The sequence below is a fragment of the Rhinoderma darwinii genome, chromosome 3 (genome assembly GCF_050947455.1).
Source record: "Rhinoderma darwinii isolate aRhiDar2 chromosome 3, aRhiDar2.hap1, whole genome shotgun sequence".
NCBI classification, from domain to species: Eukaryota; Metazoa; Chordata; class Amphibia; order Anura; family Rhinodermatidae; genus Rhinoderma; species Rhinoderma darwinii.
This window is the reverse complement of record NC_134689.1, coordinates 15,004,193-15,148,371: the sequence shown is the minus strand read 5'-3', so window position 1 is coordinate 15,148,371 and position 144,179 is coordinate 15,004,193. Positions and strand designations below refer to the sequence as shown.

Genomic DNA, 144,179 nt, shown 5'->3' with positions numbered 1-144,179 from the left:
TGCACTGGGGACTTGGGCAGGATATCACTCATTGCATAGTATCCCATGCCATGCCATGCATAACAGAGCTACCAATAGATAATAGAAAAACAAAAATGTCTGGTATTTATGTTGTCCGCTTTGGGCAATGCCTTTTTGTTAGAAGGTTGCCCTGAAAATAAAATGATCACAGGGTGCTGGGACCACCAGTGATCAGCTATAATCTGTGAGGAAATCCGGGAGCAAGTGTTTTCCCTGCAGCGCCACCGCAGGGAAAATGAAGCATTACATTACGTCCATGGGCCGTCCATGTAATAAATGGACGTGATGGATCCTTCAGAGTGAAAGAACTTGTAGCTATTATCCTCTCTGGCTAAAAGATGAGGGTCATGAAAGGGGAACTCCTCTACATGAACTCTGAACTCCAAGATGACAACCTTGGCCAATATGCCCTGTTAGGGTATATGAACGTCAAAGGGGGGATGCTTGTTTAGGACCCTCTTCTATAAACTGCAATGGATGGTTACTCTGGCAAATCTAGTCCATTTATTCATTATAAGGTCAGACATCCATTTAAATGGCCTGTAGGGGAAATGAATGGACATCCGTGGCTTACCCCAGGGATAACAGCTGATCGCCAGGATTTAGAGAAATCGGACATGCGGTGATCAGCTGGCTTTGTGTGACAACCCCTTTTAAAGAACCTCCATTATGTGTAGACTTTCTGCATAAAAAATTTGTGGTGACCCTTCACAATGTCTTCATCACATTTAAAATATATAATAACTTTTTTATTTTCCACGTTCAGGATTTAAGACCAGGAGATGTATCCGGCAAACGTAATATATGGGAAAAGCAGCAAACAGAGAAGCCTGGGTCACCAACAAAGGTGAGAGCAAAACATTACTGTGCAGTCTGAAGAGCTCATTTAGTATATTGCTGATTATACTATATTGTACATTCCATAAATGGGGGGCTAAGACATTTAGAGGGTTTCTCCCCTCTGGCATGTTCGGGCCTTATAGCAGAATTAGACCATCAAGTCACCACTGGATATGTCTTCTCTGAATTTGCAGAGGACACATCTAATAGCTACATGGCGGCTGTATTAATTTGTCTTCAGTAAGCTCCCCCTAGTGGTGGCTTCAGGCAGCCAGAATTGTATAATCTATTCTATTATCTGTAACACAATATCAAAGGTCAGACTCTATAAAGATATAATGACATTTTATGATATGTACTCACCCCATTATCAGCTCCACATGTTCATCTGATCTTTATTGATGGGTTAGACCTTGTTCACATTGCGGAATATTCACGCTGATTCCGCCGCATGTTATGTTTCAAAATCAGTGTGAAATACGCTTGTAACAAGCCTCCCATCATTCAGAGGTGGAACTTTCAGCAGGGTGGAGTGCAAGCCACTTTGCTAAAAAAAAAGAAGTAATATGTCACTCCTTGATGCGATTTCCGCAGCATATTCTGCCGGGAAATCCCTGTCGGGTAACTACAGGCAGGTTAGCCCTATTGAAAGGGACTAATCTGCGAGCAGAATCGCCATCAGTTTTTACTGCAAAACCGCAGCAGAAATACAAGGGTCAGCCTCGGATTTCTGCTGTGGTTTCTCGGCTGTCAGATTTGAACACATAAAATTGCAGCCGTGTGAACATAGCCTTAGACTTGTACTTGATTTGCCAAGAGCCGGCTGCCGCTTCGTTTGAGCAATCGGCGGAGGTCTTAGTGCTTGGACCCCCACCGATCAAAACTTCAGACATGTCACTATGACACGTCAGAAGTTTTTGGAAAGTTTATTTACACTTTAAGCACGGAGCTGGGCTGTAGTCTGAGTGCATGAAATAATGGAGCCAAGATCTAACATAGAGAATGTGGAAAGAGCAAATTTATACTGTTTCTTTAATATTTATTAACAGATGACAACTGGAGGGAAAAAGTCTGACCCTAATGGTAAGTAACATTTCTGTTCTTTTGTGATCTGGTTGCAATGTGATGTGATTTAAAGTAAGTGAATGTCCACCTTTTAAAACCATGATATTTTTAGGTTAACGTTATAGTATATTTTTATAGCCGTAGAGCTTATTTTTTTCTAATACAGAGCTCCAAATCCCCTTCATAGACCCAGAGTTAAATAATTTAATTCTAACTGCCTGCAGCTGCCACTAGAGGGAGCTAACTGCATACTGTGTTGTTATTATTGAGTACAATGCTTAAACAATATGCATTAGGCTCATAAGCTCCCTCTAGTGGTGGCAAAAGGCAACCAGAATTTTATCATTCAGCTCTGTGTCTATACAGGGGTTTTGGAGCTTACCTTTATGATACTATGACCTGTATAAAAATCTATTTTAAAGCTAATAAGCCCAAATATTGGACCTAAAAAACAACATTGTGCTTTAAGGACTAAGGTCTCATGCACGGCTGCATAATGGCTTTTCACAAGCTCGACTGCTAGGAGGAGTTTATTGGATATTGTGTTATTATCGAGTTCAATGTATAAATAGTATGCCATAAGCACCTAAGCCCCCCCTAGTGGTAGCAGAAATTTATAATGTAATGCAAGGATTTCAGAGCTCTGAATCAGAAAATACTGCTTAAAGGGGTTGTCCACCTTCTGACAACCGATGACCTATCCACCGGATAGGTCATCAATATGTCATCGGTGCGGGTCCGACACCCACACCCGGAACCGATCAGCCGCTCCGGTGGCCTGCGAGCACCGGATGCTGTGGCACATATTGCTATGTACGGAGCCTGGAAGCCGTTTGCGCCATACATAGCATAGCGGCCGTGCTACAGAACTGCAGGTCCAATCCTATTCACTTGAATTGGAGCAGAGCTGCAGTACTGCAGCTCGGCCGCTATTCCGTGGCCGGAGCCAACTGCTTCCAGCTTGTACGACCGGTGCACGGAGGCACCGGACCAGCTGATCTGTGCAGGGCTCGGGTGTCGGACCCCTGCAGATCATGTACTGATGACCTATCTGGTGGATAGGTCATCAGTTGTCAGAAGCTGGAAAACCCTTTTAAGGCTCCATGCACACGACCGTAAAAATTGTCCATAAATGCGGACCGTAATTACAGACCCGTTCATACGGACATTTTCCCGTTTATTTATGGGAAGGTGTCCGGGCCGTAGAAGTGTACAGCAAAAGATATAACATGTCCCATCTTTTGCGTTTTACGGGCCGTGCTCCCATACTTTGTATGGGAACACGGGCTGAGAATGCGGGCCTCTGTCGACGGCCGGCCGTGTCCGCAATCACGGCCTGTGATTATGGGCACGGGCATGTGCATGAGGCCTAAAATAAATTATTTCTGCCGGAGAGGGACCAGATTTATGGCAATAAAAAAAAAATGGGGGAAAAAATAAAAAACATTATTTTTTATAAAATTTGTCAAATTAACTTTTTATTGTTTTTGCCTGTCAGCATTTTTTTTTTTTTTTCAATGTTTTTCCTTTTTCTTCAGCAGGATTGAGATTCGAAAAGGAGCCATAAACACTTTCCAAACCACGGGACCAACTCAGATATTAAGTGCTAAATTGTCATTTTTATATTTATGTTTACTTACCAAAAAATGTGTTTCTCATTACGCTGAATCCAACCATGTATATTAGCACTGTATTTAATACCCACCTCTCCAAACGGCGAATCCTTCAGAAGTACAGCACTGCCTATGCACAAGATCTCCGAGAATCTCAGCTGTGAAAAAAAATCGATTTCTACTGATACAATTATATTTACCAAAATTTTTGTGACAGCAATAGGGCAGAATTTCCTGAGATTATGCACCAGCAGAATCGCGCTGCACTTTAGAGTATAACACGGTTTACTTTTTTTCTTTATATAAAGACCAGTGTCCAGTAAAGAAAAAATACTGATGAAATATTTTTTATTTTATTTTTTATAATTTTTTTTATTATTATTTTTTTTCTGTTGCAAACTACTTAAACCAATCACCCTTTTTAGTCTGTTACAGGTATTGCCAACATTTTTGGCTTGTATTAGCCAGCAGTGGTACTTTCATGGTTGACCTTATAGTGTTAGAATAGTTCAACTGTTTTTATACACGTTATATACACAGGTAGCTTTTAATCTGACGACACTATTAAATGCAGAACGCTTTTATATGTGCTAGACTATATCTAGATTTTTTTTTTTACCTACTAGCCAATATCACCGCTTTTGTTAATTCACCTTTTTTAGTTTTAGATTATTTTTTTTTTAAATTTCAGTAACCTGTAGAAGAAAAAAAAAATTAAATATAAGCCCAATATCATCATGAAAAAAATAAATAAAATATATATAAAAAAAATAAAACATAGGTACAATATAAAAAGTACAGATTAGTTCAGATTTGGGGGAAAATAAACATTTTTAATTAATTTATAAAAGCAGAATTTAAAAAAAAATATTTTTAGAAATTAGAAAATCAGCACCAATAGAGAATCCTGCCATTGGGATCACAACACTCATTTAAATCTATATTATTATTATTATTTTTTCCATACGCTTATTATTCCGTTCCAAAGTTTTCGACAGGCAGGTTTCATTTTATATGTACATAGTTACTATTTGTGTCATCAGTACAAGAAATAGATCTTGACATTTTTAGACAGTGTGGGTTAAATATGCCAAGTGTAATTTCATGCAATAAAATAGTGCATTTCTCTACTACATTCGGCCGGTTTCAGACGCCCATAATGCGGGCACATTTTAGCGTCCATATTACGACCCTCTAACGTCCACCCGAGCCAAAGTTAGATAATAATTGGGTTCCATGGTCATCGAAGTTCAGGTTCAGTAGAACCATGGGAGGTCCGGGTATCGTAGCTGTAATACGGACGGCATGGCGGCTTCATCACACTGTTTTGTTATTCCAAAGATTAAAACCACTGCTTTGCTGAAACATTGTATGCTTTTAATAATACAAACGTTTACTTACAAGATACGAATGCACTCAGTTAAGTTCAGGGTTAAATATCCCTACACAAAATTGGCTTTTATTGTCTTTAAAGCTATTGATTTTCAACATTTCAGCTGATTAGGATATTTTTTTTTTCAACAATGTATTATGAAACTGCAACCACAATAAAATGATAAATGTACTATAATTGTCAGCGTCTGTCTCATTATAACTATTGATGGTTTTACTTGTAATACCCTGAGTGACCTCACGGTGTGCTGTTTAAAATAAAAACTTGTATAGGATACATGTGCAGGTTTGTCATGACATGCCATGGAGACGTGTGTCACGAGGGGTACGTGGACCCACTGGGCCGTACCGCCTTAATGGTATGGCAGCTGGCCAACAGGACACAGGTCACAGTCTATAGTTCATATAGGTTTACCTGTGGTAGCACAGACAATAGCAAGACAGGCTCGGCTGGGACTAGGCAGCAGGCAGGCGCCAGGCGTGGTGAAGCAGGACAGGCGTGGTACTCAGCGCAGCACGGCTCCAACTCAATACGGCACATGACCAGGATAGCACGGGATACAGGTTACAGGAACGGGAATCACTGGGAATTGGAAAATACTTAGGAGACCATTTGCATAGACCTACTAGGATAACGACAACAAGGCTCAGGCAAGGCAGGGAGGGGCTGGGCCCTTCTTATAGTCCAGGGTGCTCATGGGCTAATTTGGCACTTAACTCACACATGTGTGCGCTCTGGCTCAAGGCTGCACTGAGCTCGCGAGCCCACCCTAGTGGTCACTGTGGAACAGTACGGCCGCATGTGCAGACATCTCTGGAGAGAAGTGCGTCGACTGGATGGAAGGAGGTCGTGGTCAGCGACCACGGACGTTACAACGTGTTAATAGATCGCATAATGAAATTTGTAAGCTTTTACCTGTAGATTTTCAAAACTATGGCGCTACTTGATTTTGGAATGGCATATCGGTGTGCTGGTTGTTTTGTGGCTCCAAACCTAGTGACGGGTTCATTTTAATTCCGTACAACTTTGTTTACTAATGTAGGGCCACACAATAAAATAAGGGATGCAGTCAACCATGTCTGGGCCGCCTCTCTCCAGCATGGTCTGTCTCTATGGTAGGTATGCCCTTAAGGCCATATTCACAATTTTCAGGGTGGTGCAGAGGAAATCCATATCACTTCTGCCGTGGGGGAACCATACACAATACCTTTTGAAATCCAAATGTGATATCTGTGCAGGTTTTCCATGGACTCCTTGCAAATAGTAGCATGGATCTAAAAAAAAAAAGCGAGAGAATGTACTTATCCTGTGCGTGCTCCTGACGCAGTCCTGATTTACTGTCCGGTCCCGTGATCTGGCATCCGAAACAGAGTGATGTAAAAACAAGCGGAAGGACCTTGATGGAGCTTGGAGGAAAATCCCATTCATATATATTCGGAATCCGGACCAAAAGTACATGACAATCCATCAATGTCTGAACTTGGCCTTAAAGTTTCTCAGCTCTGCAAATAAAGTAGTGATCTTGCGGAAAGATAGCCTTGGAGCATAGTGCCACTTATGGCAAATGGCAAAACTAATTTGAACATCACAGTCAGCTCCACTACAACATGTATTTTCTATTAGACATTATTGATAAATTATATCCCATATCAGTACATTTTAGAGTCTGTCCTACAGTTGAAGGAAGTGGAAAAACGTAAAATCGATTTCCATGCAAGAACCGAATGAGGACCGGTCAGCTCTCTCTGTTTGTTTTAGTGAATACTTCTGCAGCATCTTTTCTGAGAGCTTTGCGTTGTGCCGTTCCTCTGTTATGCCTCCTAGAAATTGATTAATAAATTGATAACTGGGTGTCACCAATCATCTTGTCAAAGTGGCGTGTCCCTACATTCTCACTCTGTGAGCACTGATTGGACAGTGTCAATCTCTGTAGGGACACACCCCAAACTGGTAACACCCAGTTCTCAATTTATTCATACATTTCTAGACGGAATAACAGAGGAACGGCACAATGTAGAGTTCTAAGAAAAGATGCTCCAGAATTGTTATTTCATAGGGAATACAATTATTTACTAAAACGGTAATGTCAGGAGAGGGGACAGGCCCTACTTTTTAAGTCTGACTTACCCGAGATGCCCCGTTTCTGAAATCCGGGGCTTGGTGGTCGTTGGTCCAGTACCCACAGGTAAAGCAAGAGTGGGGCAGTGTCCCCCTTACCCCCTGTTATGGAAATTAAGGACATCAAAAGGAAGACTTGGGTTGACCATATTGGCCAGTTCAATCACCAATCATTACTGTGGGAGAAAGCTATTGCACCACTGTTTTTCTACTCCTTTATAACTTGACTTTAAGAAATGTTTTTGGTATTTGTGGTCTTTTAGCACATATGATCACTTTCTTCCTCCTTTGGGTATGAAGACAGCTGGATGACCGCTCAACCCCCTATGATTATGTAACCTTTCAATGAGTCATAAGAATAACATGTAAAAAAAAATTGTGGCCATGAAAAAAGCCTTTGCTTCATTTCTAACTTTTTATTTGCTGCTCTTAATTTTTACTTTTTCTCTTGTGTTTCCTTTATTCATTTTGTACTAATAAAACTGCAGCAAAAAAAAACCAACAAAACAACCAAACTTTTGAACATATTATTCTTCATTTTTCTATATACACAGCATGATCCAAGCTCCTAGTTGTGTCATATAAATATTACCTACCAGCACTGTAGGACCAGCACCCCATCGTAATTGGATGGGTGGCTATAAAAGTGACAACCATTAGAAGAGGAATTTTGTGTTACCAATAGTTGTCACCTTCCTTACCTCACACAACAGTAAGGAGAACAGAGATCCGCTAGATGACACACCCAGGCTAAGAGATTTTTTTTAAAATTCGGGGCTTTCCAAAAATTAGCATGCGCTAAAATCTTGGGAACATAAAAAAGGCATTTAGGTAGGATTCTTTTTGTTTTCTTTTTGGCCCCATTACTATATTTATACATGGATTTATTATTCCTGGTTTGTTCCCCAATTTGAGAAAATGTATCATCTTATAATTTAGGATACACAAATTATTTATTTTATGGTCACAGATGGAAAACCAAAGTGAACCAAAATTACACTGTTTATATAGGGGCTCTACCTGTGTTCGAGATGGAAAAACATGTACACATGTATAGAATATCTAAATTTTGGAGGGAGGGGGGTAAAATATAACCACAATAAAAATATGTTATCTGGGATTGAGGCTAAAAGATTAAATTCAGACACGTAAAACACAAAAAGAAGCAAGGTAGCAAAACAAAGCAAATTCTAACGTCTGCTGGGACAAATTAATTAGGCAGATTGGGCAGGTCTTCCTCATAGTTGGGAAGTATGTGGAGTTCCACTAGTTCTGTTTAAATCTGTGTCGAAGAAGCAGGGTAATTTAAAAAATATATATTTTAAAAATTGATATACGTGGAAAGTGCTACTAATAAGTCATTGGTAAGCAGAGTAATGGTCATAAGCAAATTTATTTGCAAAAAAAAACGGCAACGCGTTTCACGCAGAACCTGCGTCTTCATCAGGCCAAAGAGGACGAGTAGCAGGGTGACATGCACAAAATGCAACCAAAATGTCCTAGAGATGCTGTTTTTATTTTTACACAATTGCCATTTAAATCAATAGGCTGTCCATGTCGAACCGGGTGACAATTTTGTCCTTTTGTACCCTGTTACTAAAAAAATTGCTGGGATGGTTCGCCATTGTAAAACAAAAAATACTTTTTTTCTGTCTTTTTTTTTTTTTTCTCTGGGATTTGTTTTTGCTGAGCTGGAGCTGGAGAAAGAGAAGCTGTCTGTGCAGAACTAGTAGTGTTATTAAAGACTAGATGGGCAAATTCCTCAACACTTTATAGAAGGCAGAAATGAAAATGAACCACGATGAAGAAATAGGGCAGTTACAAAGGTCAATATGTACTTAGAACTTCGCTGAATATATCAGGAAGGTTACTTTCTATAGTGTCATTTTACTGAAATAATTGTTCCCCATAATAATAATTACAGAGAGTTAGGGGTATTCACAATTAGGAGGAGCATGCCCCTTGGACACCCTTCTAGCCCTCCGTCTTACAACCATCCACTAACCCATGACTACTGCAGAACTGTGTCTTGGTGCCAGGGGCAGGACAAGCTTCCTTGGTACTCAAGGCAAGGGTTCGAGGATGAGCCCCACCACTCTTGACCGCTAAGGTTCATCTCTTCTGGACAATCATTCATTTAAATGCCACAGGATGCCCCACCAACCCCAATCATTCTTATTTATAACACACACTCCCCATTTTCTTCCACCCCCTATGCTCTTCAAACATGTGCGGTACTTAAAGAGAATCTGTCAGCAGCTTTGAGGCCTCAAAACTGCTGACAGAGCAATTTAGGGGAGGGGGAGTGCATTGTAGCATTACCTTTATTCTCGGGCATGCAAGATGATCGATAAACCAACGTTTAATTCCCCTGGCACCGCAGTCGTAAGTACCACTCTCTGCTCTGAGTGATGGCTCTAGCGTCCAATCAGGAGACCGCTAGAGCCGTCACTCAGGGGAGGGGAGGGACCGGCAGTGTTCTCTGAGGAGCCCGGGGGAAATAAACATTGGTTTCTCAGTTATGCAAATTGCATGGCCGAGACAAAAGGTATCTTTACAATGCCCCCCATCTCCCCAATAGCGCTGTCAGCTGTAATGATGCCTCAAAACTGCTGAAAGATTCCCTTTCCTGCAGGGCCGGCGGGACACCAGGACAAAACTATAGGGGGTGCAGAGGTGGCAGTACCACCTGGACCCTGCTCCCTGCTGGGACCCAATGGCCCCTCTACCACATAGGAGGACACTAGTATTATAAATGGCGCATGATAATTGTAGGGTCCTGGTGTAGATTTGCATTGGGGTCCTGGAGCTTCGAGTTATACCTGTGCTGTCCACCCTGCCACATATTTCTTATAGGGTCTGATGGCTTCGGCAGCTTCCCCTGAGATACATGTTTTCCCAAGACTGGGATATATCCAAAGTAGAATCCGTGAAACCTCCACCTCATATTTAATTGATTTGAGTAAATCCAATGTAGGTGACATAAGGCAGGAAGGAATCCACGCCTGTATCTGCGCCCATAGAGAGACGTTCCCCGGTATAAGCATGTAGCACTCGGCTGGTTCAGGGACATGTGTTTTAAATTATGCCTCATCCTGTCTGATATTACTGTGGATGCTTACGCAATACACCTAGCTGGTCAGTCTGCTGTTAACCCTTTATATACTATTGAAATAAAACATTAAAAAAACTTTATAACAACTTTTTTTTCCCCAAAACTGCTTCACTCTTCTATTCATTTACAGTTTAGATATAATCTACATAAAAAGGTGAATCACTTTGTAAATATATTACATTATGTGTTGTGTACTGATCCTGAATCACAGTCTGTATTATACTCCAGAGCTGCATTAACAATTCTGTGGGCTTTAGAGCTGAACTCTCCCTGCATTCCTTGCTGACCCAAAGCCTGCACAGATTTTGTTTCTGATTAATTGCATTCTGAAAAGTGTTGTCTTTATATCCCAACTTAGGCTTCATTCACATCTGCGTCGGGACTCCATTCATGAGTTCTGTCGGACCTTTCCGTCAGGGGAACCATAGGATACAACAGGGATCACATGACCTACTACATGTTGCCTTTGTAATGGACAATGAGTTGGGGGGGGGGCTGTTCAGCGGGTGTAAGAGCGCCCACTAGCTTACAGTTATTGGGGCATGTAATAGTATAATCTAGATTGACACTTCATTTTTTTTTTCCACAATCAAAAATGTCTTGCCTTCAAAAGCCGCCTAATGCAGAAAGTAAAAATTGTTAGTAATGTCCCTTTAGAAACCGAAATTATCTCAAAATCTGTTCCTGTTTTGTTAAAGCTGACTCAGCGTTAACCGAGAATTACAAGACCAGGAATTTTTCTGATTACACTGCTAAAAAGTGCAAGTTGTCTGCAGGATATTTGAGCCTCAGTCTAAAAATATGGATGTTTTTTAAATTCCTTTTGGGGAAAAACTTTTTGGGGAAAAAAATCTAGAAATGTTTCGATTTAGATTATTACTATAATTATAGAGGGACAGTAAGTTGGGGAGCAGACAATGTGCCCATGTAACAGAGCCAGCCATAATGTTCATAAAATAGTGCCAGCCAGAGTCCATATAAAGACCTAGTAATAGTGCACATATAATAGTGCCAACAACGTGTCCATATAAACATCCTGTAATAGTGCACATATAATAGTGCCAAAAACGCGTCCATATAAACATCCAGTAATAGTGCACATATAATAGTGCCAACAACGTGTCCATATAAACATCCAGTAATAGTGCACATATAATAGTGCCAACAACGTATCCATATAAACAACCAATAATAGTACACATGTAATAGTGCCAACAACGTGTCCATATAAACATCCAGTAATAGTGCACATATAATAGTGCCAACGTGTCCATATAAACATCCAGTAATAGTACACATGTAATAGTGCCAACAACGTGTCCATATAAACATTCAGTAATAGTACACATATAATAGTGCCAACAACGTGTCCATATAAACATTCAGTAATAGTACACATATAATAGTGCCAACAACGTATCCATATAAACAACCAATAATAGTACACATGTAATAGTGCCAACAACGTGTCCATATAAACATTCAGTAATAGTGCACATATAATAATGCCAACAACGTGTCCATATAAACATCCAGTAATAGTGCACATATAATAGTGCCAACAACGTGTCCATATAAACATCCAGTAATAGTGCACATATAGTAGTGCTAACAACGTGTCCATATAAACAACCAGTAATAGTGCACATATAATAGTGCCAACAATGTGTCCATATAAACATCCTGTAATAGTGCCAACAATGTGTCCATATAAACTGCCAGTAATAGTGCACATATAATAGTGCCAACAACGTGTCCATATAAACATCCAGTAATAGTGCACAAATAATAGTGCCAACAACGTGTCCATATAAACATCCAGTAATAGTGCACATATAATAGTGCCAACAACGTGTCCATATAAACATTCAGTAATAGTGCACATATAATAATGCCAACAACGTGTCCATATAAACATCCAGTAATAGTGCACATATAATAGTGCCAACAACGTGTCCATATAAACTACCAGTAATAGTGCACATATAGTAGTGCTAACAACGTGTCCATATAAACAACCAGTAATAGTGCACATATAATAGTGCCAACAATGTGTCCATATAAACATCCTGTAATAGTGCCAACAATGTGTCCATATAAACTGCCAGTAATAGTGCACATATAATAGTGCCAACAACGTGTCCATATAAACATCCTGTAATAGTGCACAAATAATAGTGCCAACAACGTGTCCATATAAACATTCAGTAATAGTGCACATATAATAATGCCAACAACGTGTCCATATAAACATCCAGTAATAGTGCACATATAATAGTGCCAACAACGTGTCCATATAAACATCCAGTAATAGTGCACATATAATAGTGCCAACAACGTGTCCATATAAACATTCAGTAATAGTGCACATATAATAGTGCCAACAACGTGTCCATATAAACATCCAGTAATAGTGCACATATAATAATGCCAACAACGTGTCCATATAAACTACCAGTAATAGTGCACATATAATAGTGCCAACAAGTGTCCATATAAACATCCAGTAATAGTGCACATATAATAGTGCCAACAATGTGTCCATATAAACTACCAGTAATAGTGCACATATAATAATGCCAACAACGTGTCCATATAAACATCCAGTAATAGTGCACATATAATAGTGCCAACAATGTGTCCATATAAACTAAACTACCAGTAATAGTGCACATATAATAGTGCCAACATCGTGTCCATATAAACATCCAGTAATAGTGCACATATAATAGTGCCAACAATGTGTCCATATAAACTACCAGTAATAGTGCACATATAATAGTGCATATATGATAGTGCCAACAAGGTGTCCATATAAACAACCAGTAATAGTGAACATATAATAGTGGCAACAGCGTGTCCATATAAACATCCAGTAATAGTGCCAACAACGTATCCATATAAACAACCAATAATAGTGCACATGTAATAGTGCCAACAACGTGTCCATATAAACATCCTGTAATAGTGCACATGTAATAGTGCCAACAACGTGTCCATATAAACATTCAGTAATAGTGCACTTGTAAAAGTGCAAACAACAGTGTCCATATAAACAACTATTTATAGTGTACATATAATAGTTCCCACAACAATGTCCATATAAATTACCTGCCATAGCGTCCGTATAAACACCTAGCAATAGTGCATATACAATAGTGCCAACATCAGTGTCCATATAAACTACCAACCATAATACACATGTAATAGTGCCAACAACGTGTCCATATAAACTACCTGCCATAGTGCAGATATAATAGTGCCAACATAGTGTCCAATAGTAGTATCAGTCATATTTCCCATATAGCATTACTTAATTGTTCTACACACCGCACCAGTGTCGGACTGGGGTGTTTAATTGCATTGTGGTTTTGCTGTTCTCATTGCAGACACTGGACACATCATTTATAAGATCTCGTTTTTTTACGTTATTTTTTTTATTTGTGAATCATTCCTTATGAAATAGACCCTAATGGCAAGTGATTGGCTCCAGTGGCAGTTTTATAGGGGATTGTCCTCTGCTAGACCTTTGGCGCCCATTTTTTCGTCAGAACCTGATCCCATCGGTCATGGGGCATAGAGGCAGCCAAGGTGGCTGCTATTGAGTTCATGAAGGATGGGGGTCCAAATCAGGCGGCCACGTTCTTCTTCATGGGCAGTATAAATCTGCACAATGATCCCTCTCATCAGCTCATAAAGGAAGGGGACAGCAAGCTGAGGGCCACAAGTGCCTGGTATGTTATATATGCCATCATACCATCACATTGCCCGGAGCTTTCCTCCCGTGTCACATGGGCTTTCTCAGACATCGAGGTCTAGATATACTTTCCTGATCTGCCGCCACTATTGTTGCACCACAACCTTCCATTTATGACCCAACCGAATATTATATACTCAATGTGTACATGGGCGGATTCTTCAAATGTTACCTGAAGTAGAAGCTGCATTTATTTGGAAATGTATTCTGCGCAAAACTAAACTTCCCGTTTTTTAACGTTTAAAGGTTTAATCCACTTAAAATGGATCCATCAGCTTAATATTCTGCCCTATGTAAGAGCATTATATTTCAGCTACAAGTCCGCACTCCTAGCAGCAAAAACGGCACAAAATAATGTTGTTCTCTTTGACTAATGGGAGTCCTTAAAGAATACAGCGCATCGTAGTTACGAGTCCATATGAGGTCGGCGTCTGAGCCGTTTCCGTAACTTCCATTCACTTCTAAGGGAGTTCCGGAAACAACGTAGCAAAACGCGCTCACCTGTTTCTGGTAAACCAGGCTACCTTCTAACTCAGTGACCGCAGCCCAGTGACAGCGGCAGAAGGTAAGATGGAGGTCAGGGTGCCCCATTCTAGAGACCTCTGGGACCCACATTTATCAGACATTTATGGCATAACGTGAATATGCTATAAATGTCTGAGATGGTAATACCCCATTAATAGTTCCTGCTACAGTGCCCCCATAAGAGTTCCAGCCACAGTGCCACCCACCTGGCCCCCTATATCAGTTTGAGCCTCAGTGCCCCATATATTAATACCAACTACAGTGCCCACTATATAAATGCCGGCCATAGTGCTGATTTTTCTTCCTGGGCTGCTGTCATAACGCCATTGGTGGTTCAGTTATTGCACCAGAGACTGACCTTTTCCCTGCTACCTGCGCAGTTGTGGCTGCAGTTCTACCAACGCTGGTCCCTTCTGCCATTACTGATCCCCTAGTGTCATTATCAGTGGGGCTGATTTGGTGTTCTGTACAGCCTATGTGCCGGGATATACTTCCAGCACATATTCTGAAGGAGCCTATTGGTCGACAGATGCCAGAATTCGGCCAGTGGTGGGTATTGCAGTATTTAGTATTAGGTAGTGATGTATGGTGTCCATAACTATTGTGTCTGTACTGACTGGGAGTGCACTAGAGAAGAATCCGGGATCGGAGCAAAAGCTACTGCTCATGAGCGACTCTACGCTCTGACTCAAAGTAGGGGGTCCTCAGCGCGGGCACCCGTCTATGACGTCTAAATGCGCTAATAAGGAAAATAAACAAGGGTTTTCCTGACGGGACAACCCCTCTAAAAGTAGACAAGTATGCCCTATCCTGTGACCCGAATTAGACCTCTGACCATGCTGCCTGCCATCTGTCCATGACCTTGCTGCCAACCCAGCAAGTCCTGAACCAGAACATACCATTACCAACCCCTACTACTGACACCATACCACGTTTCTCTGACCCTGACTACTCATCTGATGCCAACCTGGCGGTACATCACACATATTGCTGGTACCTGTTGTTGTTGTTGTTCTCCTGCTGCTGGTCTGTTCTGGGATAATATATATTGACGTCTTGGTACCATCTGAGTATTGAATATATATATATAGTGATATAGGGAAGGTGCGGGGCTAGAAGACCTTTAATCTGGTCATCGTCCCTGGGCACCTGGATCACCCAGGCGGACAATGCGCTAATATATTTTGTGCCCCCAATAGGCTCATTGGGCACCACGTCCCTTATTTTAGAGCACAACATCTCTTCTCTCAGCCGGGTGCGTCTCAGGAGCCCCTTCCAGCACCCCCACCATGTACTGGAGCCAACACTGATGTCATGGAGGTAGCAGAGAAGACGCTGTTTTAGTCTTGCCCCAGTTCGGTGCAGATATCTCCTATAGAACACATCTACGCAGATACATGCAAATATATATGTGCCCCCCTGCCTGTACATCTTGTATATATGTGGCGGCTGTATTGTATGCTGCTCTGGATGACATATGTGGGATGTGGGAGTGACCTCTTACATGTTCATTGTATCATAAGTTGTCAGTCTCTGCAGAAGTGACCAACACTGCAACAGTCAGGATGAAGTTGTGCACTAGTTGTAGGGAGAGTCTACAAATTGCCGCCCTGCTACTCTGCTCAGGTAAGACCATTGAATATTCCACTTTTCAACAGTTCTTTCTGTCTCGCAAGACTCCTGAGAAAACATTGTTCACTTTGCATCTGCATCATTTTCATTAAAAACGACTCTTTTATATTAGTGAAATGATTACAGATGTAGCAGAGCTGGATTTGTTATCTCACTCATTTGATTCTTTAGGTATAATACAATCAGATAATGAAGTAGGTTTGGCTACAGACCTGTGTAAACGATAGAACATATTGTAAATGGGCTGTGAACAACATACTCAGCTCTGCTACATCGGTACTTTTTGCATTATTGGTTATAATGTCATTGCCGATAACTCTTCAACTAATTAACTTTTAGTTTAGGGCAAACAGTATAGAAAATAATGCAGCTGCAGATGTAGCAGAGCTGAATGTCTTTTAAGTTCCTTTTTTCATATACCATGAAACAAAAACAAACATCTTTTAGGAATGAACAGACTCAGGATTGCTGCATATTTCTTATACAATGTAATGATATATTTATGTATAGAAGTTAAAATGCAGAACCAAAAACCTAATTAGTTTACAGCAATAAAGCAAATATCCGATTGGCACTTAAAAAATACTTTTCCGTTATCAATTGTAGTCAAGATGCCTGTTTGCAGCTATAGAGGCGTAACGAAGCTCCTGGGCCCCAATGCACACGTGTAACATAGTGCCCCAGCTATCATATGCCATTTATAGTACTGGTCTCCTTATAGGACACAGAGGGACATTTTGGGCCCCTGGGCTCAGGTGCGACCGTAATCTCTGCACCTCCGTTAGATTGTTATCTAGTTAAATGACAAATTTAGCTCTGCTACATCTGTATCAACATAATTTTTATTTATGACTGTTACACCAAATTGTTTTAAAATCACCATCTTCTCCATCTATAGCTACATGCCCGCGTAACTGCATCTATTACTGTCAGGGGCGTAGCTAGAGGCTCATGGGCCCCGATGCAAGAATTCTTACTGGGCCCCCCCCCCCCGCAAACTTCTCATGGCCGACGGTCCACTTTCAGCTGCATCGCTGGGTCTCCTAAGTGACCCAACAATGCAGCACTAGCAGCCGGGGGCGTCTCTAAGGCTGGGTTCACACACACTATTTACGGACGTAATTAGGGCGTTTTAGCATTGAATTACGTCCGAAAATGCGGCTCAAAAGCGTCGGCAAACATCTGCCCATTCATTTGAATGGGTCTTACGATGTTCTGTGCCGACGGTCATTTTTTTTTACGCGTCGCTGTCAAAAGGCGGCGCGTAAAAAAGTGCCTGTCACTTCTTCAGACGTAAATGGAGCCGTTTTCCATGGACTCCATGGAAAACCAGCTTCAGTTACTTCCGTAATGGACGCAGCAAAAGACGCCTCCACATGCCAAAAATTACGGTGCTGTTTTCTCCTGAAAACAGCACAGTAATTTCAGCCGTAACGGACGCTGCCGTGTGAACATACCCTCAGGGCTTAAAATGTCCGGGAAATAGCCCCAATACATATGTGTCCGCCCAAAAAAAAGTGTGTATATGAGACAGCATAGCATATCTATAGCACTACGACCCTATAAACTATGGATAGGATTAGATACAGTGGCTGAGCAGACAGTATCACACATGATAGGATTAGATACAGTGGCTCAGAAGGCAGTATCACACATGATAGGATTAGATACACAGCTCAGCAGACAGTATCACACATGATAGGATTAGATACAGTGGCCCAGCAGACAGTATCACACATGATAGGATTAGATACAGTGGCTCAGCAGACAGTACCACACATGATAGGATTAGATACAGTGGCTCAGCAGACAGTACCACACATGATAGGATTAGATACAGTGGCTCAGCAGACAGTATCACACATGATAGGATTAGATACAGTGGCTCAGCAGACAGTACCACACATGATAGGATTAGATACAGTGGCTCAGCAGACAGTATCACACATGATAGGATTAGATACAGTGGCTCAGCAGACAGTATCACACATGATAGGATTAGATACAGTGGCTCAGCAGACAGTATCACACATGATCGGATTAGATATAGGGCCCAGCAGACAGTATCATACATGATTGGATTAGATACACAGCTCAGCAGACTGTATCACACATGATTGGATTAGATACAGGGCCCAGCTCGCTGACATTGCGTCTCCAGCGCTGGACCCAGGATAGGTAAGAATAATAATTTTGCTTCTTTATGTGTTACTGATTACTTTTGTGTGTTTGTGTTTTTTTTACAGGTTCGGTTGTTGGACTTCGGATTCGAGGACTTCAATGACGGCGTTTTTTTTATTCTCAATAAAATGGTTAATGAGGGTTGTGTTTTTTTATTTCAATAAAATATTTTTTCTATGTGCTTGTATCTTTTTAAACTTTATTATCACCGCCTTAGTAATGGCCGCTGGCTGATTGACAATCTCCATTACTAAGGCGAGGCTTAATGTTAGCCGGTGCAGAGGCCAACACTAAACCCCATTATCACCCCGGTACCCACCGCCACCAGGGGTACTGGGAAGAGCCGGGTACAAACCAGTACCCGACCATCTGTAGTGACGGGCAGGCACCGGGGTGGCCGCAGGCTGGTAGTATTAGGCTGGGGAAGGCCAAAAACAGTGGCCCTCCCACCCTTGTAATGCTGCCTGCTGCTGCTGTGTTGTATCTGGCTGGTTATGAAAATTAAGGGGGACCCGACATCGTTCTTTCCAATTATTTTGTATTTTATTTTTTTTTAAATGACGTGGGGTCCCCCCCATTTTCATAACCAGCCAGATACAATAAAGCAGCAGCAGGCAGCATTACCAGGGTGGGAAGGGCCACTGTTTTTGACCTTTCCCCTCCTGATAATACCAGCCTGCGGACACCCCAGTGGCCGACCATCACTACAGATGGTCAAGTACTGGATGGTACCCGGCTCTTCCCAGCACCCCTGGTGGCGGTGGGTACCGGGGTAATAAAGGGGGTTAGTGTTAGCCTCTGTACCTGCTAACACTAAGCCCCGCCTTAGTAATGGAGGTTGTCAATCAGCCGGCGACCATTACTAAGGCGGTAGTAATATAGTTTAAAAAAAACACAAAGACATAGAAAAAATATTTTATTGAAATAAAAAAAAAACCCACACAACCCTCATTAACCATTTTATTAATAAAAAAAAAAGCTGTCATCGAAGTAGTCCTGGAATCCGCCGTAGTCCAACGACCGAACCTGCAAGAAAACACACAAAAAATGATTAGTAACACATGTGTTAGGGTATGTGCACACACACTAATTACGTCCGTAATTGACGGACGTATTTCGGCCGCAAGTACCGGACCGAACACAGTGCAGGGAGCCGGGCTCCTGGCATCATACTTATGTACGATGCTAGGAGTCCCTGCCTCGCTGCCGGACAACTGTCCCGTACTGAAAACATGATTACAGTACGGGACAGTTGTCCTGCAGCGAGGCAGGGACTCCTAGCATCGTACATAAGTATGACGCTAGGAGCCCGGCTCCCTGCACTGTGTTCGGTCCGGTACTTGCGGCCGAAATACATCCGTCACTTACGGACGTAATTAGTGTCTGTGCACATACCCTAAGGCTTAGATACAGGGCCCATGTGTGATACTGTCTGTGGGACCCTGTATCTAAGCCTACCACAAGGTAGGCTTAGATACAGGGTCCAGCAGACAGTAATCTTATACAGTATAAGATTACTGTGTGCTGGGGCCCTGTATCTAAACCTACAGTGTGGTAGGCTTAGATACAGGGCCCAGCAGACAGGATCACCCATGGGCCATGTATCTAAGCCTACCATGTGATTGGCTTAGATACAGGGCCCAGCAGACAGGATCACACAATCTGTGATCCTATCTCATGGGCCCCCTAAGCCTGATACATCGTAGGCTTAGGGGTTGTGCAGTCCCTAAACATTGATGGCCTATCCACAGGATAGGCCATCAATAGCTGATGTGTCGCCCGGGACCCGCAAATCAGCTGTTTTGAAGGGGCCGCAGCACTCGTACGAGAGCTGCTTCCCCTTCATTTCACTACTCGCTCACACTGTGAATCGCCGACACCGATTCACAGTGTGACCGGAATGAAGTGACAGGAATGAAGGGGAGCAGCTCTCGTACGAGTGCTGCGGCCCCTTCAAAACAGCTGATTGGCGGGTCCCGGGAGTCGGACCCCGCCAGTCAGGGCTAAGCTTACCTTCCTCTTCAGCCGCGGCGGGAGTTCTGTAGTCTCGATGCTGTGCGCGGCGGCATAGCGCTGTGACGTCATGCGCTGCGCACAGCGCTTGACGTCAGGACCTCCGCTGCGATCCGGAACCAGGAAGGTAAGTAAAGTATGTTACTATAGTAACAAGGGCCCGCGGCCCGAGTTACTATAGTAACTTTTTATTGATGTGGTGCGGGGGGCCGTGGGCCCCCCTGGCTTCGGGGCCCGGTCGCAATTGCGACCGCTGCGACCCCTATAGCTACGCCAGTGATTACTGTAATGTATTATGGTGATTATAAAGGCCTGCACACTGGCGTAGCTATAGGGGTCGCAGCGGTCGCAATTGCAACCGGGCCCCGAAGCCAGGGGGGCCCACGGCCCCCCGCACCACATCAATAAAAAGTTACTATAGTAACTCGGGCCGCGGGCCCTTGTTACTATAGTAACATACTTTACTTACCTTCCTGGTTCCGGATCGCAGCGGAGGTCCTGACGTCAAGCGCTGTGCGCAGCGCATGACGTCACAGCGCTATGCCGCCGCGCACAGCATCGAGACTACAGAACTCCCGCCGCGGCCGAAGAGGAAGGTAAGCTTAGCCCTGACTGGCGGGGTCCGACTCCCGGGACCCGCCAATCAGCTGTTTTGAAGGGGCCGCAGCACTCGTACGAGAGCTGCTCCCCTTCATTCCTGTCACTTCATTCCGGTCACACTGTGAATCGGTGTCGGCGATTCACAGTGTGAGCGAGTAGTGAAATGAAGGGGAAGCAGCTCTCGTACGAGTGCTGCGGCCCCTTCAAAACAGCTGATTTGCGGGTCCCGGGCGACACATCAGCTATTGATGGCCTATCCTGTGGATAGGCCATCAATGTTTAGGGACTGCACAACCCCTAAGCCTACGATGTATCAGGCTTAGGGGGCCCATGAGATAGGATCACAGATTGTGTGATCCTGTCTGCTGGGCCCTGTATCTAAGCCAATCACATGGTAGGCTTAGATACATGGCCCATGGGTGATCCTGTCTGCTGGGCCCTGTATCTAAGCCTACCACACTGTAGGTTTAGATACAGGGCCCCAGCACACAGTAATCTTATACTGTATAAGATTACTGTCTGCTGGACCCTGTATCTAAGCCTACCTTGTGGTAGGCTTAGATACAGGGTCCCACAGACAGTATCACACATGGGCCCTGTATCTAAGCCTTAGGGTATGTGCACAGACACTAATTACGTCCGTAAGTGACGGATGTATTTCGGCCGCAAGTACCGGACCGAACACAGTGCAGGGAGCCGGGCTCCTAGCGTCATACTTATGTACGATGCTAGGAGTCCCTGCCTCGCTGCAGGACAACTGTCCCGTACTGTAATCATGTTTTCAGTACGGGACAGTTGTCCGGCAGCGAGGCAGGGACTCCTAGCATCGTACATAAGTATGATGCCAGGAGCCCGGCTCCCTGCACTGTGTTCGGTCCGGTACTTGCGGCCGAAATACGTCCGTCAATTACGGACGTAATTAGTGTGTGTGCACATACCCTAACACATGTGTTACTAATCATTTTTTGTGTGTTTTCTTGCAGGTTCGGTCGTTGGACTACGGCGGATTCCAGGACTACTTCGATGACAGCTTTTTTTTTTATTAATAAAATGGTTAATGAGGGTTGTGTGGGTTTTTTTTTTATTTCAATAAAATATTTTTTCTATGTCTTTGTGTTTTTTTTAAACTATATTACTACCGCCTTAGTAATGGTCGCCGGCTGATTGACAACCTCCATTACTAAGGCGGGGCTTAGTGTTAGCAGGTACAGAGGCTAACACTAACCCCCTTTATTACCCCGGTACCCACCGCCACCAGGGGTGCTGGGAAGAGCCGGGTACCATCCAGTACTTGACCATCTGTAGTGATGGTCGGCCACTGGGGTGTCCGCAGGCTGGTATTATCAGGAGGGGAAAGGTCAAAAACAGTGGCCCTTCCCACCCTGGTAATGCTGCCTGCTGCTGCTTTATTGTATCTGGCTGGTTATGAAAATGGGGGGGACCCCACGTCATTTAAAAAAAAATAAAATACAAAATAATTGGAAAGAACGATGTCGGGTCCCCCTTAATTTTCATAACCAGCCAGATACAACACAGCAGCAGCAGGCAGCATTACAAGGGTGGGAGGGCCACTGTTTTTGGCCTTCCCCAGCCTAATACTACCAGCCTGCGGCCACCCCGGTGCCTGCCCGTCACTACAGATGGTCGGGTACTGGTTTGTACCCGGCTCTTCCCAGTACCCCTGGTGGCGGTGGGTACCGGGGTGATAATGGGGTTTAGTGTTGGCCTCTGCACCGGCTAACATTAAGCCTCGCCTTAGTAATGGAGATTGTCAATCAGCCAGCGGCCATTACTAAGGCGGTGATAATAAAGTTTAAAAAGATACAAGGACATAGAAAAAATATTTTATTGAAATAAAAAAACACAACCCTCATTAACCATTTTATTGAGAATAAAAAAAACGCCGTCATTGAAGTCCTCGAATCCGAAGTCCAACAACCGAACCTGTAAAAAAAAACACAAACACACAAAAATAATCAGTAACACATAAAGAAGCAAAATTATTATTCTTACCTATCCTGGGTCCAGCGCTGGAGACGCAATGTCAGCGAGCTGGGCCCTGTATCTAATCCAATCATGTGTGATACAGTCTGCTGAGCTGTGTATCTAATCCAATCATGTATGATACTGTCTGCTGGGCCCTATATCTAATCCGATCATGTGTGATACTGTCTGCTGAGCCACTGTATCTAATCCTATCATGTGTGATACTGTCTGCTGAGCCACTGTATCTAATCCTATCATGTGTGATACTGTCTGCTGAGCCACTGTATCTAATCCTATCATGTGTGGTACTGTCTGCTGAGCCACTGTATCTAATCCTATCATGTGTGATACTGTCTGCTGAGCCACTGTATCTAATCCTATCATGTGTGGTACTGTCTGCTGAGCCACTGTATCTAATCCTATCATGTGTGGTACTGTCTGCTGAGCCACTGTATCTAATCCTATCATGTGTGATACTGTCTGCTGGGCCACTGTATCTAATCCTATCATGTGTGATACTGTCTGCTGAGCTGTGTATCTAATCCTATCATGTGTGATACTGCCTTCTGAGCCACTGTATCTAATCCTATCATGTGTGATACTGTCTGCTCAGCCACTGTATCTAATCCTATCCATAGTTTATAGGGTCGTAGTGCTATAGATATGCTATGCTGTCTCATATACACACTTTTTTTTGGGCGGACACATATGTATTGGGGCTATTTCCCGGACATTTTAAGCCCTGAGGGTATGTTCACACGGCAGCGTCCGTTACGGCTGAAATTACTGTGCTGTTTTCAGGAGAAAACAGCACCGTAATTTTTGGCATGTGGAGGCGTCTTTTGCTGCGTCCATTACGGAAGTAACTGAAGCTGGTTTTCCATGGAGTCCATGGAAAACGGCTCCATTTACGTCTGAAGAAGTGACAGGCACTTTTTTACGCGCCGCCTTTTGACAGCGACGCGTAAAAAAAAATGACCGTCGGCACAGAACATCGTAAGACCCATTCAAATGAATGGGCAGATGTTTGCCGACGCTTTTGAGCCGCATTTTCGGACGTAATTCAATGCTAAAACGCCCTAATTACGTCCGTAAATAGTGTGTGTGAACCCAGCCTTAGAGACGCCCCCGGCTGCTAGTGCTGCATTGTTGGGTCACTTAGGAGACCCAGCGATGCAGCTGAAAGTGGACCGTCGGCCATGAGAAGTTTGCGGGGGGGGGGGCCCAGTAAGAATTCTTGCATCGGGGCCCATGAGCCTCTAGCTACGCCCCTGGGCCTGCATCTTACATATATTTGGGTGGGTTTGAGAGAGAGAGAGAGAGAGAGAGATATGAGATAGATAGATAGATAGATAGATAGATAGATAGATAGATAGATAGATAGATAGATAGATAGATAGATAGATAGATGGATGGATGGATGGATGGATGGATGGATGGATGGATGGATGGATGGATGGATGGATAGATAGATAGATAGATAGATAGATAGATAGATAGATAGATAGATAGATAGATAGATAGATAGATAGATAGATAGATAGATAGATAGATAGATAGATATGAGATAGATAGATAGATAGATAGATAGATAGATAGATAGATAGATAGATAGATAGATAGATAGATAGATAGATAGATAGATAGATATGAGATAGATAGATAGATAGATAGATAGATAGATAGATAGATAGATAGATAGATAGATAGATAGATAGATAGATAGATAGATAGATAGATAGATAGATAGATAGATAGATATGAGATAGATAGATAGATAGATAGATAGATAGATAGATAGATAGATAGATAGATAGATAGATAGATAGATAGATAGATAGATAGATAGATAGATGATAGATAGATATGAGCTAGATAGATAGATAGATAGATAGATAGATAGATAGATAGATAGATAGATAGATAGATAGATAGATAGATAGATAGATAGATAGATAGATAGATAGATAGATAGATAGATAGATAGATAGATAGATGATAGATAGATATGAGCTAGATAGATAGATAGATAGATAGATAGATAGATAGATAGATAGATAGATAGATAGATAGATAGATAGATAGATAGATAGATAGATAGATATGAGCTAGATAGATAGATAGATAGATAGATAGATAGATAGATAGATAGATAGATAGATAGATAGATAGATAGATAGATAGATAGATAGATAGATGATAGATAGATAGATAGATAGATAGATAGATAGATAGATAGATAGATAGATAGATAGATAGATAGATAGATAGATAGATATGAGCTAGATAGATAGATAGATAGATAGATAGATAGATAGATAGATAGATAGATAGATAGATAGATAGATAGATAGATAGATAGATAGATAGATAGATAGACATTTATAGCCGTTTTGTAGTGTTCATATTATCTACTGTTTGTAGGAGAAGGAGGCAAAAAAACAAAAGGAATGTGTAATTTACAAGGAAAAAAGGGGCCACAGTAAGGGGGTCTCAAGTTCGATGTAGAGGGATCTGGTAACAGCTTAACCTCATCACTGTCACGGGGAGCTGGAATGCATTGCTGACCCTCTGAGAGCCAAAAGGTTAATGGGCTAGAATTTGGGGGATGCAGATAGGATATTTTCTCTACAGATTTCAGAAGTACAGATGTAGCAGAGCTGAGTTTGATACTCGGCATGATGTGCCATGACATAACAATGTATTATTTTGAGATGTTCTGTTACTTTGTGGATAATTTGTCACCGCCTCTTTGGAGGAATTTCTTTTTATGCGCGATAATCCATCAATTTATCTGAATGGCAGCAGTTCTGGGAAGAAGAGTGATAGTCTGATATGACATTGCATTCCTGCTGCTAATGCATCCCATCCATGGAGAGCAGGCATGACTAATCAATCATGCAGGGAGTACAGGCCAATCAACCTTCATTCAGATGGTTTCTGTAAATGTACCTTTACTCCATACTTTTTCCTGCTGAGTGGGTGGGCTCATCCTACGACTGTGGAGGGCACACTGACCAATCATACGTCTCCCTCTTGTTATTAACCATCCCCTTTTACAGTACAAAGTCTCTTACTCAGAGAGATAAGTGACAGCTGCAGCTGCATCCCCCTCCTCCCTGACTTCTCACTCTATTACACTGGATTCCTTTTTTTGTGGGGGATGGGGGTTGAGGCCATTACAACTTAAAAATTTTGTATTTTGCGACTCTAACTCTATGGTAAACTGGTATAATGTCAACTCAAAATAAGAAAAAAATATGAAAATAAAGAAAAGTAAGAACATAACTAAGGCTTCGTTCACATCTGAGTCAGGGCTCCATTCCGTCTGAGCTTTCCGTCAGAACGGAGCCCTGACTGACACAAACTGAAACATTAGGTTTTTCCGTTTCCATCACCATTGGTGCCAATGGTTTCAGTTTGTCTCCGTTGTGCAAGGATTCCGTCGTTTTGGTGGGATGAACACCATAGTCGACTACGAAATCAATTGTGATGGAAACGGAAATCTATGGTTTCAGTTTGTGTCATTCAGGGCTCCATTCGGAATGTCGGGACGGAGCCCTAACGCAGATGTGAACAGAGCCTAATACAGGCAAAGCAATTCCTTACATGTAAAAGTCAGAGAAAGCTGCAGAACAGGTTCTTTAGGGTTTTTAACGAGCCTGTAGTTATTTAGAGGGTCTGTTCTGGGATCTGTATTTATTCTGAGGACTATTTTCATTAAGTGGGTCTAGGGTCTGTATTTATTTAGGATGTTGGTACTGGGGTGTATTTATTTAGGGTTCTGGGGACTGTTTATCTAAGGGGCCTATATTGTTTAAGGGGTCTGCTCTAGGGTGTGTATTTAGTGGGTCTCTTCTAGGATCTGTATTTGTTTAGGGGGTCTATTAGAGTCTATTAGAAAAGAGGTCTGGAATGGGGTATATTTTTTAGGGGGTCTGTATTTATTTAGGGAGCTTGGTCTGTGAACTGCATTAGTTTAGTTGATCTGGTCTGGGGACTATATTTCTTTAGGAGTTCTGGGGTATGTGCTTATCTAGGGTGTCTATATTTGTTTAAGGGTTCTAGTCTAGTGTGTGTAGTTAAAGAGGCTCTGTCACCAGATTTTGCAACCCCTATCTCCTATTGCAGCAGATCGGCGCTGCAATGTAGATAAGAGTAACGTTTTGTTTTGTTTTTTAAACGAGCATTTTTGGCCAAGTTATGACCATTTTTATATTTATGCAAATGAGGCTTTCTAAAGTACAACTGGGCGTGCTTAAAGTAAAAGTCCAACTGGGCGTGTATTGTGTTCGTTACATCGGGGGTTTTTTACTACTTTTACTAGCTGGGCGTTCTGACGAGAAGTATCATCCACTTCTCTACACAACGCCCAGCTTCTGGCAGTGCAAAGACACAGCGTGTTCTCGAGAGATCACGCTGTGACGTCACTCACTTCCTGCCCCAGGTCCTGCATCGTGTCGGACGAGCGAGGACACATCGGCACCAGAGGCTACATTTGATTTTGCAGCAGCCTCGGCGTTTGCAGGTAAGTCGATGTAGCTACTTACCTGCAAACGCTGATGCTGCTGCAGAATCAACTGTAGCCTCTGGTGCCGATGTGGCCGACACGATGCAGGACCTGGGGCAGGAAGTGAGTGACGTCACAGCGTGATCTCTCGAGAACACGCTGTGTAGAGCACAGGTAGGGAGCCATACAGAGTACAAGTACATGTAGTATAAGTAGAGAGTAGTATAGTACATGTATTACAAGTAGAGATCAGTACAGGACATGTAGTACAGGTACATAGCAGTATAGTACATGAAGTACAGGTAGATAGCAGTATAGTACACGTGGTTCAGGTAGATAACAGTACAGAACATGTAGTACAGGTAGAGAGCAGTACAGGAAATGTAGTACAGGTAGATAGCAGTACAGTACATATAGTAGAGGTAGAAAGCAGTAAAGTACATGTAGTACAAGTACAGAGTAGTGTAGTACATGTAGATAGCGGTACAGGAAATGTAGTACAGGTAGAGAACAGTACAGGACATGTAATACAAGTAGAGAGCAGTACAGTACAGGACATGTAGTACAGGTAGAGAGCAGTACAGTACATGTAGTATAGGTAGAGAGCAGTACAGTACAAGTAGTACAGGTAAAGGGCAGTACAGTACATGTAGTACTTGTAGAGAGCATTTACAGTACATGTAGTACAGGTAGAGAGCAGTACAGTACATGTAGTAGAGGTAGAGAGCAGTGCAGTACATGTAGAACAGGTAGAGAGCCGTACAGGACATGTAGTACAGGTAGAGAGCAGTGCAGTACATGTAGTAAAAGTAGAGAGTAATACAGTACATGTAGTACACAGGTAGAGAGCAGTACAGTATATGTAGTACAAGTAGAGAGCAGTACAGTATATGTAGTATAAGTAGAGAGTAGTATAGTACAAATATGACAAGTAGAGATCAGTACAGGACATGTAGTACAGGTAGGGAGCAGTATAGTACACGTAGTACAGGTAGATAGCAGTACAGTACACGTAGTTCAGGTAGATAGCAGTACAGTACATGTAGTACAGGTAGATAGCAGTACAGTACATGTAGTACAGGTAGATAGCAGTACAGTACATGTAGTACAGGTATAGAACAGTACAGCACATGTAGTACAAGTAGAGAGCAGTACTAGAAATGTAGTACAGGTAGATAGCAGTACAGTACATTTAGTACAGGTAGAAAGCAGTAAAGTACATGTAGTACAAGTACAGTGTAGTACAGTACATGTAGTACAAGTAGGGAGCAGTACAGTACATGTAGTACAGGTAGATAGCAGTACAGTACATGTAGTATAGGTAGAAAGCAGTACAGTACATGTAGTACAGGTAGAGGGCAGTACAGTACATGTAGTACAGGTAGAGAGCAGTACAGGACATGTAGTACACGTAGAGAGCAGTACAGTACATGTAGTACAGGCAGAGAGCAGTACAGAACATATAGTACAGGTAGAGAGCAGTACAGTACATGTAGTACGTGTAGGGAGCAGTACAGTACATGTGGTACAGGTAGAGAGCAGTACAGTACATATTGTACAGGTAGAGAGCAGTACAGTACATATAGTACAGGTAGAGTGCAGTACAGGACATGTAGTACAGGTAGAGAGCAGTGCAGTACATGTAGTAAAAGTAGAGAGTAATACAGTACATGTAGTACACAGGTAGAGAGCAGTACAGTATATGTAGTACAAGTAGAGAGCAGTACAGTATATGTAGTATAAGTAGAGAGTAGTATAGTACAAATATGACAAGTAGAGATCAGTACAGGACATGTAGTACAGGTAGAGAGCAGTATAGTACACGTAGTACAGGTAGATAGCAGTACAGTACACGTAGTTCAGGTAGATAGCAGTACAGTACATGTAGTACAGGTAGAGAGCAGTACAGTACATGTAGTACAGGTAGAGAGCAGTACAGTACATGTAGTACAGGTAGAGAGCAGTACAGGACATGTACTACAGGTAGATAACAGTACACGTAGTACAGGTAGAGAGCAGTACAGTACATGTAGTAAAGGTAGAGAGCAGTACAGTACATGTAGTACAGGTAGAGAGCAGTACAGTACATATTGTACAGGTAGAGAGCAGTACATATAGTACAGGTAGAGTGCAGTACAGGATATGTAGTACAGGTAGATAACAGTACACACACATAGTACAGGTAGAGAGCAGTACAGTACATGTAGTACAGGTAGAGAGCAGTACAGTACATGTAGTACAGGTAGAGAGCAGTACAGGACATGTACTACAGGTAGATAACAGTACACGTAGTACAGGTAGAGAGCAGTACAGTACATGTAGTACAGGTAGAGAAGAGTACAGTACATGTAGTACAGGTAGAGAGCAGTGCAGTACATGTAGTACAGGTAGAGAGCAGTGAAGTACATGTAGTACAGGTAGAGAGCAGTACAGGATATGTAGTACAGGTAGATAACAGTACACTACACATAGTACAGGTAGAGAGCAGTACAGTACATGTAGTACAGGTAGAGAGCAGTACAGTACATGTAGTACAGGTAGAGAGCAGTGCAGTACATGTAGTACAGGTAGAGAGCAGTACAGGACATGTAGTACAGGTAGATAACAGTAAAGTACACGTAGTACAGGTAGAAAGCAGTACAGTACATGTAGTACAGGTAGAGAGCAGTACAGTACATGTAGTACAGCTAGAGAGCAGTACAGTACATGTAGTACAGGTAGAGAGCAGTATGGTACATGTAGTACGGGTAGGGAGCGGTACAGTACATGTAGTACAGGTAGAGAGCAGTATAGTACATGTAGTATGGGTAGGGAGCAGTACAGTGCATGTGGTACAGGTAGAGAGCAGTACAGTACATATTGTACAGGTAGAGAGCGGTACCGTACATATAGTACAGCTAGAGAGCAGTACAGTACATGAAGTACAGGTAGAGAGCAGTACAGTACATGTAGTACAGGTAGAGAGCAGTATAGTACATATTTTACAGGTAGATAGCAGTACAGTACATGTAGTATAGGTAGAAAGCAGTACAGGACATGTAGTACGGGTAGAGAACAGTACAGGACATGTAGTACAGGTATAGGGCAGTATAGGACATGTAGTACAGGTAGAGAGCAGTACAGGATATGTAGTACAGGTAGATAACAGTACAGTACATGTAGTACAGGTAGAGAGCAGTACAGTACATGTAGTACAGGTAGAGAGCAGTGCAGTACATGTTGTACAGATAGAGAGCAGTACAGGACATGTAGTACAGGTAGAGAGCAGTACAGTACATGTAGTACAGGTGGAGAGCAGTACAGTACATGTAGTACAGGTGAAGAGCAGTAAAGGACATGTAGTACAGGTAGAGAGCAGTGCAGTACATGTAGTACAGGTAGAGAGCAGTACAGGATATGTATTACATGGAGATAGCAGTACAGAACATATAGTACAGGTAGAGAGCAGTACAGTACCTGTAGTACAGGTAGAGAGCAGTACAGTACATATAGTACAGGTACAGAGCAGTATAGTACATGTAGTACAGGTAGAGAGCAGTACCGGACATGTAGTACAGGTAGAGAGCAGTACAGTACATGTAACACAGGTAGAGAGCAGTACAGTACAGGTAGTACAGGTAGAGAGCGATACGGTACATGGAGTACAGGTATACAGCAGTAAAGTACATGTAGTACAAGTAGGGAGTAATACAGTACATATAGTATAGGTAGAGAGCGGTACAGTACATACAGTACAGGTAGAGAGCAGTACAGCTTATGTAGTACTGGTAGAGAGCGGTACAGTACATGCAGTATAGGTAGAAAGCAGTACAGGACAAGTAGTACGGGTAGAGAGCAGTACAGGACATGAAGTACAGGTAGAGGGCAGTACAGGACATGTACTACAGGTAAATAACAGTACAGTACACGTAGTAAAGGTAGAGAGCAGTACAGGACATGTAGTACAGGTAGAGAGCAGTACAGTACATGAAGCACAGGTAGAGAGCAGTACAGTACATGTGGTACAGGTAGAGAGCAGTACAGTAAATATAGTACAGGTAGAGAGCAGTACACTACATGTAGCACAGGTAGAGAGCAGTACAGTACATGTAGTAAAGGTAGATAGCCGTACAGTAGAGCATTTGTAGAGCTGGTAGAGAGCAGTACATGTACTGATTCACAGACACTTTACCAGCAAAATAGGCACAATGATCATCTGCATCTTCCAGCCAGTCGCACGCAGATCGCCACTGTCTGTGACACTTTGAGTTGAATGGATTTTTACATTAAAATAGTCCAGTAAAGGCCATTTGTAAGTTAGAAATATTGTAACCTAAGGCGATTGTAACTTGAGGGACCATCGTACTTAATTATAAGCAATGTGAATAGTCTTTAAGATTCCATTCTGCTCTACCATTGTACATATATTTTTCAGAATAATAGTATTTTGGTCAATATCTTGATATCAGCATTGCTCAGGAGCCTCACCCTCTGACTCAAAGCCCAAAGCTACAACCAACTATCCACTAGTACTTGACATGGTTTGCGCTAGGTCAAGCATTGTTGTTATTTTTTACTTTCTTTTCGGAATTGTGAAACTTCCTTATTACATTTAAGGAAGTAAATTTGCTGATTTCCACTTTCTCTCGTACAGTGTTCTTCCCGGGAACTTGCATTATTCATAAGCTAGCCAAAATGGAGCCAGGATTTGGCTATCTCCTCAGACTTTGTCGCTGATATTAGTTTCCTGTTTTTTTTAACTTTTTGTTTAATGATAATGATATTGACGATCTAGAAATCATTGTCATTTATTTCCTCAGGAGCTGTCTGATTGCTGACATTGTTTTGGATTCTATTGACAGATGGATCCTGTTATGACATTTTACATTGTTGTATAACCTTAGAAATTCTTAACAAAAAAAATCCACATTTTTGTTGGGAATTTAGAAAAATACGGTCACCTGATCAACAAGACCTACTTTTGTGACCAACACAGAATGATCATAGTATTCAAATTCCATGTATGTGACTTTCCTATAACTTGGCTAATTATATAAAGGTCCAAATAAATATTTCGAACAACTGACTGTCCTTAGATGCCTATTGCCCTGGCCCTAAACCGCCAGGAAAGGGAATGATGGGTGTGAGTTCCATGGGGCTCATTGAAAATTTAGGTTCCATTCCTAGTGGCCTTACATCTTTTCAATCTCTAAGATTTGCCAACCACTGATGAGGACCTTCTAATGCGACCAAAGAATAGTCCTAGAAGGGATGAAGGTCATACAGTGTATGGACCTCATGTTCTGAGACCTGAAAGTGTGGTGGCCACAAAATCCGTTTATGAGCATTATTGCCCTATTTGTAAAAGTGTAATTATAAAATAAAACAACCTATTTCCCTTGATCATTTTTGATTTATTTTTCTTTTTGCAGTCACTGTGTTATGTCAAAAAGTAGTAAAAGGAATTGAAGGACAACCTATCACTTTGCCATGTTCTTACAAGGTCAAACAAACTAGTGACCTCACAAGTATGTGCTGGGGACGAGGAAGTTGCCCAAATTCACAATGTAATGAAGTACTCATCTGGACTGATGGCACCAAAATCACTTCTCGATCATCTTCACGCTATCAGCTCAATGATAATCTCCAGCTAGGCAGAGTATCTCTGACCATTGCTCAAGCAAGTCTTGACGATGCTGGGACATATTGCTGCCGTATCGAACATGCGGGATGGTTCAACGATGAAAAGAACAACATAAAGCTGACGGTTGTAAAAGGTGACTGTGATATATTGAAAAGTTTGATCACTGTGATTGCTATTTTTGCATTGGTATTAATGTACATGTTTAAAAATTTATTTGGTGACAACTTGATGGCTCAAATAATCCAAACCTTCGAACCCTCTCCTTATGTAAAACAAAGGCTAATCCAGTTTGTAAATATACAACTATTTTCAATTGGGGCAATTATTAATGGTTTTGGGGCACTTCCTATGGATCTTGGGTGACCACCTATAACGTAAAGTGGGAACAGCAACAGAAGACAAGAACATTGGCATCTGGAGCGCGTGCTGTTGGAAAAAGATGCTCCGGTATATCAAGCTTAAAATGCCTGAAATTCTCTATACCATAGACACCTATAATGTGGCACTGCTATTATCTGGCCATAAGTCTTGTAGACAGGGTAGGACTGGCCCAGCAGAGGATGAAGTTCTGACACAATAATGGGCTTCAAAGGTCCAGCAGAAGACAACCCCATCAGAAGCTGAATACTCCTTAGCTTCCATTTCTTCAACTTTTTTTTTGTTCTTGATCATCTCTAGAGCAGCAGTCCTATGACGTAAATGTATTTGTCCTTGTCATATTGTAAATTAAATTTAGATGCCTACAATAATGTTATTAATTTTTTTTAGAACCACCAACAACAACAGTGAAAACAACTACTCCAGCACCTTCAACTGTGAAGACAACCTCAGCACCTCCAACTGAGAAGACAACTCCAGCACCTCCAACTGAGAAGTCAACTCCAGCACCTCCAACTGAGAAGACAACTTCATCCCCACCACCACCTGTACAGACTACTTCAGAACCTTATTATATCTGGACCAATCCATTAACTATATATGGGGAGATAACAACTCAACCACCTCCATCAGTTATTAAAAATACTTCACCATCACCCCTACCACCACGTTTCAGGACTGATAATCCACCATCTTCAACTGCAAGGACAATTGCTCCATCACCAAATGTGTTTCCTGCTGGTACGACAGAACAGACAGACCTGACACCAAAGAGTTCAGGTAAAACCAGCAAAATTTATTTCTTAGTTCAATAGTATATAGCGAATGGTGTATTGATCAAGATGTTTATGTGTAAACTGTGTATAAATCTATGGGGGGATTTATTATTTTTTCTTGGCTGGTTATAAGTTGTAGAAATGTCGCCAATGGCTCAAAAGTCGCAATTCGTGTAAAAAAATTGCGACTTGTAAGGCATTTTGTTTACTAAAGAAGTAGGTGGGGCTTATCGGAAGGAGTGTGGTGTAAACTGGCGTAAATTAGAGCGTAACTCTTCTCCAGCTCATGCGCCTCTTTATATCAGAAATACATGAGAATACATGAAACCTTGTAATATGTCTTATTAGGGGAAAGTGCGATCTTCCTCACCTTGTAGCAGTCTGCAGCTCTCCGTTCCATGCCTAAATGCTCCCTGTAAATGTTCAGAAACCTCCTCAGTCCCCAAGAAAGTGTAAAAAAGTAAATAGAAGACATGGAAGAGGAGGAGGAGGAGGGAGATGCAACTGCAGTTTCTCACTTACACCTCTTCTACACAACCAAGTTCGGGCCGTAAAAAATGGTCCGTATGCCGGCCGCATTTTCCGGCCCGACCATGGTACAGGTGAACGGGACTCCAGCCATTATAGAGATTTATGATGGTCTAAGAGTCTCTGCCTCCCCATGGAATGATGTTTCATACCGTATAATTTTGTTCGGTATGGAAGAGCAGTTCCGTGGGGAGGCAGAGACTCCTAGCATCATAAATGTCTATGATGACAGGAGTCCCGTTCACCTGTACCGTGGTCGGGCCGGGAAATGCGGCCGACACTTGGACCGGTCGTGTGCAACTGCACTTAGTGCTTTAGTGAAATAGCATGAGGGTATAGGGGAGTGGAAGAAGAAAGGGAGATATCTGACAGGCCCAAAGCACAGTTATTACATCCCACTAGAGGAAATGGAAAATTGTCACCAGTTCAAAATTGTGTCATTTTTTGTATTTGCTTTATTTATTTATTTTTGAGAATTATTGAAGAAGACGTTTTTTTTTTTGTTTTTTTTTTAAATGAGAATTTTGACAAAAATCTTACGATGGAAATTATATTTACCTGGATAAACAACGTAATTACCTTCGTCTACAGAATTGAACATTTTTTAGAATATTCTGTATTTGCTTATTTTTTTTTAGATGTCCCTGATTTTCTTCCTGATTATTCTGCTGAATCAAATGATAAAGATCAGGAACACACTACACCTTCTCTATGGAATGAAAGACTTTCCCCGAATAATCATGGTAACACTACCACCATAATAATAGTAACACTATGACCAGAGTTTTTCGGATGATAAGGGGTTATTAGGGAGAATTCAAAAATATTTTTTTTACGATTTCCAAGCCTCTAGTAAAAGAAGAAAAGTACAGGCAAGATGGACATATCCAATCTTACAATAAAGCTATACTTTACAGTAAAACCTCCTATAATTATCTGATTTGCTTTGCGTTGACAAGGTTTATATCAGGATTATTAGTTTTTAGATTTCTTATTTAAATTCATTCGAATACTTTGCCCATTTATCAAGAGCTTCATCCATCTTGCCTTCCACATCTATCTTGCCCAACATCTTGACCAACACTCCCAGCAGCTCATCTGATGTTTCTATACCATAGGTTTGGTCCTAGAAAATGCCATTGGTTGTCTACAGGCCAATTTCAGCATTCTTTTTGTCAAATGCCAAATGGGCAAGAATTTTGGATTAGTATATATATATATATTCCTAAGGTATCATTTTTGTTTTACCAGAGAAATCAATAAAAAAAATTCAGACTAATGGTTCAAATCAGGGATGTAACAGAAAAGGGTTGCAAAAGTTGCAGACGTACCTGGGTCTTGGTGTCTGTGGGGCCCCCTGTGGCCCTCTTCAACATAACAGGGCACCAGTACTATAAATAGTTAGAAGACAATGTTAGACATTCTGCTTCGCAGGTCCGAAAACTTGTGTTGGATTAGCCATAATGCCTGGAAATCCCATATGAATAAGTTTAGGGAATTTCATGCAAAAATATATTTGATACTTGTGGTTCTTGTGGGTGCTGTCCTTTTAATTCCATTTTTTTTCATTTTCAGGCAACTCAGATTTGTTTCAAGGAAATGTTACAGAACAACTGAAAAAGGTAAAAAATGAGGGGACAATTATTGACTACACTGAGCCAACTAATATCCCAATAATATAATATAACAAAAATAGCCCCATGCCGAATTATACAGTAGTACAAATGACCTGATAGCCTGTGTGTCCTCTGTGGGTCAGCAGACGACCGGTGTAGGCAGATACTATACATATTTAGGCCTGATATTAGGGCCTACACTACTACTATGCCATTGGTTGTCAACATGAGGAACAATGCATGGCCAGTGCTGACCCTCTGCCATGACACCCAGAGGGGCAAATGTTATATATATATATATATATATATATGTATGTATGCGTCTGTAAGTATGTATGAATGAGTTTTCAAGATCCACTAATCTGGAATTTCCGATAAATCAATGCCCCTTATGTTCATCTTCTTGCCAATGTAGCATCATTCCTGAAGCGTCACTGTGTAGGATTTGCAAAACAGTCCCATGCACTTGAATAGGACCTTGACATAGCACCTTAAAAAACAGAAAAAAAACTAAAGCCCCCTCATACTCACTGGGATCATTGCTGGTATGGCTAATCGATATGTCACTGAATCATATTGTGCTAAAACCCTTGAGCTTAAATATCTTATGTTTGGAGAAGTCTTTAAGTAAACCTTTGAAGGCAATTTTTTTTTTTTTTTTTTAAATAAATGAATGTTTTTTTTTTTTTTTTAACAAGTTTTGAAATTGGTTTTATTAAACAAAATATTTATTTTTTTGAAATACACCTTCCATGTATCCTGGATATAGAGAAGCTGTATCTTGCGGTCAAATCCGAATCCGTCAGATCAGCAGGACTGACGGCTTCGGTGAGTGCTGGTCCTGCGTATCTCCGAAACACAAGATCTAGCTATCATCGATCACATATAAGCTCATGAACTCTGATGTGATCGATAATAGCTGGACCAGCGCTCTGGAAGCCATCAGCCCTGCTGACCTGACGGATTGGGCTTTGATCGCAAGATGCAGCTTCTATGTATCCTGGATCTCAAAAACATTTTTTAATAAAACCCAATTCAGAACTTGTTGAAAATAAAATAAAACATTGATTTATGTAACAAAAATGCCTTCAAAGCTTTACATAGCCTTCAAGGGGAAAAGTTGTCGATTTCCAAGTGCCAAGTAGATCTGGTATCCCCCTAGACCACCGTTCTGACATGTCTTTCTCTTACAGGATAAAAGTGCCTTGATCATTGCTATTAGCTTGTCTGTCATTGCGCTAATAGTGATCAGTGTGATACTTCTACAATTAAAAGGTGAGTCCAAAAATATTTAAAGGGGATGTCTAGTTTAGAAAACCTATTTTCAAACACCCTATTAGAGTATTCTGATTTAATAGAGAGGGGTTCTTCATTCAGGACCTCCATAAATTAGCGAGAATAAAAAGCAGCTACAAAGAGCGTCTCCCTCGCTTTGGAGGAATCAACACGTCCATGCATTACACGGTCAGCCCACTGATTTCAATGGGCACTGTGTAATGCTTCATTTCTCCAGTGGCGGCGCTGACAGATTTCACATAGATTACGGCCGATCGCTGGAAGTCCCAGTAGCGGGAAACGGTAATAAGCTTATTTTATGGGGGATTCTTCCAATAAAAAGAGATTGTCCTATGCAGACAACCCCATTTCATGTGTAGACAGAAGAATTCTAAAGATGAGGAGGCTTCGGGTTAAGGAAAAACTGCATAAACTCGGACTCCGTATATTTAGAAACATGAAATAAAGATGGCAGATATATACAAGGTGGTTCATGTTCCCTACTTTTATTTTATTTTCTGCAAAAATGCTCAAGATTTAGATTTTTAAATTGCTTTTTTGCATAGAGTCATTTGTAGCTATAATAATGGTGGATAGCTACAATATTATAATATTATAATCGACTTAAAGACGACCTGTCACTAGGTCATGTAAGTTGATTGGTTTATTGACCTGAATTTCGCTGTCTCCCTGATTCCAGAGATGTTTTTTTTGTTGTTTTCCTAAACCATCTCATTCCAGAGATATGGCTCACTGTTGTGTTGGCTCCCTCTATGCTAATTTGCTGTTGTTAGCCAACAGGGCGTAAACTACACTCAAGCTACCTTGCGCTGATTGGTCAGAATCAGAGACAGGGAAGTTAGCTCCACCCCGTTGGCTAACTACAGCAAATTAGCATATAGGGTGCCAACACAACAGTGGGCCATATCTCTGGAACGGGGGGTTGTAGGAAAAAAAAACAAACAGCACTGGAATCAGGGGGACAGCGCTATTTAGGTCAGTAAACAAGTTCAACCTATATTACCGAGTGACAGGTCCTCTTTAAAGGGGCTCAAAGGGATGGGTCTAGTGACAGGGGACGTAATATGTATTATGTTGTGTTCCACTCATTGTGTCAAAGGAAATCAATTGCGCATACCAAAAAGCTCCGTATGGAATGATTCACATGGCTACCCATAGCTGTGTCTCCCAATTATTTAAATTATTTCCAATTACGCACCTTTACCTTTATCTAAAATTCTATACATTTCTTTTTCTTTTTTTAGGTCAGAAAGGAGGACATTACCTTTTAGGCCGGAATCCAGAGTAAGCATCATTTGGACTAACCCTGTTCTTTTATCCAAATGACACATTATTTTTGTTTTATTAAATAGATTTTATGTGTTTCTCAAACAAAATCGAGAAATTAGGTGTAAAGTCCTCGGCATTACTATGATGCCAGATTATAATATTTTCTAGTATCCAAACACAGTCACTAAAATGAAAAATCCTTTCTAGACTAAAATCCTTGGAATACGTTAGTCCAGTGCGCAACGATCCAATGCCAAGGGTGAAGGGTTTTAACTTAAAGAGGTAGTCTTGTTTAAAAAAAAAACATAACATTTTCATGTAACCTATTAGTCAAGTATCAGTTAATAGAGGGGTCCCCCATTAAGCACCCTCATATATTAACCAAAGCGTAGAGTGGCTACAAAGACTATCTTTCACTCTGGATGACCCGGAACATCCATGCATTACATACACAGCCCAATGCTATAAATTAGAACTGTGTAATGTTTTATTTCCCCTGTGGTGGCGCTGCAGGGGAATTCAGCAGTGGCTGACAGGTTCTTCCACAAATTACAGGTGATCGTTGTGATCTCAGCAGCAGGACACCGTATGGTCAACTTATTGTTAGAGGACCTTTCTAACATAGAGGAATTGTCCAAAGAAGACTACCCCTTTAAGCCTTAGGAAATTCGTTGAGTTTAGAGTAAAAAAAACAATAGCAGTGTCACCCTATTAGTGGTTCTAAGTTTGCAATATCGTCCATGTCAAAATTTGGTCATCCAGAGTGGATTTTGGGTATGGAGATGGCAGAGGCAGAAAAAGAATCCATATAGAAAGTATATTAGAAAGTCTTTTCATTTCAGACATGTTCCCAGGGTTGTTTTCAAATACCCAAAATCTGGACAGTTCCTTTAAGGAAAGCTTATTGGCCATATTTTGTTGCATCAGTGTAAGGGTATGTGCACACACACTAATTATGTCCGTAATTGACGGACGTATTTCGGCCGCAAGTCCCGGGCCGAACACAGTGCAGGGAGCCGGGCTCCTAGCATCATAGTTATGTACGATGCTAGGAGTCCCTGCCTCGCTGCAGGACAACTGTCCCGTACTGTAATCATGTTTTCAGTACGGGACAGTTGTCCTGCAGTGATGCAGGGACTCCTAGCATCATACATATGTATGATGCTAGGAGCCCGGCTCCCTGCACTGTGTTCGGTCCGGTACTTGCGGCCGAAATACGTCCGTCAATTACGGACGTAATTAGTGTGTGTGCACATACCCTAAGAGTTACTGTATACTGAATTAAGTGTCTTGTCCCCAGTCTTGAACTTGTCACCCATGCTGTGGAACTGATGACCGAACTAGAGGCAAATGCAAAAGACTCAGACAGAGCTGAAACCAACCATACAGAAAATATGATTGACGTTAAAAACTGATAAATAACCAAACTGGAGATTTCGGTCTTCTTTACCAGTTACTTGGACAATCCGTTTAGTGGTTTTTTTCTATTGAAATCAACCACATATTTGTTTCTTGCACCAATACTCAGAGGCAAGTTGGATCATCTGGAACCATAAAATAGATGGGGGTGCCCGATATATTAAGTTGCAATTCCGGTTACATATAAAAAAAAAAATAAATCAACATGTTTTTATCCATAGGGGGCAATATTGTTGAACAGTAGGAGGCGACAATGAGCACTGGGTTATAGAATACAAAATGTATAGTGAAAAAAGTTTACCAAAAGTTTTGCTCACCTCATATCTTTCATTTTAAATTGCGTTTTTCCAATGCGTTTTGTAAAGCAATGTAGACATAAAAAATCCAGAAAGCTGTGGGTGCTCGTAAATCCTCCTGAACTTGATCCTGTGTCGACAGCAGGTTGTAGAAACAAAAATAGTGTGTAGAAAAGGCAGATCCAGCACTCAAATATAAAAAATTAGATTTTTATTGGGTCATTTAAAAAAAAAATTGGGATAAAAGAATAATCCCGGGACCACGCTTACGCGTTTCAGACCACTGGGGTCCTTAATCATAGCTAGCTTTGATTAAGGACCCCAGTGGTCTGAAACGCGTAAGCGTGGTCCCGGGATTATTGTTTTATCCCCAAAAAATTTTAAAATGACCCAATAAAAATCGCATTTTTTATATTTGAGTGCTGGATCTGCCTTTTCTACACACTATTTTTGTTTCTACAAAATGTATACTTTATCCCGAGGTATGACTGAAGTGACATTCGGAATAAAGAAAAAACTCTGTTTGTAAATCGCTATTGTTTTAAAGCCTTTATCATAAAATGTAGAAATAACTATTGTACAATTTATTAATAATATCAGTAGTGACTGGAATTGCTGGTATGTCTTGTCTAGAGAACCCATTTTTACCCTATTAGGGAACTATGAGAGTATCTCATTCTCAGGACCCTCATCTATTAGCTAAAGAAGCTACAAAGAGTGTCTCTAGCTTTGGAAGACCCGGCACCTCCATCTGTTACACCGGATAGTCAATCATTTCAATCATGTAATGCTTTATTTTACCTCTGGGGGCACTGCAGGGAAATGGAACACTTCTGTTAACAAGAATAGAACAGTATGCAGCGCTAATTTTGCAGTCAAAACAACGGAAACCTCGATGGAACCTCGAGTTTTCCCCATTATGTCAATGGGGTCCACCAGGCGTCGTTTGGATCTGTCATATGACCGATCCGGCACAGTTTTCTGGCTTTCCTTATGAACCCTATTTGGGCAGATATTATGAATGGTACAATACAGTAGAACTTTCTTGCACTGGCACACAGTTATCGCACTGATTGTGACCGATGTTTACTAGAAATAACATACTAATATTTTTTTATTAGATGGTCTCTAAATTTTAGAAAACACATCATAGAATTGACCTCTCAGACCTCATCATAACAATTAAAAAACAAGTAAAAAAAACTTGAAATGGGGCACCACTCGACTATGACTACCTTCAGCAGTTCAGTACATGAAAAGCTTCTTATCATCTTATTCATTGCCACTCTGTGCTATGCACAGGAATAAAGCACAAAGGGATGTCACAGTACATGGATAATGCACACAGTGATGTCATAACATAGAGATAATACACATGCTAATGCCAAGGTAAAGGGATAATTAACTCATTGAAGTTACAGCACAGGAATCATGCAAACAGTGGTGTCACATTAGGGGCTATTTTACACAATGATGTCACAGTAGAGAGATAATGGGCACAATGATGTCACAATACAGAGATAATGCATCAAATGATGTCACAGTACAGAGATAATGCACACAATGATTTCACGGTACAGAGATAATGCACACAATGATGTCACGGTACAGGAATAATGCACACAATGATAACACATGCCGTGATTTCACATTGTTTGGCTATATTTACATCAGCGTTGGAGGCTAAATTTGGAGACTTCTTTGTGGATTCTGTCAACTTTAAAGGAAAAAAAAGTGCTATCTTTCCTGTCACGACGATGGACACTTTAGCGGAACAAGATGAACTCCATTGTAAGTCAATAGAGTCCATCAGGATTGGTGGCATGCCTTGTCTGACAGATCCAGCTATGAATGTGGTTTCTAGTATACAGAGCCCAAGAATAATCTGCTCAGTGAAATTATAGCACATGATTTATACAAACAGTAATGCCACAGTACAAGCATAATGCACACAGTGATGTCACCACCGGTATAATGCACACAGTAATGCCAAAGAAAAGAGGGGGCCGTAAGTCATTATGAAGCTCGATTGCTAAACTTAGAATGGGGCCTTATTCAATTTTCCAGTCTCATTTTATTATTCCTAACTATCACTAATTGCACCTCCCCTCTGATTGGAGGAGGCCCCCCTTAGTTATTGGGCCCCATAGCAGATGCTATGCCCCCCACCCTGGTAGTTATGCCCATCTAACCAGACTGGCTGATGTAATATTTTATTAAGATCATTTCATTGGAAGTCTCTCCACCGTTTCAACTTTCAAATATCTTGACAAGTTCCTTAAAATATTAAAGATATATTTCACAATATTTTGGGATAATTTCTAGCCAATTTCTCAACAGATCATTATGTTCATTAGTAAATATTTTAATTGGTTTAAAAGGGATTGTGCACTTCTATGTTAAAAAAAAATATTTATTACTATGGTCCACATACCTGCTTGCTGTCATTAAATGGAAAAAAAAAAACATTGTTCTTCACAAACTGAAAAACATTTCCTGACCATATCCTGCTCACAGAGCTGATGGGCTTGTTACAATGTATTAGTGTAGATAACAGCTGTTAATATAATTCATTGATAGTGGACAATCCCTTTAAGCCAAATGGGGTTGTAAGGGTATGTGCACACACACTAATTACGTCCGTAATTGACGGACGTATTTCGGCCGCAAGTACCGGACCGAACACAGTGCAGGGAGCCGGGCTCCTAGCATCATACTTATGTACGATGCTAGGAGTCCCTGCCTCTCCGTGGAACTACTGTCCCGTACTGAAAACATGATTACAGTACGGGACAGTGGTCCTGCAGCGAGGCAGGGACTCCTAGCATCGTACATAACTATGACATAGCATCGTACATAACTGTGTTCGGTCCGGGACTTGCGGCCGAAATACGTCCGTCAATTACGGACGTAATTAGTGTGTGTGCACATACCCTTATAGAAATCAACCAGGTCACTGCTTTCCTTTTCCAATCTACCATAGAAAACAAAATGTTACTAATCTCTTCCTTCGTTGTTATAATTATCACTTACTTGTGCACTACTGTCATTTTGTCCCATGTATTGTAATGTAATCCTAATGAATGTCTTTGTTATTATATGTAGGTTTTAAAATAAGTTAAAGGGGATCTCCAACTAAACTCACTTTTATAAAAAAAAAAAATCTGATTAATAATGCAGGGTCAAACAAATGATCTCACTAAGTGGTCCCCAACCTTGGATTCATTAACAGTCAGGGCATGCTGGGAGTTGTAGTTTTAGTAACCCCTGGTTTAACTGCTGCCAATCTACTCCCCCGCCCCCTTCTCTGCTGTCAGTAGCTGTCACATCACTGTTTAACACCTGCAGCATTTTCTATAGAGTTGTCAGGCAATGCATCTATAGCAACCTGTCCATCTCAGGTTCCGCAAGTGTTAAGTTCAAGGCTGAATTATCAATGACCGGAGGGCAGAAAAGAAGCAGGACTGTCTCTTGCAGCCAAATTAATCTGATTTTTGTAAAAATAATTGTGAAGCACTCCTTTAAATTCAGGGCCATACAACCCGCTGCCCTATACATAATTCTCTATGACGTGCTTTGTTTGCATTGCTTACTCTAAATGCCTCTATGTTATACTTGTGATGAATATTAAACATTTTTTTTAAAGATTTCAGTTCCTGATTTAATTACTCTGCTATCAACCATACTTTCCATTGTGAATTCTCACCTGTAATCATTTTACTGACATCCCTGCTGCCTCATGTAGGTTTCTGAATAAGGATATATCAATGTGCCTAGGCTGTTGCCTAGCAACAATCCGAGACTACACTGGGTGACTACTGCATTTCTTCATAGTTCTGTGTCATTCTACTGTTGTCACTGAATATCTCCCAGGCTTTTTCCTGTTTCCTCTAAATGATGTAAGATTATTACCAACCAATCATCTCTGCCCCTACCTGCAGTGGGCTGGATTTTACACAATGCTTGCGACATGCATGCTGCTGCACAGGGTGCAACGAGAGCCGATGAAAAAATTGATGTAACAGATGGAGATATATTGTTTTACACAACTAAAACTGCACAGCAAAGTTTATTTTAGGAACTTCCTCCTACTAGTTTCCTATATTGAAGCCACACCAGACCTAACTTTGCTTCCGTTTCGGCGTTTCACAAGATGATTTTCTTAATGGTGTCAATATCCGGTCTTCTTCGGTCCGTCTCTGGTGAGTTTACATTGCGCTTCTTTACACTTCTACGTCCTATAACTTCTGGTAGGTGCCTTCACCTTACTGCCGGACTTTTCAATGCATTCTGCTGTCATATCCTACTAACAAAAACGAAAGATATAGGAAGTCCGAGCAAGATTTTCAACAGCTACCAAACCAGGCGAAGTAGCTTCGCCCTAAAGTTCTGTAGAATACATACTCTTACTAGTACTCTCTACATTCAGTCAAAAACGTAGCTTGTATGATAGGAAACTTCCCTTGCTCTAGATGTTCTCTAGATAACTCCTTTGAATTGTTCTCAAAAAGTTTATCTTACCCCCGATTTTCTATAATTTACTGTATATTCAGATGTTTGTGGGTTTTTATGACCCAAGGAAAGACATGTAAGAAACTGTACTGGTTAATGAAATGTAAAACCTAGTTACTATAGAAAAATGGTGGAACTAGGGGATGGTAAAGATGATGGGAAAACTCTTCTAAGTACATACTCCCATTACACATTTACCCCACCCTCTTCTGTCACAAATGCGACTGCTGCAATTGCTGGGATTATTGCTGCTCTGCTGCTATATGTAGGAATGGTTTACCTACGCCCCTCTGCTGGATTCTGTTCCCGAGTTTGCAAAATCAAAAATGGACCACAAATATAGCTTGTTTTACTGACCCCAACAATCCCAATGGTAAGAGCCCATAACAGTGTCCAGCTACATATGCCCCACATCCATGCCCCCAGAATAATATTTCCCCAAGAACGGTATGCCCCCAGAACTGTATGACCCCAGAACAGTATGCCCAGTACATACGCCAGCAGAACAGTATGCCCCCAGAACGGTATGCCCCCAGAACTATATGCCCCCAGAATAGTATGACCCCAGAACAGTATTCCCCCAGAACTGTATGCCCAGTACATACGCCCGCAGAACAGTATGCCCCCAGAACAGCGTGCCAATTACCCGATGTCCCCAGATTTGCATTTCTGCTTCAGTTGCCTCGATGGTGTACTTGGTCATCCTGTCATCAAAGGCAAAGTGTGAACCCGACCCGACTCATTCAGGATTCAACCTCAGTTAAAGAGGATCTGTCACTAGATCCTAAAAAGTGAGTTATTAGACTCACGTGATTGCCGCTGTGTCTGCGTGTCCAGCGGTGGTGGTTGTTTACTTCTGTGTCCTCCCGTTAGTGAGTTATTGTCCCCCATTTATTTATTAAACAATATGTAAATAAACCGCTTGCTAGCCAACTGGGTTTGGCCGCCAGCGATTCTCAATGGGCGGAGCTAGCAGAGAACCTCTGACGCTGACCTATCAGCGTAAGGCTGTTTGCTTCATTCCTAGGCCAGCGTCATTGCGTGAGTCTCATGCGATGACGCTGGTCTAGTAGTGTCTGGAGGAAACAGCCTCACGCTGATAGATCAGTGTCAGAGGCTCTCGTGATGACGGTGGCCTAGGAATGTCTGAAACAAACAGCCCCATTCTGATAGGTCAGCGTCAGAGGTTCTCTGCTAGCTCCGCCCATTGAGAATCGCTGGCGGCCAAACCCACTTGGCTAGCCAGCGTTCATTTACATATTGTTTAATAAATAAAGTAGGGGCAATATCTTACTACATTTTTTTTTACATAACCAAGACAAATGGATATTTTTCATATTTATTGAGGGACTTTTTGAAAAATCACTTGATCGTTTTAAGACATCAGCAAATTGATCAATGTATATCTTTACTGTAGTTACAAATTCTTACACGTCTTCTTAATGTGCAGTTGTATCGGCAATGGTTGAGCATGTGACCGGGTCAATAAACGGAACAGTGACGTTACCCTGCAGGTATTCTACCAGCAAAGGAGCATATACCATGTGCTGGGGACGAGGCAATTGCTCATTTTTACAGTTTTATTGTGCAAAAAAGGTCATTGAGACCAATGGAAGTGGCGTAACCTGGAGGGAATCTAACAGATATCAGTTACTGAAGAACATTAGTCAGGGGAATGTGTCCCTGACCATCACTGGGGCCACTAAAGAAGATGAAGGAACTTACTGCTGCCGTGTGGAGATCCCAGGACCATTTAATGATAAGATGGTAGATGTGACTTTGAAGATAAAAAAAGGTAAGTGTTCCCTCACATGACTGTCTTGGATACACAATATCGATAAAAACATGGCTGCTCTTACAGCTTCGACGCCACAAAAGTAGAGAACATTACTTCATAACTGGTGCTCAGTCCATAAGGGCAAAACCCTTATTACAATGCAGTTATTAAAAAGTGAGACCCTAGAAAACATGGCAATGGCCAACATAACAAACCCAACTTAATGTCATGATTGACAGTATTTTTCAAAAAGTGCAGTTGGTGGTTTCCTAATTTTCAAACTACCACTGTCTATAATACCGTCTAACGTCAGGTCCAAACCTCCACAGTGTACAGGACTCTCACAATCTACAGGACTCTCACAGTCTACAGGACTCTCACAGTCTACAGGACTCTCACAGTCTACAGGACTCTCACAATCTACAGGACTCTCACAGTCTACAGGACTCTCACAGTCTACAGGACTCTCACAGTCTACATCCTCATTATAATCAGTTCCAAATTAGAGCAGACCATGAAAAGGTGTTGCGTTCCTTATTATCAGGCACTCAATGGACCAGAATTGCTAAATTGGCCAATATTTCTTCCATCAAAATAAAGGATAATCCCTACGTTCTTGACCAGGTAGTAGAAAATACTGATGTAGCGGCATAATATGTTTGCCAGTAATTCCAAAAGATGATGTTGGTGGATGTGACAACAATATTCATGTCCATGTCCACACTTGTCCATGTTTGTGTCTGGTATTGCCACTCTGTCCCATTGATTTGGATGGGAATGAGCTGCAATACTTGGCTCAACACATGGACTAGAGTGGCAGAGTTTTACAGAAAAAAAAAAGCTCCTGAAATTCTTTAATTTCTACAAAATGTTTCTGACTTTCCTTGAAAAATATCTATTGCCCCTTGGGACATCATCCCTATTGCTTATTTCAATACACACAGTGTACATACATATGATGTTTCTATCTTTTCTACTAAGTGTGTCCTACCCAACAAGAAGCTGAGTCACCCAAAAATTACCCATAAAATATTTTAACAGGGACCACTTTAATATATTTAATTGTGACCCCAATACAAGATTTCCAATAGAGGGCACAAATCACATCAAACATCATACTTGTGCTAAGATGCAGTTACTTCTCTGGTCCCCAACACCACCATCAGGACCGACTCTACGTGTATGTGGGCACTTGGGCAATAAACTTATAGTGGGCCCCCTGTCTACCCTAGCAATAATCATGTTTACCATGATCATCATGGGCTCCCCAATCCCAGTAGATACTGACATCTAACTAGGTATGCCTGGTGCTGATGCCAGCCCTTACCACCAGTCCCCTTTATTTCTCAGTTCCCACTCATGAAATATAATAGGAATTCTTTACATAAGTTCTTTTTTTTTTTTTTCAGAAAAGGATAATGAAGCGGATCTACAAACAAACGACTACAAGCAACAAAATCTACAAACAAGTTCACCTATCCATTTGAACTTCACCATCTTAACTCAGGTTCCTCTAAAAATACTCTGACCCGGGCAGGGGCGTACATAGAAATCTTAGGGCTCCATAGCAAAAGTCAGAATTGGGCGCTGCTCCCAGTCACTACCATCCATCATCACTCTGTAGACCATACGGGTGACTACTGCACTGATCAGACACAGTCAGAGGCAAAATAAACAATTCCATTTAGTGACTCACCTATGACTGGTGTCGACCTTTTTTATTTTCTGATCCATCTTGTCTAGACCGCCATGACTACTTCTCCCGACCACGACTTCTTGTCTGCAGAGTTTACCATCCAGATGTCTTCAGCTCCTCAGTTTTGCTGCAAATCCTCACAATGTGCCCCTGAAAATAAAGTCACATGTAGCACCCCTGAATAAAAATGCCCTACAATGTGTCCCTAAAAAAATATGCCCCACACTAAATCAAAATATACTTAAAACTGTGCCACTAAATACAACTATGCCCTACATTGTGCTCCTGAATACAGAATGACCCTGAATAAAAAATATTCCCCACAATGTGCCCCCTGAATAGAAAAGATGCCCCACAATGTGCCCCCTGAATAAAAAAATATGCCCAACAATGTGCCCCTTATTAAAACTTGCCTCACACTGTGAATTAAAAGCCCCCCAATAAGTAATGGAATCACCATTACTCACCTGCCAATGATTCAACGCTGATCCCGCCATTCCCACTCACTTTCCCACTCACATTCCCACTCACCTATGCTATACATGTAACACATGTAAAGCAAGGCCTCTTCCTGCTAGGTTGCTGTGAAATGGCGCACACCGCCTGTATCACAAAGAAGGGGCCATGTGGCAGTGCAGCATCGGAAACATTTTCAATCTTAAGGAGATGGATACAACTGAATCCAGGTGCACGGTCGTCATTAATGGGGGGCAGGGGGCAAATATCCCTGGGCCCCATAGCAGTGCCCCATAGCAGTGGCATGGTTTGCCTTCATTAGAGGGCTTCTATCTATAAACAAATGTACACATTTTATATTGTGGAATGATAATTTTGTGCCCAACCTCCTGATTTAGTTCCTCTTTCACTAGCATTGTGACTTTCACTGCATATTTGCGTGGTTAAATAATAAAGGATGACTTCTAATAGCCCTTAGTCTAATTTCTTTGATTGCCTGCAGACATTTAGACATTGTTATCAGTCCTCTATAAGGGTTCGGACATTGACTTACAAGATAGCTACCTATAGGTGGCACTAGAGAGTTTTCTTCCTTCTGGAGGAGCGCTATCTTCTGCATTTCAGTTGAGATGTCACCAGATGGCAACGTGTTTCGTAAGGTATTGCAATCTGGCGGCAACAATAGAAAAGGCAAGGCATGTCAACTGTATATAACTAATTATTATTACTATTTATCCATCTTGAAATGTTGGTATTGGTTTTCATTGCATTATAAATATATTTGTTTTATTTTAGACATTGTCATCAAATTCTGAGCCGCAGAATAAGAAGAATGAGACCTATATCATTTTAATATTAGTTTTATTGGCAGTTATACTTCTTACTGTTATTTTATACAAATGTAAGTAACAAATGATCAAAATGTTTCTTCTCTTAAAGCAATCCGAATTAAAGGGGCAGGAGCATAGCTATATGGGCTGCAAAGGTAGCAGTCAGACCTTGGTCCTGGTGGCTGAGGGGGCCCAAATGCCGCACTGCGACATAAGAAGACACTGGTATTATAAATGGCCCATGTAGATGGGAGGCCAATAGCGATTTTGCGTAGGGGCCCAGGGGCTTCAAGATATGGTTCTGCCAATCAATATGCTCTTTTAGGGCATATTGATGTAATAGAGGGAGACACTCCCATTCAGGATCTTGATTAATTTCCCGTGCAGCTTCCCCTGGCAATACCTGCTGATCACAAGAGAACCCTGCAATGGGAGCCCCATGATAAGCTCATCATTCGGGGACCCTTGCAATGAAATGCGGTCGTGTAAACTGGACAGTGCCTTGAATTAAATTTGTCATAAATCAGATTGGAGGAGTCCAGTCCCCAGTGTCGCTCTATTAAAGTGACTGGGAGCTACAGAAAATTGGAGACTGAAAGGTGTTGGTTGATATTGTAAAAGGGATCTGATTTTTTCACCCGAAACAGCGGCAATCTTGCCAATGGGCTGTGCCTGGTATTGCTGCTCAGCCCTATTCAAATGAATGGACTGTGCAGCAATACCAGAGACAGTCTATAGACAACAGTGGCACTATTTCTGTCAAAATAAAAAAAAAAGCAGACCATTTTTCCTAATCTTGTACAACCCATTGAAATATATGTCTTTATGCAACGCAGTATAAGACAAAAAGCAATCAGTGGTTTGAGAATTTGTATTCAAGGATTAGATTCTTTAAGGAAGATCCCCACTGCTGACAAGGGGTAAACTCCTCCTTGGCAGGCAAGGAGCGTCAGCATCAACTTTCTGTGCACTAGGTAGCAATGTCTATTGTAAGTTTAAGTGTGTTTTTTGTTTTCTTTCTCTTTGCATTAATTATTTTTGCTGATGCTTTGTAGATAAATTCAAGAAAAAGAAACCCTCTGTTAGGTAAGTGGCCGGATACTATTACATTAAAAATAGATCATGCAATAAGGTCATATATAGGTTAAAAAACTGGTTGACCTTTTTTGAATATTCACCTGTAGTAGAATGGGTTGTCTACTTTGGACAACCCTTTTTGTTAGAAGAGTCCCCTGTTGAATATCATAGCGTATCCCTGTGATCAGTTATAATCTGTGGGAGAATCCAGCTGGAAGTGTTAAATTTCCCTACAGCGCCTCTGCAGGGGACTAGAAGGATTACATCATTTATATTAAACTCAATGGGCTATCTGTGTAATGCATGGACATGCCGGGTCCTCCAGAGCGAGAGACACTCTTTGTAGCTGCTCTCCACTCTAACTAATGTCCTGAAAACGCCCCAAAGTCCCCCAACAAAAGGAAATAATATCACTCCTGCCTCCAAGTATGGCAATCAGAATACATTTCTGGATCATTGCCCCTTCTCCAGCAATCTAGTAACTATAATTTTCAGCACAGGACGCCTCATTGTTATAGTTACATTCCTGGGTATAAATAATATATTAGACAGATCTCTCTACTCTCCATTAATATTTTTATTCATAATTATTAGGTAACCCCAAAAGCTGTCAAAATAACCCTAATTTGAATCATCTTTCTGCGTACTGCAGTTCACCTATTCCATTTATTACTATGACCTTTTACAACTCTGCTATTGCTATGTCTTTCAAGTAAACTGGTGCCCAAAATTGTATACAAAGTGCGGTCTAATTTGTATAGAGGTAGAACTATGTTTTCATCATGTGCATTTCTTTTTATGCATCCCATGATTATATATGCTTTAGCAGCAGCTACCTGGCACTTGTTCATTTTGCTGTTCACTAATATCACCCAATATTTGTTTGTAATGGTGAGATGCTATTTCAAATTTCTACATATGATTATTTTGCGTAATTTTTATTTTGTACTTACAAATATTAACTTCTTTATAGGACTGGACTAACGGCAGAGTTGAATATTTTACGCACTCCTGTGAACCAGACGGTAGAAAATGTTTATATCATAGACTAAACTATATTCGCTGAGGCCTGACACTGCCTGGAATATGCGCTTTATCTCTTCTCTCTTCATCTGGTGGCCCCATTACTAGTTAAGACCCTTCACATTATTCTGTAAGCCTGGAATATACTGGACCCAAAAATACTGTACATGGGTAAACTTTAACAGCATGGAAAATGTATTCAAGAAAGCCAGGAAACTGATGTCTCTCAGTCCAACAACCTAAAAAAGGTTCCTCCAAAATAAAAATAAATAAAAAATTAAAAAGTTATTCTCACAGTTACAACCATAGCGGAGAGGAGCCCCAATAGCCCCCCTAATCTTGAGACTTTAGGTCTTTCTGTTTGTTCACCCTTTTGATTCCGTGGAAGCAGAGGTGGAAATATAGCCCAGGGCTCCTGTGGGCATGGGGGCCCACCACCACTTTTAAACAAAAATAAAAAGTGCCTTCAACTTCCGACGAGTATCGAATTTAAATTACTGGGAAAAACCAAACCAAGATGTTACAGAATTTATGAACACTGACATTGTCTAAATTAAAGAATGACTTCTGTTACTTTTACTTTCTCATTGTAACCTCTTCTTTGTGCATCGTTATTACATTGTTTCTGCCTTTCATGTGGGGAATTATATTGTGGTCATTTTTTTGATATATTGCCCATTTTATTTCTTATTGTGCCATTGGACCGGATTATAGGGTGGGCACACAATGTATGTGCCCCAGGGCCTTTGCCACCTTGGGGACCTAGAGAGCCTCCACCACCCACCCTACCTGTCTAGGCCACTTCTTCAGATGGGGCCCAGCTTTTTCTCATTACACCCCTGGCAGTCAATATTTATATGGGTAGTTGATATACTGCTCACCTCTGGGCCCCCACAGAAATATTGGGGTCCCCTGATGGTCATTCTGCAATCCTATTCAGTCAAGCAGAGATGGCCACGCATGAGTGTGACTCTCTTTTTTTAAGTCTTTTTAAAGAAGTCACTAGCATAGCTGTCTCCTTATTACCATAAAGATGCACGGCCACTCCAACATTTGGGGATGGTGGGCCTCCACAAACCTCAATCTGGCCCTGCCAGGATTATGCCCTGCACTGGGCAATAAACAGTCTATTAGTTTTGCACATAGTGTTCCATTAACGCAAGAGACACTTAAAATGCTCATAACTTTGTCAAAAATAAAAGTTTAAAAAACAAAAAACAAACACACATTACTTATTACATTAAAGCGCCTATTAGATTAGGTAGAAGATGGGGCAGTTATAAACTGGTGATGGAGCTTCTCTAACTGAACATGGCAACAAACTGCTGAATAATTGACTAAAATACTCAAAATTTAAAGAAGATCTGTCCCCTCTCTATTTTAGTAAATTGTTGTATTGCCCACAAAATAAAAATTCTTTCTTCTTCTTAGAACTACGTTGTGCTGCATTCCTCTGTTGTTCCTCCTAGAAATGTATGAATAAATTGAAAAATTGGTCTTACCATTCCCCTTGTCAAACGCTCACTCTGCCAGCACTGATTGGACAGTATCAGCCTGTATAGAGACATACCCACAACTGGTAACACCCAGGAGGAATAACAGAGGAATGACACAAAGTAGAGTTCTAAGCAAAGATGCCTAAAGAGGCTCTGTCAGCAGATTCTCAAACCCCTATCTCCTATTGCATGTGATTGGCGCTGCAATGTAGATAACAGTAACCTTCTTTTTTTTTTTTTTTTTTAAACTTTCATTTTTGGCCAAGTTATGAGCTATTTTATATATATGCAAATAAGCTTTGAAATGGACAACTGGGCGTTTTTTTTTCCGTTATGTCCAACTGGGCGTGTATTGTGTTTTTAACTGGGCGTGTTTACGTGTATGACGCTGACCAATCAGTGACCAGTCAGCATCATACACTCCTCTCCATTCATTTACACAGCAGCGATGTGCAGCCACATACACAGAGATTAACGTTAATCAAGTGTCCTGATAATGAATACACATGACTTCCAGCTTGGACGTCATGTGTATTCAGAATCCTGACACTTCTGACTCTTGTCTGTGAGATTCCAGCAAGCCACGCGTAATCTCGCGAGATTACGGAGGTAAACAAGATTTCGTTTCCCTTGCTGGAAATCTCAAAGAAAAGAGTCAGAAGTGTCAGGATACTGAATACACATGACGTCCAGGCTGGATGGTCATGTGTATTCATTATCAGGACACTTGATTAACGTTAATCTCGGTGTATGCGGCTGCACATCGCTGCTGTGTAAATCAATGGAGATGAGTGTATGATGCTGACTGGTCACTGATTGGTCAGCGTCATACACGTAAACACGCCCAGTTAAAAACACAATACACGCCCAGTTGGACATAACGGAAAAAAAACGCCCAGTTGTCCATTTCAAAGCTCATTTGCATATATATAAAATAGCTCATAACTTGGCCAAAAATGAACGTTTTTAAAAAAACAAAACTTTACTGTTATCTACATTGCAGCGACGATCACATGCAATAGCAGATAGGGGTTTCAGAATCTGGTGACAGAGCCTCTTTAAGTATTTATTAAAACAAACATGTTAGGAGAGGTGACAGGTCCTCTGTAATGCAATAATTTCTAATTATTTTTATTTCTAAGAAATTTTACGGATTTGCAAACTGGTGCGTAGTTCATAGTCGCACCATCCTCAACCTATGACTGTCTATTCACAAATAAGTCAGTGACATTTTGTTGTTGTGTTACATAGCAGAATACAGGTCCTGTGGTATATTATGTGGTGTTACTTACGGACATGAGATTCTAGAAGTCACAAGATTCTTAAGGTCTCCCATCTGAGGCTTATGATTCATTTTGCAAACCAGACGTTTCCGCTAACTTCCTTCTGAAATTCTTAGTCGTGCTTATAAGTCACATCAGCCACAGCAAGAATTACAGAGAGTATTACACCAATCATCCTCCCCGCATGCAGTACAGGACGTGCGAGAGAAGTGTGCCCTCCTAATTAATCCGAATTTAAAAACAGTCTTACCCGGGCCTTTTTGGGTACCAAAAATGAGGAGGGAGTATCGTGGCCCCTTGAAACCAACAGATGCTATCCTCTTTAACTACCCTTTAAGAAAATTATTGAGGTTTGTTATATGTTATTTATAAGGGAATGTCAGGACATGTAGACCAAAGGGTAGGCTTCACTTTGCCAACAAGAAATGACAAAATTATTTTTACCTGCAGCCACTGCTAGGGGGAGCTCACTGCATACAAATTTATACAGCTCTTAATGAGTTCAATGGGAGCTGTATAAATCCATATACAGGAAGCTCCAACTAGTGATGGCTTAAAGGGGATCTCTGCTTTAGATAATCCCTACTTGTTATAAGGATCTATTGACAATAAGCAAATCACAAGCAGTTTACTGCTGGGGCCCCAAGGGATCGGCTGTAATCTGAGGGAAAACCTGGCAGTAAGTGCTCAATTTCCCTGCAGCGCCACCACAGGAGAAACTAATTATTACAGAGTGTCCATTCATATTAATGGGTTGTCTGTGTAATGCAGGACAGGACAAGACCTCCAAAGCAAGAGACTCTCTATGTAACGAGAGGACCCCCCCCCCCCACCCTATTAATTTAGATTTCACTAATAAAGTATGCGAAAATGGGATTTCTAAATGACAGACAAATTTAACCTGATTCGAAGTTTCCTGCCTTTGTACTGGGTTGTCAATTTTTTGGGGGTCTGCCTGGGGACTGCGATCTTTGGGGCAGGGTGGGGCCTAAATTTAGAAATTCCTCTTATTCTTTTCTTGTTGTTGAATGAAAAACCCAAGGGCATAGCTAAAGGGGATTCAGAAGTAGCAGTCGCATCTGGGCACTGAGGGGACCCAAAGGACCCTCTGCCACATAAGAAGACACCAGTATTATAAAATACACATGGTAGGTGGGGCCCTGTTACAGATTTTGCATTGGAGCCCAGATTCTTCATTACGCCTTTGCACCAGAACCGCATGCAGTGACTTATCTAGTAATTCTGCATCACATGCACTGGAAGAATATTTCTGATTAGCTGATTCGCTGCTGTACTTTTTCTTAAAGGGGTTCTCCAGGCATTTTATATTGATGGCCTATCCTTAGGATAGGCCATCAATATTGGATCGGTGAGGATCCGACCCCCGCCGATCAGCTGACTGAAGGGGCCGCGGCGTTCGTCACTGCTACCTTTTCCCAGTTTACAGGTGCAGCACCAAACATATCCGTAGTGGCTGTGCCTGGGATTACAGTTCCGGTCCCATTCAAGTGTATAGGATTGAGCTGCAATCCCAGGCTCAGCCACTATGGATGTGTACAGCGCTGTGCCTGGAAGTCACTAAAGAGGAGGCGGCAAAGAAAGTCATGTGAACATACCCTTAGACTTATTCACATGTTCACATCTGCGTTTAAGGGTCCATCAGGAACCTCCATTGCAGAACCCGTCAAAAATTCTAAACAAAATAGCGCAGCTTGCAGCGCTATTGTGTCTGGTAAAATGACGGAAACCTGACAGAAACGATTAAAGTCAATGGGTTCTGTTGGGCGTCGTTGGTGTTTATTATGCGATAGATCCAGCATTTCTGTTATTTTCTGGCGAAACAGAAATAATGACACAGATGTGAACAAAGCTTTAGGCTATGTTCACACTTGCATTACTACTTTTCCGTCAGGTTTCCCTTACTTTTTGAAGTTCAGAATAGCGTAGCTACAGCTGTGCAAAAAAAATCGATAGCTGACGTAAACATGACGGACCCATTATAAATCATTGGGAGTAAAAGAATGGATTATACCAAATCATGACGGATCATGAGATCCGTTATATCCACCATTGATCCTGTAAAAACGGAAAACCATGACGCCAGTGTGAACAGAGCCTAAATGATATTTCCTTGAGTAATTCCCAGGTGGACCTGCTCTTGGGTTTCGGATTGTTGTCTTGCTGCATAACCCAATTGATCTTGACCTTCAGATCACGGACTGATGACCGGACTATCTCTTCAAGATATTTGATAGAGAGCAGAAAAGAACCAGGGCACAAAGCTCCAAACATATAGGCCTGGCCTCAGAAAGAAAAAATAGTATCCAAGGCGAAAACCAGTGCTAACTAAAAAGAACATAAAGGGCGTGTTGCCAAAAACAAAAATAATGACCCCAAAGCCTTTTGTGATAGTGGACCGATGAGTCGAAAGTGGAACTTTTTGGAAGACACGGACCCTGTTACCCTGATGCAAAACTAACACAGATTTCGACAATAAGAAAATCATACCACACTCAAAGATGATGGTGGTGGTAGTGTGATGGGGTGAGGATCTTTGCTGCTTTAGGGTCTGGAAAACCTGCTATAAATGACGAAACCATAAATTCTGATCTCTAACAGAAAATCCTGAAGGAGAATGTTCGATCGTCTATAATATGAAACTTAAAGGGGTATTCCAGCATTCTTGCAAACTCCTCCTTGCTGCGGTTGTACAGATGAGGGGGGCGGGGGAAAATGTTCCCTATTCTAGTGGTTAGTAGGGGTCCTGGCGGATAGGTGATGAATGTTTGTAGCTGGAATATCCCTTTAAAGTGGTTGTCTGAATTGGAAAATGTTTTCTTTTTAGAACATTCCCCTGATAATAAGATGATTACAGAAAGTCCCGAGGCTGGGAACCCTAGCGATCAGCCCTGATCTGTGGGTGGATCTGGCACAAAGTGTTCAATCTCCCTATAGCTCCACCACAGGGGGAATTGAGTATTACACTGAGCTCATTGAAATTATTGAGTCATCCAAGTTATACACCGATGTGTCCGGTCCTCCAGACCAATCTTTTTAGCACCTCTGCACTCCACGACGTAACAACGCTCATGCTGATGACAGGTATTCTTGCATTGTGACGATCTATGTGCGGCACTCATTATAGTTTTAGTTTTATTACTAGGATATTTTTTAAATGTCAACTCATTTTTTCGTATGGTATTTACAGATGACATGAAAACTTGTTCTCAACTTTCCGGTGGAGGAGGAGGAGGTGAGAGAGGGTGATTAATGCGATTCTTACACGGTGCTTATTGATGATTGTTAACAATGAGAGAGAAAAATTCAGGAATTTAGGTTATTATGCCCTTTTTGCACTTTTCTTTGACATAAATTTTTCTGAATAAGCAGCAAAGGTTTACCAAAGAGCCCTACAATGAGAATTTTTTTCATTAGAACGGTTAAAGAAACACTCACGCCAAAACTGATACACTGTGTCAAACCTAGCGCAGAGCCGGAGAGAGCGGAGATCCGGCCTTACATCCACTGGCATACTTATATGACTATCATTTATGATTTTAAGGAACACTTTAGGCAAAAACAGGGATTTGCCAAATGAAGGCCTGAGGAGGAGGAGCATGACTCAAAAAACACCCAATAAAAATAATCATTGTGTCATGCCCCGCCCACTCTGCCCTTGCTCAAGATATAACAATATGTATCAGATTTGCTTTGGGGGGTTCCAGATATTCTCAGGAAATGGATTACAGGGCACCATGTAGATGCCAGGGTAGGTGAGTAGTAACGGTGAAAATAATAGGATCCATCCATATGCAGCAGGCCCCAGTGTATCTGCAGCTTGTTGCTATATATTACTATGGTCAGATGGGCGCCTGATGACAACCTGCTGATATCTGAGGAGGGTTTTCTTGGGTTGTTCAAAGTCTACAGCCCAAGAAACAGAAACAAGACCCATCATCATCTCCACAAGAATAAGTCAGTGACATTTTGTACAAAGGTTGCATTGACAATATATATATATATACACCGAGGCCGAGATCTATAGTGTGATGGCGGAGTATGCAATCTTGATTCATCACAGAACTCTATTGGTTTCTCATAGACATTTAGAAAAGTAGGTTCCCTATGGCTCTTACTCTGTGGCGACAGTGATCGAGGTGACTCACTTACCACACGAGGAGTTTCCTTTCATTTCCTTCTAGAAATACAGAACCAGGTGAATGTTTCAGAGCAAGAGACCAGCATAGTGATCAGACAAGAAATGAGACACTTGTGCATAAGACTTTGCTTATATGTCTTGCTTGCCAAAGGTAAGTTACCGGTACAGGGGCAGCCGGCAGCTACTGGGGCTCCTCATGTATAAAAGGCTATTTGTATAATTGTTGCATTTATAATTCATCTATCTATCTATCTATCTATCTATCTATCTATCTATCTATCTATCTATCTATCTATCTATCTATCTATCTATCTGTCTATCTAGCTCATATCTGTCTGTCTGTCTGTCTGTCTATCTATCTAGCTCATATCTATCTAATCTATCTATCTATCTATCTATCTATCTATCTATCTATCTATCTATCTATCTATCTATCTATCTATCTATCTATCTATCTATCTATCTATCTATCTATCTATCTATCTATCTATCTATCTATCTATCACAAGACTTTGCTTGGGCTCTTGCATACTACAATACTAGAATGCACTGGGGCAAATATTCATAACTGTTTATTTTGCTGTTGTCACTAAATCTTCTCTAGGCTGCTTTGTTTCTCCTGTAGATAAGGTAAAACTATTGCCAACCAATAATCTCTGCCCCTCCCTGCAGTGGGCTAGAGATTGCACATTGCTTGTGACATGCATGCTGCTGCATAGGGCACAGTCTGCAGCCTCTCCTGTGCCTTAGACCTGCATCTGTGACTCTCAGAGCACTGCACACAATTTGAAACAATCTCTGTAACTGTCTATGTGATCTGGCCCCACCTGTATGTGACGGCTGGGCAAAATATTATGGGACATGTAGTAATCAGAGCCACTGCCTGCGGACAATAGTGTCTACAATCAAGATGGCAGACAGAAGGATTATAAGGTGGCATGGGAAGAAGTAGAAGAACGCAGTTATAAGATGAACTAGATTATGGGGTGGTGGGAATGATTTCATGTGTCTGCTAAATGGTCTGCTTAAAGGGATTGTCTTCATTAGACAACCCCTTTAAGCCTTTTTTTTTTTTTTTTTACTAAAAGTTCTTACACTTCTTTAATTGAAATTGTTTCAAGGTAGGCCATAATTTTATGTACGAGTTCTTATATCGTCTTTTCAATTTGCAGGTCTGATGGCATCAGCAGAACATGTGACTGGATCATTGAATGGCAGAGTCATATTACCTTGCACATATTCTGGCACGACAACCACAATGTGTTGGGGACGAGGCGGTTGTCCATCTAGCAAGTGTAATTATGAGATAATTTGGACTGACGGCACGAAAGTCACCTGGAGGAAATCTGACAGATATCAGTTACTGGGGGACATTGCTCGGGGGAATGTGTCCTTGACCATCTTTGGGGTCACCGAAGAAGATGAAGGAACTTACTGCTGCCGCGTGGAGATCCCAGGATGGTCTAATGATCAAAAAATAGAGCATATAGTAAAGATATATGAGGGTGAGGAGCACATTTCAGTTAAAACATTTTATATATATATATATATATATATATATATATATATATATATATATATATAAAAGTCTACACAATTAAAGGGTCTTCTCACCACAGACAATCCCTCTAATATGGGAGCAGCCACAGCTCCTGGGTTGCCGCTACCTGATCACTTCCCTTGCAGTGGCCACTGCAGGAGAAATGTGGTATTACATGGCAATCATTAATCAGTCCCCCGCTCTTGTTAATAGAGGGGGGTCTTGAGCTGCACGCCCACCTTTTATAATATCCATGTCCTAATTGATGTGACAATCCCTTTAAGGAAGTTGTATGCATACTAACACGTTGTTGTAGTGCCCATTACCCCAAAACTAAAACCACAGCAAAACCATTGTGGTCACAGTTCTAGGACACGCTGCTACATCTGCTACTATGGAAAACCACATCTGGGTTTGGCATGAAAAAATATATTTATTTTTATGGACTGGTTTTCTCCATTAAAGGGATTCTGTCACTAGAACACTTGAATGAGGCTGAGTTGCAATACCAGACACAAACAATAGGCAAGAGTGGCGCTGTTGCTGGTAAAAAATCAGGCCCTTTTTTGTAATCTCATGAAATTCAGCAGGTCCTCCTACGAACTAAGTGCCCCATCAAGCCCCGTCTGGGGCCCACTTTTAAACATTTTAACAAATTCTCTCTTGAACTCTTGATAAAAACCCTTTTATGTGATTATTCTTATTTTATCAGCTCCAAGTCCTCCTGAACCCACTGACCAGTCCGTTCACACTATTCATGGTAAGTCAGTGATGCTAAGATGGTTATTTAGTTAGGTTAGAGCAGATACCTGATAATTTGGCATCCTGGACTCTGGCCGAAGGCCAAGGGTGAAACTTTCAGGTTATCAGGCACAGCAGCTGCAATGGGGCCCAGTGGGCTACTGGGTCACCTCTACTGTTACATGGTTTTCTTACACAAATAACCCCTTTCTGTGCCCTACATCATAGAGAGGATTCCCCTGCTCAGGAACCTTCTCTATTAGCCAGTGGAAAGCCATTGTAAAGAGCAGCTCCCACTTTGTAAGACTCCATGTATTGCATGGTTGCCGTAGAATATTTCCACCAAAACACCTGATTGTTAGCCTGTCTGCATTTTCAAAGAAGGGCTTGTCCAGACAGGACCAATGGCATACCTATCATAGAGGTGTGGCACATGAATGCTATAGTGATGTGGTGGGCACCACGGCAGCTCGGCACTAAACTACTTCCGCTGTTTGCCATGACACTGTCATAGCGACTATCTGCAGCCACCAGTAGGTGGAGATCACTGCATACTTATTTATACAGCTCCAGTTCTAGCTGTATAAATCCATGTACACTTAGCTCCCCCTAGTGGTGGCTGCATGCAGCCAGAATATAATTTGTCAAGTCAGCATTAACAGAACTATCCTATACAAATATATTATAAAATTAATCAGAACAGAATTTTGAGTTGTGCTATGGGATCATAAGGTGTTGCTGGGATTTCTTTTTACTTTCTAAAGATTTTTGAAAATGTTGCCAATATTTCTACTATTTGCTTTGTGTGTCCCAGGTCTTGAATATCCTTCTAATGGTCCAGAGACAATCTCTGCTGACCCTGTTACCTCCACCGTGAATCTAGCAAGCCAGGTACATTTTGGTAACCAAATTCAGATGATGGATTATTAAATATTCCAGATTATCAGAGAGCTATAGTAATAAATTGCAGATATTTTGTTCCTGGATGTCATTCTATTTGTTCTTATTGTTGATATGATCTATGGGTGCAATGCAAACAGCACAATAAAAATTGCACATGCACTTGTTCTGTAGAGCTGGAGTGTTGGCGCTCTGTGTACAATAACATTTCTTTCATCTGGCATCTGATAATGTAGAAAGTGTGATAATTGAGCAGATAACTGTAAAATAATTTAGCCAGAAGAACTTTTCTTTCACTGTCCCATAATGCAGCTGGGCAAGCTTCTCCTGGACATCTCAAGAATATAGTCACTTGTCTTCCAGCATCTCTGCAATGACTTCTCAAGTCCTTGAGCAAACCAGTACTATTGAGACAGGGCACATGGTACATGATGCTAAGGCCAGGGGCCCAGCACTGATCTGCTTTCCCGGCCTCCAGTCACACAGTTATAGCATTTTCCTGCAGTCGCCACTAGTGGGAGATAGCTGCATTCAGATTTTTATAAATCTATATGCAGCGAGCTCCCCCTAGTGGTGGCTGCAGGCAGACACAATTGCATCATTTAACTTAGGGTTGCCCAACCTGCAGCCTGCGACCTGATGCCAGTCTGTGCGGCAATGGGTCCAGGGAAAAATGAAGAGGTAACTGACGAAACAGAAGGGAAACCATAAAAATACAGATAGATGCGCTATAATGATATTTTCGGCTGCGTAATATTTTTCTAATATTATTTCTATATAATAACTAATATCTCTTGTGCTCTTGCAGGATATTGAAGAATCTGTAGCAGGAGTTAACACACGTCCTCATATTATCGCCAGCATTGTCATCATTACTGTTCTCTTTTCGCTGGCTGCACTATTATTTACTTGTAAGTCACTGTTAATATTATTATCATCATTACTATTATAGTTCCTTTGGTAAATTTGGAGGATCGTACAATCACTAAAAAATATGGTGAAGTTCCTTTAATCCGGCATCTGATAATCCAGCACTTGTTTCCAGCAGAGAAATGTAATATGGAATTTGTGGAATTTCAGAAAGCCAAAAGCAAAAGGTTGAGCTGTTGATAACCTGAGAATATCTGATAATCCGGCACCTATCAGGGGTCACTAATGCCGGATTAAAGGAATTTTACTAATACACATAGCATGACAGTAAACAAAAACAGATTCAGATTCACAAGAAATAGTCCACACGTCAAGTACAAATACATTGATCACTGCTCCAAGTCTAATAATGGGCAAAGTCTTTCAAGGAGTTGTAAAAAAGGAATTTCAAATACATTATTAAGGGATTCAGAGTTTATAGTGGGGTCCGCTGTTAGACCCTCATCTATTAGCCAGTCCAGAGAGCATCTACAAAGAGTCTCTTGTGCTGGAGGACCCCCATTGGACAGCCCATTGATTTTTAATGGGCACTGTGTAATTCTTCATTTCACCTGTGGTGGTGCTGCAAAAGAGATGAACAGTTGCTGCTGATTGTCACTGATCGCTAAGGATCCCATTAATGGGACACTTTGTGTTCAGCCTATCATCAGGAGATCCTTCTTACAAAAAGGGTTTGTCCAAAGCTGATATTCTATTTAAATAATATTGCACCCTGTATTTCTGAATAGCAAATCTGCCAAAGTGATACATCCACTGCTACATATATGACCAGGAAAGATTGTCACCCAGCTATGCCAAGGAAGTAATTCTAAATGACAGTACCATATGGAGAGTATGTCAATACAGGGCTTAGAGACTGTATTATAATACCGCTGAAGAAGCCAAAATAATACACACCTCCGCTGCTGCTGAACATCATAATACACACGTCAGCTGCTGCAGAGCATCATAATACACACCTCTGCTGCTGCAGAACATCATAATACACACGTCAGCTGCTGCAGAACATCATAATACACCTCCGCTGCAGAACATCATAATACACACCTCCGCTGCTCCAGAACATCATAATACACACCTCAGCTGCTGCAGAACATCATAAAACACACCGCTGTTGCAGAACATCATAAAAGAAACCACAGCTGGTGCAGAACCTCATAATACACACCTCAGCTGCTGTAGAACATTATAATACACTCCTCAGCTGCTGTAGAACATTATAATACACGCAGCTTCTGTAGAAAATTATAATACATACCTCAATTGCTGCAGAACATTATAATACACACCTCAGCTGCTGAAGAACATCATAATACCCATCTCAGCTGCTGCAGAACATCATAATACACACCTTAGCTGCTGAAGAACATCATAATATACACCTCAGCTGCTGTATACCTCCAAACTGTCGAGGATTTAGCGGAACAGTCCTGGATTCCAGGCGTCGTCCCACTGTCCCGGGCGGCCGGTGGTATGTCTCGGTGTCATGTCCCGGTGTCAACTGTATCTGCGTCCTCAGGAAGCAGATACAGTTGAACCCAATGCTGAAGCAGGGAACCGTCAGTTCCCTGCTTCAAAATTAGTACAGAGCGGAGGAGTTAAGGGAGCTCCTACACATGTCGAGGACTCCCCGGGCATAGCGCTACTTTATGCACCGAGCCCAGGGAAGCCCTTGACGTCACTGTCAATATATGGACAGTGACGTCAGGGGTTCTCTCTACTAGCAGAATCCCCGGCCAGAGCGTGGTCAATGCTCTGGCAGAGGATTTCGCTCCAGGAGTAGCCCCTGACACCACTGTCCATATATGACGTCAGGGATTCCCTCTAGAAGCGGAATCCCCGGCCAGAGCGACATCCTAGATGGAAAACCTGACACCACTGTGCACATATGGACAGTAACGTCAGGGGCTACTCCTGGAGCGGAAACACCGGCCACAGTGTCGCCGATGCTCTGGCTGAGGATTCCGCTCTTAGAGTGAACTCCAATGGCACTTTCTACAGGTGGGATAGCGCTATCTAGAAGATGTGGCTCTATCTACATGGGCACTGTGTGTGTGGTACTATCTACATGGGTACTGTGGCACTATCTATGTGGGCATTGGCCCTTTATATATGGGCACTGACACTAGGGGCAGCTAATGTGGTATTATATTGTATGGGGGCAGCTAAGGCAGCATTATACTGTATGGGGACAACTATGGGACATTATACTGTGTGGAAGCAGCTAAGGGGGCATTATACTGTATGGTGGCAGCTAAGGGGACATTATACTGTGTGGAAGCAGCTATGGGGGCATTATACTGTATGGGGGAAGCTATAGGGGCATTATACTGTATGGGGCAGCTGTGGGGGCATTATACTGTATGGGGGCTGCTATTGGGGCATTATGCTGTATGGGGGCAGCTATGGGGCATTATTCTGTATGGGAGCAGCTATGGGGCATTGTACTCTATGGGGCAGCTATGGGGGCATTATGCTGTATGGGGGCATCTGTCTGGGCATTATACGGTTTGGGGGCATCTGTGTGGGCATTAAAGTGATTGGGGGTGGTTATGGGGCAATATTCTGTATGGGGCAGCTATGGGGCATTGTAATGTATGGGGGAAGCTATGGGGGCATTATACTGCATTGGCAGTGACGTCAGGGGTTCCCCCTAGAAGTGGAATCCCCGGCCAGAGCGTTGTCCTAGAGGGAACCCCTGATGTCACTGTCCACATATGGACAGTGATGTCAGGGGCTACTCCTGCAGTGGAATCCCCGGCCACAGCGTTGCCGATGCTCCGGCTGGGGTTTCCGCTCCTAGAGTGAGCCCCAATGGCACTATCTACAGGTGGTTAGTGCTATCTGCAGGGGGGTGACGCTATCTTCAAGGGGATGTGGCTCCATCTACATGGGCATTGTGGCACTATATTGGGGCACTATCTACAGGGGACACTGTGGCACTATCTACATGGGCACTGTGTGCAGCACTATCTATATGGGTACTGTGGCACTATCTACGTGGGCACTGGCACTTTATATGTGGGCACTGGAACTAGGGGCAGCTAAGGTGGCATTATACTGTATGGGGGCAGCTAAGGCGGCATTATACTGTATGGGGACAACTATGGGGCATAATACTGTGTGGGGGCAGCTAAGGGGGCATTATACTGTATGGTGGCAGCTAAGGGGATATTATACTGTATGAGGCAGCTATGGGGCATTATTCTGTATGGGGAAGCTAGGGGGCAGTATACTGTATGGGGGCAGCTATGTGGGCATTGTACTTTATGGGGCACCTGTGTGGGCATTATGCTGTATATGGGCAGCTATGGGGGCATTATGCTGTATATGGGCAGCTATGGGGGGCATTATGCAGTAGGGATGTCACGATACCAGAATTTTGACTTCGATACCGATACTTCGTTTAGTATTGCGATTTCGATACCAATTTCGATACTTTGCCAACAGTAATAAAAATAAATAAATTTCTTCCGTTTTCTGATGTGAGGCGCGAGGTGTGATGAATTTTGAATGCGCCTCACATTAATAGTAATTAATCCCATCATGTTTCTCAGTCATAATGGGTTAATGTGTGAGGTACATGATGGGGTTAATTACTATTAATGTGAGGCACATGGAGGTTAAATTCATCATCGCACCTCGCGCCTCACATTAATAAGTGAAAGAAAGCAGTGTTTATTTCATTTTTTTACAGCGTACACATCATAAATGATACGAAAAAATTGTTGTGCGCGCCATTACTGAATGTGTATATTTTATGTATTGAGACTTATTTTAATGTTTATTGTAAAAAAGGTGAATGTGTAGTTTTTTTAATTTAACATTACTTTGTTTTTACTTATATATCAGATATGTGCCAGTACATTAGCCTGTGGACAGATAGCACACAGGCAGTTGTTAGGACATACCTCAGTATGTCCTAACAACAAGAAATATGGTAAGACAGCCCTGGGGTCTGTTAATAGACCCTGGGTTGTCTGCCCATATATGGTTTCGCCCTCGATCGCGTCACAGGAATTACCTGTGATGCGATCCAGGGGCACCCCCCCCCCCCCCCTTCTCATTTTCTCCTGAATGCTGCAGTCAGCTGTGATCGCAGCATTCAGGAGAATAGCAGCGGAGATGAGCGGTTTCTCTGATCTCCGCCGTTATAGAGCGGGGCTGCGGCTGTGTAATACAGTCATTGCCCCTCTCCTGACAGTAAGTGGGCGCACGGTCAGCATGAGGTGATGCGGCCGGCGCTCTACTAATGAGCGGCAGTTCAGGCACTGGGGACAGAACATGGGTGTGTTTTGCAGTGCGCCCGCCATGTTCTGTCTTCAGTGTTAGCGCTCATTAGTGCAGCGGCGGCCGCATCGCATCATCCTGACCCCGCGCACATGTCATGACTCAGGAGCGGGGCTGTGGCTGTATTACACAGCTGCAGCCGCGCTCTCATACATTCATGTGTTGCTATACTAAGCTGTGCGGCTGCACAGCTCAGTATCGAAATACAGGAAATAGCGGTATCGAACCGTTTAGGGATGCACAGTATCGAAACAGTATCGAAGTTTCGATGCACCGTGCATCCCTATTATGCAGTATGGGGCAGCTATGGGGCATTATGCTGTATAGGGGAATTCCTTTGGGCATTATACTGCATGGGGCAATCTGTGTGGGCTTCATATTGTATGGAGGCATCTGTGTGCACATTATACTTCATGGGGGCATCTGTGTTGGCTTTATACTGTATGGGTGCATCTATTGGGGCATTATACTGTATGGTGGCAGCTATGGGCGCTTTATACTTTACGGTGGCAGCTAGAGGGCATCATACTGTGTGGGGGGCACTATAGGACCATGATACTGTGTGGGCTGAACCATGTGTGTACGGGGATTGGGTGGGATTAGAGGCGGGGCTTGCAGGCAAAAAATGATATATATATAAATATTTTAAGGATAATGTTTATAAATACTGTACAGTACTTAACCACAACCTTGCTCCTCTTTTTTTCAGACAGACATTGTAAAAGGAAAAATAAAGACATGTCAAGGTCAGTATTAAACCAGACTAAGCTAAATACAAGACAAAATTGCAGAAAATTAGTTTGCAAGATGCTCCAGGTTATGCAGCTGCAAGTTAAGAGTTTAGTGGATGTTCCCTGTGAAACATTCTCTCTCTCTCGCCCTCTCTATCTCACCCTCTCTCTCTCTGTCTCTCTCTCCCGCCCTCTCTCTCTATCTCGCCCTCTCTCTATCTCGCACCTCTCTTTCCCTCCCTCTCTCGCCCCCTTTCTCTCTCACACTCTCTCCCTCTCTCTCTCTTTCGCCCCCTCTCTCTCTCTCTCTCTCTGTCTCTCTCTCTCTCTTTCCCTCCATCTCTCTCCCTTGCCCTTTTTATCCCTCCCTTCCCTTGCTGCTCTGGTCCAGATGCTTCTGCCTCCCCTATCACACAATGACATGGGTGTAGTAACCATAGCCTGACACAAGATGGCGGCGTCGGCTAAATACACTCTTGCCCATGGTCTGTGTGTGATATAGTAGTTCAGCCCCAATTTAACTAAATGCAATTCTCAGCCTGTGAACAAGAGTGGCGCTGTTTCTGGGAGAAAGTAGTCACGTTTTCTAAACTTATACAATCCCTTTGACTAAATATTAATGTATCGGTCACATCGTGATTTGTGCACTAATCATTATGTATATAAGCTATATTATTACATAAATGTTTATTTTTCAGGGGTATGGCCATTATATCACTGGAAGGCCTGGAAAGAACTGAGGACCAGACCGAACAAAATATATATACAATAAATTAATATTTTTATCTACATATTTCTATCTATATTTTCCTAAAACAATCCATTTGCGGACACGTTGATGATTCTTATGGGACATCTGCCCACCAGCTGCACAGGACATTTCCAGTCCTACAAAACTACCGGTCTTGGTGACTACGATGATGCAGCCGCCTCTTACTCACAGTCATGATTCGTTTATATGGGCAATGACATTGTTCTCATTGTAAAAGTCATGACTTTGTCTATGTGTTTTATCATATCTCCCAACTTTCAAGTATCGCAAAGAAGGACAACTGATGCAGCGGGCAGAGTGCGTTGCGGCAATTTTTTTCAAATTTTGAGCCACGCCTCTAAAACCACCCAATCCCTGCCCATACACACCCGGTTCAGCCCACACAGTATCATGCTCCCATAGTGCCTCCCACAGAGTATAATACCAAATTGCTGCCCCCACACACTATAATGCCCTCTAGCTGCCACCATACAGTATAATGCCCAAACAAATTCCCCCATACAGCATAATGCCCGCAAAGATGCCCCCATACAGTATAATTCCCCTGTAGCTGCCCCCATACAGTATAATGCCCACACAGATGCCCCCATACAGTATAATGCCCCCATAGCTTCCCCATACAGTATATTGCCCACTTAGCTGCCCCTAGTGGCAGTGCCCTTAAAGATAGTGACACAGTGTCCATGTAGATAGTGCCAATGTACATAGCGCAACAGTGTCCCCTGTAGATAGTGCCCCTATTTAGTGCTACAGTGTCCATGTAGAAAGTGTCATATATGGACAGTGACGTCAGTGGCTACTCCTTGAGCGGAATCCCCGTTGCCGACACTGGCCGGGGATTCCGCTCCAGGAGGAGCCCCTGACATCAATGTCTATATTTGGACAGTGACCTCAGGGTTTTCCTCTAGGAGCGGAATCCCCGTCCATATCATCGGCAATGGGGATTCCGCTTAAGGAGTAGCCACTGATGTCACTGTCCATATATGGACAGTAACATCAAGGGCTTCCCCGAGCACAGCGCTTAAAGTAGCCCTGTACCCGGGGAGTCCTCGGCAGGAGGAGGAGCTCCCTCTGCTCCTCTGCTATGTACTAATTATGAAGCAGGGAGCTGATGGTTCCCTGCTTCAGAATTGGGTTCAACTGTATCTAGATGTAGATACAGTTGACAGCGGGACATACCCCCGCCACCCGGGACAGCAGAACCCTGCTCAGAATCCGGGACTGTCAATCTGAATCCGGGACGGTTAGAAGGTATAGTTTTATGAATAAATTGCCCAATGCATGGGCATTTTTTTTAATAAAAATGTACCTAACCCATACCCACCTATCAAATACCCCAGAAGATTACGTATGAGTCCTTTTAGCTATCCTTTCACTGTTTACTTGGAGGGAGCACTGTGGTCACCTGTGATTTTCCTTATAATATATGACTTTTAACCCCTTGATGTTCAAGCCAATTTTAGTTTTTACAATTTTTACTCCCCGCCTACCAAGAGCCATAACTTTTTTATTTGTCCGTCAATGGAGTGGTGTGAGGCTTATTTTTTGCAGGAGGAGTTGCAGTTTCCATTGGCACTATTTAAAGAACCATGTAATGTACTGGGAAACTGAAAAAAAGTTCTTTGTGTGGTGGAATTGGAAAAAATAACTGTGCTTCCACTATTGTTTTTTATGGTTTCGTTTTTACGGCGTTCACCGTGCGTTAAAAACGGCAACTTAATTTTATTCTGCGGCTCAATACGATTGAAGTGAATGGGAGAAAAGGCTGCATACCTGTGAATCGCCGCTGAATGAGTGTCGACAATTTACAGTGAGCAAGAAATGAAGGGGAAGCAGTGCTCATATGAGCCCTGCGGCCCCTTCAAAACAGCTGATCGGCGGGGGTCCCAGGAGTCGGACCCCGACCTATCAGCTATTGATGGCCTAGCCTGAGGAGTCGATTTTTATTGCCTGGAAAACCCCTTTAATACCCGCTTTCTCTGACATATCTGCTTGTGGAGCTGCAACTTCAGATTTTAGTGGGTGTTCCCTGTGAAGCATGCTCTCTCTCCCTACCCCTCCCTTCCCTCATTGCTCTTGTCTGTGTGCCTGTGTCTCACTATTACATAATGATGATAATACAGACTTGTTCCGATCACTGGTGTCGCTACAGTTATAAATAGTAGAAGCAGGGGAGGGATACATGGCTGCAGGATCAGGCTACAGGGGGTTGTTTGTCGTTAGTAGAAATGGAGACACATTGGTCTGCATAGGGGCTGTATACACAAAACGATAGGAGATTTGATGATGATTTGAAATGTTTTTCATGTTTTATTTTAGCTAAATTGAAGCAAAGAAAGCAATTGTTGCAAATGTAGACATAGCCACTAAGTAGCACAACATTTCAACCCTTGCCTTATTGTTGTTGTTTATCTTCTTTTCTTGTAACATTTTGTTGCATGGCAGTTCACATAACAATCCACCTATGGAAGATTTCCTTATACTCCTCAAATAAATGGGCGACTATGAAATACATAGCCAATTCCACCAGTGTGGCAGCTGTTCTTCCTTAGCAACTCTCCATTTTGGCAAATAGAGAAGGGTTAAAAAAAATAAGAATTGCCATGGGAGATATAGACAGGGGTTGTCTTCATGAAGCAACTTCTTTAAGGAGTAGTCATTCAATTTATCATGTCCTCAAGACTGCAAGGAACAACCTGCAGAATACAACATAGAAAAGATATATAATGAGATAGATAGATAGATAGATAGATAGATAGATAGATAGATAGATAGATAGATAGATAGATAGATAGATAGATAGATAGATAGATAGATAGATAGATAGATAGATAGATAGATAGATGGACATATGTTTATAGATATAAATACTTCAGCAATATAGATACAAATAATAGCAAATATGTCTTGAACTTAATCATATTTGTTTTTATTAGGTTCACAGTTCTGTGCTGATTATTTTTTTTTAATACAATTCTGGCCACCACTAGAGGGAGCTCAGGGGCTTACTGCATACTGTGTTATTATTGAGTTCAATGTATAAACATTATGCAGTAAGCTCCCCCTAGTGGTGGCTGCAATAAGCCAGAATTTCATCTTTTTTTAAATCTATGTCTATGCAGGGAATTTGGAGCTCAGATCGCGATAAAGATATATTAGGAAATTAATCAGCACAGAGTTTTGCACAAAAACAAAATGGTAGACATTCACTTTACGGATTATTGTATGATGACGTTGAGGTTATTCGTAAAACGTCTTGTGTGTCTGAGAGGAGGACACAATAATTGTTAATGACCGTTCTTAACTTTTATATGCTAAAAGTGAATATTCTCCTTGTGCATTCATAGGCATTTACAGCCATTGGAAACCCTCATTATCTTCCCCATACAGATCTGGCCCCAGAATGATGACATGTAGGACTGACAATAGTATTTCAAGTCATTATGGATATAGAGAGCCTGTGACCTTGCATTAGTATACTAGTGAACTATCATGTCGCATTCACTTCTACTATATTTTTTATTATGGAGTTATGGAGCTGATTCTTCAGGTCACCCGGTCACCCACCTACATAAAGGTATAAACATAAACGCTTAATTCTTTCCTTACTCCTCCCTCTTTTCCTTTTTTATATCTGTCAATCGTAAGTAACTTCCATTGTCACTGTGGTTACTTGGATTTCAATGAGTCGCCTGTAAAATTATATTTTCTCCGCAGAGGCCAGCCCTAAATTCTCCGGGCAATATCAATCGATCACCAGGATTTCAGAGGCCGGACCTGTGGTGATCAGATGATCGCTGTTAGAATGGACTCACCCAATCCTCCAGTCTGGAAGCCACTCTTACAGAGCAGCTCTCCATCCTGTCTCACAAAGGGGGTCCCGAATACGGCATAAGGACAGTGTTTTTTAGGGGTGAGGCAATCCCTTTACTCTATATATATATAAAATGTGAAATATTGTTTGAAGGTGAGCATACACTCTTCATAATTGTGGGATAAATAAGACTTACATTTGTAAATGAGAAGGAATATAGTGGGAACCAAGAAGATAATAATCCCTCTAATCACGTTTGCGGGTGTGTTCCACTTAAGTCTCTCGCCATCTATATACACAAATGCATAAATGTATGAAAAGAAACATATACAATTGAGACGTCAAAACTGGAGTGTCACAGAGAAATGTATTTTACAGAAACCCTATTCGAACTAATAAACGTCATTGAGGACCCCCCCCCCCCCCCCCCCATCCCCTCTATTAGCCAGAGCGGAGAGCCACTGCAAAGAAGAGCTCCCCCATTTGAAGACTCAGAACAATAATGTATTACATGGTTGTCTATTAATTTTAATGGGCACCTTGTAATACCACATTTCTCCTGCAGTGGCCGCTGCAAGCATGGATACATTTTCCAAAGGTTTTTTAGGGAAGTGATTTCCTGTTTTGTCTTGATCTGTGATCCAGTCCCGTCCCTGGCACTAAATATATATCTCCCACACAAAGTATCTAAATTTGCAGATAAAAACAAGGATCTATAAGGCGCTGCTCGTTGTAGTGGACAAATGAGATTCCTGAGATCGGGTAAATAGTTTTGTAAAAAACTGTTTTAATTGCAACGCGTTTCAGCACCGAACCGGCGCTTTCATCAGGCATAGGTTTACAGAAGAAAAGAGACAGGTTTATATAGCGCCAGTTCAGACTGGATAATTGCACAAAAAAACCGCGAAAACACAGCAGCAGGTCAAAGTTCAAAAAATTTTTTTTATAATCCAATAAAACAAATCATAATATAAATACATGGAGGACAGATAAAAAGTATAGATAATAAAAAGGCTGTGTACTCTACAAAAGAATGTTTTTAGGAGCGTAGCACGTTTAAAACGTGAAATGTGTAAATAAATGTCATCATTTTATTAATTTTATTGACAGGAAAAATGTACAAGGTGACATCGGGAAAATGGGGTGGGTTTACCCACCCCATTTTCCCGATGTCACCTTGTACATTTTTCCTGTCAATAAAATTAATAAAATGATGACATTTATTTACACATTTCACGTTTTAAACGTGCTACGCTCCTAAAAACATTCTTTTGTAGAGTACACAGCCTTTTTATTATCTATACTTTTTATCTGTCCTCCATGTATTTATATTATGATTTGTTTTATTGGATTATAAAAAAAATTTTTTGAACTTTGACCTGCTGCTGTGTTTTCGCGGTTTTTTTGTGCAATTATCCAGTCTGAACTGGCGCTATATAAACCTGTCTCTTTTCTTCTGTAAACCTATGCCTGATGAAAGCGCCGGTTCGGTGCTGAAACGCGTTGCAATTAAAACAGTTTTTTACAAAACTATTTACCCGATCTCAGGAATCTCATTTGTCCACTACAACGAGCAGCGCCTTATAGATCCTTGTTTTTATCTGCAATTTTCGTACCCAAGCGGTCTCCTTCGGCGACCGGCCCGGATCTGGCAGCAGCTACCTCGTGGACCCCAGTGCTCAACTCTTCTAACCCACACGGTGAGCATTTATATTTCTTCACCTTCTTACACCACCTTCTTGATCCATACCAAGTGGCGCCGTGGCTTTTTCTCTCCCCGTTCTGACACAAAGTATCTGAATTATTATATTGCAGTTCTTTGCTGAAAATATGTGCCGGATTATGACATTTCCTTGAATGCCATATTAAAGGGATTTTTCTCAATGTACTAAATATCAATGTGTAAAAATTCTACACAATGTACATGCGTCAACAGGTCATATTTTTCTTCAAAATCTGGCCAAACTATTTAATAATAAACTATGGACACAGCTGAGGCCTAGTCTATATACATGGCTGTTTCCGATTCTCTTATTTATCTCTATAGAGAGGGTTGACGTGTGCTCCTCCTGCTCTTCAGCCAAGAACGTGGATTTAGAACCCCTCATGCGAGTACATTGTGGGACAGCCCTTAGTACAATGGTGCAGACAGTCTAGTTTGCAGCAATAAACTTGGTGATGGCTCAAGCGATGCCATGTTGCTGCAGGCCTTGTAAGTGGGAACATCTGTTGGCACTGTAAATGGGGACACTGTGGTGGCATTGTTATAGTGGGCACTGTGTAGGCATTGTTAATCAATGCACTTTGGTGGCATTATGAATGGAATTACTCTCGCAGTGTAAATGGGGGCACTGTGGTGGAATCGTTAATGTGGGCACTGTGGTGGAATAATTAATTGGGGCACTGTGGTGGAATAATTAATGGGGACATTGTGGTGGAATTGTTAATGGGGGCACTGTGGTGGAATTTTTTATGGTTCACTGTGGTGGAATAATCAATGAGGGCAATGTGGTGGAATAATTAATGAGGGCAATGTGGTGGAATAATTAATGGGGCACTGGTGGAATAATTAATGGGGGCACTGGTGTGGCAATGTTAATGGGAGCACTTTTGTGACATTATTAATGCTGGAACTGTGGTGGTACTGTAAATGAGGGCACTTTCTTAATGGGTAGGACTATTAATAGAGGCAGTCAATTTCCTGAAAATGGTTATTGTGGTAGATGATTTTTATATTATTTAAGTAGATCTTCGTGACTTAAAGGTGCTCTACCCCTTCTATAAGACAGTGCAGATGCCTTCTTTATATTATGTACTGATTCATGATTCTTATTAATATGAGAAATACACAAAAAGTAAAAGGAGAAAAAAGTGGCATTATAATCAATTGCACATCCACTAATAAATTAGTAAGGAAAATGAAACAAAGAAGAAAGCCATGTGCTGATCCATGATAAATACACGCCACACAAGTGCAAAGCCCAAATCGTATTTCAACCAAACTTAAAGAGGACCTATCACCTCTCCTGACATGTCTGTTTTAGTAATCCCCATGAAATAACAATTCTGGAACATTACGTTGTGCCGTTCCTCTGTTTCTCCTCCTAGAAATGAATAAATTGACAACTGGGTGGACAGTGCCAGTCTGTGTAGAGACACACCCCCAACTGGTAACACCCAGTTGTCAATTTATTTATAAATTTTAAGGAAGAATAACAGAGGAATGGCTCAATGCATAGTTCTAAGAAAAGGTGTTCCAGCATTCTTATATTTTAGGGAATACAAGTATCTACTAAAACAGACATGTAAGGAGAGCTGACCGATCCTCTATAACTGTTTCAGCGCAGGCGTATTTATATGTTATGCTATAGTTTATGTATTCATTCACTACGACGTTTACTTGCGCATGCGCTGTGATTACATGTATTCAACGCCAACTAATTTATTGATCTGCAGTTACAATGTTAAGTCTGGGCAGCTGCGCAGGTTATTCAGAGACGGGACGCCGGGTATCTGTTCCATTGTCACACATTAATTTATCAATGATTTATCAAGCTCTGTGTGTAATTAATTTAATGTACCTGATTGGCTGACACGTTTACCATCTAGATACTGTATATATGGGATGACTGACATTATTACATAGGACCCCTGAAGATGCCGGTACGTGTGGGGTAGGGTTGGTGTTCAGCCTTCATGGCCGGACATACTATTTCATCCACAGGTTATGTTCTGGTCACGAGCATCTATATTTTGAGGTCACATTATTGGTTTGTCATTTTATGAACTTTATTTATTTCGGTTTTTTTTGCTTCTTTTATATGAGTTTATGAGATTTCTGTTTTTTACGGCCAGTTTTGGAGCTGTTTTTCTATAGAGTCAATGAAAAACGGCTCCAAAAGCAGCTCAAGAAGTGATTTGCACTTCTTTTTCGTGGGCGTTTTTTTATGCAGCCGTTTTGAAAAATTGCCGCGGAAAAAAATGGCCCAATCGGAAGCAGAATGCCTCCAAACATCTGCCCATTTCAATGGGAAATACGGCGTTCTGCTTCCGATTTTTCAGCAGTTTTTGGCCCGAAAAATTGCCAAAAATAAGCTGTGGGCACATACCCTTAAAGTTATTGAACTGTGGATTTCAATAAAGTTTATTTTTCATTACTAATAAAAATGAGCGAATTTGCCTCGATTTCTGCACTGCGAACCCCAAAAGTTTCAGAAATCGACTTTTGGGAAATTTGGAGCTAATTAGTGTAGAATCGATTCGTTCATCTCTTTTTACTTATTGATTGGTGGATGATCAATTGATTATAATGCCAATCTTTTGAAGAAGAAGCGACTTGAGACCTGCTTACTTGCCAATATCTGGATGGTGACTTCTTTTTTCACATCATTGGATGGTCCTTGGATATATACTTTGCAGCAGTAAACTCCTTCATCTTCCATAGTCAGGCTGGTGATGGTCAGGGATACGTCCCCCTGTGTGATGTTCCTCAGAATGTGATATCTGCTAGATTTGGTGATCACTCCGCTGTTGTTAGTCCAGTTGATTGCATCAGGACACCCCAACTGAGAACAGCCGCATCTTCTCCAGCGCAGTCGAGTCACCTGTTTACCAGCAGAATATGCGCAGGGTAACGTCACTGTGTCATTTATTGATCCAATCACATTTTCAGCTTCCGCTGTAAATGAAAAAAAAACAAAAAACTTCCTAAAAAATGTTTCAACAATAAAACGAGCTTAAAGGGTTAATCGGACCACTGTTCCCATACTCCTATAGACTTTAATGGGGAGAGTAGAGCTCAAGCCCCTCCCTTTCCCGACTCTCGTTGACTAGACCCCTGTTCTCCCAATAGGTGGGGTTCCCAAAGGTAGAGCCCTCACCTATTGGACATTCATGGCGTATCAAATGGAAAACACCATTTATATCAATGGTCGGGACACCGCTTTAAAATCAAAATGTTCTACCTGATTTCTAAACCGTTAGGGTATGTGCACACACACTAATTACGTCCGGAATTGACGGACGTATTTCGGCCGCAAGTACCGGACCGAACACTCTGCAGGGAGCCGGGCTCCTAGTATCATACTTATGTACGATGCTAGGAGTCCCTGCCTCTCCGTGGAACTACTGTCCTGCACTGAAAACATGATTACAGTACGGGACAGTTGTCCTGCAGAGAGGCAGGGACTCCTAGCATCGTACATAAGTATGATGCTAGGAGCCCGGCTCCCTGCAGTGTGTTCGGTCCGGGACTTGCGGCCGAAATACGTCCGTCAATTACGGACGTAATTAGTGTGTGTGCACATACCCTTAAGGGTTATAAAGACCTCTACATGGGTCCTGGGTGTCAAGGTGGGCACCTACAAAACACTCTGACATGGCCAGAGTATTTAGATAGGGCTAGGGCAGCGAACTGAGTATCTGAATGTAAAGGATAGCCCGACTATGATACATGTGATGTCGCTCCCCTCTCTCCACTGGATGCCAAGAAACCTAGCCCCTCCCCTTTTTCTCTATTGGATGCCAGGAAGTTTTAACTTGCCCTTCTGCACACTAAAAAGTAAACTTTTACCCAGACAGGACCACAACCTATATCACCGATCTAACTTTTTCTGGTTCTTTTATAGTACTGGTTCTTCACAGACAGGGAATCGTCCTTGCACTTTTAATGTTGTTTTATTTGATACACCCCTATATGCACACCTAACAATCCCACTGAATATCGCTGCTCATGGTACCCAATCCTCAAGTTCTCCAACATGTCATAAATTGAGGATATGCCATAAAGCGAGCACCTGTTGCAATTCCTGATGTGCTGGCCATAATTATATCACACGTGCCATTTTGAAACCATGGCTTGTTGAGGGTACTTGAGGCCTGGAGTCGGGAAATACTGTGCCAGGGTACCCTGTATATATATGCAAAAGAATAAAAAAACTCTCCTTACTTCCCAATATCTTCAGATTTATTTCTTTTTTCACGTCATTGGAGGGTCCGGGGATCATTACTTTGCAGCAGTAAGTTCCTTCATCTTTCATAGTCAACTTAGTGATGGTCAGGGATGCGTCCCCCTGTGTGACCTTCCCCTGTAACTCATATCTGTTAGATTTTCTCCTAGTCACGCGGCTGCCATTAGTCCGGAGGATTGCAGCACTACACGTAGACTTAGAACAATAGAAGAGGCTGGACGCAGCTGCAGGCTTAAGGGAAGCCGACATGACCGTCCTGGTAGGGAAAGGGTTAATGTTATGAGGTGAGGGAAAGTTGAAGGAGCTGAAGGAGGGACGGGGAGGAGTTAAGGGGGGCGGGGGGGCCGTTACTGCGCTTCCCGCTGTTTCTCGGCATTGAGCCGGAAGCAGCGGGAGGAGTAACACACATTAAGCAAAGCTCCCCGTTGCCCGGTTTTTTAGTAATGGCAGAGGCCCTGATTTTAGAGCGGCTGCGTGCCGCTGCTGTGCACCACGGTCCCGGATGGCTGGAGGAGACCGTGGCTGCATTAACGCGGATCCCGGACGCCGTTTCGCCACGTCGGGCACGGCGTTCGGGGTCTGTTGTAAGGGACAGGCTCCCCTCCCCCGGCCCCCCTACGAGCATGGCTATGGCGGCGGGGGGGGAGTCGGCAACAACCGCTCCTGCGCTGGGCAGGCAGAGAGCGGTGGCAGGGGTGACGGCGATGCAGGCTGTGTCGACCCGTCCCTCTCGGCGGTCCCGACCTCCAGAGCGCCTTAGTCCGGAGGTAGTCCCGCGGACACGGCGTCGCAGAGGGAGCCCGATCCCGGACGCTGCAGGCCAGGCAGCTGGGAGGACCGCCCCTTCCCAGGCCCTGCGTCCTGGCAGGAATCCCAGGCCGCGACGGGGTCCGGCGGTAAGCAGGGAGTCGCAGGCTGGGCTCCCTGTCACCCCTCCCCCATCAGATGGAAGATGTCGAGAGCAAGGTACGGCCGCCCCGCATGGTGATGTTCCGGCCAGGGGGCAGGCTTCGTCAGGATCGTCTAGACGGACGACTAGATCTGCAGCGACGTCGAGGCAACAGGTCCGGTCGGAAGTCTGGGTCCCGGCGGTCGGGCGGCAGGTTGCCGGCCCATCGGTCAGCGCGTCCTCATCCCCTTTCCGAAGATGTCGTTGGGAGGGACAGTCGTCGGCGAGAGAAGAACTGGAGGAAGGTGAACTGGACGTCTATCGTCGAGGTCAGGATGGTCCGGCTGACGGGAACACAGCGCCTGTGCAGCCCGGTGAGTGTATAACTCCATTATTGTCTTATCCAGCGATTTTTATGTCGGGTGTCGGCGGGGGGGCTGCTAGCATAGCATCGGGGGCCGGTAGTGGCGCGGGCGGACGCGACGGAGCGGGTTTGGCAGATTTAGTGGGTTGCTTACGGGAGCTGGTGGGGCGCCTGGATAGGGCCGCGGCGCCGGTAGTAACGGAAGTGTCCCCTGCGGTAGTTTGGGAAGGCCCCAGGGACGTGGGATCGTTGCAGGCGCGTCCTGTGGTGGCGGTTAGAGAGGCGGTCGCGGTGTCGGTGCAGACTGAGGCACAGAAGGACGGCGATCGAGTGCGCATGGACGATCGTGCTCGGGGGGAGGTGTATGTTTGTTTTGAGGGTCCGTTGGGGGCGCATTTAAAGCAGGAGGTGCGTGATCGGATCTGGAAAGATGAATATGTTGAAATTTTTTCTCTCTTGCCGCTGGCTAAATTCAATTTGGATAAGGGCAAGCGGGATGAGAGAAAAAAGGACGAGGAGGAACGGCGGCGGTATAGGCTTATCCCGCAGACGTTCGTTAATTGGTCGCAGGCGTTCGCCATATTGGCTAGTGTGATAGGGGAAAAGGCGCCGGAAAATTGTTCGGCGTTATTTTGTTATTTTGATGCTATTGGGGAGGCTCATAGGGCGTATGGGGGTCAGGCGTGGCTGCGATATGATGAGCAATTCCGTCAGCGGAAGGCGGTTCGGCCGGCGATTCGGTGGGACCAGAAGGATATTGCTCTCTGGTTACGGGTTACGGCTCCGGTTAGGCAGCCCTTTCCCGGGAGCGGTGGCCAGGGAGGCCAGTCTAGTCAGAGTGGACCAAGCGGCGGGGGAAAGGCGGGGTTTTGCTGGCAATTCAATGAAGGCCAGTGCAAGTTTGGGGCCACGTGCAAGTTCAAGCACGTGTGCTCCGAGTGTAATGGTGCATCACACGGGGCGGCAAAATGTCTGCGGAAAAAGAGGTCCGGGAACCAGCACGGGGCTGGTCAAGGGGGTGTCGCCGGTGAGGGTGGAAAGGATGGCCCCTTATCTAAATGAGTATCCGGATAGGGCGGCAGCTAAGTTGCTTTATGAAGGGTTTAGTGTTGGTTTTGTTATTCCTCCGCCTCCTTATGAGGTTCCGGTTACGCGGAGAAATTTAAAATCGGCTTACTTGCATGCGGAAGTCGTGTCGAAAAAGTTGTTAAAAGAAGTTTCGTTGGGGCGCATGTCGGGGCCATTTGTGGAGTCGCCGGTGAAAGATTTAGTTGTGTCCCCTTTGGGTATTGTCCCTAAACGCGAGCCCGGAAAGTTTCGTTTGATTCAACATTTATCGTATCCCAAAGGTTCGTCGGTAAATCACGGGATTGATCACGAGTTGTGTTCCGTAGTTTATACCTCATTCGATAAGGCGGTGGGGTTAGTGCGGGCTGCGGGTCCGGGGGCGCTGCTAGCAAAAACCGACATCGAGGCGGCGTTCAGGTTGTTGCCGGTCCATCCAGAAAGCCAACGGCTGTTGGGTTGTTTTTGGAATGGGGCCTTTTACGTGGATCGGTGCCTTCCGATGGGGTGTTCTCTTTCTTGTGCATACTTCGAGGCGTTTAGTAGCTTCGTGGAGTGGGTAACGAGGGGAGTATCCGGGGTCGATTCGTTGATCCATTAATTAGATGATTTTTTGTGCGTTGGCCCGGGGGGTTCGCCGGTTTGCGGTAACTTGCTTCATGCCCTGCAGAAGGTGGCGAGGGATTTTGGGATCCCTTTGGCGCCGGAAAAAACGGAGGGCCCGGTAGCGACGATTTGTTTCTTGGGAATCGAAATTGACTCGGTGGCAATGGAGTGTCGGCTCCCGGCGGATAAGTTGGGTGCTTTGAGGCTGGAGGTGCGACGGGCTTGTAGAAGGAAGAAAATGTCGCTGAGAGAGCTTCAGTCGCTGCTGGGGAAGTTGAATTTCGCCTGCCGGATTATGCCGATGGGGAGGGTGTTTGGTAGAAGGTTGGCGGCGGCAACGGCGGGAGTGCGGGCGCCGCATCATTTTGTGAGGCTCAAGGAGGAGCACCGAGCTGATCTTCAGGTTTGGGATGACTTCTTGGGCCAGTACAATGGTCGCTCGCTATGGATGGCCCCAGCGCAGGATACGAGTGATCTGAATATTTTCACGGATGCGGCTGGGGCGGGTGGCTTTGGAGCTTACGGGGGAGGTCCGTGGTGCGCAGGCCAATGGCCGGCTAGCTGGGTGTCCAGTGGATTGACGCGGAATCTGGCCCTGCTCGAGCTGTTTCCCATCGTGGTGGCGGCTACCATTTGGGGGGACAGGCTCAGGGATAAGAAGGTCCGTTTTTACTGCGACAACATGGGGGTGGTGCTTGCCATTAATAACATCACGGCGTCCTCTCCTCCGGTAGTTCAATTGTTGCGACATTTAGTGTTGGTGTGCTTGTCGTTGAACGCGTGGGTGGTGGCGGTGCATGTCCCGGGTGTACGGAATTGTGTTGCTGATGCTCTTTCTCGCTCGCAGTGGGACCGGTTTCGGCAATTGGCCCCGGGAGCGGAACGTCTCGGTTTGGCTTGTCCGGATCATCTATGGGATCTGGTATCGGTCCCGTAGAGCAGCTGTTACAAAGGTCTTTGGCGCGCACGACGTGGAGGGCTTATGCTGCTTGTTGGAGGCAGTGGGAGGAGTGGGTAAGAGAGTTGGGTGATGTCAATACGGATAGAGACAGGTTGGTGGCACTTTTGTATTGGTTAGGGGATGCCTGGGAGGGGGGGTTTTCAGTAGCGAAGGTGAACCGGTTTATATCCGCGGTGGCGTTTGGGCTTAAGTTGCGGGGCTTGCGGGATGTATCGAAGGAATTTCTGGTATCGCAGGCTTTGAAGGGGTTGCGCAGAGGTAGGGTGGAGGCGGATAGTAGAAGGCCGGTGTCGTTTGCTTTGCTGGGCTTGTTGGGCGGTTCATTGGCATCGGTATGTCGTTCTTCAGATGAAATGGATTTGTTTCGGTTGGCTTTCTCGTTGGCGTTCTTCGGAGCATTTAGAATAGGTGAGTTGGTGTCGCCAAGTACTAAACAGGCAGGGGGGCTGAGATCTGGGGAGGTGAGCCTTTTTGCAGATCGGTTGGAGGTATGGTTGCGTAGATCAAAAACTGACCAATTAGGGAAGGGAAAACTGATAGTTTTGTTCGCTCTCCCGGGGTCGGTCATGTGCCCAGTAGAGTGCATGCGGGGTTTTACAAAAAACAGGGGGTCTCCAGATTTGCCTTTGTTACGTCATGTGGACGGGTCGTTCTTGTCCAGGTTTCAGTTTGGAGCTGTCTTTAAAAAATGTTTGACGGCGGTTGGGGTTGCGGCAGGCTCATATTCATCTCATTCCTTCCGGATTGGCGCAGCAACGGAAGCAGGGCGCTGGGGGTTGGATGATGAGGGGGTGAGGCGTATTGGTCGTTGGGAGTCTAAAAGGTTTAAGTCCTATGTCCGCCCCCATATGTTGTAATTTTGTTGTTTATGCTTGCAAATGTTATATGGTGGTGCCTAACTGTGTTTTCCGTTTCAGATTCGCCTCCTTGTCTGGTGTGGTTGATGGGTCATTCGTACGTGCACTGGGGGGCTTTGAGGGCGGACGTCCGCCCGGATGGTCGCCAGTTGTGCATTCCGCGACAGGATGCGGTTGTGCATTGGCTGGGGTTTAGAGGTATGTCGTGGAACAGGGTGTTGGCGGAATTCCAGACATATGTGCGGCTTGATAGGGTTCCGGAGGTTTTAGTGTTGCACGTGGGTGGGAATGACTTAGGAGTCCGCCCTTTTCGTGAGTTGGTGCGGGATATCAAACATGATTTGTTGTGTTTGTGGGTATCTTATCCCAAGTTGGTGGTAGTGTGGTCGGACATAGTCCCAAGGAAACATTGGCGGTTAGCTAGATCGGTGGAGAGAGTCAATAAGGCTCGGATAAAAGTTAACCGGGCGGTGTCCCGTTTTGTGGCGAAGAACGGGGGCATTTGCGTGAGGCATAGGGATTTGGAGTCAGGATTGGGGAATTTCTGGAGGAGTGACGGGGTTCATCTGACCGAGGTTGGCATTGATATTTGGAGCTTGGCTATAGCAGAAGGCATAGAAAGGGCGGTGGTGGTGTGGAGGAACTCACAGGCTTAAGGTGGTCAAGGCCTGTTTCGCGGTGGCGGGGGGAGTCCTTGAGGCCAGTCAGTACAAAATGGTGGGGGGGTCGCATCGGGGGTATGCGTCCCCCAAAAAAGGTACATGGTTGAAGACTTCATCGGGTGTTATCCCTTTGAAGTGGTCTTCTGGTAGAAGGTATGTCACTTGAAGGCTTCATCGGGTGTTATCCCTTTGAAGTGGACTTCTAGTGGTCGGTATATCACTTGAGGGCTTCATCGGGTGTTATCCCCTTGAAGTGGACTTCTAGTGGTTGGAGCCATCTGCAGAGGTGAACGGTGCTTCCGAGCTGGTTTACGGCTGGAGGTAATTACTGGTTTGCAGATGGCTAATTCGGTGTGTTCTTGAAAGGAACATCTGAAGGGGCTTCAAGGACTTCCTCTGCTCGGGTTAATGTTAACGTTTAATTGTTATTTATGATTCTGACCCATGTTGGGTCATGTGAATTATTAGGAGGAATTCTCTGGTGGATTCCTAACTAGTTATCCGAATGTTTCGGATTTAAATTGTTTTTATAAAACTGTGAAATTAATAAACGGCTGCTGTGGCCATTTCACATCCAACCTCGGTGTCATGTGTCGTTACTAAATGGGGGTGGGGGATAGTATGGTTTATGGTTAACACACGACTCTACCTAGGCAGGTCAAGAAGAGGCTGGACGCAGCTGCAGGCTTAAGGGAAGCCGACATGACCGTCCTGGTAGGGAAAGGGTTAATGTTATGAGGTGAGGGAAAGTTGAAGGAGCTGAAGGAGGGACGGGGAGGAGTTAAGGGGGGCGGGGGGGCCGTTACTGCGCTTCCCGCTGTTTCTCGGCATTGAGCCGGAAGCAGCGGGAGGAGTAACACACATTAAGCAAAGCTCCCACCCTCCCACCCTTGTTTTGTTACTCCTTAGGTCTTATGTACGTCTGTCTATGAGCGTTGTGTTTTATTTTGTGTGCTTATTTAACATGTTTTTCTTTTTTCCGGAGTAGGTTCTGTTGTCATGGCAGCTGGCGGGGGGAGTCCTTGAGGCCAGTCAGTACAAAATGGTGGGGGGGTCGCATCGGGGGTATGCGTCCCCCAAAAAAGGTACATGGTTGAAGACTTCATCGGGTGTTATCCCTTTGAAGTGGTCTTCTGGTAGAAGGTATGTCACTTGAAGGCTTCATCGGGTGTTATCCCTTTGAAGTGGACTTCTAGTGGTCGGTATATCACTTGAGGGCTTCATCGGGTGTTATCCCCTTGAAGTGGACTTCTAGTGGTTGGAGCCATCTGCAGAGGTGAACGGTGCTTCCGAGCTGGTTTACGGCTGGAGGTAATTACTGGTTTGCATATGGCTAATTCGGTGTGTTCTTGAAAGGAACATCTGAAGGGGCTTCAAGGACTTCCTCTGCTCGGGTTAATGTTAACGTTTAATTGTTATTTATGATTCTGACCCATGTTGGGTCATGTGAATTATTAGGAGGAATTCTCTGGTGGATTCCTAACTAGTTATCCGAATGTTTCGGATTTAAATTGTTTTTATAAAACTGTGAAATTAATAAACGGCTGCTGTGGCCATTTCACATCCAACCTCGGTGTCATGTGTCGTTACTAAATGGGGGTGGGGGATAGTATGGTTTAAGGTTAACACACGACTCTACCTAGGCAGGTCATGGCTTTGATCCAGCAAACCTCAGCAGCCTCATTGCGGGCAGAATATGTGCAGGGTAAAGTGACCGTATCATTCACCCGTCCAGTTACATTCTCCTCGGCTGTGGTTATGCCTGTTTATTAAAACAAAAAAAAAACTTCTGTTAGGCCCTGTTCACACTGAGATTTTGCAGGCAGAAAAAAAATCTGTTTCAGAATGTCTTCAGGATTTTGACCTGTCTGCACTTTTTTGCTCCGTTTTTCGCGTCGTTTTTTGCCCACGGCCATTGAAGCTAATAAAGGGAAAAACGCAGCAAAAAAACGCACGGAAACAAGTGCCATAGGTTTTTTCTGGCTCCCATTGATTCAGTGGGATGTCAGAGGCGGAAACCGCGGCAAGAAAGAAAATGCAGCTCTTTTTACCCCGTGACCGGCTAAAAGTTAAAAAATGTCTGCATCCCGAAGGGGTTAAAAGGATAAATAAATGGAGAACCGCACATAGCAAAGCCCATCGTGTTAGAAGTCAATATAGCCTTAGAACAGGGTGGGGAATGTCCGGCCTGCGGGCCGTATAAGGCCTGCGAGATCATTTGGTCTGGCCCGACCTCACTCAGACCGCGCTGCCGCCGTGTCATTCGCTACTTCACCGAGTCAAGTACCGGTCTGAGTGAGGTTGGTGTATGCCGGCCCGAGAGTGAACAAGTCTGGTCACCTGACCTCACGTCATTGACTGCCGGAGCCTCCGTGTCATTCCCTGCTTGGCTCCGTTCGCCCTACTCACATTTAGGAGCAGGAGGACGGCGGACTGAGCCAAGTATGGCGGCAGTCTGAGTGAGGCTGGTGCGTGCTGTCCCAGGAGTGGACCAGTCCAGTCACCTGACCTGAGTCCCCTGATGTAAGGTCAGGTGACTCAGGTCAGGTGACTGGACTGGTCCACTCCCGGGCCGGCACGCACTAACCTCTTCACTCAGACCGCCACATCTTCATTCACTAGTAATGATGACAGTACTTGGCCCCATCTGCCCTCCTCCTTGTCCTGAGCTAAAATTTAGAAACTTAGCTGTAGTGTAGACATAGGACCTGTCCTAAACTCATGAAGTGAGGTCAGGTGACTTTAAGGCGTTTCCCATCAAGGACATTTATGATATATCAACAGGATATATACTCTGGGACCCCCACCTATCTCTAGAACAGGGCCCCTAAAGCCGATTCTACCTCTCTGTGTTCCTGCTGATTTCCGACCATGAAGAAGAAAACAGCGTAGCTCGCTGAGCTACGTTATTTCCATAAGTCCCATAGGATTGAATGGCAGTTATGGAAACGGCGTAGCTCGCATGCTACGCTGCTTCCGTAACTGCCACTCACTACTATGTGAGTTACGGAAACAGCGCAGCTCAGCGAGCTACGCTGTTTTCTTCTTCATGGTCGGAAACCAGCCGGAACACAGAGAGGTAGAATGGGGTTTAGGGGCCCTGTTCTAGAGATAGGTGGGGGTCCCAGAGGTGGGACCCGCGTCTATCTGACATTTCTGACATATCCTGTGGATATGCCATAAATGTCCCTGATGGGAAAACCCCTTTAAGTAAGTCGGAACAACTTACTGCTGCGAGTTCTTTTCAAAACTTACCATTGCAAAGAGTCGACTGCTCCAGACTGACCGACGCAGGAGCAACATCATCAATACCGGCGAACATCACACGCCGCACCACAGCGAAGCAGCTCCAGCCATCACATTAGGGGGGAGTTAATTACATGTTTGACCAAATATACCAGGCTCATTTTTAAGTTGATACTTTTGTATGGCCCAGGAATGATGTTATAAATATCCAAATGGCCCTTAGCAGAAAAAAGGTTCCCCACCCCCTGCCTTACAACATTGATGCAACAAAAATGTTGACATTTTGTGGTCAAAATAAGTATTCACTTCCCCATAGCTCCTTTGTGGTTATATGGCAACAACAATGGTGTCCTGATCTACTGGGATTTACTGTCGCCATGTAGCGCAATCCTTAGGGCATGTTCACAAGGGGCGGAATATGCTACGTAAAAGTACACACCCTGGCGGCAGCAGGGAATTCCGGACGGATTTATGGGCGGGAAAAAAACAAACGCCCATACTTACCCTCCGACCTCCTGTGATGACGTTTCATTCCATGTAACCAATTGTAACTGCTGCAGCGGTCACATGGGATAAAACATCATCCAAGGAGGCCGGCCTGGACGAAGAAGCACAGAATTCTGGGTAAGTATAAGATCTTTTTTTCTGAGTTGCGATTTTTACGTCGGAATCGCAGCTTTTCTGCTGCAAAAATTGCTACATCTGCTATTTGTTGCGGGTTTTACCTCCCGTTGAATACAATGGGGAAAACCTGCGACAAAAAAGCAGCGATTATGAAAATATAATTGCCATGCTGCGGATTAAAAAAACGTACCAAGTGTCAATTTCTGAGCGTTTTTTCCGCAGCGTGTGGAGGAGATTTGTTTTATCTCATCCACTCTGCTGCTACTGTATCCTGGTGGACCAATCTGAAACTAATCAGGACTAAAATATTAGGGAATTACAATATATGTAATTCTATACATTCATTATCCAAATAGTTTTTGCTGTGAGGGAGAGTGATCTGAACATGGATAATATATACATTCTTATAAAACATTTTATAGCATTTACTCACCATTTCTGATATAGACACATAACGCACCTGCTATAATAAACCAATATACTAACCAGTATTTAACCCCTTCCCGCCGCAGCCATTTTTCAGATTTTCAATTACATTTTTTCCTCCCCACCTTCCAAAACCCGTAAATGTATTCATTTTTTTCTATCGATATAGTTCTGTGAGGGCTTGATTTTTACGGGACGATCTGCAGTTTTTTATAGCACCATTTATTGTGCCATGTAATGTACTAAGAAGCGGGAAAAAAATATATTTGTGGGGTAGAAAATGAAAAAAAACTGCGATTCCTCCATTGTTTTTTGCGTGTCGTTTTTATGGAATTCACTGTGCAATTAAAACAACATGTTAACTTTATTCTGCGGGTCAATACGATTACGGCGATACCAAATATATATAGTTTTTTCTATATTTTACTACTTTTACAAGCAAAAAAAACTAACTGTGAAAAACAAAATGTATTGTGTCGCCAAATTCTGAGAGCCATAACTTTTTTATTTTCGATTAAGCGGAATGAGGGCATATTTAGGGCATAGCCCCTGAGCCCGCTCCATACTTCCCCCTACCCGGCTATGACGTAGGCATATGTCAAATGTCAGAAAGGGGCTGTATGGGATTAGAAGAAAGGTCTGCCTGTTTTTCCAGAAGGAGCACCACTCTTGTAATGGGGCACCCAAAGACTTCTATGAGCACATACTGTACCCCTATATGCCTCCAATCTTATACAGAGACATATGAAGGTTTTTTTTATGTCTCATGCCACATTACAGGGGTGTTCTCCCCTAGAAGCTTGCTAGCACGTTGACTTTCGGGACTGGCGTCCTGGGTTTGAATCCGACAAAGGGGCAACATCTGCATGTAGTTTGCATGTTCTACCCGTGTTTGTGTGGCTACCCTGTAGGTTTTCCGGTTTCCTACCACGTTCCAAAAACATACAGTATGGAATTTAGATCGTGTAAGTGATGACGACTTCTATACAGCGCTGCGGAATATGTTGGTGCTTTATAAGCAACTTTAATAAACAACTGTGCAACAGATACTCTAAGCCCAATAATATTTTATTTATTGCATGTAACTTTATGTATCTATTTCTCCATTTCAACTCTAAACAGGAATGTAGGACTATGCTGCGGATTTTCCGCAACTAAATACGTTGCGGAAAATCCACAGTATTTACGCTACGAGTGAACGTACCATTATAGGAGTGCAATTACAATAGCCTGCCCCATGCCTCCTGGATCCAGTGGGATAGTCCGGGATAGCCTCCCCCATTACACCCAGATAGTCCGACAGCTGGGGGTACCTTTGTGACGTGATGTAACGGAGAAAGCTTTTCCACTCACCTGAGCAGCAGAGAATGATCACAGATGTCATCAGAGTGTACAGGAAGATCATCTTGTGTGATATGCAAAGATAGGCAGATGCATAGCCCTTATACAAGCCAAAAAAAAGGAAATTAAAAAAATACAACAGGAAAGACAAAAAAAAGGAAGCAAAATTGCAAATGGATTGGTTTCTTGACTAAAACATAACATACATTTCATAACTGGGGGGTTTTACTTGTAGATATGGATCAGTAATGGGAACCGGGGACTCAAAAAAAGTATCCTAAACTTCTCCCGAACAGCTAGTGTGACAGTGACTTTAGTTTCCATTGTATGTCTATAATTTTTTCTCCATTTCTTCCTAAATCCATAAATAATTTAACTAGCTTTAGGGCAAAGCCCCACGTGGCGGAATTGCTCTGGAATTCCGATGCGGACACTCCGCAGCGTTAATCCGCAGCGGACCCGTTACTCCATTGCCTTCCACTGCTTTTTAGTAGTGTTCGTTTAGACGATGCGGAAAATTCCGCTGCGGAGCATAGGCTGCGGTGCGGAATTTGGTGTCCGCAGCATACAATGGTTGTTGCGGAGGTGTGGCGGACTGTTTGGGGACTCATTGCGGAAGTTCTCCATTGACTTCAATGGAGATTCTAAATTCCGCAATGAAGTCCGCAGCTGTCATGCAGATGTTATGTGTGCTGCGGAGCGTATTGGTTTTTTAACATGACATTTCTTCATTCTGGCTGGACCTATGTATTTCTAGGTCTACAGCCAGACTGAGGAAGTCAATGGGGCTCCCGTAATTACGGGTGACTACGTGTGTGCACCCGTAATTACGGGAGCATTGCTAGGCGACGTCAGTAAATAGTCACTGTCCAGGGTGCTGAAAGAGTTAAGCGATCGGCAGTAACTGTTTCTGCACCCGGGACAGTGACTTCCGATCACAATATACAGCAACCTGTAAAAAAAATAGAAGTTCATACTTACCGAGAACTCCCTGCTTCTGTCTCCAGTCCGGCTTCACAGGATGACTAAGTGACGGCTGCAGCCAATCACAGGCCAATCACAGGCTGCAGCGGTCACATGGACTGCCGCGTCATCCAGGGAGGTCGGGCTGGATGCCGAAAGAGGGACGTGTCACCAAGACAATGGCCGGTAAGTATGAAATTCTTTTACTTTCACTAGGGAAAGTGCTGTCCCTTCTCTCTATCCTGCACTGATAGAGAGAAGGGAAGTCCTTTCCCCTCAATACGCAATGGCCAGTCCGCATCAATTTACTGCACATTTTGGGCAGATCCGCAACAGAATCTGCAACGCATTGCGGCATTGATGCGGACAGTTGCGGAAGAAATACGCCACGTGGGGCCATGCCCTTATGCTGAAAGAGCGCAGTTTATTGCTGACAGGCAGTTTCCTCTCAGAAGTCATCATTAGACAATGTTCAGACTGATAACCTCGACTCTGATCACATAGTTACATAGTTACATAGTTTGTACTGTTGCAAAAGACACATCAAGTTCAACCAAGGGATGGGAAAAAGGGAAGGGATGAAACAAAAATTCTACACATTGACATAGGAGCTGATATTTTTTCGTTCTAGGAAATTATCTAAGCCTTCTTTAAAGGGAATGTGTCGCTAGAATTTTTTTTTAATTTTTTTTAGTTAAACAGTTAGGATATAAATGGTTAGACATTGTTCTAATTTTTTCACAAGTCAGGAAATATTATAAATTAGATTCTAATTTATAATATTTCCCTGTGCTGGTCACTAGAGGGAGCAATTCCCAAAATTGCAGCATTGGCATGTGGTAAAGCAACCACATTGCTTTATGCTGCAAAATTTTAGAATACACACTCACTCTATTGTCCTCACACAATCCCCCCTCCCTTATCCTGGCTAGTGCCAGGAGAAAGGAGGGGATTGAATGTTCAAACCTCCTACACTGTGTGCCGCCATTTTTTGAGCGAATACACAGTGTAGTAGGCTTACAAACAGTGGTAATCACACACTAAAACACGAACATACACAGACATAACTTACCTGCTCCTGCCGCCGCCGCTCCCTCCGGTCCGTCCGCTCCCTCCGCTCGCTTCAGAGCACATGTCCGGAAGCCGCGACCGGAAGAAGTCATCTTACTTTCCGTCCGCGGCTTCCGGTCCACAAGAAAATGGTGCCGGATGTCGCTCGGCCGAAGACCTACCATTTGGACTGTGTGGGAGCGGCGCATGCGCCGTTCCCACACAGACGGCGTACACCATAGTGAATGCGAACGGCTCCCATTCGCATTCTCTATGGGGATGTATGTGCTGTATTCCATCTCTGTATGTGTCGTTAATCGACACATACAGAGATGAAAAAAAAAATGGCAGCCCCCATAGACAAGAAAAAGTAAGAAAAAAAAAAAAGTAAAACACAAACACACAAATAAATAAAATGTATTTTAATAAAACACTAAAAGCAAATTGATATAAAAAAAAAATGTCCGCGACACCCTTCCTTTAAAGCCATCTACTGTCCCTGCTGTGACGGCTCCTGCGGTGACTATTCCATAGATTCACAGTTCTCGCAGTAAAGAAGGCTTGTCGCCTCTGCAGATTGAACCTTTTTTCCTTCAGGCGAAGAGAGTGCCCCCTTGTCTTTTGAGGGGATTTTACATGGAACAGATTTTCACTATAATTCTTATATGGGACGTTCACATATTTATATAAGTTAAATAAGTTGTCTCTTTTCAAGGCTAAATAGGTTTAATTATTTTAATCTTTCCTCATAACTTAGATTCTCCATGCCTCTTATTAGCTTCGTTGCTCATCTTTGTATTTTTCATCCTTTCTATGAACTGGAGCCCAGAACTGAACTGCATATTCTAGATGAGGCCTCACTAATGCTTTGTAAAGTGGTAATATTACATCCCTGTCCCGCGAGTCCATGCCTCTTTTAATACACGACAATATTCTGCTGGCCTTTGAAGCAGCTGATTGACATTGTGCTGTTATTTCGTTTATGATTTACAAGTACACCCAGATCCTTCTCAACAAGTGAATCCCCCAGTGTAGCTCCCCCTAGGACATATGATGCTCGCAGATTGTTGGTACCCAGATGAATAACTTTACATTTATCTACATTAAACCTCATTTGCCAAGTGGATGCCCAAACATTTAGTGTGTCCAAATCGGGTTGTAATTTATGAACATCTTCCATAGAATGAACATTACTACATAGTTTGGTGTCATCTGCAAAAATAGAAATAGTGCTATTAATCCTATCCTCTATATCATTAATAAATAAGTTGAATAATAGTGGTCCCAGCACTGAACCCTGGGGTCACCACTTATAACCGGGACCATTCAGAGTAGGAATCATTGACCACAACTCTCTGGATACGGTCCTTCAGCCAATTTTCAATCCAATTACAAATTATACTCTCTAAACCTATAGTCCTTAATTTACCCATTAGACGTCTGAATCATATTTTTAGATTTCAGACTAACTGCAGCAATGATTACTATACCTTATATTGATTTTACATCTACTGTTTATTTCTGGTTTAGATATACAGTATACACTACCGTTGAATAGTTTAGGGTCACTTAGAAATTTCCTTATTTTTGAAAGAAAAGTACAGTTTTTATCAATGAAGATAACATTAAATTAATCAGAAATACACTCTATACATTGTTAATGTGCTAAATGACTATTCTAGCTGCAAACGTCTGGTTTTTAATGCAATATCTACATAGGTGTATAGAGGCCCATTTCCAGCAACCATCACTCCAGTGTTCTAATGGTACATTGTGTTTGCTAACTGTGTTAGAAGGCTAATGGATGATTGGAAAACACTTGAAAACCCTTGTGCAATTATGTTAGCACCGCTGTAAACAGTTTTGCTGTTTAGAGGAGCTATAAAACTGACCTTCCTTTGAGCTAGTTGAGAATCTGGAGCATTACATTTGTGGGTTCGATTAAACTCTCAAAATGGCTAGAAAAAGAGAGCTTTCATGTGAAACTCGACAGTCTATTCTTGTTCTTAGAAATGAAGGCTATTCCATGCGAGAAATTGACAAGAAACTGAAGATTTCCTACAACGGTGTGTACTACTCCCTTCAGAGGACAGCACAAACAGGCTCTAACCAGAGTAGAAAGAGAAGTGGGAGGCCCCGCTGCACAACTGAGCAACAAGACAAGTACATTAGAGTCTCTAGTTTGAGAAATAGACGCCTCACAGGTCCTCAACTGGCAGCTTCATTAAATAGTACCCGCAAAACGCCAGTGTCAACGTCTACAGTGAAGAGGCGACTCCAGGATGCTGGCCTTCAGGGCAGAGTGGCAAAGAAAAAGCCATATCTGAGACTGGCTAATAAAAGGAAAAGATTAATATGGGCAAAAGCACACAGACATTGGACAGAGGAAGATTGGAAAAAAGTGTTATGGACAGACGAATCGAAGTTTGAGGTGTTTGGATCACACAGAAGAACATTTGTGAGACGCAGAACAACTGAAAAGATGCTGGAAGAGTGCCTGACGCCATCTGTCAAGCATGGTGGAGGTAATGTGATGGTCTGGGGTTGCTTTGGTGCTGGTAAAGTGGGAGATTTGTACAAGGTAAAAGGGATTTTGAATAAGGAAGGCTATCACTCCATTTTGCAACGCCATACCCTGTGGACAGCGCTTGATTGGAGCCAATTTCATCCTACAACAGGACAATGACCCAAAGCACACCTCCAAATTATGCAAGAACTATTTAGGGAAGAAGCCGGCAGCTGGTATTCTATCTGTAATGGAGTGGCCAGCGCAGTCACCAGATCTCAACCCAATAGAGCTGTTGTGGGAGCAGCTTGACCGTATGGTATGCAAGAAGTGCCCATCAAGCCAATCCAACTTGTGGGAGGGGCTTCTGGAAGCATGGGGTGAAATTTCTCCTGATTACCTCAGCAAATTAAGAGCTAGAATGCCAAAGGTCTGCAATGCTGGAATTGCTGCAAATGGAGCATTCCAAGACCAAAGCAAAGTTTGAAGGAGAAAATTATTATTTCAAATAAAAATCATTATTTCTAACCTTGTCAATGTCTTGACTGTATTTTCTAGTCATTTTGCAACTCATTTGATAAATATAAGTGTGAGTTTTCATGGAAAACACAAAATTGTCTGGGTGACCCCAAACTTTTGAACGGTAGTGTATATATATATATATATATATATATATATATATATATATATATATATATATTTCTTGTGTCTTAAAGAATCCACTTAGTGAATGAAGGTCATCTGTTCCTTTAAAATAATCATAAGACAAGTATGTTAATGCTGATTTTGTTCTTCAACTTGGCTCTGTCTGGGCTTGGTGAATTAAGTGGCTTGTGATATAAGTGGAGTTATAAAACCGGTGTTAAAAAGAGGAGTTAAAGCCCCAGTAAGTACTCTTCTTTTCTTTTACTTTGACAATTGTTCACTGTTTTGTTGTAACTTGGATAATGGACAGCAAGATTGGAGTTTTCTTCAGTGCACAGTTTACCATATAAATGCACGACTGGAGCCGGAGTTCCAGGGTGAATACCTCTGTGGCAGATGTGAGCATGTTGGTCACCTGGAAGCTCGTATTAGAAATCTGGAGAAGCAGAATGCAACACTGAGGAAGATAGACAATCTTGAGCTGAGCTTGCTGATCACGGAGCACGCATTTAGTGGGTTAGATCTGGAGGGTGAAGACATGGGTGAGCAGGATCAGGCAAGTAGCTGGGTTAATGTAGTTAGGGGCAGTAGAAAGGGGTCAAAGAAAAAGAAGACCAATCCTGTTTCTGACATTCCAAGCAAAATTGCCAAGTTGGGTGATGATGCGAGGGTGTCGGTCTCAGAAATGGCAGCCCTAGTGGATACTGATCTCCCTAACAGCCGGGAGAACAGACCAGCTAGTAGTCGGCGGGATGGTAATGCAGGTAAGGCAAGACAATTGATAGTTGTAGGGGATTCTATAATCAGGAAGACGGATAGAATAATTTGTCGCCAAGACCACCTCAAGCGAATGGTTTGCTGTCTCCCTGGTGCCAGGGTTCGGCATGTGGTGGAACGGGTGGACAATTTGCTGGGAGGGGCTGGTGATGATCCAGCTGTTGTGGTCCATGTGGGTACCAATGACAGAATAAATGGTAGGTGGAGGAGTCTTAAGAATAATTTTAAAGAACTAGGCTACAAGCTGAAGGGAAGGACCTCCAAGGTTGTATTCTCAGGAATACTGCCTGTGCCATGCGCATCACAGGAAAGACAGCGGGAGCTCAGGGAGTTAAATGCATGGCTGAAGTCTTGGTGTTGAGGAAAAGGCTTTGGGTTCCTAGAGCACGGGCTGACTTTTCATTGGGGTACAAACTGTATTCTGCAGATGATTTGCACCTAAATGGAAGGGGGTCCGCTGTGCTGGGGGAGAGAATTCTAGCTGGGGTGGAGCAGTATGTAAACTAGGGCTGAGGCGGGAGGCCAATGTAGAAAATAAAGGGGTAGTTAGGTTAGAGAGGGGTCAGACTATATTGGTGGGGGGAGAAACAGAATGTGGGGAGAGGACTAGGCAACAAGATAAGGAGATCCTTTCGTTACAAAACAGCAGTGAAAATGAAAATAAAAATGCCAAAATAATGTCAAATAATCACATTTCTATTACTGAAAGTGAAACATTTAGAGGCAAGTTAAAGTGTATGTTCACAAATGCCAGAAGTCTAGCAAGCAAAATGGGGGAGCTGGAGGCCTTGATACTGGAAGAAAATATAGATATAGTTGGTGTTGCTGAAACATGGCTGGACTCTTCACATGATTGGGCTGGACAGGGTTTTACACTGTTTCGGAAAGACAGGACAAATAGGAAAGGTGGTGGTGTATGTCTGTATGTGAGAAATGATATGAAGGCGGTGGTGTATGTCTGTATGTGAGAAGTGATATGAAGGTGAGTGTGAAAGAGACATTAGAGGGTGAAGATTGTGAGGAGGTTGAAACCTTGTGGGTGGAATTACAAAGGGAGGTAAACACTGAAAAAAATTACTTTTGGTGTAATCTATAGACCCCCCAATATAACTGAGGAGATGGAAGTTCAGCTATATAAACAGATGGAGCGGGCTGCATAGGCTGGTACTGTAGTGATAATGGGAGATTTTAATTACCGGGATATTAATTGGTGTCATGGTTCGGCTTCAACTGCAAAGGGAAGACATTTCCTCAACCTGTTGCAGGAAAATTTTATGGGCCAGTTTGTGGAAGACCCGACTAGAGGTGAAGCTCTGTTGGATCTGGTAATTTCTAATAATGCAGAACTTGTTGGGAACGTCAATGTTCGTGAAAACCTCAGTAACCGTGATCATAATAAAGTTACATTTTACCTATTCTGTAAAAAACAAACACAGGCTGGGAGGGCAAAAACATTTAATTTTAAGAAGGCCAATTTCCCCAGGATGAGGGCTGCAATTCAGGATATGGACTGGGAAGAACTAATGTCAAATAATGGGACAAATGATAAATGGGAGAATTTCAAATCTACTTTGAGTTATTATAGTGCAAAATTTATTCCTATAGGTAATAAGTATAAACGACTAAAATTAAATCCCACATGGCTTACACCTTCTGTGAAAGGGGCAATACATGACAAAAAAAGGGCATTTGAAAAATACAAATCTGAGGGTACATCTGCAGCCTTTGTAAAATATGAAGAGCTTAATAAAATCTGTAAAAAGATAATAAAATCAGCAAAAATACAAAATGAAAGGCAGGTGGCCAAGGATAGTAAAACAAATCCCAAAAAATTCTTCAAGTATATAAATGCAAAAAAGCCAAGGTCTGGACATGTAGGACCCCTAGATAGTGGTAATGGGGAGTTGATCACAGGGGATCAAGAGAAGGCAGAGTTACTAAATGGGTTCTTTAGCTCTGTATATACAACAGAAGAAAGAGCAGCTGATGTAGCCGGTGCCAGTGCTGTTAATATATCAGTTGATATAATGAATTGGATGAATGTAGATATGGTCCAAGCTAAATTAAATAAAATAAATGTGCACAAGGCCCCGGGACCAGATGGGTTACACCCTAGAGTTCTTAAGGAGCTTAGTTCAGTTATTTCTGCCCCCCTCTTCATAATATTTAGAGATGCTCTAGTGACTGGTATAGTGCCAAGGGACTGGCGCAGGGCAAATGTGGTGCCTATTTTCAAAAAGGGCTCTAGGTCTTCCCCAGGTAATTCTAGACCAGTAATCTTAACATCCATTGTGGGGAAAATGTTTGAGGGGCTATTGAGGGACTATATACAGGATTATGTGACAAAAAATATCATTACAAGTGACAGCCAGCATGGTTTTACTAAGGACAGAAGTTGTCAAACCAACCTGATCTGTTTTTATGAAGAGGTGAGCAGAAGCCTAGACAGAGGGGCCGCTGTGAATTTAGTGTTTTTGGACTTTGCAAAGGCATTTGACACTGTCCCTCACAGACGTCTAATGGGTAAATTAAGGACTATAGGTTTAGAACGTATAGTTTGTAATTGAATTGAGAATTGGCTCAAGGACTGTATCCAGAGAGTTGTGGCAAATGATTCCTAGTCTGAATGGTCCCCGGTAATAAGTGGTGTACCCCAGGGTGCAGTGCTGGGACCACTATTATTCAACTTATTTATTAATGATATTGTTAGGGATCTGCCAGGTACTTCATCTAGCTATACTCCTGGGATTAATCAATCCACACCTGAGGCCAGACCTGTTCGACTGACACCATCTCCCACCAACCAGGGTGGCAGGCTCAGGAGTGGGAGAGCCTATCGCGGCCTGGTCTGTCGGAGTTAGCTCCGCCCCCTGCCCTTTATTACCTGCCCTGTGCTCTCCCTCAGTGCTTGTAATTCTTTTGGATTCCTGGCCCCACTGCTGCTTGCTCCAGCCTGCTTCTGCCGTGCTTCTGCCTTGCTGCAGTTCTGCTCGACCTGCTTTGCTTTGCCCCTGGCTTGCTTCTGTCTCCGTGCCCGCTCGGGTGTACTCACTTCGTCCTGGTCCTGACTGTTCGTTCGCCGCCCCGTTTCCTCGTGGCGTTCCGTGGCTACTGCCCCTTCCCTTGCGTGTTCCCTGTTTGTCTTCCCGTGCACTTAGCCAGCGTAGGGACCGCCGCCCAGTTGTACCTCGTCGCCTAGGGCGGGTCGTTGCAAGTAGGCAGGGACAGGGCGGTGGGTAGATTAGGGCTCACTTCCCCTTCACCTCCTTCCTGCCATTACAGATATAGAAGATGGGATTAATAGCACTATTTCTATTTTTGCAGATGACACCAAGCTATGTAATATAGTTCAGAATATGGAAGATGTTCGTGAATTGCAGGCAGATTTAAACAAACTAAGTGTTTGGGCGTCCACTTGGCAAATTAAGTTTAAAGGGAATGTGTTGCCAGAAAAACATGTTTGTTTTTTTTAATTAAACATTTAGTGTGTAGGTGATTAAACATTGTTCAAATTTTTTTTATTTTTTTCACGAGTCAGGAAATATTATAAATTAATTCTAATTTATAATATTTCCCATTGCTGGTCACTAGATGGAGCTATTCCCAAAATTGCAGCATTGCAAAATTGGGTAAAAAGCCCTCGCTCTAGTGAGCTCTCAGCATCCCTCCCCTCCTTTATCCTGGCTAGTGCCGGTATAAACGAGTGGTTTGAACGGTCTAACCTCCTACACTGTGTGTCGCCATTTTTTGAGCTAACACACAGTGTAGTAGGTTTACATACAGTAGTAAACGCACACAAACACGAACATACATAGAAATCTCTTACCTGCTCCTGCCGCCGCGGCTCCCTCCGGCCCGTCCGCTCCGTCTTCTGCCGTTGGTCCAAGTGCACAAGTCCGGAAGCCGCGACCGGAAGTAGTAATCTTACTGTCCGGCCGCGACTTCCGGTCCACAGGAAAATGGCGCCGGACGGCGCGCATTTCAAATTGGACTGTGTGGGAGCGGCGCATGCGCAGTTCCCACACAGACGGCGTACATGTTAGTGGATGGAACGGGACCCGTTCGCAGTCCCTATGGGACTGTGGCTGCCGTATTCCATGTCTGTATGTGTCGTTAATCGACACATACAGAAATGGAAAAAAAAATGGCAGCCCCCATAGGGAAGAAAAAGTGTAAAAATAAGAAAAAGTAAAACACAAACACACAAATAAATATAAACGTTTTTAATAAAGCACTAACATCTTTAACATATTAAAAAAAAAATTGTGATGACACTGTTCCTTTAATACATCTAAAAAATGCCACAAAAGTTAAAACAGAGATGATATCCACAGTACAGAAAGACAACCAGATTAATTGTATATAATAATTCCAGATATATTGGTAAAGGGCAACACTGTTGAAATACAGGAATACATCCACAATGGGTTACAATTGTGTAAAGTAATATACATATTCTAATACATTAACCAGCAAAATAGGCTATTCAGCAAACAGGGCAAATCTCCCACGTATGTATCTCTCTCACATCTTTAAAGTATAAATTAAGTAAACATCAATGAATGAGTGTACACAAGTATAAATACCCCTGAATAAAGCCAGATGCAAAAATCAGTAGAAAAAAACAGTGAAATACTAGTACCATGCACAAGTAAAATACATGGCTCTATTTAAACAGACACATGAAATAGGAGCAGGGCAATAGCTGTAATGTCCGCCCCATTTGCAGACACTCAAACACCCATTAGGTAGAATGTGATAGAAAGAAACTTTTTGCTGGAACACAGGCATATGCTGGAAGCGGAGTTCATACCCATAGTAACAGGTCACCGTCTCTGGTGTCAACCCCGACGCGCGTTTAAAGTTATTTTGGTGTGTCAGACTCCGAACTATAGGTTTTTGTTACTAATCAGCGGGTTCACCGTTATTACCATGCGTCTTTCCCCATAATTTATTATGTTATAAGTCAGATTTGTGACTACAATAAATGTATCGGGGGAACTTCTTTCGTGGTGTTCTTCATGTAGGTATACTACTAAATTAAGTTTAATGTAGATAAATGTAAAGTTATGCACCTGGGTACGAACAACCTGCATGCATCATATGTCCTAGGGGGAGCTAACCTGGGGGAGTCACTTGTCGAGAAGGATCTGGGTGTACTTGTAAATCATAAACTAAATAACAGCATGCAATGTCAATCAGCTGCTTCAAAGGCCAGCAGGATATTGTCGTGTATTAAAAGAGGCATGGACTCGCGGGACAGGGATGTAATATTGCCACTTTACAAAGCGTTAGTGAGGCTTCATCTAGAATATGTAGTTCAGTTCTGGGCTCCAGTTCATAGAAAGGATGCCCTGGAGTTGGAAAAAATACAAAGAAGAGCAACGAAGCTAATAAGGGGCATGAAGAATCTAAGTTATGAGGAGAGATTAAAAGAATGAAACCTATTTAGCCTTGAGAAAAGACGACTAAGGGGGGACATGATAAATTTATATAAATATATTAATAGCACATACAAAAAATATGGTGAAATCCTGTTCCATGTAAAACCCCCTCAAAAAACAAGGGGGCACTCCCTCCATCTGGAGAAAAAAAATGTTGAACCTGCAGAGGCGACAAGCCTTCTTTACTGTGAGAACGGTGAATTTATGGAATAGCCTACCGCAGGAGCTGGTCACAGCAGGGACAGTAGATGGCTGCAGAAAAGGCTTAGATAATTTCCCAGAACAAAAAAAATATCAGCTCCTATGTGTAGAGATTTTTTACTTCCCCTTTCCCATCCCTTGGTTGAACTTGGATGAAAATGTATCTTTTTTCAACCGTACAAACTATGTAACTATGTAACTATGTAACTATGTAACTAACTATATGTCTCTCTGAGTTATCTAGAGTTTGATATGGACAAATGTGTGTTTGACCATGGTGGAGTTGCAATTGTATGAACAAACTATTCATAACGAAGAAGGGGAGTGAGATGAGAATAAAATAGACACTGATGTGGTCTCTCATATGAAAGAACAGCTAATAACAACAATCTATTATATTCCTGCCAAGAGAAATAAGCCACCTGCAAACCTGATGTCAGCATCTAATGAAGAATTATAATAATGCATTTGAAATGTAATATATGCCTGTGATTAGCTCAAATATGAAATATTCTCATTGTATGCTATTGTCTGAGCAGAATTATTGTCACATTGTCTCTGATTGGTTAACCTCAAGCCTACGCCCCTTTTGAATGATATTATTGTAATTTAGTTTGGCAATAAACCTCAGTGGAGCATTTTGAGCATACAAGCAACGTCTGTGTGTTTTATTAATCTCTCGATATATATCGATATGAAATCTCCTGATTAGGATGCTGGATAAAGTTCCCGGCGTGAGTGTCTGTTGGAACATTCGTCTAAATTTCAGTCTAATATATTTTGAGCCATTGACATCCACAACACTATGTTTCTGTAAACTTCCATAGAAGTGAATGGGTATTACGGAAACAACGCAGCATAGCGAGCTATGCTGTTTATGTAACTTCCATTCACAGTATAGTGCCTCCCTACACAGTATAAAACCCCTATATCTGTCCCACACAGGAAAATGCCCCTATAGCTGCCCCACACTGTATATTGCCCTCATAGCTGCCCCACACAGTAAAATTCCCCTTTAACTGCCCTACATAGTATAATGCCCCTATAGTACCTTCCCACACAGCATAATGACCCCATTGTGTCCCACACAGTATAATGCTTCCTAGCTGCCCCCACACAGTATACTGCCCCATAGCTGCCCCCACACAGTATAATTTCCTCATAGCTCCCCTTTTACAATATAATGCCCCCATAGTGCTCCTACACAGTATAAGGCTCCCTAGCTGCCCCACACAGTATACTGCCCCATAGCTGCCCCACACAGTATAATTCCACATAGCTGCCCCTATACAGTATAATGCACCCTTGGCAGCCTCCCACGACGAGTGGAAGTGATCCCTCTGCTCCTCCAGTATGTGCTATGAGTGGCTCGGCACAGACAGGTGCGATGAAGTCACTGCATTGCGCCTGTCTATGCTAAGCCGCTCACGGCCAGCGTTACACAGTGAATGCTGAAGCCCGAAGCTGACGGCTCCCTGCTCCAGCATTGAGACAGGGACATATCACCGCAGCCCAGCCCTCCCTTGGGCCCCACCATCTCAGTGGGCCTAGGGCCACTGTCCCCCTGCTAGCTACGCCTCTGTTATGAACCCTCTCTGTCCTATGTTTGCCTCTGATTATGGCTATTTTTTTTACATTCAGATACCCATCCTTGGTGTTTATTGACATGAAAATGCCTGAAATATACACTATATACAGCTATAAATGTCCAGTATGTACAATCTATGTCTGTGTTGTGGTTATTGTTTTCGTTTCCTATTTCCTGATTTCTCACATTGGTTTCATGTGTCTGTATATATCACTGTGCACTGGTTCCGCATGTCACACAAGATGTCCGATCTGAATAATCTCAGGATATTTGTTCTTTTTCTTTACTTTTCAGGTAAGTGGAAAAAGTTCTTAAATACCGACCCATAGAGAAAGTAATGGTAGATCCTAAGAAACTCTCCGACTTCTCTTGTGGGGATAAGGAATGAATAAAACTCAATGGGCATTAAGTATCATCAAAAATAAATGTTAATGGAAAAGGATGAATTTTTTCTTTGTATAATTTCGTCAAGTCAGAAATGTGTAAGGTCTCCTTCACACACAGACATTTTCTGGCAATTCAACTTTTTTTTTTTTTTGGAGTTTTTAGAAGTTTTTCTGTGGCGTTTTTCATTTGGTGTCATTTTGTACATGCTTTTCTTTCTGGTGTTTTTGAAGTCCTATAGTAAAGCCTATAGCAAGAATGCTTGAAAAATACGCCATACCCAGAGAAATGGGGAAAAATAAACTGACCGCAAAAATACCTACAAAATGTCACAAACCAAAACGCAGTTGTATGTAGTGCATATGATATTACTTTAGACTTTAATGTAACAACTTAAAAGTACCACCCGACAATGTCTAGGCCATAAAAAGTGTAAGGTTAAAACTTTTTTTTCACATGAATCTTTTTTAATGCATTGTGGACTGGAGGAGCCTGATTGGTGGGAATCTGACCTCTGGGGACCGCTATATTTCTGAGAATGGATGAGACAGATCTCAAGATTAGTGGGGAACCCCTCAGACTCTTATAAAAATTCCCAGCTCTTGTTTTTTCCCCCACAGTTCCGGCAGTATCAGGAGATGTCACAGTCGTAGGATCAGTGAAGGACATATTGACCTTGCCCTGCAATTACATTATTCATAAGAATCAACACCCCATGTGTTGGCGACGAGGCGGCTGTTCAGCTTCTGGGTGTTATGATGACATCATTGAGACTGATGGCAGAAGAGTGACCTGGAGGGAATCTGACAGATATCAATTACTGGGGGACATTATTCAGGGGAACGTGTCCCTGACCATCACTGGGGTCACCAGAGAAGATGAAGGAACTTACTGCTGCCGTGTGGAGATCTATGAACTATTCTATTATGTGAAAAAAGAAATAAAAATTCAAATATTGAACTCAAATCACAGTAAGGAAACTCTTTATGTATTTTGAAGGCTATGTACACCTTTAAAAGCTATAGATATATAAACACAACAAAAGTTTGAATAGCACATTCCAACAAAATGATGCAAAACCGTTAAATATAAATAAATAGGCATTACTGCTAAATCTACCTATAATAGGGAGGTACTTAGTGCACATTTTGATCAAAAAGTGTTTGCCCACCTGCCACGACAAGGCTACCTGGGGACAGTAACGGGCCCCCGTTGCCATACAGCATGCCTGTTATTTAAATTTTCTGTGCCGTGATGCTGGCACTTCCTGGTTACTTCGTGTACAATGTGACCGTGTTGTCACGTGACACGTCTTCCAGTCTGTGCAGTGGAAGAGTCGGTGCGGAGGACTCCAGGTGAGCTGCCGAGTCTGTATTGTAATGTGTTGTGTTGTCTTGTAATGTAATGTATTGTATTGTGTTGTGTTGTCTTGTAATGTGTTGTGTTGTGTTGTCTTGTAATGTGTTGTATTGTGCTGTTTGCGGTGGAGGGGGGCCCGTTAAATTACAGCCCCCCCTCCTCTCTCCACCGCAAACTGCACAATACAACACAATACATTACAAACTGTGGGTCGCATCCCCCTGGGTGGTCGTGTGAAGACCTTCGGGGGGTCGCGAGTCACTCACCGAGGTCCCGGTTCCATTCAATGCTGGAGCAAGGAGCTGATGTCTCCTTGCTCCAGCATTCACTGTGCCCTGAGCGGTTCGACGCAGGCAGGCGGGATGTAGCGACAGCATCGCGCCTGTCTGCACCGAGTCACTCATATCACACACCGAAGGAGGCAAAGGAATGGGGGTAGGTAAGTAATTATGCTATTTTTCTATTATGCGCATATGGGGGCATTATACTGTATGGGGGCATTATACTGCATGGGGGGCTGATATGGGGGCATTATACTGTATGAGGGGCATTATACTGTATGGGGGCTGATATGGGGGAATTCTACTGTATGGGGGGCTGATATAAGGGGGCATTATACTGTATGGGGAGCTGATATGAAGGCAAAATACTATATGGGGAGCTCATATGGGCGGCATTATACTGTATGGGGGGCTGATATGGGGGCATTATACTGTATGGGAACTCATATGGAGGGGCATTATACTGTATGGGGGCTGATATGGAGGGGCACTATACTGTATGGGGAGCTGATATGGGGGGCATTATACTGTATGGGGGCTGATATGGGGTCACTATACTGTATGGGGAGCTGATATGGGGGGCATTATACTGTACGGGGGCTGATATGGGGGGCACTATACTTTATGGGGAGCTCATATGGGGGGCATTATACTGTATGGGGGCTGATATGGGGTCACTATACTGTATGGGGAGCTGATATGGGGGCATTATACTGTATGGGGGCTGATATGGGGGCACTATACTGTATGGGGGGCTGATATGGGGTGGCATTATACTGTATGGGGAGCTCATATGGGGGGCATTATATTGCATGGGGAGCTCATATGGGGGCATTATATTGTATGGGAAGCTCATATGGGGGGCATTATACTGTATGGGGGGCATTTTACTGTATGGGGTAGCTATGTGGGGCATTATACTGTGGGGGCTGATATGGGAGCATTATACGGTATGGGGCTGTTATTGGGGGCATTATACCGTGTGGGGGCAGCTATGGGAGCATTATACTGTGTGGGGGCATTATACTATGGGGGCTGTTGGGCAAGGCCTCTGGGCATAGGCGTGTGCAGGGGTCTGATGATGGGGGTGTTGGGGAGGGGTAGGGTGGCCCAAGCTGAATTCTTGCACCCGGGCCCATGAGCCTTTAGCTATGCCCCTGGGTGGGGACCTACTCTCCACATACACCCAGAACTTTTGTTGTGTTTATGTGATTCATATGGGGTTAGTGACTTCCTCCATTTTTTGTTCTTGCACTCCTCCCATTCTGCCCTGGGTGATTTTAATTAGTTTAATGCTGGTTCCTACCATCCCCAGATATATGTAGGCTTAGTCCCAGTTCTGGGTGTATGTGCAGCATAGGATCCCACCTATAGAGGACGCCTTGTCGTGGCAGGTGGGCTAACACTTTTTGATGAAAATGTGCACTAAGAACCTCCCTATTATAAGTAGATTTAGCAGTAATGCATATTTTTTATATTTAGCGGTTTAGGTGACATCAGTGTTCGCAGTGTGCTGTCACCATTTTTTTGTCAGATAGATAGATAGATAGATAGATAGATAGATAGATAGATAGATAGATAGATAGATAGATAGATAGATAGATAGATAGATAGATAGATAGATAGGTAGGTAGGTAGGTAGGTAGGTAGATAGATAGATAGATAGATAGATAGATAGATAGATAGATAGATAGATAGATAGATAGATAGATAGATAGATAGATAGATAGATAGATAGATAGATAGATAGATAGATATGAGATAGATAGATAGATAGATAGATAGATAGATAGATAGATAGATAGATAGATAGATAGATAGATAGATAGATAGATAGATAGATAGATAGATAGATAGATAGATAGATAGATTAATAGATATGAGATAGACAGATAGATAGATAGATAGATAGATAGATAGATAGATAGATAGATAGATAGATAGATAGATAGATAGATAGATAGATAGATAGATAGATAGATAGATAGATAGATTAATAGATATGAGATAGATAGATAGATAGATAGATAGATAGATAGATAGATAGATAGATAGATAGATAGATAGATAGATAGATAGATAGATAGATAGATAGATAGATAGATAGATAGATAGATAGATAGATATGAGATAGATAGATAGATATGAGATAGATAGATAGATAGATAGATAGATAGATAGATAGATAGATAGATAGATAGATAGATAGATAGATAGATAGATAGATAGATAGATAGATAGATAGATAGATTAATAGATATGAGATAGATAGATAGATAGATAGATAGATAGATAGATAGATAGATAGATAGATAGATAGATAGATAGATAGATAGATAGATAGATAGATAGATAGATAGATAGATAGATAGATAGATAGATAAATAGATATGAGATAGATAGATAGATAGATAGATAGATAGATAGATAGATAGATAGATAGATAGATAGATAGATAGATAGATAGATAGATAGATAGATAGATAGATAGATAGATAGATAGATAGATAGATAATGGGACCTGAATCCGTCAGGTCAGTGTGACTGACGAGTTAAAGAGGTTCTGTCACCACATTATAAGTGGCCTATCTTGTACATGATGTGATCGGCGCTGTAATGTAGATTACAGCAGTGTTTTTTATTTAGAAAAACGATCATTTTTGACAGAGTTATGACCTATTTTCTCTTTATGCTAATGAGTTTCTTAATGGACAACTGGGCGTGTTTTACTATATGACCAAGTGGGCGTTGTGGAGAGAAGTGTATGACGTCATACACTTCTCTCCATTCATTTACACAGCACATAGCGATTAAGCTATATCACTATGTGCAGCCACATAAACACACTATAACATTACCGCAGTGTCCTGATAATGAATATACATTACCTCCAGCCAGGACGTGATGTCTATTCAGAATCCTGACACTTCGCTAACACAATCCCGACACTACAGCACAGCAAGCGTAATCTCGCGAGATTACGCTGTAAAGTGTCATTTCAAACGAGATTACACTTGCTGTGCTGTAGTGTCGGGATTGTGTTAGCGAAGTGTCAGGATTCTGAATAGACATCACGTCCTGGCTGGAGGTAATGTATATTCATTGTCAGGACACTGCAGTAATGTTAGTGTGTTTATGTGGCTGCACATAGTGATCTAGCTATATCACGATCTGCAGTGTAAATGAATGGAGAGAAGTGTATGATGCTGATGGTCACTGATTGGTCAGCGTCATACACTCCTGTACAACGCCCACTTGGCCAAAAAGTAAAACACGCCCAGTTGTCCTTTAAGAGACTCATTAGCATAAAGCTAATATAGGTCATAACTCTGTCAAAAATGATCGTTTTTGTAAATAAAAAACACTGCTGTAATCTACATTACAGCGCCGATCACATCATGTACAATATAGGCCACTAATAATGTGGTGACAGAGACTCTTTAAGTGACAGTGAGTCCTGCGGGTCTCTGACATGCAGAATCGAGCTGTTATTGATCACAGTTCATAACTTAGTTGTGTTCAATAACAGCTCAATCCTGCATGTCAGAGACACACAGGACCTGCTGACACTGAACCCGTCAGTCCCGCTGAGCTGACTGATACAGGATTCAGTGCAAGATACAGCTGCTCTGTATACAGGATACAAAGCAGCTGTATCTCAAAAAGTAAAAAAAAATAATCATAAAATGTAATTAGAAAGTTGCACCAAACACACTGATACACATTTTATATAATCACTTTCGAAGTTGTACTTAGCCTTTATGCCAACAATTTATACATTTCAAAAAATATGTTTTTGGCAAAATATTTGAAATTTATGTCATCTACAGTGAGTAAAATCACTATACAAATATACAAAAACAGAACGTAGGGGCTGTCTATGATTGCAAAAACATGGCTGCTTTCTTCCTAAAACAGTGCCACATCTGTGCATAGGTTGTGTCTGGTATTGCACCTCAGGTCTATTGAAGTAAATGTGGCTGAGCTGCAATACCTCACACAACCTGAGGACAGGTGTAGTGCTGTTTTTGGAAGAAAGCAGCCATGTTTTTGTATTCCTGGACAACCCTTTAGTTATAAATAATTATACTTATACTATTCAGGTTTTGGTGCAGGGCCTTTTTAATAAATAATGGGACCCTGGGCAACAAGCAAAGTAGGACCCCCTGATTGGCATTTTTATAAAGTTTGTCCCATAATTTTCAGCCTAGATAATACCACCTTATAGTTCCCAAACTATGCAGACTCCAAATAAAGAGCGCACATAATACTGCCATATAGTTCCCGCATAATACTATAATACAGATCACACCACTATTAGCACCACAGCTCTTTCCTAGAGTCCTGAGCGGCAAAACTGCCTAGTTATACAGTGATATGTGGAGAGGACAAGCAGTATATGTCTGAGTAATCAGGCCACTTCTCCATCCAGGATCCTGAGAAGCCGGGTGACAACTCCTGTAGGAACTGGAATTGTGATATAATGGATGTAACGTTTGTATTTCAGATCCTGAGGTTGAAGAATTTATCACAGAAAGATCCACAGAACTTTCCAACATAATCATAGACTCCACCACAACAGAAACCATGGTCAAACAAAATGTATTATACTAATGTGACCATGTCATCTATCTATCTATCTATCTATCTATCTATCTATCTATCTATCTATCTATCTATCTCATATCTATCTATCTATCTATCTATCTATCTATCTATCTATCTATCTATCTATCTATCTATCTATCTATCTATCTATCTATCTATCTATCTATCTATCGCTATCTATCTCCTATCTATCTATCTATCTATCTATCTATCTATCTATCTATCTATCTATCTATCTATCTATCTATCTATCTATCTAATATCTATCTATCTATCTATCTATCTATCTATCTATCTATCTATCTATCTATCTATCTATCTATCTATCTCATATCTATCTATCTATCTATCTATCTATCTATCTATCTATCTATCTATCTATCTATCTATCTATCTATCTATCCCATATCTATCTATCTATCTATCTATCTATCTATCTATCTATCTATCTATCTATCTATCTATCTATCTATCTATCTATCTATCTATCTATCTATCTATCTATCTATCTATCTATCCCATATCTATCTATCTATCTATCTATCTATCTATCTATCTATCTATCTATCTATCTATCTATCTATCTATCTATCTAATCTTACAATATTTATTCTATAGATCTGTACATTGTATTACTTTGGGTGTGTTCACATCAGCGCCAGACTTCCATTGATGTGTCCCGCTAGACCTTTCCGTCGGAGGAACCCATCAACAGAAAGGCAAAAGGAGACCATAGCTTCCATTTGCACTACCATTGATTTAGATGGTAATGTTTCCGTTGCAAATGGTTTCTGTTTGTCTTCATTCCGTAAGGTCTCCTTTTTTTTGACAGAAACAATAGCGTAGTCGACTGCGCTATTGTTTCCGCCAACAATACAGAAACCTTACGGAACGGATACCATTTGCAACGGAAGCATTACCAACGAAATCAATGCTAGTGTAAACGGAAGCTATGGTCTCCTTTTGCCTTTCCGTTGATGGGTTCCTCCGACGGAAAGGTCTAGCGGAATCCATCAATGGAAGTGTGACGCTGATGTGAACGAGCCCTTTCTTCTTTACTGACCATTTTCTTATGAGCCTAATTGTTTCTATTCCTTTATGCCTTTTGTGTATAGACAGTAAGGGTATGTGCACACACACTAATTACGTCCGTAATTGACGGACGTATTTCGGCCGCAAGTACCGGACCGAACACAGTGCAGGGAGCCGGGCTCCTAGCATCATAGTTATGTACGACGCTAGGAGTCCCTGCCTCGCTGCCGGACAACTGTCCCGTACTGTAATCATGTTTTCAGTACGGGACAGCAGTTCCACGGAGAGGCAGGGACTCCTAGCATCGTACATAAGTATGATGCTAGGAGCCCGGCTCCCAGCACTGTGTTCGGTCCACTACTTGCGGCCGAAATACGTCCGTCAATTACGGACGTAAATAGTGTGTGTGCACATAGCCTAACAGATTCCTTGGTTTCTGGAGTGAATATAGCTTCAATTGGAAACATTATTCGGGGGATTCTAATCTTCCTGTTACCCCCTCTGTTTCTTCTCATATATAAATGTAAGTTATTTATTCTACACATGGAACTGCTGTAACTAAGGCTCTGTTCACATCTGCGCTACTGTTTATAACAATTCATGTGACCGATCAATCATATGACAGATCCTAGTGGTGACCAATGGACCCCATTGACCTAAAACAGAAATTTTTTATGGCAAAAATAGTGCTGCGTGCTGTGATATACTTGCTGTTAAAAGTGACAGAACCCTCAACGTTGACTCCGAGCACAGATGTGAACAGAGCCTTAGCCATTAAAATATTTTTTTACTCATTAACTTATGGTTGAATATTAGAAAATTGTACAAAAATATAAAGGAGCAGATCCATGTAATAATAACAAAAAAGTTCCCTAGTTCTGTGGAGGGGTTGCTTGTAACTGGATATTTTACCACTAGATGGAACAAACTCGGGTTGTTGATACAGCCAGTTTAGCAATGGTGACCGTGCTTTATGAGTGACTGATAAAAGAGGTCCACTTGTAATTATTTAGTTTTTTTTGGGGGGGGGAGTTGCTGCACCAAATAAAATACAGTGAAATACATTCATTTGATTGAGCAAGAGCTGCAGTACCAGACACAGCCACAGGAACGATGTACCAAAGTGAAGGGACCGGGGTGCTTCGGGAAGTGCCACGGCCTACATGGTAGTGTGAGGACTTATTTTACAGAAAACCACTTGACCGCAGCACTAAACGTCAGACCAGGGGTGTAGCTATAGGGGGTGCAGAGGTAATAGTCACACCTGGGCCCCGGTGTCTGAACGGTCCCAAAGGCTTCTCTACCACATACGACAACACCAGTATTATAAATGGCACATGGTAGGTGGGGGCCCTGATACAGATTTTGTATTGAGCTTCAAGTTACGCCAAAGTCACGTGGCCAATGATTGTCGGCCTGATTTCGGCTGCTGATGTCTTTACTTTGGAAACTCAGCCACCTCCGAGGACATATAATACTTTTTTGCTTTACCAGCTTTCCACATAAACGCTGCTTATAATTCTTCACTTATGAGGCTGGGTCCGTAATGGACCGAACATATTTCGGCCGCAAGTCCCGGACCGAACACAGTGCAGGGAGCCGGGCTCCTAGCATCATAGTTATGTACGACGCTAGGAGTCCCTGCCTCGCTGCAGGACAACTGTCCCGTACTGTAATCATGTTTTCAGTACGGGACAGTAGTTCCACGGAGAGGCAGGAACTCCTAGCGTCGTACATAACTATGATGCTAGGAGCCCGGCTCCCTGCAATGTGTTCAGTCCGGGAATTGCGGCCGAAATGCGTTCCGTCCTTTACGGACTGAACATGCTCGCGTGAACCCAGCCTTAGTCTGATGTCAACTCCTTATTGATGCATGGTCTTCTGGACGGGCTTGTCTACCTATTGAACGTCATCATTAATGTTCTTCATTTTCGCGCAGGTTGTTCCTTGAAGTCCCATTGACCAGAAGAGGCTGGAAATATATGATGGATTGGATGATCACTTTTATATAAAACATATCATTTAGAGATAAATGTGAAATAAAAGATACATATAAATCACACTCGTCGGCTTTGAAATAATCATTTTCTGGGATACTTCAGATGCGGAGCGCCCCGCATACCGCGGCATTATACAGTGTGGGAACTCTATTCACTGACATTGTACGGTACTCACCAAGCCACGAGGGAACCAGTCTACCCACCCCGCTCCTTATTATTAACACGCCAAAACATTTTACAATCATTAACCCCTTAGGCTATGTTCACACGGAGTATTTTGGGGGAGGAATATCTGCCTCAAAATTCCGTTTGGAACTTTGAGGCAGATTTTCCTCTCCCTGCACGCCGATTTTCGCGGCAATTATCGCGCCGTTTTTCGCCCGCGGCCATTGAGCGCCGCGGGCATAAAACAGCGAGAAATACGCTTTCTCCTGCCTCCCATTGAAGTCAATGGGAGGTCGGAGGCGGAAGCGCCCGAAGATGGGGCATGTCGCTTCTTTTTCCCGCGAGGCAGTTTTACTGCTCGCGGGAAAAAGACGCCGACGCCTCCCATTGAAATCAATGGGAGGCGTTCTCGGGCCGTTTCTGCCGAGTTTTGCGACGTGGTTTCCGCGTCAAAAAACTCGGCAAAATACCCCGTGTGAACATAGCCTAAAATACCAAGCCCATTTTCATTTTTTTCTTCCCGCGTTCCAGGTCTTTTTTTTTTTTCCATTGACATAGGTTTATGAGGGCTTGTTTTTTGCGGGATGAGATGTATCTTTTAATGACACCGTATAATGTCTTACATAATATACTGGAAAAATGTGAAAAATTATTTTGTGGGGCGCAATGGAAAACATACAGCAATTCCACCATTGTTTTTTGGATTTCGTTTTTACAGCATTCGCCCGAAAAGGACAGCCTACTTTATTTTGTGGTTGAATTTGATTATGGCGATACAAATTTTATATCACTTTTTTTTTATAACTTATATACTGTGCCACAGATGCTGCAGAACATCATTATACACATTCAGGAATCCTATCCCCCTAACTCTTCAAAAAGAGGTTCTGCAGTAGCAGAGGTGTGTGTTATAAGAAACAATACCTACTATAATTTATTAGAAGTCACCACAGAGCTCTATGGCCTGTATAAATGTACTCAGTCTGCGGACTTTAAGGCTGAGTTCACACGGGGTGGATACGCTGCGTAAAAGCACGCAGTGTATCCGCCCTGTGCGTCACAGGAAATTCCGGGCAAAAAAGTGCACTAAACTGTGGTGCAGTTTTTCGCCCGGAATGTCCGCTGCAGAAAACTACGGCAGGCCGGCCTCCTGGGGTGACGTTTCTTTCCACGAGACCGCCGTATCTTGTGATTGGCTGCAGCGGCGGTCACATGGGATGAAGTGTCATCCCAGGAAGCTGGCCCCCTGACGTCACCCAGGCCGGCCTCCTGGGATGACTTTTCATCCCATGTGACCGCCGCTACAGCCTGTGATTGGCTGCAGTGGTCACATGGGATGAAACATCATCCCAGGAGGCCGGACTGCAGGAAGGAACACAGACTTCTGGGTAAGCAGCATGCTTTTTTTTTTTCTGAGTTGCGTTCTTTGCGGCAGGATCGTTACGAACTCGCATGAAAAAACGCAACAACTGCTATTTGTTGCGGGATTTAGCTCCCCATTCAATTCAATGGGGAATTCCCGCAACGAATAAGCAGCGTTTACGCAAATACAATTTCCATGCTGCGGTTTAAATTTCCGCACCGCAGGTCAATTTCTGAGCGGTTTCTCAGCTCAGTATTTACGCAGCGTGGGGAGGAGATTTGTCCATCTCATCCACTTTGCTGCTACTGTATTATGCTACGTTTTTTTCTTTCGCAATTCCGTATGGAAAAAAACGCAGCAAATCCGCTACATGTTGTCAAGCCCTTAGGGTATGCAAACAGCGAAAAAATCTGCCTCAAAATTTCTTCCAGCCCCTTAGCTATTCTGCGGCTAGTTACACTGTATGGCACCAGAGCCAGGACGACGGGTAGGCACCCACCTATGGTGCCACCTCACCACTTATGATGGGGGTGCAATGAGCGGCCCTGAGAGCGAGCATTGAGTATTGTTTTTATCATTACACCCCGCTATTAATTCCCCGGAGGCTCGGGTCTTCCCTGCTTCCAGCACTGATGTGTTGTGTGCTCGTGTGACGGCCCCTGGAGCAAGGAGAGATAGCGGGGAGTCCAGGCCCTCCTGGGGGGGCATTATAGTATGTTGGCGCATTATAAAAAAAACAGGCATCGGAAAGAATTTGTATTTGTATCCATCTTGTATTAACTTCTATGGGACACGGTTTTTCCTTTGTTTTGATCCTATGATGGATCAGAATAACGGAAAGTAAAGCGTAGATCAAGGGGGTTGAGCGCAGTCGGGCTAAAGTGCCTAGGGCAACAAAATACAGTGTCCCGACCCTGTGCGACAAAACCCACGACAAAGTCCACAAATAAAAGAACTGCAAAACTAAAATATGCCGTTACCTGACGAACTAATGTCTGTTAATCAGGCTGCATTCACACAGTGCAGTTGAGTGCGGATCACACGGCTTATTTTCGGATGTTTTTCGGGCCGTAAACGGACGAAAAATGGCTGTAAAATCGGAAACAGAACGCCTCCAAACATCCGGCCATTGATTTCAATGGGAAAAATGACGTTCTGTTCCAACGTGGCGTGTTTTTCCGCGGCCATTTTGAAAAACGGGCGCGTTAAAAAAAAGCTCTGCGAAAAGAAAGTGCATGTTACTGCGTTTTCCGGGCCGCTGCTCCTCCATCTCAATAACATATTCCATTATTTCAATGGCAAGGCTACATCTTCCCAATGCGCTCATATTGTAGACGTCCGGCAGTCTGTAGTCTGCGATTTGTAGGTGGAGCAAAGGGCGGAAACACAAACCCTTTTCTCCTCTTTCTGAACAAGACAGCGAGACCGCACTTACATATTCTATTGAGGTGTAAACGCACAAAACACGCCAGACAAGCCGCTAAAGGTGACCAAAAACCAACGATTCTGGTATTTTCATTTATTTATTTTTTTACACCGTTCACCGTGTGAGTTAAATAATGCTATATAATTCTGACTTTTACGGACGCAGCGATACCAACTTTTTTTTAATGTTTTTTATATTTTTTTCAGTTCCCGCAATGTAATAGTTAGAGAAGGGTTAAAAGTGTTGAACAGGATTAGAAAAAAATGGTCTGCTACCCCCCCCCCCCCCCCCCCCCAAACAGCGCCACTTGAACTGCAATATCAGACACAGCCTACGGACGAGAGTGGCGCTGTCTTTGGGGGGGGCGACGACATTATTTTCCTTCCAGTTTCGCACTGTCATGAATAATCCACTGTTTGATTACCATACAATTTATTTTTAGATTTTATTTTTTTTCCAGTAGAGTTGATCTGGCTAAATTCCTCTACTGCCTATCTAGCCAGCTGACCATGAACTCTATGATTCCTGTAATACCACCCACTTTAACAAAGGCGTGACCCTTAAACCGGAACCGGAAGCTGTGAATCCAAGCTTTCTGCCGGTCACGTCTCCGGAGCTGCGCATTTGCAGCGTGTGTGGTGAAGCGGTGGCCATTGTGTGCGGGAAGCGGAGCGGGACACGACACCGGTAAGAGAGAATCTTCGTGTTCACCGTGTAATGTGTGTGGTGACGTAGTGTCTTCTGAGGAGAATGGTGGCGCCATTTTGCGACGTCTGTGTGGAGATCTCCCCTCCGGCTCTGTAATGGAGGCCCGGGCCGCGCGTCCGTCTTGTATTTACGATGTTCCTCACTTGTATGTCTTTTCCTTTTATATACTCAGAGCCTCATCTCGCATTTATTTAGCATTTTGTAAGATCTGTATTAATAAAGAGAAATTCTCAGATTTGATAAATTAACTGGTTCGTGTCCGGGCTATTTGGATCCTTCAGGATCAGACACCGTTTGGCCCTTTTTAGCACCCGTTAAACGGCTATAACTTCCATTTGTTGGGCTAGCGACGTGATTTTTTTCTGTTTTTTTTCCGTAGACAATGCAGGTTTCGTATTTTATATTTTTTTCATTTTTATACACACCCTTTTTGCTATTTTAGGCTTAAAGTTTGAAAATCATAGTAAAAAAAATAAGCTTTTTTTTTACATTTTAGCAAATTTTTTTTTCTGGTAATGATAAGTCTTACCCTAAAATAGACCTTTTATTTGTGATCGTCATTGTCTCCTGTAAATTTTAACATGTCTATCTTAATTCTGCCTCAAAATTCCGTTTGGGATTTTGAGGCAGATTTTGTCCTTCCTGCACGTCATTTGCCGCGATTTTCGCTCGCGCCCATTGAGTGCTCCGGGCAAAAAACTCAGCGAAATACGCTCTCTCTGCCTCCCATTGAGGTCAATGGGAGGTCAGAGGCGTAAATGCGTGAAGATAGAGCATGTCCCTTTCTCCCGCGAGGCGGTTTTACCGCTCGCAGGAGAAAATCGCCCTCGCCTCCCATTGAAATCAGTGAGGGGCATTTTCGGCCGGTTTTTGAAGAGTTTTGCGGAGCGGTTTCTGCGCCAAAAAGCTCAGTGTGAACAGGGCCTTAGGGTAAATTGGCTCAGGGCTTGCGTTATGACAATGATCACCGTGACCAATAGAGGCAGGGCCGCTGCCTCTATTCATATCCGCGGTGCTCATTGAGCGCTGTGTAGAAGAGATCAGAGAAGATGGAAGCAGTGAAAGCTGCTACTATCCTCTCCCCAGGGTCCCCGGCAGTCACTGACAGCCGGAGACCCGACATTCAGCTGCAGGATCGCTCGGGCAGCAAGCTAAAACCCGTGCCGTAAATAGTCTCTGGCGCGGGTTTTAATGACCCTGACCGCCGGCCGTAAATACACAGCCAGCGGTCGGGAGCTGGTGAAGAAAATAATTAATTCCTGCTCATAAGGTAATAACCTGAGAATTTCTCGAAGCTCCTCATTGCAAATGCAGATGATGTCATCACTAGTGACATCACATACTGCCATGTAGTCACGTGACCCCAATCTGTAACCACTTTGGCGCTATACACGCTTCTAAAACCATTAGTTGGAGGTTCCCCCTTCCCAGGGCATGTGGACCGTTGAGGGGATGCCCATCTGTAACCCATATTTTAGTCACTAATGTATGTCTGACATGAAGGCCGCACGCACACATGGATGTTTTTTTGTGGAAATTGAGTGAATTGGTGTCACCTCTGGGTCTTGCACCTACGTGGAGAACTGGGGGCACCCTGCCCAGTCAGGGGGAGAATAAGTGGCCTCGTATGTTTGCAGTGCTCTCCATTCGCTTCTATGGGAGTTAGAAGCGTGCTCGGCTGTTTCTGTAACACCCCCCCCCCCCCCCCCATAGATGTTGGCGAGTGGCACATTTACACTGCCACCTCTTTACCTAGGCTATGTTCACGCGCTAAACAAAAAACTGCTTTAAAATATGGAGCGGTTTTCAACGTAAAACCGCTTCTGATTTTCAGCCGTTTTTTGATGCATTTTTTTACGGCTGTTTTGCTATTGACCCAATGAAAAACTGCTCCAAAAACGGCTCAAGAGCTGACGGGCTCTCTTTATGGGGCGTTTTTTTCAAACGGGTGCGTAGAAATCGCCCCGTCAGCACGAAATGCTGTTTTTTCCGTTTAAGTTAATGGGCAGATGTTTGGAGGCGTTCAGCTTCTGTATTTTCAGCTGTTTTTCGGGGCGTTTACGGCCGTGTGGACATACCCTTATTTTCCATATGGATACAGCAAACATCTCACCGGGCAGGATGGGGATCAGATGACCACCGCTCTCCATCTATGGCATATTCCATAAATGTCTGAGGTGGGGATACTCCTTTTAAGGGGTTGTTCCAGAATTGACTATTACCTATACACAGGATGGGTGATAATTGTCCGATCGCTGGGACCCGCAGCTATTGTGAGAATGGGGGTCTTCATCGCTGAACCCCTCACAGTTAGGGGGACATTGAATGCCAGTCTGTAGTAATGGGGGGGGGGGGGGGCTTGTGGACCCCTGTTCACATGATCAGTGGTGCAGTCCCTAGTGATCAATTGACATCCTGTGGGTGCTGATTGTTGATTCTGGGAATACCCCTTTGAGGGTATGTTCACACGTTGTGGTTTCAGGCGTGTTTTGCGGCGTAAGTGCCTCAAAATAGGCCTGAATAAACCGTACCTAAACCACTACAAGCATCTGCCTATTTAATTCAATGGGAGAAACGGCGTTTCGTTCAGACGGGGCGTTTTTTCAATCCACCGGTTAAAAAAAACTGCATAAGGAGTGTGTCACTGCCCGAGCTGTTTTTTGGAGCTACTTTTCATTGTCAATGGAAAAATGGCTCCAAAAACGCTTTAAAAAAAGAAAATGTTTTCAGCTTCAAAAATGGCTGAGTGGTTGTAATTTTCAGCTGTTTTTGATCTTGACTCTTAGTATTGTACCACATGAATGTGCTCAGAGCGTGCTGCACAACACCCCCATGCTCTGTCTTCAGTGCCGGCCCCGCAGCTCATTAGTGCAGCGCTGGTCGCATCACCTCATGCTGACCGCATGCGCACACTTAGGCCTTATTCACACAAACGTGTCTGTTTTGCACGCGCAAAAAAGCTGCGTTTTGTGCGTGCAACAGTTCATGCTTTTATGTTTCCCTTCACTCCTTTAACAACTGTAGCGCGAATAACGCGCATCACCCGGAAGTGCTTCCATGTGCCGTGCGCGATTTGAACGCACCCATTGACTTCAATGGGTGCGTGCTGCGCAAAACATGGGCAATTATAGGACAGGACGTGAGTTTTTTACACAGCAGACACGCTGCGTGAAAATCACTGACAGTCTGAACGTCCCCATAGCCATACATAGGTCCGTGCGTATCACGGACGTAATATACGTTTGTGTGAATAAGGCCTTATTGTCAGGAGTGGGGCAGTGGCTGTGTTACACCGCCGAAGCCCCGATCTAATGGCGGAGATCAGTGGTTTCTATTCCCCTGAATGCTGCGATCAAAGCTGACTGCATCATTCAAGTGGAAAATGAGAAGGGGGGTTCCCCTTTGATCGCATCACAGGGAATCCCTGTGACACAATTGAGGGACATACCATATATGGGCAGACAGCTCGGGGTCCATTGAAGGACCCCAGGTCTGTCTGACTGTATTTCCTGTTAGTACTGATACTTGGGTATGTCCTTTCAGTAAGCAGGCTAATGTACTGGTATATAGACGTATGCCAGTATATAAGTTTAAAACGAAAAAAGTAACAAAAAAATAAACATTAAAATCTCAATACATAAAATATACACACATTTGGTATCGTCGCGACCGTAATAAATTGCACAACAAATTTATAGCATCACTTATGTTTACGCTTTAAAAAAATAAGTCTGCTTTTCACTTATTGATGTGAGGCACGAGATGTGATGAATTTTGAACCTCCACGTGCCTCACATTAATAGTAATTAACCCCATCATGTACCTCACACATTAACCCAATGTTGTCCATTATGACTGAGGAACATGATTGGGTTAATTACTATGAATGTGAGGCACGCGAAGGTCAAAATTCTTCACACCTCGCGCCTCACTTCAGAAAATGGAAGAGTTTTTTTTATAATGTTGGTAAAGTATAGTTTTGGTATCGAGTATCGCAATACTACACAAAGTATTGGTATCGAAGTCCAAATTCTGGTATCTTGACAACCCTAAAGGGAACCTGTCACCAGCATTTCACCTATTGAACTCCTCACCCCTCGCTGGCCGCTGCTCTCAAATTGTCATTGGCGTTATCCCCTCTCCTAAACGCCTCCTCTGACCGTAAATATCGGTCCGCAACCAATTTGCGCCTTTTATTTTAATAATCCGCCACTCTTTTGTTCCGCTTCTTATGCCCACTCCCCACTGAAAACTATAAGCGGTCAATGAAAAGTATGTAGGCGGTTAATCAGAAAGACTTGAGGAATGAAGATATGACTGTTTTTTTCATTAGCATATGGTGCAGGAACTCAAACTGACAACTAAAGGTACAGAGCCCACTGAAGATAATTATAGGTTACATGAAAATGATTTTTCACCCACTACCACCAGGTATTGCTGGTTTATTAGGTGAAATGCTGGTGACCGGTTCCCTTTAAAGTGTAACTAAACGTTCAACAAACATCTGACATGTCATAGTGACGTGTCAGAAGTTTTGATTGGTAGTGGTCCGAGCACTGAGACCCCCAGCAATCGCTCAAACGAAGCTGCAGAATCGCTTGTGTGAACACTAAGCCGCTTAGTTTCTGTTTGGCTTTATCTGGATACCGCTACATTGATTTCCGGAAAAAGGCGAACCGAAACTAAGAGGCTCACACGGGCGCTTTTGCCGCCTCATTTTAGTGATTGGTGCTCAGTGCTCGGACCCCCACCAATCAAAACTTCTGACACGTCACTATGACATCTCAGAAGTTTGAACGTTAAGTTACATTTTAAAGAGAATCTGTTACTACTTCGGACATGTCTATTTTAGTAAATGTACAATATAACAAATCTGGAACATATGTTTTCTTAAAACTCTGCATTGTGCCGTCCCCTGTTATTCCTCCTAGAAATTTATGAATAAATTAACTGGCTTGTCAAAAGAGCATGTCCTTAGTTTCACTCTGACCACGGATTGGACATGGTCAGTCTATGTAGGGTCACACCCAGGTGTCAATTTATTCCTATATTACTAGGAGGAGTAACGGAGGAATGGACAAGATAAACGAGAAGGAGAAAGGAATGGATCCAGCGCTGAGACCAGGTAGGTTAGTTTAAAATCGGAAACTTCTTCCAAGATTTATTTTGCAAGTAACAAAAAAGGGAGCGAGTTAAAAAATAGACAAGCGGTGTTCCTTCTGGATACGGTGGCTAGTAGAAGGGAATAGGCTGGTGCCTACGCGTTTCAGACGCGATCTGCGTCCTTAGGAAGCCATGGCTAAGGACGCAGATCGCGTCTGAAACGCGTAGGCACCCGCCTATTCCCTTCTACTAGCCACCGTATCCAGAAGGAACACCGCTTGTCTATTTTTTAACTCACTCCCTTTTTTGTTACTTGCAAAAAAAATCTTGGAAGAAGTTTCCGATTTTAAACTAACCTACCTGGTCTCAGCGCTGGATCCATTCCCTTCTCCTCGTTCATTTACTGCGTGTGCCGACACGAGCGCTACTGACAGTGGGACGGCTATGTTCAGGTGAGCTGGAGGATCCCTTCTATTGTCTAATGGACAAGATAGTTATCTAATAAAAAAAATAATGATGCTATTGATTCACGGGGAATACAATTTTATGGTAAAACAGTCATGTCAGGAGAGGTGACCTGTTCTCAGCTTTTATTTCAGGTTTATGACTTGACATTTCTGGTTCATTCAATGAAATGTCACTACAGAGATGTCTGATACCTGTTGTCACCTCCTGACTTGCAGCATCCAGTTGCTCAGTACATCCCGTATCCCGTGTTGGAGCAATATTAATGCCTGAGATGGGATGCAGTATTGACAAGCAATCACCCATCGATGCCCTAACTCTTAAGCTGGAACATTTTACCTTTTTACTGTTATGTTGTGATCCATTTCTTCCGTGTCCTTGAGTTTTGAGGAATAATTTGGGTTTAATGTAAAAAAAAAAAAGAGCGACTGTCAACGCTTGCCATAAGTTCTCTCTTCCTTGATCCGGTTTCACGTAGCCGTCTTAAGGCTATGTTCACACGGGGTCTTTTGCCGAGTTTTTTGACGCGGAAACCGCGTCGCAAAACTCGGCAGAAACGGCCCGAGAACGCCTCCCATTGATTTCAATGGGAGGCGTCGGCGTCTTTTTCCCGCGAGCAGTAAAACTGCCTCGCGGGAAAAAGAAGCGACATGCCCTATCTTCGGGCGCTTCCGCCTCCGACCTCCCATTGACTTCAATGGGAGGCAGGAGAAAGCGTGTTTTCTGCCCGCGGCGCTCAATGGCCGCGGGCGAAAAACGGCGCGATCATTGCTATTCACACGGAGTATTTTGGGGGAGGAATATCTGCCTCAAAATTCCGTTTGGAGCTTTGAGGCAGATATTCCTCCCCCAAAATACTCCGTGTGAACATAGCCTAAGGGTTAATAGACTGTGACTGCTCTTTTTTATCTTCTCCTTTCTCCCTATTTGCGTTTGATCGTGAAGGAACATGGGGGGGGGAGCGCAGTTTAGATTTTTATATATTTTTTTCCCTCGGTGTTGAAGTAGCAGAAACCTTATTGTGCCCTAGTGTCAACAGGGATGTCCTAATACTGAAATTTGGCGCAAGAGTCAAAACCATATCACGTGTATGTAGTGCTACGGTAAGACATGTGACTCGATCATATATATCCGTTTTAGGGTTTTCTGTGACTGCCGGAACCCATTTATCATGGTTATATTACCTTGCTGTGAGTTGCTTTGACTGTTTTTTAACCCATATGGAAAAGAAATGGACAAGCACAGAGATCCTGGCCTCAGACTGGTGTCATATGCCGGATAACCCTGTTTCTGACCCATCCAATACTTGTTGACAACAGCACCCATGTCCAGTATGATTTAAAGTTTTCGTCAAAACACCCTAGCAGCAATGTTTCGGCCTATAAAGACAGTAAGAACTCGGTACGGCCTTTTTGCAAGCATGCTTGACAGTCTTAAGTCGTAACGATCACACCGATATCACACCGGATATGTGTGCGGTCATCCACGAGACTGCGTGTATTTCACCCAAGTCTTGTTCATGGCTGGACAATTCCCGGGAGCCTTAAATGTCACGTGTGGGCAAGTTTTTTTTATATTTTTTTTGCTTCAGTTTCTGTAAATTGTCTTTTTGGAATGATCTAACCAGCTCCTAAACTTTACTTTCAGGACCGTGGTAAAACGAGACCAACTTCTTCTGTATCTCACATCAAGAGCCTTTTTTTTTCTTTTTTTTTTTTCACTCTCAAAATCACATGAGTTTTATACGTTCAGCCAAGCAGGTCTCACAAATTTCGGAGGGAGCCATAACCCCTTCCACAAGGCGGCAGTATTTTATTCACCCCTTGCTTTTATTCCTCTGCCATCTTCACCCCATCTAACAATGACCCTGTTATAATGGTACCCTTCCTTTCCCAGAACTGTCCCCAGACTTAATCCAAATCTTGTCCCTGTAAGAAGGGGCTTCAGGCTGATAGTCGGAGCAATGTTATCATGGAGAATGCTTCATACCTGGCAACAAGCTGGTGGTGGTCTTCTTCATTCAACTACCCTACTCCACTATCACCAGTGAGATCACTGTTTCAGCCCGTGAACATGTGTAAGATACTTAATATGGAGCCTAGACTGAAACTTGGATTATGTATGCTCTCCAGTCTACATTGCCTCCTGTATGTGATTGGAGGCCCCACTTGAACCCCCCCCACGCACACACTGCTTTATATGAGGGGAAGTCAGAAAAAAGGTTCCCTGGTTTGTGCAAATACATCAGGCTAGAAGTGACACATCTAACACTGTCACCATCTAGTAACTGGTAGCGGAGACTTTGTAATGCTTAGGCCACATGTTGATACACCCAGTTTAGCATTGGCAAATTATGACGTCTGAGTTCTTAATAAAATTGTTCTTGATCTTGAAGACATGTATGGTCCTATAGACATTGCAATTGAGCATTTTCACATAGGAATTAGACTAAAGCTGGCCATACACTACAGATTTTAGATGGCTAAAAAAGCCAATTTGGAAAATTTTTCTGCCAACATTCAGCAGACAGATGCCGACCGAATTTAGACATCTGTGAAAAAGTTGATCTGCCGTGTTGGATTATTTGGTCATTAGTCTTGCAAAGTCAAATGACCGATCAACCGATCTGCATCCTATCATTAGAAGACCAGATCAAGGCAGAGATCTTCAATTTGTTAACCTCTTGCGTTGTCATCTAGACTGACAACCTACGTAGACCAACCATGATCGAGTCATCGAGAAAACGGCTGTGTAAAATCACTGTAGTACGGCCAGCTTTACTCTTTGCGTCTGGCGTAGTCACAAATTTAGTTCCTTGGTCTATCGTTTATACAGGCCGTTACGTTAGGAAAATAGACCAGACGTGTGTTTACGGGGTAAGCAATTCAGTGTAAAATTATAGTATAGATGGTATATACACTAGGGAACCTTACTTTTTGACTTCCCCCTCCATATTTCGGAAGAGTTCTTGTATCATGTTCCCACGCTTTACCGCATATCCTTGTCGAGCGTGTGGGAACATCTTTACCAGGTGCCGGTGGAAAACGATTGATATGGAGATTTAGCAATTTTAGTTTCCAGTATGTCGGTCCATTTCAAAGTTGTTGACCCGGTATCCTGTTCACCTTATGAGAATGCATTGGTCCAAACTTTGTCCCATTTCACTCTGTCGATCTTGCCTTGGTTCCTCTATGATATATAGATTTTTATTAGATAATTTTTTTTCGGGTCGTCCTTTCAACCTGGTATGACCCCAGAATATCATATTAGATCACACTTCAAGTGTCCACGTTCTAATATATGCAAGCTTCCTTTATGTAATGACTCCAATATAAAAAAGTTGAGTATTACCAGACTCATGTATGTTTCTGTAGACCTGTCTCTTCCCTCCATCTTCCCTCCTGTTCACTGTCTACTTAGCAGCACTTCTGCTGTTGCTGGATCCTTACATTTTATTGTCATTCATGGGACTGTGTACATTAGAAATGTTAATTTTAGTCCAGTTTTTTTTTTTGTTCAGATTGTATCCAGATTACTGTGTTGCTGACTATAATTACTTGTTTTTCTACAGAATTGTGTGCCGTCTTTCTACTTAACGAAGATACTTCAGTCTTCCTCATATCCACATTCTCAAGGTTCAATATCCTTGTTACGGGACGTTCTCGTTTTTTGATTTCCTTCTTATCATGAACCAGGGCAATAGAGCGAACATGTCGAAGTCCTTTTCTCATTCATCTTTAGGCAGAGATTTGATGAACTTCAGTTCTGGCTCGAAATTAAGTCAGCAAGGCTCTCGTGGCTTTCTGTCTGGTTCCTCCTCCCAAAACTTGCCATCCATTTTTAGTATTGGTAACAGAGCTCCTCCTCCTCCACCTCCTCCTCCCTTATCTTCTCAACATAGGGGAGACCCCGGTCAGGCCAATAAGATCTTGGCCAGCTTTGGTCTGTCCTCTAGGGACTTGGATGAATTAAGTCGCTATCCTGAGGAGAAGATTACTCCTGAAAGTTTACCACAGCTTATTCAGCAAATTAAGAGGAGGAGGTCAGAAGACATGGCTATGTTAAGTTACAGAGAGAGAGTTCCTCGAGAGCCGTTGAGAGTGTCTAGCAATGAATGGGATGATGATGTAAGACCCTTCAGAAGAGAGAGTTTAGTTGATCGCCCATCCGGTCTCGACCACGTGGTCGATTATGACCATGGGAGCCGCACTCGAGCACCAGCTTATCGCGACAGACTGGATTTAGACGAGCGCTTAAGAGATCGGGAAAGGTTTCGAGATGACCGTTTCTTATCCGATACTCCTTTCCGTAAGCTTAGTACCGACTACGAGCCCATGGCCTACAGCCAACCACAAGAACGATCTGTCTTTGAAAAGACCAGAGGAATGCCGTCCGTTAGAAACATTGACGATTTCCACGGACTATCGCCAAAAGATTTTCCCCATCAATGTTCCCTCTGTGATATACTAATTCATACTTTGAAGGTGAGTTCCTGCCTCAATAGAAGTCATGATAGATCTTATGCTTTGGGTTGACTCAGACCTTAAACACTTTAATTTTTCCACTTTTCATAGAAATTGTGTTCTGCCCAAGTGAGCAATATTCATACTTGGTCTTTGAAATTACATTTTTGTCCCACCATTCCCGTTTTCCTTCTAATGGCATTTCCTCTTGAGTCTTATCGGCATTGGCCAATTGCATACCGTCCAGCGTTGTGCTATATACAAGTGTTTAATTGTTCCAAAATATTTGACATTTCTTTGGATCCCAATCTCTTACGGAAATAATGTAATCCATTCCTTTTTCAAGCCATATACTTTATTCTAAACTAGATCGCATGGGCTATACAAGTCTCCTACCTGAGGAGGAAGGTACAAAGCCCGGGAACTGGGCCACACCTATATCCTAGTACATAGTCGTCGGTTGGGGTGGTCCCTAGGCAGGTTCCCTGCGATATTAATGTAATGTGACCAGGGCGAAATGGTAATTGATGGCCTTGGTGAAGAACCTAAGCAACTAGGACGGAACTTCTCTAAGGTGATTTCGGCCAATGTTAGATGCCCTATGGATTAAAGGGAAGATGTTAAAATAATTTCGGGGAGGTGGTGATGCGATGGGGTATTGTTTGAAGATCCATTCTGAGCTTTTGCCCTTGGCTATGCAATCTGCTCATTGTGTTATCTCCCACGTCACTCACTTTAAACTTTTATTTTTCTTCCTTTCCGACTGGAGTCTCTCGAAATCTGATACTTGACATTGACCCAAGAATTGCCTCTGTCATAATTTCTTAAGTGTTTCAGCGAAAATGGAAGCCTACTCTGTATAGTTCTCATTTTACACAAGGACATTTTGTTACAAAAAGATTCCATTTTGAAGGACTCTTTGCCCGGCTGGCAGGTTGGTGTCCTATGACTAACGTTCTGCAAACGCTTTAGCCATTTTTTTCTCGTTTGGCACCAAAATATCTAACATTGTGAGCTCGATCATCTTTCCTTGCAGCAGATTTTATAGAGTAAGCTTCACTAAACAAGATGTCTTCTATTCAATGTTTTAAGAGTAGAGGAGCGAATTTTGCACTGAACTTTCTGTTATTGAACCGTATTTTTTTCACTTAAAGGGGTTTTCCTATCTTGGACAGTCATGGTGAGTCCACAGGTTAAGTCTAGGACTCCTACTTATTGGGTGGGGAGGTGGAGTGGTTGCATTTAGCCACAGATTAAATGGAGAGTCTATAGGAGCTACAGATAGAGCCAAGCAACCTTGTGCGGCCACCTCGCCACTCAGTCTGCGGCTGGATGCAACTCCTTTACCTGGCCGAACAGGGACCCCTGTTCTTCTGATAAGGGAGGCCCCCACCTATCAGACATGTATGACATCCTGTGGCCAATCGAGGCTAAAGAGTGGGTTTTTTATTTGGCCTCCATTGTCTTTTACAGTTCTGTAAATAGAAGAGTGAATTGGTGTAAACGTCTCAAATCCTCTTATCTTTTTGAGTTCTTATAATACTTGTACCGTGATTCTAATAATTTTTCTTCCATAGGGCTGGAGTGAGCATTGTAATGGCCGAACTCATAGAAGGCACCGACTGCTGCTTATGGAAGTGTATGTGAAGTATCTTAATTGTGTTTGTTTCATGATGGAAAATCTATTGCCGAAAGGCATGGATGAAAATAATCTAATATCGTCATTTGTAGGAAATATTTTCACTCCCCACAATTTTATCCATGAATAATGGAGAATAATTTCACCAGTTTTTCAAGCTCTAGGCACCATAGACAAGAACGCGACGTAGGTGAACTACATCTTTGTAGTGAATGCTGTGATATGCCGCTCTTTTATTATCTTAATCATTTTTATCAACTTCATGATTGAATTATGCAGCCTTATTATTTCGGTCACATTATAGGAAGCAAACGGAGCCACATTAAAAATCAATGGGGTTCGTCGGTTCTGTTATTAAAGAGTAACTGAACTTTCGCTAAACTTTAGACTTATCCGACATTTTGATCGGGTGCCGAGACCCCACCATCACTGAAACAAAGGGGCAGTAGCGCTTAGCCAAGTTCTCTGCACCTTGGGCTGGGATCAGCTCTTCATAATAGAAGTCACAATACTAATGTGAACAAAGCCATTGTGGCTGCTTGTACTCGGGGAGCTTAGTCACATGATGTCATTACAGGTTGTACAGTAATAAAGATATGACAGGATAGGTGGTATTTGATCACTGGGACCCCCATTGATCACGAGCGCTAGGTCTTGAGCCCCCTGTTCCTCACTGTACTCTCCTGCCCCCTTGCAGTAAAGAAGACATGGAAGGGAGTGGTGGTCAAGCCGGAGCGCTGCTGCTGCATTCAAAGTCTGTGTATGACCGAAACAGCAGAGGGCAGCACTTGGCTGCTTCCATCAGTCCTGTAGATATTGAATAGAGTGGCGGCTGTTTTCTCAAGCTTCACACTGGTGAGCAGGAACAGGGGGTGCGGGACACCTGTTAAAAAAACAAAAAAGCTCAGACCGCTAGAAATAGTTTAGAAATTATATTAGCACAGAATATTGTTCCAAACAAACGGCATAGCGTTAGATCAGATATATACTGTATCGTTTCACTTTTCTTTTTTTCTTTTAATCTAGTTATCCAGATTGGAATGGACATGGAATGTAAGTATAACATGAACTTCTTAGAAAGTGTTTCAGGAATTGGGCCCCATGCACACTACCGTATATTTCGTCCGTAATTATGGTCTAATTACGGACTCGTTCATTTCTATGGCCGACTGCCACTGTCCGATATATTTACAGGAAGGTGTCCGTGTTGTAGAAAGGCTCCGCAAAAGATGACATCCTTTTTTTATGGACCTTGCTCCCATACTTTATATGGGAGCACGGCCTGCAAATGCAGGTGGGTGTCAGCGGCCGGACGTACCCATAATTTGGGCCTTAGATTGTGTTTTTGTGGGTTTTTTTGTTTTTTTTCATGAAGGCACCTTGCACACGTCCATAGATTACTGATCCGTTTTTACGCATGGATGAAGTCCTTTATAGTCATACGTAAATCATCCGCATGTACGGTCCGTAATGCTTCTGTATTTACGGATAAGCAAAAAAAAAAAGCGGAGGAATCTTGGGTAATCCCCTGACGTCGCACAGCAACACGTTCGTAATTACGGAAGCGCCCATAGACTTCTATGGGGAGTCCGTGCCGTAATTACCGATACGAAAAGGACATGTTCTATCATTTCTATGGCATGGACACCCATCCATAAAAATACGGAAAGGTGTCCGTAGCCCATAGAAATTAATGGGTCCGTAATTACGGATGCACAATACGGTCGTGTGCATGGGGCCTTACACATAAGCACTGCATTATGCCCCATTCACCATTGTTCGCCCACTGCAGATTTATAATAACAATATGGGTGTGATAATCTTCTATCTGTAAGACTTAACATATGGACCGCATTGTCTATTGGTCTACAATCCTGTCAAGTAGTGATCTTACAACTTTAGACATTTACTTCCTACGGCTGACATTACTTGGCCGCTTTGTATAAATGTATAGTTCACTGCTATGGAAACGGAGTACATTAGAAAATATTTCATACATTATGATAGCTGTGTAATCATATGCAGCATATTATCATGAAACGTCCTCTGGGCTATTATATCAAATGACCAAGAATATAATAATAAAATAAATTGCTGTTTGGTTAGAAGTGCTGTATCAGTCTTAGGGTATGTTCACACGCACTAATTACGGACGTAATTGGGGCGTTTTTGCCCCGAATTACGTCCGAAAATAGCGCTGACAAACATCTGCCCATTGAAAGCACAAGGCGTATATTTACGCGCCGCTGTCAAATGACGGCGCGTAAATAGACGCCCGCATCAAAGAAGTGACCTGTCACTACTTTGGCCGTAATTGGAGCCGTTATTCATTGACTCCAATGCATAGCAGCGCCAATTACGTCCGTAATGGACGCGGCGTTCAAGCGCCTGCACATGCAGTTACGGCTGAAATTACGGGGATGTTTTCAGGCTGAAACATCCCCGTAATTTCAGCCGTTACGGAGGCCCTCGTGTGAACATACCCTTAGGACTCTGTTACAAGTCGGCTTTATTAATGAGGAGAGCGCTCTCCCCGCCCCATTGACTGACGGCCACTGTGTATCTGCCTGCGTACACAGCGGCCATCAATCGTTGACTTTCTGCATCTGCTGGTAATTTTGTTCTTGTGTGGTTTGTTTGTTTTTTTGGGTCTTTTCTAATCCTCTTGCCTTTAGTATTTGTAATGGGCCACAGAATAATGATTTATATTTTCAGGGGGGACTCGACAATGGTACACCAATCTACAAATCCTGCACCAGGAATATTGGGACCACCTCCTCCACCACCACCACCGCCACGATCACTTTTGCCAATGGGAGGTGGACCCGAAGGAAGACGTGGAAACCAAAGGGTTCACCTAGGTGTGTGTCTTGATTGAGTTAACTGTTCTATAAAGAGATCTGAATTCCTTTGAACCAATACTCCTCATAGACAAGTGCTTGAAGCACTCAGGACCACCCAGTGATTTCTCTTTTAGTCTTTCCCTCTTCTGCTATTTGTTGCCTTATTTTGCCCATTGTCTGTTTTTGTGTATTTACTGTCCCCTTTTAAGCCAGTTTCAGATGCCATAAGGCCACTTATGACAGTACCGAGCCTCACGTGATTGCCATAAAACTCGTTAGGGGTTCAGAACACCGTTAAAATGCAGACGTACTGTGGCTGTCTGAGAATGTCCTTAAAGGGGTGGTCCACCTTCTGATAACCTATCCACCGCACCGGATAGGCCATTAGTATATCACTGGTGCAGGTCCAACACCGGGACCCCTCACCGATAAGCCGCTCCTGCGGGCACCGGATGTTATGGTACATAATGTTATGTACGGAGCCGGAAGCAGTTGGCTCTGTACATAACATAGCGACCGTGCTGCAGTACGGCAGGTCCAATCCTATTCACTTGAACAGTACTGCAGCTCCGCCGCTATTCTGTGGCCGGAGCCAACTGCTTCCGGCATGTACATCCGGTGCACTGAGGCACCGGACCAGCAGATCTGTGTTGGACCCCCGCAGATCATGTACTAATGACCTATCCGGTGGATAGGTCAGGAGTTGGAAAGACTTATTTTTATTTTAGAATCTCCTGAACAGTAAGGCCTCATGCACACGACCGTAAAAACTCCCGTTATTACGGGTCGTAATCACGACCCGTAATAACGGGCTCATAGACTTCTATTGGCGACGGGTGCCTTCCCGTTTTCTCACGGGAAGGTGCCCGTGCCGTTGAAAAAGATAGAACATGTCCTATTTCAGGCCGTAATAACGGCACGGACAGTCCATAGAAGTCTATGGAGCTCTCGTAATAACGGGTGGCTACATGTGTGCACCCGTCATTACGGCAGCGTTGCTAAGCGACGTCAGTAAATAGTCACTGTCCAGGGAGCTGAAAGAGTTAACTGATCGGCAGTAACTCTTTCAGCACCCTGGACAGTGACTACCGATCAGTATAAACCTGTAAAAAATAAAAATAAAAGACGTTCATACTTACCGACAACTTCCTGCTTCCTCCAGTCCGGTCTCCCGCCCGTTGCCTTGGTGACGCGTCCCTCTCGACATCCGGCCCGACGTCCTGGATGACGTTTCAGGCCATGTGATCGCTGCAGCCAATCACAGGTCAATCACAGGCTGCAGCGGTCACATGGACTGCCGCGTCATCCAGGGATGTCGGGCTGGATGTGAAGAGAGGGACGCGTCACCAAGACAACGGCCGGGTAAGTATGAATTTCTTTAACTTTTATTACAGAAAAGGCTGTCCCTTCTCTCTATCCTGCACTGATCGAGAGAAGGGGCTGCCGATTAGTGCAGTGCTATTTTGCCGCCAAAAACGTGCTCGTAAATACGGGTGGAATACGTGTGACACCGGACCCATATTTACCATAACAGGTTCGTAAATACTGGTGCAAAACGGGTGGAATACGTGTGACACCGGACCCGTATTTACGCCAGTATTTACGGGTGGGAAAAAATACGGTCGTGTGCATGAGGCCTAAGGCTATGTTCACACGGAGTATTTTGGGGGAGGAATATCTGCCTCAAAATTCCGTTTGGAACTTTGAGGCAGATATTCCTCTCCCTGCATGCCGATTTTCGCGGCAATTATCGCGCCGTTTTTCGCCCGCGGCCATTGAGCGCCGCGGGCATAAAACAGCGAGATATACGCTTTCTCCTGCCTCCCATTGAAATCAATGGGAGGTCGGAGGCGGAAGCGCCCGAAGATAGGGCATGTCGCTTCTTTTTCCCGCGAGGCAGTTTTACTGCTCGCGGGAAAAAGACGCCGACGCCTCCCATTGAAATCAATGGGAGGCGTTCTCGGGCCGTTTCTGCCGAGTTTTGCGACGCGGTTTCCGTGTCAAAAAACTCGGCAAAATACCCCGTGTGAACATAGCCTGTTCAACCAAGTATGGTGTGTACATCCGGCGTATAAAACCAGTCATGTCTATAGACTTCTATGGACTGGATGTATGCCAAAAGCTTACTCTCTTTATGGTGTTCACCAAACATGGTGTGAACAGAGCCTTTAAAGCAATTTAATTTATATGTTCATAAGTTATTTTGAAGCAAAAAAAATTAAATGTAATTTTTGGGGGTTTTAGGAATGGATGATCGTGGACCTGGACCAAGACACGTTCAGAGGAGACCGGTATGTACGACTTCAATGTTTGGTGTTATCAGGGGCTTGTTGAATGTTTTGTAAGGCACTTCTTTGCCAATAAATGTATTGTAGAGCATTCTAATGAAGGTGTAGAAATCGCCGACTCCCTGGTTTTATTCCAGCAGCCTTTACATATAGCATTAGGGCTGTTCTCCCTACATTCAGGGGATACGTCAAAACTATTTTTTGCTGAATGTTTTTATATCCCAACAGGCCAAGCAGGGCACCGGGAGAGTTGTTCATATTATAAACTTTGAGCGAGGGAAGAATCTGAAGAACCATCTTTTAAAGGTTGCCGAGCCTTTTGGAGTGATAACCAACCATTTAATTTTAAACAAAATGAATGAGGTATGTATTGCTGAGCCGGGAAAAGCCGCTACTACCCTTATACATCTTGCATGTTTCACGATGTGCATTGTACTCTGAGAGCGTCACTGAACACAATGACTATGTACTGAAGCTATTTTTTTTATTTTTTTCTCCCAAGGCGTTCATTGAAATGTCTACTGCAGAAGATGCTCTGGCTGTAGTGGATTATTACAGCACAAACCAAGCTATTGTCATGGGAAAGCCGGTTAGCGTCCACATGTCTCAAAAATATAAGCGTATAAAGGTAAGTTGTTAGTCTTCTCAAAGACAAAATCTCTGTACTGGTCTGTCAGCAGAAGTAGCTTTCTTGCTGACTAAGCTTTGTCGCCTCACCTCACATGTCTGTTTTAGTAAATACTTGCGTTCGCCAAGAAAAAAACAAAGCAGCACCTCTTTCTTATAAGGGTGCAGTGACACGTGGCATATTTGACACCTTGTATTTCCACAGCGTAAAATTCCCCTGTGGAAAACTTTACAATGTATGCCTATTTTTTTCCCATAGGGTTACATTGTACCGTTTTCCACAGCGTATGTTTACACTGCGGAAATAAAAGGCAAATATATCACATGTATTTTGGCCGAACCTGTCAATTTCGGCAGGAAGGCCCGACCATCTAATGTGTATGATGGTGTCTTGGCTTTTCCCCGACTGCTTTCTTCCTGTTGAAAGCACATTCATGCTCAGCCGAGCATCTATGTGTAGAGGGGAGTAGATCGGAATGGCTGTCTCAAATATATGGCCAGCTTAACTCTGCATTGTTCCATTCCTCAAATTTTGCCTGAAATGTGAATTCATTGACATGTTTGTTCTACCAGTTCCTTTGTTAATAGGGTGTGTCCGCTCTGAGTACCTACACACTCGAAGGCCAGATTCACACGACAGAGCGCAAAACTCGGATGTTAAAAAAGCTGTCTTTCACGTCAGAGTTGCACCCGTACCAGTTTTCGCAGATCCCCATAGATTTGAGTATCGAGTGGTCCGTGAAAACTGATGAAGATAGGACGTGTTCTATTTTTCAACACCCTTCACATGGTCGGTTAAAACAACGGCCATGTGAACGGCCCCATTGAAATTCATGCATCCGTGTGACCGCCATTTTAACGGCCGTCACACGGACGTATACTACGGTCATCTGAATTCGGCCTAACACTGTCCAGTTGTAGCGGATTATGTGTAGGGACACCTTATTGAGGGGAATGGTAACACCCAGTTGTCATTTTATTCATACATTTCCAAGAGTATTAACAGAGGAACAGCACCGTGCTGAGCTTAGAAAAGATGGTCCAGTATTTGATAAAACTGTCCTGTTTTAAGGAAACTGGAACACTGACTTTCAAGTATGCAATTGTTAAAATATTTTGCTTTATTCCCTGTAGAAAGCAGAGTTGAGGATGGAACCGAAACCTGACGCTGGCCGTGTTGTGCATCTTAGTAAACTGCCCAATTTTGGCTACACGGATGCTGCACTCCTTAAACTTGCTGAGACCTATGGGAAAGTGAGAACCTATATTCTAATGAGAGTGAGGAATCAGGTAAGTCGATTGTGACATAACAATAAGGGAAATGTTGGTGGCGACAGTCATGCTGGTGTTTTTAGCCTGATCTTCTAAGATATTAATGTGTTTGTGATTGCTTTTATTTTAGGCTTTTATTGAAATGGAGAAGGCGGACGAAGCTCAGAACATGGTAAAGCGCTGTGCGAAAATCCCTCTACTGTTCCTAGGAAGGACTGTGAAAGTAGATTTGTCTGAAAGATACAAGAAGCTTGTTTTAAAGGTAAGCATTGCAATGTTGCTGAAATGGTCATACCTAATAGTCTATCATGGGGCAGAGGAACGTAATAAGGTTTCTTGCCCTAGGCCACTCTGAACGGCGAGCCGCTAGAAATGTATTTCAATTAAATTCCTACATCAATGGGACCAAATAGGTTCCGCATAATCTAAAAATTCTGGATATTTGAATTGTCCCGCAAAATATCAAATCACAGAAAAGAAACTAAGGGCAGGCTCAATCACCAGCTCACAGCCGGATGCAGAATAGCACAATGCTACATGGGAGAAGGATACACAGATGCAAAATACTGATCGTCAACCGCACTTGCACCTACTGTCCATGAGGGGGGTGGGTGCTTAGTATTATCAATCCGCACAGACAAAGCATATACAAGGGAGCCAGTCACATGTTTACGTGTAGTGCACCATGTCAGCTTGCAGCCTGTTAATCATGCCCATACTATTAGGTTACGCAGGCTGCCCAGCATTATCTAGGTGCACCCAACATCTGATCTTTTAAAGTAAATATGTCCCTTTTTCTGTGTTTTACGGAATTTGAAAAGAAAAAAGCCACAAAAGGTGTTCATGGCTTTTAAAGGGGTCCAGGACATGTAAAAATAAATGGCTACAGGCAGGGCATGGGCTAAAATTAGTAAACAAGTTATACTCTCCTACTAACTCCCCCCACTTCTGCTCCTGTGGTCTCTACCGTTCTGTTTACCTCTACAGGAAGTGATTACGTCCTGTTCTGCTGCAGCCAATCGCTGGCCTCAGGGATGGTGTGCTGTTTTTGCCAGCATAATCGCTGAGGCCAGTGATTGGCTGCAGCTGAGCGGGACATCACTACTTGTAAAAGTTTAGACCGGCAGGAGCAGTGACTCTGGAATGGTGTGGGAATTTACAACGGGAGTATCCGTAGTTTTTTTATTTTGGTCCATACACTTGCTGCGTGTGTTTTGCATGTCCTGGACAACCCCTTAAGGGTTGGGAATGTTAAAGCCTGGCATCTACCTCACCCATAGCCATGCACACGGGTTCCAGAAGCAGACCTATGTGGCAGGGTGTCGCTACTTGCGCTGTGGTGGGAACATTTTTGACCAGGTACTACAGAGCCACTATTATGTTAGGCAAGAACAAAGTCCCTGATGACCCCTGTCATCTTCCTGTCACAGGCAGAGATGGTGACAAAAAAAGTCTGCTAAACTATTTCTTATAGCTGAGCATCCTGGGGAACTAGACGCTAAATGGGTGTCCTCTTTGCCATCTCGATCCAGGTCTTGACCTCATGCACACCGCCGTTCCTGTAATCACGGCCTGAAATTGCGAGCACGGCCGACGGCTGCATTTTCGTTCTTTTTGAAGTATTTTATTCATTTGACCCTTTTTATCCTCTCAGATACCAAACAAACTTATGGAACAAAAAGAAAAGAGCCGGTAAGTGTTTGTTCCACTGTCATGTATTTGATCTGGAGCCATCTGCTTAGATGACATTCTTGCTTGTTTCTGATTCTGTGTTGTCCCTTCTTAATCTGCGATTTACTATGAGACTTCTGCCGTTACCAAATAAATTTAAAGGGAACTTGTGGGATTTGGACTAGTCTTCTGTAACTTGTCTTGTTACTTCCAGCTGCCTCCTTCCCGGCCAAATCCTTCGTTTTGAGATTAAAATAGGACAAAGATTGCTAAAATATTGTCCTGTTTGGAGGAAGGAATCCTTGCCTAAGATTTTCTCTTAGTGTTCCTGTCACTGCACATAAGGTTTTAATGGAAAAATCATTCGCCCATGAAGATTTTTCTAAATGCATGTAATTAAAAGAAATGTAAAAATGCCTCCTGTGCAAGGTGTTCTTTCATCATGCAAACATCCTGACTTCCTGGTTAGGTGATTCCCATCATCCCTCTTGACTTTCCACAACTCCTCCCAGTAGCAAACAGTCTCAGAACGCAAGATTTTGCATACTGTCTAAAAAGAGCGTTCTACCGTAATTAAAGGGGTTGTCCACTACTGGACAACTGACGACCTATCTACCGGATAGGTCATCAGTATGTTATCCGTGTGGGTCCGACACCCGTACCCCCCCACCGTTAAGATGCTCTGGCTGCCTCCGCCCACCGGATGCAGTTGTCTCTGGCCACTGAATAGCAACAGAGCTGCAATTCGTCCACTATGCTATGTACAGAGCCAACTGCTTCCGGCTCCGTACATCGCATAATGGACCATAACATCCAGTGCTCGGAGGCAGCTGGAGCGGCTTAACTGCGGGGTCTGGGTGTCGGACCTGCACCGATGGTATACCGGTGGATAGGTCATCGGTTGTTCAGTAGTGGACAAACCATCAATTTTCTGCTCTATTAATACAGTAGATAAAGCTTTTGAACATAATGCGAGTTCTTGCGATAACCAACAAGACCTCTCGTCCTGAAACTATGCTGCTGGGGGGAAAACGCAGGAGAAGTCAAGAATCTCCTAACCGGGACGCTCAGGAACCGACTCCTGCAGGATGTCAAATTTGCATAATGAAAGCATTTCTTGTATAGAGGTATTTTTTAAATTGGCTTTAATTGCATGCGTTTAGAAATTTAGTTTATAATAAAACAGCAGGTACCCTATGTATGGTGATAGGTCCTCTTGTTGGCCATAGGTATGGTATAGTTCCTGTCTCGCCGCTTTCTATGCACTGAGGGAGATAAGCAGCTGCCAAGACCACTATAATGCCGTCTTCAACTCTTCCGTGTAAAGCCAAAGAAGCAGACAGGAGCCGAAGATGCAGTGTATTTTAATGGGCTACTTGGCAGATTATCTCAAGAGAATGGTGGGGTTTTCAGGACCCTGAATCCCACAGATTAAATCTACTGTTAACTTCTGATATGTCAGAGACCTTTCTGAAACTGAAGGAACAATAATGCTGGGTAATAAGACTTGCTGCATGCAGCTGCCACTAGAGGGAGCTTTCTGCATAGAGATTTCTTATAGCGTTCAATTGAAGTTGTATAAATCACTATTCAGTTAGCTGCCCCTAGTGGCAGAATATAATAGTTTTATTGAGGTGGTCACGTCTCAATTACATGGTCACCCATTCATTTCTCTGTAGTGGGATGGTCAGCAGTTGTTGGTTACTGTTTTATTGAATGTTTGTTTTTGTTTTTTTTAATAGGAAGAGAGCTCATTCTCCGGACCGCAAAGTAGGTGGCAAGGAGAAGCAGTTAAAGACAGAGGTCGATGTGATTACTGAAAGTGGTGATGGAGAGAGTCCGGCTGCATCTGCTGAAGTCACCACTGATGACACTGTTCAGACATCAGAGGAGACCGATCAAAAGGATATAGTGACTGATTCTTGTGAACCAGAGCTTATGGAGGAGGAGGAGGAGGAGGGGGGAGGAGGAGAAGGTGGAGAAGAAGGAGAAGAAGCAGAGGAAGAGGAAGCTGCTGCTCTCCTAGAAACTAGTAGCTCTGTGGCTGATGATGAAGTACTAGACACAAATGAAGAGGAAGCAGATGATGTGGGAGAAGCTCAATCTGAGGCGCAGGAGCCAGACTCTTCAGCTCCCTCTGGAAATCTCACTGAGGAAAAACCGAAGGTACACGAGTGATGTACTGTAGTATGTGTCTTAAAGGGGTTTTCCCATCTTGAACATTTATGGCATATTCACAGGATTTGCCATAAATATTCAATAGATGCGGGTACCACTCCTTGACCCTGTCTTACCTTGCCTGGCTACTGCCGATTCAAGACCTCTGCCTGACTTGGTGGTCTGTGGCATTGAAACAGCATTTCTCACTGAGCTACACTGTTCCTGTAATTCACATTTACTACTATTGGAGTTATCGCTAAAAATCAGCGTAGCTCGACTGTTTCTGTACTCCGACCACCTAGTCAGACAATTACTGGGGAGCAGCAGGAGCTTGGGAATGGGGTCAGGGGTGTAGAAAGGTGCGGGTACCAGAGATGGGAACCGCATTTATGGCATATCCTGGGTGCCTAGATTTTAGATACAACATAGTGAATTAATATTGTCATGTTTGTTTTTAGGGAGCACCCAAGTTTCCTGGGAACATAGATGGTTTTGTTACTCTTGATGAGATTGGTGATGAGGAGGATTCGGAAACCTCGAAGGTGAAAGCCTCTACTGTAGGAATGTCTGCAGAACAGACAAAGAAAATGGACAGCAGTTCAGTCATGGCTAGCACAAGTGTGGAAGAAACCGAGCAAGAGAATGAAGCGGAGCAAGAAAATGAAGCCGAGCAAGAAGAGGCAGCAAATGAGGAGCCCTGCCAAACACCCATAACCCCAAAATCTGAAACCGATCAGGCCAGTGAAAGTGCCGCTGAAACAAACAACGTAGAAGAATTATCTGATGATTATACTCTTGGCCCGTTTCAGCCCAATAATCCTGTTGGTAAGTTTATGAACAGAATCTTTCAAGATTAAGGCCTTATATTCACATAGTCCCTGAGGTTCTGTACTATGCAGCCAAGTTAGAGATTTTCTTAAAGTAATGCTCCTCATTGACTTCCCATCACCAGTTTGAAAGTGGTTGTCCTGTAGGCTCCTCATTTATTAACCTCTGTTCTTAATTCTTTAAGGAGTGGATTTTGTGGTTCCCAAGACTGGCTTCTACTGCAAGCTGTGCTCATTGTTCTATACCAATGAAGACGTGGCCAAGATTACGCATTGCAGTACCTTGCCTCACTACCAGAAACTGAAGGTTAGTATTGTTTCTTAGTCTTTTCAAACACCCAATGTCGCCGCCTTGTTTCTGCATGTCAATGCTCCCGTGTACAAAGTCCTTGCAGGAGAAGCGGTTTCTTAGTTTGGTTTGGGGAGAACGTTGACCTCAATCCTATGTGGAACAGTTTGAGATGTAATAAGCAATCCAGTCCCCAGCATCACTGCCCAACTTTACTATGTATGACCCTGAGGGAGAAATCGTTGATTTTGAAATTGTCCTTGAATAAAGAAATACTTACACGGCCTGGTTAATTCCCTACCCCTGATGGCAGCGCTATATGAAGAGCGATCATTTTCTATGTCTTTCTGCAATTTCACTAGTGCTCTTGAGTGTGAACTCCTGCAGCCAGATTCCAAAAAATGGCAAAAACTTCCCAGAAGTTTAATAGGTTAATAGAGCAGCAAATGGAACATGGGGCACTCCATATAGGCTTCCGTGGTTTTGGTAAATGGCATGTTTTTGAAATGCAGTTTCCTTAAGGACTGGTTGACATTTGCATTAAGGACCTCCGTCGCAGATATGGCCGAAAATTCCGGAAACGATAGCGCAGTATGCTCCAGTAAAACCAGACACCCGACGGACCCTATGAAAGTCAATGGGTTCCGTCGGATGCCGGCGGTGTCTGGTGCAAAGGAACCGGCGCTTCCATGTATTCCCTTGTGCTGCTCCTGTGACCGAGCTGAGCAGAATGGCACGTGCATGTGTGTACCCAGCCTAAATAAAATGTGTCCAAAATGAGAATTGTCCATAATTTTATTTTATTTTTTTTATCTCTTTCTCCTAGAAACTTTACAACAAGTTGGCAAAGAATCAAGAGAAAAACTAGAAGCCGCAAAAGAAACTTGTTTAATTTGTTCTGTTAATTTTTCAACATGAAAAGCTAGGGCTTCATGGCAATCCATCAAATAGTATCCGGCCAGCAATGTCTTTTGGTATCTTAACTGCATTAGTTTTAAGGGTAAAGCCACACTGAGCAGCACTGACCCATCCGCGATGCGGCCAACAACCGCACCGGCCAACAACCGCATCGGCACAAAGCCTGGCGTGGCTGTCAAATAGACTGTTAATGGCTGCGCATCATTGCGGGTAAAACTGCTCATTACATACAAAATCGTGCAGCCATAAAGGGTGTATTAATGGCCGCGTGATTTTGCAGATAAAGGGCCGTTTCACCCGCAATAACGCGTGGCCACTAACAGGCTATTTGACAGCTATGCCGAACATAGTGCCGGTGCGGTTGTTGGCCGCATCCCTGCCAGGTCAGTGCCGCTCTGTGTGGCCTTACCCTTAATGTTCTAGACCTACATTGGTATCCGATGCATAGTGGCATCTTGCTGTAGTCACCATCAGAACTTTTTAGATCCATGGGTTGTCACGTCATTGTGGCAAGATACGGATGTTGTTGGAAAGCCTTGGCATGCAGCACTAGCTAAATGTTTCTATGTTTTTATTATTATTAACTGCACTTGGTCTGGGTTGTGTTTGTGTTTTTTTTACTTTTTTTTTGTGTTCTAAAGACCAATTGATTTCTTTTGATTCTTTGATCAAAATAAAGCTTGTTCTTTGTAAAAAAAAATGTTTGTGTTACAGGAAAGTCAAGGGGGTTTCTCAAATGTGTGGTCCACACTCTAAATGTGCGAAACCTCATGTAGCGATTTACAAGAACCCATATATCTGCAATGCAGAGATTTGTTTCATTGTCAGATTCACCGGTAATATCCAACTTTTTTATTTTAAAGCAGAACTACATAGAGATCCAGGTCTTATCCCTTTTTAGTGTTTGGAAACTTGACGGAAAAAAATGTACATATAATTTATTCCGGTCTTGAATTATCGAAGTTTACTGCAAGAAGGATCTTTTGCCTGTGTCCCCATGACAACACTTCCCGTTACTGTACTCTGGCACTTATGTGTTTTATCTCGGTTACACTGGCCATTCGGCAACCAGATTTTTCTAGACAAAGGAAAGATGGATTCTTATTTGGTGTAAAGCAAGGCAGAAAGTGTTATCATGGGGATGTAACAGAAGACCGACTCCGCAGGAGGCTAAGCACTCGAGACTGGAGTAAGCAAATTAAATTTTTTATTTTTTTTGTCTTCATAAACATCACCACTTTTGTTTATTGGCTGCGTCGGGTATTGCTGCCCATTTCCAGTGACCCTAATTGCAGTATTACATGCATCCCATGGGCAAAAGTGGCGCCTTTTTTTTTTTTTTTTTGCTAGTCCCTGTGGTCGTTCCCCTTTAAAGGTGGAATCTCCAGTAAATATTCTGTTGCCTAACAAATGCAAATACATCTTGGTATGTTCTGTAGATCTTTAGGCTGCACGTAGTGGGAACGGGCGTTTTTATGTTTCGATTCTGTATTTCCAATTAGAAAATGCAGTAAACCAGACACTTTGAGCAATGATCAGTATTCACGTGGCACCGAACTGTAGTTTTGTCTCTTCCCCCCCCCCTTAAAGTTAAATCAATTGTTAATGAGATATTGTAAGGTTGAGGTTAGTTAAGGGTTAAAGGGGTTTTACAGTCAGGGGTGTTTATGACTTATCCACAGGACATGTCAGGTGCTGAGTCCAGAGGTGGGACCTGCATCTATCTCTAGGACGGGGCCCCGTTGAACTGCTCTGCGCTTCAGCTGACACGTGTGATTTCGGACCATCAAGACTAACCGCATTGCTCGCTGAGCTACACGGTCCATCACATTGGACTTACAGAAACCGCGTGCTACTCTTTTCTTCATGGCCGGGAATCGCACGCTTCAGCCACAACACACAGCAGTAGAACGGGCTTTAGGGGGCCCCGTTCTAGAGATTAGACCTATCGTCTGTGGCAAAAACCCTTTAAGGTTGCCTGATGTCTAGAAACTTCAAATCTAAAGCAAACTTTTGTAAGATATATTTTTTATTTTTGTTTTCTTACCACCCTATGCCAAACGTCCAGATTTCTGTAAACAGTGTTGACTTTACTGTGGGGTTTAGCGTTCCTGTTGTCATGCTTGGAATTTAGATGAATCTTTATGTATTCATTTAGGAGGCGTTCTAAATAAACAAACTGTTGTATTTTACATTTGTTGAGTTGTATTTTGTCTCTTATTAGGGGAAAGTGGCATCTTCACCCCCTCCCCCCCCCCCCCCCCCCTTTGAATGCAGACTATAAGGCTCTGTTCACACAGGGTGAATACGCTGCATAAAAGTATGCACTGTCCATCCTAGAACCCGCAGGGAATACCGCCCGAAAAAACACATCAAATTGTGGTGCATTTTTTCCAGTGGAAATAGTGCAGGAGAAAAAAAAGTTTAAGGCCCTGCTTGTGGAGTTTTTTGTAGGCAGAAAAATCTGTCTCCGAAATTTGTTGCAATCTCATCCACTCTGCTACTGTAATACGCTGTGGATTTTTCGCAATGAAAGCTGTTGCTAAAAATCTGCAGTATTTCTGCTGTGTGAACTGACCCTAGATGTCCAGAAACGTCGTCCTTCCCCAATTCCATATGTAGTAATAGAGTAAATGGCAGCTGGGGAGGAGGGGAATGCGGCTGCAGCACATCTCACAATCCTCGGATTACCGTCAGTGCCATGATCTATCTAGTAGAGCTTCGACCTGGAAACCTCAAACTATCTTGAAGGCACTTTTTGGTTTTGCTTTGTACAGAGAGGAGCACCTCTTAGGTAAAGCTGCCCAAACACCTATAAATTCCTGTTCATCCAACAGCTACTCCTGCCGCCTCCACCGTATATTTGTACGCTTGGCCGAGAGTATTTTCAATGAGGGGAATAAGCCGCAGCCAGACTCCTGCGGGAGCAAAGGATCAGACATGTTGAATTCCAATGTGCCTGATTCTTCTTTCCCCTGAGATCTGCCGCCAGTCGGAACTCGTGAGACCCCCCCCCCCCCCCTTACACATAGTACGTTCCCTAATTAAAGAGGCTCTGTCACCAGTTTATAAGAGCTCTATCTCCTGCATAATCTTATCGGTACTGGAATGTAGATAACTATTTTTTTTTGTTTTTGTTTTTTTTTTTTAAAACTAATTTTTGAGCAAGTTATGAACAGTTTTTAGATTTATGCTAATTAGTTCTTAAAGACTTAACTGGGCGGTTTTAACTTTTTACCAAGTGGGCGTTGTAAAGAGAAGTGTATGACGCTGACCAATCCGTGACCAATCAGCGTCATACACTGCTCTTCATTCATGCCCAGCTTGTTTCACTGCACAGCGTGATCTCGCAAGATCACATTGTGAAGGGACGACTTCCCACAGGTCTTTCACTGGAGCGAAGGAAGAGTCAACAGACATCGCCTACAGCCGTGCCAGGACGTTTATACATATCTGCAGCAGCTGGAGGCGATGTCTCTTCAGTCTTCCGTGGCTCCGGTGAAGGAC

At 43.0% G+C, this 144,179-nt stretch overlaps 5 protein-coding genes and 2 long non-coding RNA genes across 16 annotated transcripts in view; 6 read left to right on the top strand and 1 right to left on the bottom strand.

Annotated features, from left to right (window-relative positions):
- The window catches only part of CALD1 (caldesmon 1), a 133,823-nt gene extending 128,714 nt beyond the window's left edge, over positions 1-5,109 (top strand). For 5 of the 7 annotated variants that reach the window (XM_075856011.1, XM_075856006.1, XM_075856007.1 and 2 more), the window contains 3 exons: positions 788-868; positions 1,911-1,944; positions 3,465-5,109. In XM_075856011.1, the coding sequence (XP_075712126.1) occupies positions 788-868; positions 1,911-1,944; positions 3,465-3,493 (144 nt within the window). In that variant the 3' untranslated portion in view covers positions 3,494-5,109. The remainder of the gene's footprint in view (positions 1-787; positions 869-1,910; positions 1,945-3,464) is intronic. The other 2 variants (XM_075856012.1, XM_075856009.1) reach the window with 1 other exon arrangement.
- Positions 5,110-15,918: 10,809 nt separating this feature from the next.
- On the top strand, positions 15,919-40,720 carry LOC142750852 (uncharacterized). Of its 2 annotated transcripts, XM_075859826.1 has the most exons (8): positions 15,919-16,073; positions 32,781-33,125; positions 33,761-34,150; positions 35,313-35,417; positions 36,250-36,296; positions 37,484-37,565; positions 38,831-38,870; positions 40,156-40,720. In XM_075859826.1, exons 1-8 carry the CDS (start codon positions 16,013-16,015, stop codon positions 40,268-40,270), a joined length of 1,185 nt encoding a protein of 394 aa, XP_075715941.1. In that variant the 5' UTR covers positions 15,919-16,012; the 3' UTR covers positions 40,271-40,720. The 2 variants fall into 2 exon arrangements, with proteins under 2 accessions (XP_075715941.1, XP_075715942.1); XM_075859827.1 differs by lacking the exon at positions 35,313-35,417.
- A 7,560-nt stretch (positions 40,721-48,280) lies between these two features.
- LOC142750851 (uncharacterized) lies at positions 48,281-52,543 on the top strand. Its single transcript, XR_012882616.1, has 4 exons — positions 48,281-48,366; positions 49,807-49,912; positions 50,897-50,927; positions 51,892-52,543. It is a non-coding gene; the product is annotated as an uncharacterized LOC142750851 (long non-coding RNA).
- Positions 52,544-57,915: 5,372 nt separating this feature from the next.
- Positions 57,916-104,162, top strand: LOC142748550 (junctional adhesion molecule-like). Its single transcript, XM_075855616.1, has 5 exons — positions 57,916-57,973; positions 58,923-59,030; positions 60,052-60,384; positions 61,132-61,179; positions 103,786-104,162. The coding sequence occupies exons 1-5, from the start codon at positions 57,916-57,918 to the stop codon at positions 104,160-104,162; spliced, it is 924 nt and encodes a 307-aa protein (XP_075711731.1).
- LOC142748768 (uncharacterized) lies at positions 61,971-68,738 on the top strand. Its single transcript, XR_012882307.1, has 4 exons — positions 61,971-62,051; positions 62,869-62,971; positions 67,990-68,026; positions 68,710-68,738. It is a non-coding gene; the product is annotated as an uncharacterized LOC142748768 (long non-coding RNA).
- Positions 71,075-89,666, bottom strand: LOC142748767 (hepatitis A virus cellular receptor 1 homolog). Of its 2 annotated transcripts, XM_075856005.1 has the most exons (5): positions 89,620-89,666; positions 85,610-85,732; positions 76,949-77,275; positions 72,794-72,886; positions 71,075-71,479 (listed from the first exon to the last, which is right to left on the bottom strand). In XM_075856005.1, exons 1-5 carry the CDS (start codon positions 89,648-89,650, stop codon positions 71,460-71,462), a joined length of 594 nt encoding a protein of 197 aa, XP_075712120.1. In that variant the 5' UTR covers positions 89,651-89,666; the 3' UTR covers positions 71,075-71,459. The 2 variants fall into 2 exon arrangements, with proteins under 2 accessions (XP_075712120.1, XP_075712119.1); XM_075856004.1 differs by lacking the exons at positions 85,610-85,732; positions 89,620-89,666 and adding an exon at positions 78,545-78,844.
- Positions 104,163-115,947: 11,785 nt separating the features above from the next.
- On the top strand, positions 115,948-142,864 carry MATR3 (matrin 3). 2 transcript variants are annotated; one of them, XM_075856002.1, is made up of 15 exons: positions 115,948-116,086; positions 125,247-126,159; positions 127,716-127,777; positions 128,804-128,830; positions 130,493-130,638; positions 132,865-132,911; positions 133,137-133,271; positions 133,411-133,536; positions 134,670-134,825; positions 134,938-135,069; positions 136,462-136,499; positions 138,221-138,644; positions 139,097-139,463; positions 139,651-139,772; positions 140,581-142,864. In XM_075856002.1, the coding sequence occupies exons 2-15, from the start codon at positions 125,362-125,364 to the stop codon at positions 140,620-140,622; spliced, it is 2,622 nt and encodes an 873-aa protein (XP_075712117.1). In that variant the 5' UTR covers positions 115,948-116,086; positions 125,247-125,361; the 3' UTR covers positions 140,623-142,864. The 2 variants fall into 2 exon arrangements, with proteins under 2 accessions (XP_075712117.1, XP_075712118.1); XM_075856003.1 differs by lacking the exon at positions 125,247-126,159 and having other exon boundaries at positions 115,951-116,086.
- The last annotated feature ends 1,315 nt before the right edge of the window (positions 142,865-144,179 follow it).

What these genes read in the sequence shown, in the direction of transcription:
- LOC142750852 (XM_075859826.1), top strand. Translation starts at nt 16,013, where the DNA reads ATGAAGTTGTGCACTAGTTGTAGGGAGAGTCTACAAATTGCCGCCCTG. An exon ending in CCTGACACCAAAGAGTTCAG is followed by an intron (nt 34,151 to 35,312) that starts GTAAAACCAGCA and finishes ATTTTTTTTTAG; the next exon opens with ATGTCCCTGATTTTCTTCCT. An exon ending in GATACTTCTACAATTAAAAG is followed by an intron (nt 37,566 to 38,830) that starts GTGAGTCCAAAA and finishes TTCTTTTTTTAG; the next exon opens with GTCAGAAAGGAGGACATTAC.
- MATR3 (XM_075856002.1), top strand. Translation starts at nt 125,362, where the DNA reads ATGAACCAGGGCAATAGAGCGAACATGTCGAAGTCCTTTTCTCATTCA. An exon ending in AAACCAAAGGGTTCACCTAG is followed by an intron (nt 130,639 to 132,864) that starts GTGTGTGTCTTG and finishes TGGGGGTTTTAG; the next exon opens with GAATGGATGATCGTGGACCT. An exon ending in TCAGCCCAATAATCCTGTTG is followed by an intron (nt 139,464 to 139,650) that starts GTAAGTTTATGA and finishes TAATTCTTTAAG; the next exon opens with GAGTGGATTTTGTGGTTCCC.
- LOC142748550 (XM_075855616.1), top strand. Translation starts at nt 57,916, where the DNA reads ATGGTATTTACAGATGACATGAAAACTTGTTCTCAACTTTCCGGTGGA. An exon ending in TTCCGGTGGAGGAGGAGGAG is followed by an intron (nt 57,974 to 58,922) that starts GTGAGAGAGGGT and finishes ATTTCCTTCTAG; the next exon opens with AAATACAGAACCAGGTGAAT. An exon ending in ATATGTCTTGCTTGCCAAAG is followed by an intron (nt 59,031 to 60,051) that starts GTAAGTTACCGG and finishes TTCAATTTGCAG; the next exon opens with GTCTGATGGCATCAGCAGAA.
- LOC142748767 (XM_075856004.1), bottom strand. Translation starts at nt 78,815, where the DNA reads ATGTCGGCTTCCCTTAAGCCTGCAGCTGCGTCCAGCCTCTTCTATTGT. An exon ending in AAATCTGAAGATATTGGGAA is followed by an intron (nt 77,276 to 78,544) that starts GTAAGGAGAGTT and finishes TTTCATTTACAG; the next exon opens with CGGAAGCTGAAAATGTGATT. An exon ending in CACCATCCAGATATTGGCAA is followed by an intron (nt 72,887 to 76,948) that starts GTAAGCAGGTCT and finishes TTGTGTATATAG; the next exon opens with ATGGCGAGAGACTTAAGTGG.